Raw genomic sequence first — 121,896 nt, 5'->3', positions numbered from 1 at the left:
CTTCTAGGTCACCTTGGAGGGACTTGAGATGTTCCTGTGTATGATCAGGCCGTCAGCCGAAGATGAGGTCAGGAATCTCCTCCTCCCCCTGTTTTCCAACCTGGCGTGTGGCGCCGTGCATGACACGAAGGGAGAGCGGGAGTCATCTCCACCTGCTGGAGATGCAGGGTCTCCAAACGAGCAGGTGCCAACAAGCACAGCAATGCTGCTCCAAACAGCTGAGAAGCTGGTGCCTGAGTTGGTGACAGCTACTCTCAACTACCTCCTGGAGGACAGAGAAGAGCAGCTATGGGGATCACTGTTCAGCTCTGAGCAGCCAGGCCTCACCTCCATTGAGGGACGGTGGGCCAAGGCAGCCATTGTAGATGTCTTCAGACTTGTGGAGGATGCAGCCAGCTCTGTGCTCACTCCCCAGGATGTCTCAGCACTGGGTTCCATCACTCACAGAGTGGTGAACAACATGGTGGTTGCCATCTTCCAGAGGTTTGAGCATGCCTTAACATCCTTCCAGCTGATAGGACACGACAGCACAGAATTTGATGGTCTGGCTGTGACTCGTTCTGTGATCTCAGCCATCGTGGATGAAATGGAGGTATTGTAATTGTGTCTTGTTTTTAATATCACACAGTACATAAATGTAAACAGATCTCAAGATAAAGCCTTTCTGGCATTGGTATGTGTTCCATTTCGAGACAGCTACAGCAACATGTATATATAAATAATGCTCTTTTTGCTGAAGATGGGGGACTGGGTGCCTGAGGATTTCTCCAACCAGATGTGTGACATTGCCACCACAGCTGGTACCCCTGAAGTTTCCATGAAAGACCTTCTCCTGAAAGCAGCTAGAGCTCTGGGCCATAAGGTAAAGGCCGCAATTGCAAAATATAAACATCTCACTATTTCCTTGTGAATCCATTGACATGTATTGCCAGACACAGTGTATAATGTGTGCCAATAACATTGTAAACTTGAATACTCTGTTTACAGAACAACAACATCAGCGAAGGCTTAACAGTGGAAGACCACCTTCCTGAGGCTGGCCCCAAGATGTTGGCCATGACCTCTGCCCAGGCCAGAGGTCATGAGGCTGCCCCCAAGGTGTCTGCCCAGGCCAGAGGTCATGAGGCTGCCCGCAAAAGATCTGCCCAGGCCAGAGGTTATGAGGCTGCCCCAAGGAGATTTGCCCAGGCCAGAGGTCATGAGGCTGCCCCCAAAAGATTTGCCCAGGCCAGAGGTCGTGAGGCTGGCCCTAAAAGATCTGTCCAGGCCAGAGGTCGTGAGGCTGCCCCCAAAAGATCTGCCCAGGCCAGAGGTCATGAGGCTGCCCCCAAGGTGTCTGCCCAGGCCAGAGGTCATGAGGCTGCCCGCAAAAGATCTGCCCAGGCCAGAGGTTATGAGGCTGCCCCAAGGAGATTTGCCCAGGCCAGAGGTCATGAGGCTGCCCCCAAAAGATTTGCCCAGGCCAGAGGTCGTGAGGCTGGCCCTAAAAGATCTGTCCAGGCCAGAGGTCGTGAGGCTGCCCCCAAAAGATCTGCCCAGGCCAGAGGTCATGAGGCTGGCCACAAGATATCTGCCCAGGTCAAAGGTCATGAGGCTGGCGACAAGATATCTGCCAGAGGTCCTGCAGTTGCCATGGAGGACGTTCTCCAGGAACCAGTCAGTGATAAAGTGATGAAGGCAGTTATCACTGAGGTCACCTCAGACCAGGTGCAGCCTTCCCCGAGGTCTCCAAACACCACTGCTGCATCCAGATTGTCAGAAGAGACTTTGAGCATCCTGCTGGAGGTGGAAGCTCCCAAGGTGAAGCCTGAACTCTCAGGTGAGAAACCAAGCGTGGTCATCGACTGTGTCCCAGCAACCACTTCTGATCTCCAGCTCCAGCACCCCATGGTGAGACACAACAATCTATTGATGTTCAGAAAAATTCGTTGTAGGTTTTTAATTTTTTTAGGGGGGGTGGGGTATATCAACTTTGTATCATGATAAATGGCATTGCAAAGTATTGTTATTCATTCTGGATAATGTCTTTGGTTCCTACTGTAGGGTAGAAGTTGTTTCTGTTCTCTGACATGGTTCTGTGTCTGTAGACCATTCAGGTTCTGGGAGATGTGTGCAGAGACGTGCCAGAGGAGAACCGTGGTGAGTATAGGCCTTCTTGTTGACCTCGAGTTTCTTGTGAAGACGTATTTGTGTTCTCCTGTGGCATGCAAAGAGTATGAATAATAATCAAAGTGTTGTATTTTTCAGGTGTCACTCAGAACATTCTGATGAAGCGTAAGATAGGAGGCATCCGTGGATTCTTCAGGCGTGTTCGTAAACTGTTTTCCTGCTGCTGCTGCAGCCTCCCCACAGAGGAAGACTAGCACCCTCCCATGTGGACCATCTGAGTCATCACACCAGCTGACCAACACATTTACACAACAGTTTAAAATGCAGTTGTAAAGATGTGTCTTTTATTTGTATATTAAAGTATAATCATCCCCAAATACTTAGAGAAAGTGGATTTGTCCTCTCCTTTACTTTAGAGTGTCCCCATAGAATGTGTAAGCCTCTTGTTTATGGATGTATAGACCAGCTATCAAATCAGCCAAGCTGGGTAATGAATCTCAGTGAAGGAAGTCTCTTGTGGCAGCATTTTCAGATTTGGCCCAAGTTCAAACAACTGTAATTCAGTCGTATTTTGACATATCTAGGTAAACATTTGCACAGTACTTCAGAGTAATGTCATCTTGAAGCCTATTAGGAGGTTTGAAAAACCATCAGTCAAAGTGACATTAGATTATTGACACATGCTTGAGGAAATGTGTACATTTACATAAATACACCCATGAGGTCATGAGTTATTGGGTCAAATAGGTTACTAGAATAATAATGAAGAATACTAACAAATACAACAGTGTTCCTCCTAACGGAGGAATCTTAAATACAAAACAATAAAGATGGTGTTAACTCTTTGCAATAATGAGCTTTTTTCTTCAGCCCAAGGTGACTTTTTTAATATTCCCTTCTAATGAGTTTCTATTTGTGAGCATACACGTTATCATGGGTCTTTACAAGTGAGAAATATATTTATGGAATAGAAGTAAAACCATACACGTCTTCTCACATTTTAAATGATCCCTACTATCCGCCACATCCCCACAAAGCCACATACACAAGTTAGTTCCGAATTTGCACCTTATATCGCGAGAGTTCACTCCTCTGACGTCTAGGAAGTTTACATTCCGCATGGAAACGCGTGGATAGTTTTACTGTCAAACTGCACACTGCTTGCCATGTCGGCTATACTAATCGAGGCTGTTTTATCATGCTCCCCTAATCATGAAGCGTTGTTCAATGCGTTGTGTTGGCCCAGTGATGCCTGGCCGGAAAAAGAGAGAATAGAGGCACTTGCAGCTTTCATTGATGGAATCGATAAACAGTCCAACACGTCCACCGGAGGCAAAATTAGCAGGAGGCAGGACGTTCTCGTGAGGGTTGAATCCATCATCTGGAAACAATGTATGCCTCTACTCTATAAAATCTCTAGTGAGTGTATGGTATGTAACGGTGAGCAAGACTCGCGTAGTAAGGAAATGACAAGTGCCGTGTGCCGGTTACTTAGCATTTGCATCGCCCTATGTGATAGCGGAGTTACTGCACAGCTGACCCGCTCCGTTCTACCGACGTTGCGGCAGTCAAACGGAGACACCGACGACGAGTCGAATGGCGACGAACGGCTACACATTGACCTGGCCATCGAGGTCTTATCTGTCCTGCTCCCCGCTCTCTCAGCAGACGAACAGCTCTCTACAACAACTCTCACATGTGCATTGTCTTGCATCAGAGTCGCATCAGACGCCCTGGTCTCCAAAATCACGGTACGAATTCTGTTCACCCTCCTCACCTGTTACAGCGAAGAGAAGTTGGCAAAAACACTCCAGTTTGTTTTGGACGACCTGTGCCGCTGGCACGCCGGTGACAGTTCCCCTGTGGCGACAGAGCGCGCATTGCTGTGTTTGACAGCTCTCTCGGATTACCTGCTCGCTCCTGTCAAACCCACCAACACGCCTCAGAGTCCGGCCTCTGCGCGACCGGACCCCCGCCTGTCGCTGCAGTTTTGGAGGATCCTTCAAGACGGGCTAACGCATAGAGACACCGTGTCACGGAAGCGCGCGCTCTACCTGCTGAAGAGGTGCGTCGCGCTGTCAGAGGAGGAAGGACAGGAGTGTCCCAGAGGACCTGCGTCTGGAGAAGGTGAGAGACTTTTTGACTTCAAAGATACCTATATTGGGCAGTCAGAACTCAAATCAAATGTATTTGTATAGCCCTTTTTACACGCAAGCATGTCACATAGGGCTTCACATACGCCCATAGAACTGCCCCTCAACCAACCTAAACCCTCAAGGAAGACAAGGAAAAACTCCCAGAAAAACTCCTAACAGGAGAACAAATTTAAGAAACCTTGGAAGGAGCCATTCAGAGAGGGATCCCCCTCCAGAGGCGGTTGGCGAGAGAGAGGAGCAGAACACAAGCTAAACATAGTCATACAGTGTCAATGGGTTTTGAAACACCAAAATCCATGGTTCAACTTTATAGATGTAGGACAGGACCGGGAAACTCACTGTTGGCCGTCATGGAGACTGGTTTCCGATTGACAACCAGGTCCAGCGTTGGCAGACCGACGACCAGGCAGGTGCTAAAAGCTCAAACCCCCCACACCACAAGGGATGTGTGTGTGTGTGTGTGTGTGTGGAGGGGGGGGGGGGGCAGAGATGGGAGAGTAGGGATTAGAGAATGCCAGGAGCAGCTAACAGTTACAGTCGTAATAGAATGGGATCCCCACCGGTCAAGTGTGGACTAGTGCAACGATTTAACAGAGCAAAAAAAGTATTAGATGCAGCCCCACACACCAAGAGCCCCTCTCGGTTGGAACATGAAATCTGTTCCAGGGGAAAGAACTCTAAAATAAGTTATACGAATAAGGATGAGAAACAACCCGTCCCCTGTTGTCTCCAACTAGTAACAGAAACTATAACAGTAACAATATACAGCAACGGAAACTATAACAGTAACAACATACAGTAACAGGTTTACTTTATTTGTAACATCTAGATGTAACATCCAGATGGGACAGTATGAACATATAAGGTATAATTACAATTTAAAAGTTACATGTGATACACACATAGGCAAACACACCCCAGATTTACATAGAATGTAAATACTTACCTTTAACAATCGTAGAATTGACTAAACAAGAACATTTTTAACCTAATTTTAAATGTCGAAACAGGATCAGCCTCCTTAATTGAGAGAGGTAATTTGTTCCAGAGAAGAGGTGCTCTACCTCCAGCTGCTGTTTTTTTCTTAATTTTGGGAACCACCAGATAGCCGGCATCTTGAGATCTAAGTGTCCTTGCGGGGAAATAGGGTGCAAGGAGACCGGAGAGGTGTCAATCCATGCAGAGATTTGTAAGTTAGTAGTAATTAGAACTGCCAGTTTCACCACACCAGCCATTTTTTTTACTCATATTCAAACAAAAACCCATTCCACTTACAATATTACATTTCCAAATAAAACTAACAAACTAAGCAAAAACCTTCCTATTCACAACTTCAGCTCTAAACACCCCTCCATATCCACTGTGCACGAGGAACCCCTCACCCCCCCCCCACATCAACAAACTCACATCTTTCCCACCAGCTTACAAGAACTCAATACGCAACCTTGCCATGACCAGCCCCAGCAATACTGCCTTTGCATCGTGTGACCCTACTCCCAAACGCCTACTCTTTCTGGTCTTCCATATTGCAAGCTTGGCCTGCCCAAATAAGAATTTCACGAGGCATGCTCTCCTCTTCTCTGGAACTGTGCACCCGAGTCCCCCTAGAAACAACGGCACTGAACTCCCACAAAGCCTCCTACACCATTCCTGCAGCACCTGAAACAGGCTCTGTAACCTGGAACACTGGCTAAAAAGATGCCCAACATCCTCCTCCTGATCACACAAAAGACATTCCCTCCCCACTGTAGGATCCAGGTGTGCCACATGTCTGTTAGTAGCGATAACCCCGTGGAAAATCCTCCACTTCAGATCAGCTGTGCGTTTCTCTGTGGGAGGCTTATGCAGGGTGTGCCAGCATCCTATCAGGGGTGAGTCGGTTCCTGAAAATCCAGTCCACTTAGAGGGCCTAACCTCCAACAGTGTCCTCTGATGTCGCACCTTGACCGATATCAAGCAGAAGGCCTTCCTGTGCACTTGCTCCAGGGCCCCACACCCGGCCACCCCGAAAGACAGGATCGATTTTCCCGGCTCCTGCTCCTGCTGATTGTCCATTAGAGCCGTCGCAGTAATGGGCGGAATAAAACAATCATCCTCCAACTGTCCCTGATCCAGCTGTGCTGGGTATTGTAGCAAATGTATGTACGATCTGGGTAGGGCCCGCCAAACCCTCCAGAACGTTCTGTAACAGCCAGAGAGACCTGATACCTGTTGCTGTCGCTATATCCTCCACTGATCTCCACCCGACCACCGAGACAAGGTCACTAAGGTTCGTCATTTCCACAGTCACGCTGCCTGCCTGTAGACTCCTGGACTGAAACAGCCCTATCTTCGAGCGAGTTGTGAAACAGTGGCTCCTGCCACACCCACACCCCCAGTGAGGACAGGTCTCTGGTTATTGTCAGAGTCTTCTGCCATGCCAGCATCAGAGACCGGTAAAAAGGAGTTAGCTCCACCAAATCCACTTCTCCAGGGTGCGTGTGGAACAACTGTCTCTCATAGTTGAGCCCCCAGCCCTCCTTAAAAGGGCCCAATCAACACCCCTCCACCTCACATGTGGATGCGTCAGTCTGTGCAGCTTGGAACCGAAAGGCGTCGACTCTGCTTTTCAAATCCACCCAGCCCTGACCCCCCTCCCGCACTGGCAGGTACCAAGCCCTGACCTCCCTCCTGCACTGGCAGGTACCAAGACCTGACCCCCCTCCCGCACTGGCAGGTACCAAGCCCTGACCTCCCTCCTGCACTGGCAGGTACCAAGCCCTGACCCCCCTCCTGAACTGGCAGGTATCAAGCCCTGACCCCCCTCCTGCACTGTCAGGTACCAAGCCCTGACCCCCCTCATGCACTGGCAGGTACCAAGCCCTGACCCCCCTCCTGCTCTGGCAGGTACCAAGCCCTGACCCCCCTCCTGCACTGGCAGGTACCAAGCCCTGACCCCCCTCCTGCACTGGAAGGTACCAAGCCCTGACCTCCCTCCTGCACTGGAAGGTACCAAGCCCTGACCCCCCCCCTGCACTGGAAGGTACCAAGCCCTGACCCCCCTCCTGCACTGGAAGGTACCAAGCACTGACCCCCCTCCTGCACTGGCAGGTACCAAGCCCTGACCCCCCTCCTGCACTGGCAGGTACCAAGCCCTGACCCCCCTCCTGCACTGGCAGGTACCAAGCCCTGACCCCCTTCCTGCACTGGCAGGTACCAAGCCCTGACCCCCCTCCTGCACTGGCAGGTACCAAGCACTGACCCCCCTCATGCACTGGTAGGTACCAAGTACTGACCCCCCTCATGCACTGGCAGGTACCAAGCTCTGACCCCCCTCCTGCACTGGTAGGTATAGCACTGGGGCCCGGATCCAATGCTGACTTGACCCCCAAAAATCGACCAAGGTCTTCTGCAACTCCTGAAGCAAGCCGTCCGTGGGCTCCAGTGCACTCAAACGATGCCAGAGGGTGGAGGCGGCCAAATTATTCGCAACCAACACCCTCCCCCTGAAGGACATTAGTGGCAACAACCATCTCCAGCTAGAAAACTTGGCATTCACCTTGTCCACCACCCCTTCCCAGTTCAGCCCCTATTAGGCATCAGACCCCAAGCACACCCCTATAACCTTCAAGCCTGCTCTGCCCCACTGCACCCCCCCGGCAGCCTGGCCTTTCCTGATGCCCCCCCATCTCCCCATGCTCCCTCTCTTATACTGCTCTAACTCTTCTTCTACTACATCAGCATCCCCCTGGCTCCTAAGGAGCACACACACATCATCAGCATAGACAGTGCTATCACTCCCCCATTTCCTACCTTTTGGCAATCCACCCCCTGCAGTCTTTTCCTCAACCTGCATAGCAGTGGCTCTATGGCCAGAGCATACACCTGGCCTGACAGTGGACACCCCTGCCTAATCCCTCTCCTAACTGGGACTTGCCGGCTCACCCCCCCCCCCACCTTTACCATAACAGAGGCATCACAATACAACAATTTCCCCCCAGACATGAAAACATTTCCAAACCCAAATGAATCCATCACTTCAAATAAATGTACAAACAGTCAAATGTTTTTTTCTTGATCAGCTGACAGAATCCAGAATGATGTCTCCCAAGCTTTGCCCAATCAATGACATCCCGCATCAGAAAAATGTTATCCATTAGTGACCTCCCTGGAACACAGTAGGACTGGTCTCTGTGCACTATGCTGTCTAGCACCAACTTCAGCCTGTTGGCCAAACATGTTGATAAGATCTTGTAGTCCAAACATTGAGACACAGGTCGCCAGTTCTTGAGCAGCCCTAGATCACCCTTCTGGGGCAGCAGTGACAATACTGCCCCCCTACAGCTGCTTGGTAGCATGTGTTCCCCAAACGCCTCCTGGTAAACCTCCAGTAAGTCAGGCCCCAAAAAGCCCCAAAAGTCCCTGTAGAACTCAGCTGGTAGGCCATCCAGCCCTGGGGACTTCCCCACCGACGTCTGCTGGACTGCAGCAGGGAGTTCTTGGAGAGTGAGTTCCACCTCCAAGGCTTCCCTCTGGTCTGACCTGGGGCCAGTTGTTCAAAAAGTTTAATCTGGATCAGAATTATATGGATTTTGAAATCCCTTGTTTTGCTATTCAGGGATCAGGTAATCCATTTTACTTTTGTGCTGGTTTTTTTTTTTCAAAGCAACATTGAATTGGACAGTCAAACTGCACATTTTAGAGTGACCTTTTATTGTGGCCAACCTAAGGCACACCTGTGCAATAATTATGCTGTCTAATCAGCATCTTGATATGCCACACCTGTGAGGTGGATGGATCATCTCGTCAAAGGAGAAGTGCTCACTAGCACAGATTTATGCTGGGGACACACCACAGGATAATCGGGCCGATTTGGTCCCTTCCGACAATCCTAGGTAACATATGTCCCGATTATCTTGATGGTTCCGCAGATTTTATCAGATGTTCCCTTGGTGTGAGGTGTGTTAAGAGTGACCACACATTATAGGAGCAAAACGGATAAATCTAGGAGTTTTTGTCCTCATGTTTGTGGTCTCTCACAGTTTGAAAACTTTATAAGATTAAAACACTCGTATAGTGTGTCCCCAGAATTAGACAGATTTGTGAACACTATTTGAAAGAAATAAGCCTTTTAAGTATGTAGAAAAAAAAGTCTTATCTTTTGAGTTCAGCTCATGAAAAATGGGGGCAAAAACAAGTGTTGTGTTTATAATTTTGGTCAGTGTAGATGCATAGATAGATGGTGACAGAGAGAGACTGATGGATAGATGGATATTGAAAACAATAGAGATGGATGTTATGAGAGGGAGAGGATTGGGGAAGCCCACCCCTGTGAGTTGTCTGTGTGTGCTGAAACAAGCAGCCCCCGGTTGACTGTGCGGCGCTCCTGGCAGGTGAGGAGGTGGTGTTCAGGTGGGTTCCTGGGAGCAGCAAGCTGCTCAGGGCCTTCTGGGAGGACTACGCCCTGGTCATGGAAACTCTGGAGGAAAACCAGGTACAGCATTACTGTCTGTCTGTCTGTCTCTCTTGCTCGCTCGCTCTCTCGCTGGCTATCTCGCTCTCTTGCTCTCTCTCTTGCTATCTCTCCCTCATTCTGTCTCTCTTTCTCCATCTCTCGCTCGCTCTCCCTCCCTCCCTCCCACAAACTCACTCCGTTTCTCCCTCACTTATCCATACACACTGACGGACTGGCTGGACTGGCCGAGGATGGTGAATTTAAAACCAGCAGCCCCCACCTGTGTCAGGTCGCTGGCTCTGCGTGTTGCCATGGTTACTAGCGTGTTCTCCTAGATCCATGTGGTGCGGCCTGTCCTCTCCAGGGTGGACTCTCTCATCCAGACCACCGCCAGGGAAAGCCAAGGTAACACAGACTTCAGCCCTGAGGTGTGTGTGTGTGTGTGTGTGGAGTAATGGGTCAGCCCTATGCTGTCATCTCATCCCTTTTTCTTGTGTCTCTTCCTCTCTCCTCTCCTCCCCTCTGCCCATTCCTCTCCTCCCCTCCCTCTCTCCTCTGTCCTCCCACCTCTCCTCTCTCCCCCTCCTCCCCTCCCTCTGTCCTCCCACCTCTCCGCTCTCTCTCCTCTCTCCCCCTCCTCCCCTCCCTCCTCCCACCTCTCCTCTCTCCCCCTCCTCCCCTCCCTCTCTCCCCCTCCTCCCCTCCCTCTCTCCCCCTTCTCCCCTCCCTCTCTCCCCCTCCTCCCCTCCCTCTCTCCTCCTCTCCCTTTCCTCCTCCCACCTCTCCTCTCTCCCCCTCCTCCCTTCCCTCTGTCCTCCCACCTCTCCTCTCTCTCCTCCGTCCCTCGGCCCACAGCGTGCCTCCTGCCTGTGCTCCACCCCTCCTGGCTGCTGTGTGTGTACCAGCGCATGTTCCACAGTGAGAACAAGGCTGTGATGAGGGAGGGGCTGAGCCACCTGCTGGGCCTGCAGACCTCCACCCTGCCTGCCTTCACCCAGACCTTCTCTCAGGTGGGTGGGAGGAAGGGGGGGGGGTGAGGGGAAGGGGGGAGACGGGTGTTAAAGTGTGTGAGAGGGAGTGTGTTTGCTTTCGTTTCAATACAGACAGACATATTTCAGTGTTTATGCCCGAAAGTTTCTCTTAAAAGGCCATGTTACGTCTGTGTGCGACTGACCCGGTGAAGTCTCACCTGCTCTTGTTCTCCAGTTCATCGTGGGTCCCTTCATGGATGTGCTGTCTGAGAGCTCCCTCTTCCACAGGTGAGGAAACATCAGTAGACTGATAGGCAGAAAGACAATGTCTTTCATGTTATTTCCCTCTGACAGCTGTGTCTGTGTGTGTGTGTGTGTGTGTATCTGTGTGTGTGTGTGTGTATGTGTGTGTGTGTGTGTGTGTGTGTGTGTATCTGTGTGTGTGTGTATCTGTGTGTGTGTGTTCAGGAGCCAGGACCAGTGTGTCGGGGAGTGTCCAGAGCTGGGGCTCAAGCTGCAGAGCTTCCTGGTGTCGTTCTTCAGAAGCCTGCCAATGGAGAACAGAGGTACACACAAACATACACACACACACACACACACACAGACCGACAAGACCGACACTCACACTGTGTGAATGCTCTGTATTATTGTAATGAACCTCCCCTCTCCTCTCAGGGTCTGTTCTACAGCAGCTGGTCCAGAGACTGGCCTCCCAGCACTGGTGCTCTGTACCAGTCCTGTTCGTGTCCCAAGCCCTGTCCCTCCTGCCCCCCGGCCCCCTCCTGGGCCCCCAGACCCTGCAGGCCCTGAGGTACCCCCCTGCTGGCCCCCCTGCCTGCCCCCTCCAGCACAGAATCTGACTGAGACACCGAGCGTCGGAAGGTTCTAGACCAACTGACGTTTTTAGTTTAAAGTTTTCAATTTTTCCTGTCTGGTGCACAGATCACCACAAGGTCAGACTGGGCACTGAAATTATTGGGACAAGACAACACAAGCAACCTAGCATAACATAACATATAAGTATTAAGAACATGGATTATGTAGCCCACCTTATGAATTAGAGAAGGACCCTGAGTTCTTATTATTAACTTTACTAACTAAATATTATTTTGAATTCCTTTTAGTATATCTTGAATTTATCAACTATGAAATTAACTAGTGTACTTTATGGTCTTATAGTATATAATTATCCAACTATAATCATTTTCACCACTAATCTTTAAAGTCTTCGGTATTCACCTCTAAATACAATAATAAACCATAATGACTTTACATATACAATAACAATAACATTACACTCACAACTCGGGTACATTTAAACTCAAACCACATTTAGTATGATTCAACATTCAAATTACAAGTTCAATACTTTTGAATCGATGTACCGTTTAACAATCGGCTTCCAGTATATAACCATTCACACACATATGCCGGCTGGCCTAGTTGGAGCAAACAGCAAACCCCCCGTTGCAGGCCTGTGTCGATGTGTGTGGGTGAGACCCAAACTGACTGGTCACTTCACTCTTAGCAAAATAAAAGAAGGTACATTCAACTGTTGGTGATCTGTGTCTGTTATGCACTGGTTTCAGCAGAAGAAAAAGCAGGATAGAACAGAATGGCGTTGTCCACGTGTGTAGTCGATACTGCGTATCTAGGCTATTCCACCCAACGGAGTTGGCACGATGTCCGGGCAGCTCCGATCGTCTGGCGTCCGCTATATTAAACACTTCAATTTGTTGCGTCCACGTCGGCAAACAACTAACTTTGTAACCCTTATGTTAGCTTTGTTAGCAAAACAGTGGCTAAAGTCCAAGTTCCCAGTGTTAACTTTCCAGCTAAACACTAGCTAAAAGTCCATTGACTGTACTACAGTAATGAAAAGAATCACGGTTCGATCACTAAAGATCATACATACAAACGCTAAACTTTGAGTAGAAGATTTCTAGGCTGCTTGCCCATGCAACATAAATGTCTCTTCTTTGACTATCGCGTTGACAATCACGAAACTAAATGTTACACTTCTGTACAGTATTCACGAACTTGCTCCTACCGCTTTAAACCATGAGCGGGGTTCAACTATCTTCTTTCTTTTCTACATTTTTACGTCTACAATCTTCCTGTTTCTTACCTCAACCAATCATCAAAACAAACATTCAGATAAATCATTGTCCCTAGGTACTAACATTTAATTCTCACAATGAAATCTTTCTAAACAATTTGACCACAGCATATTTAACGTTATTAATTGTAAACATTAACTATATACAGTGCCCTCCAAAAGTATTGGAACAGTGAGGCGAATTCCTTTATTTTTGCTGTAGACTGAAAACATTTGGGCTTGACATCAAATAATGAACGTGAGACCAGAGATCAACGTTTCAGCTTTTATTTCCAGGTATTTACATCAGGATCTGATGCACAACTAAGAAAATATCACATTTTGTTTGAATCCACCCATTTGTCATGTGATCAAAAGTATTGGAACAGATATACTTAAAACATATTTAAGTGAATAAGACTTAATATTTAGTTGCAAATCCTTTGCTTTCAATAACTGCAGCAAGTCTGTGACCCATTGACGTCACCAAACTTTTGCATTCTTCCTTTTTGATGCTTTCCCAGGCTTTCACTGCAGCCTCTTTCAGTTGTTGTTTGTTTTGTGGGGTTCCTCCCTTCAGTCTCCTCTTAAGCAGGTAAAATGCATGCTCTATAGGGTTTAAGTCTGGAGATTGACTTGGCCAGTCTAATACCTTCCATTTCTTGCCCCTGATGAACTCCTTTGTTGTTTTGGCAGTGTGTTTTGGGTCGTTATCTTGCTGCATGATGAAGGCTCTGCCAATCAGTTTGGTTGCATCTTTCCTTAAATTGGCAGACAAAATGTTTCTGTAGACTTCCGAGTTCATTTTGCTGCTGCCATCATGTGTTACATCCTCAATGAAGATTAATGAGCCCGTCCCAGAAGAAGCCATGCAAGCCCAAGCCATGACATTACCTCCACCGTGTTTCACAGATGAGCTTGTGTGTTTGGGATCATGAGCAGTTCCTTTCTTTCTCCAAACTTTAACCTTTCCATCACTTTGGTAAAAGTTAATCTTTGTCTCATCAGTCCATAAAACTTTGTCCCAGAATTTTTGAGGTTCATCTCTGTACTTTTTGGCAAATTCCAGCCTGGCCTTCCTATTCTTCTTGCTAATGAGTGGTTTGCATCTTCTGGTGTAGCCCTTGTACTTTTGTTCATGAAGTCTTCTGCGAACAGTAGATAGTGATACCTTCACTCCTGCCATCTGGAGGTTGTTGCTGATCTCACTAACAGTTGTTTTAGGGTCTTTCTTTACAGCTCTCACAATGTTTCTGTCATCAACTGCTGATGTTTTCCTTGGTCTACCTGTTCGACGTCTGTTACTTAGTACACCAGTAGTTTTCTTCTTCTTCAGGACATTCCAAATGGTTGTACTGGCTATGGCCAATGTTTCTGCAATGGCTCTGATTGATTTTCCATCTTCTCTAAGACTCACAATTGCTTGTTTTTCACCCAAAGACAGCGCTCTGGTTTTCATGTTGTTTACACCTCTGAATACAGTCTGCATAGACAAAACCTATCTTACCCAATCTGAACCTGAGTGTAGACATTCAGTGGTATTTATTGATTGAATAATGTATGTAATAGGACACACCTGGGCAACAAAACACACCTGTCAGTCACATGTTCCAATACTTTTGCTCACGTGACAAATGGGTGGGTTCGAACAAAAAGGTGATATTTTCTAATTTGTGCATCAGATCCTGATGTAAATACCTGGAAATGAAAGCTGAAACGTTGATCTCTGGTTTCACATTCATCGTTTGATGTCAAGCCCAAATGTTTTCAGTCTACAGCAAAAATAAAGGAATTGGCCTCACTGTTCCAATACTTTTGGAGGGCACTGTATTTATAACCATTGAACTGTAACCCTTCTATTGAAAATAGGCCATCTTCTCAAGTGTATTTATTACTACAAGTATTTATATAACTATACTTTCCACTGGGTTACAATTACATCTATGATAAACTCAAATCAAATAGAATAAAACTAAAACAATAGTTATAAACATCCTAATTTACAAAAGATATTATGCAATATACATAATACACACTATACACTAATACACAGAGGCCTATACTAACCTCATAGACCTATACTAACCTAGACATATACTAGCCTAAGACAAGTGGGGTACAGTTAGTGCAATAGTGCAGATGATTGAGCTGATGTATTGAGCTGATGTATTGAGCTGAAAGTGACAGTGTGTAAAGTGACCCGTGAGAAATGTATCAACGTTTATTCAGAAGCCTGATGACCCCCTCAGCTATCTGGAGTTCCTGTGTGAGATGATGCTAACTTAGCACCTTGGTTTAGCGTGGTTCTTGTCGTTGCTATGGATACGAGTGTCCCCCCATGCTGTGTTGCAGGGAGGTGCTGCGCTGCACCATGGTAACGCACCAGGTCCTGCTCAGAGGGGCTGCCCAGTGCTTCCTGCTCAGCAGCGCCCTCTGCCTGACTGATGTGGTAAGACAAGGATGTGCAGCCACAGGGCTTCTATCCCTAACTCGATGTTCTATCCACAGCGACATAGAAATCATTAGAGTGGAAAGTAGAGCAGAAGATCTGCAATGGACTTTAGCTGAATAATATACATGTCGGAGAACAACCATGCCAGAACAACCTAGAGCTCAATGCTCTCAAGACAGTGGAGATGGTTGTGGACTTCAGGAAGAACACAGCCCCACTCACCCCCATCACCCTGTGTGACTCCCCAGTCAACACTGTGGAGTCCTTCCGCTTCCTGGGCACTATCCTCTCCCAGGACCTCAAGTAGGAACTGAACATTAGCTCCCTCACCAAGAAAGCACAACAGAGGATGTACTTTCTGCGGCAGCTGAAGAAATTCAACCTGCCAAAGACAATGATGGTGCACTTCTACACAGCCATCATTGAGTCCATCCTCACCTCCTCCATCATCACCTGGTACGCTGCTGCCACTGCCAAGGACAAGAGCAGGCTGCAGCGTATCATCCGCACTGCAGAGAAGGTGATTGGCTGCAATCTGCCTTCCCTCGAGGACCTGCACACCTCGAGGACCCTGAGACGGGCGAAGAAGATTGTGGCTGACTCCTCCCACCCTGGACATTCCCTGTTTCAGTCACTCCCCTCTGGCAGAAGGCTGCGGTCCATCAGGACCAAAACCTCACGCCATACAGTTTCTTCCCTTCCGCTGTTGGCCTCCTCAACAAGGCCAAAGCTCACACTGACTGAATGTCTTTAAAAACTTTTTACATTTTTCACTACACTCAATTCCTGTAATATTTGTATTTTATATTGTATTTTACATTGTAAATTGGCAACTTAAATTTTACTTATTGTATATTTTATTTTAATTGTATTCCACATAGTATTGCTAGTTTATGTATCCTTAGTATAGTTAGACCACATATTTAAATTTAAGATTCCTATATGTTTACTGTATGCACCTTCCTGCCAAAGCAAATTCCGTGTCTGTGCAAACTTTCATGGCAAATAAATCCCATTCTGATTCTGAGCTGTAGCATTGGGTAAAGATACGTTGAACATCTAGGTGTCAGTGCCTTTTAAAATTGTGAATCTTTTAAAAATGATCATTATTTATTACGGCTGTATTTAATGGTTTTGTGTTGTGATGCTCGTCTTGTTGTGAAAAACATACTACCAATTTTCCAAGTTACGAACAGCACTGGAACTCAGCAAAGTTTGACGCAAAGTGTTTATTAGAATTCAGAGTGACGGAGATTCCAAAAAACGTGAGCGTGATCCCGGGATCAGACTGAAGTTTTCTCCGGACATTTCACTTATACAGTTTTCTCCTTATTGTATGGTAATATGGTACAATACTTACATAGACATTATGCATTCTTACCCAGCGGGTCCCTTGTTTTATGGGATTCAAATTCCAGGTACTTTCCTTCATAGACAATTCTCCCAATTTAGGCCCTCTGTGACCTTGAACAGCCAGCTGCACTAGGCTCCTGGGCGTAAGGCCACAAATATGTCTCATAAGTTTTAGCTGGGCCTTCCTGGTTCTTATGGAAGCACACACACATTCTTCTCCAACACTTAATTTCTTCTACAATTTTTTAGGGGTAAAAATTATCAGTCAACAGCTTTGCATCTGGTTTCCAATAATATAGCTTATACTAATATGGTTTCCAGTAATATAACATATACTAATATGGTTTCCAGTAATATAACATATACTAAAACGTGATTACAAATTTAATTAAATCCATAAATATTACCCATCTTTATAATTACAACAGTGTGATGTTTTTTCCACAACAGTCTCAGCCAGGACACTCAAAATAGATTTCTCTCGATCTCAGTCTTTTTTTCGAGTTAAATAAAAGAATGAATGACAAAAAAAATCAAACTTAATGACATGGATGTTTAGGCCCGACCTTGACTGATGATGATGATGAACAACTGTGTGTTCCAGAGTTCAGTCACCCTGGATGATGTGTTCAGTTTGCTGGTGCACTTCCCTGCCAACGAGTCTCTATGCCGAGGTACCGGCCTGTGGAACCAGGTGGGTTGTGTGTGTGTGTGTGTGTGTGTAACATCTCGTGTGTGTGTCCTCCAGGTGTGTGTGTGTCAGTGTAACATCTTGTGTGTGTGTCCTCCAGGTGGGTGGGTGTCAGTGTAACATCTCGTGTGTGTTTTTCAGTGTAACAATATTGTGTGTGTCCTCCAGGTGTGTGTGTGTCAGTGTAACATCTCGTGTGTGTGTCCTCCAGGTGTGTGTGTGTGTCAGTGTAACATCTTGTGTGTGTGTGTGTCCTCCAGGTGGGTGGGTGTCAGTGTAACATCTCGTGTGTGTGTGTGTGTCCCAGGTGTGTGTGAGTCAGTGTAACATCTTGTGTGTGTGTGTGTCCCCTCCAGGTGTGTGTGTGGCTGGTAGACAGCGAGGGCAGCTTCCGAGCCTGTGGCTCCAGCTCCAGGGTGGAGGCAGGGGAAGGAGCTGGTCCTGCTGCCCCAGAGAGAGACTCCGTTCTAGGCTACGTCCAGAGGCATATGGAGGCCTATCTCCGGGTCCCAGCCTCCACAGGTCAGGTCAACAACTGAAATGTTTCCACCCGTCCAGAATGTGTTGAGGTCTGTCAGACACACAGTTCAGAATGTGTTGAGGTCTGTCAGACACACAGTTCAGAATGTGTTGAGGTCTGTCAGACAGACAGTTCAGAATGTGTTGAGTCGGGTGGCTGAGCGGTTAGGGAATCGGGCTAGTAATCTGAAGGTCGCCAGTTCGATTCCCACAAAATGGAAGAAACCTTGGGAGCAGCAGTCTAACAGCAGAGGATTTCAGATTTTTTGGTTGTTAGCTGGTAGTTCTTTCAGCTGTGGGTCGTACAGAAGTTCTCAGGTGGTGACTGCTGGGACAGCTTGGCCCCAGACATCACTGCTTTGGAGGTTTTCTACTGTGGACATGCAGGTGACTTTTCAGATGGCAATTTGTTTTACCTGTATAGTCACAGAGGTCACAGCTGTAGGGCTTCTCTCCAGTGTGGATCCTGCAGTGAACTGTTAAATTGCTAGCGTTGCTAAAGGTTTTACCACAGAGGTCACAGCTGTAGGGTTTCTCTCCAGTGTGGATCCTGCGGTGAACTGTCAAATGCACAGTCTGTCTAAAGGTTTTACCACAGAGGTCACAGCTGTAGGGCATCTCTCCAGTGTGGATCCTGCGGTGAACTGTTAATTCCCCACTTTGTTTAAAGGTTTTACCACAAAGGTCACAGCTGTAGGGCTTCTCTCCAGTGTGGATCCTGCAGTGAACTGTGAAATGGCTAGCAAAGGTAAAGGTTTTACCACAGAGGTCACAGCTGTAGGGTTTCTCTCCAGTGTGGATCCTGCTGTGAATGGTTAAATTTCCAACACTTCTAAAGGTTTTACCACAGAGGTCACAGCTCCAGGGCTTCTCTCCAGTGTGGATTCTGCGGTGAACTGTGAAATTGCTAACACTGTTAAAGGTTTTATCACAGAGGTCACAGCTGTAGGGCTTCTCTCCGGTGTGGATTCTGCTGTGAATTGTGAAATTGCTAACACTGGTAAAGGTTTTATCACAGAGGTCACAGCTGTAGGGCTTCTCTCCGGTGTGGATTTTGCGGTGAACTGTTAATTCCCCAGTTCGTTTAAAGGTTTTACCACACAGGTCACAGCTGTAGGGCTTCTCTCCAGTGTGGATCCTGCGGTGAACGGTGAAATTGCTAACACTGTTAAAGGTTTTATCACAGAGGTCACAGCTGTAGGGCTTCTCTCCGGTGTGGATTCTGCGGTGAACTGTTAATTCCCCAGTTCGTTTAAAGGTTTTACCACAGAGGTCACAGCTCCAGGGCTTCTCTCCAGTGTGGATTCTGCGGTGAACTGTTAAATTGCCAGTGTTGCTAAAGGTTTTATCACAGAGGTCACAGCTGTAGGGCTTCTCTCCGGTGTGGATCCTGCGGTGAACTGTTAAATTGCTAGCGTTGCTAAAGGTTTTCCCACAGAGGTCACAGCTGTAGGGCTTCTCTCCAGTGTGGATTCTGCGGTGAACTGTGAATTTGCTAGCGTTGGTAAAGGTTTTACCACAGAGGTCACAGCTGTAGGGCTTCTCTCCAGTGTGGATCCTGCTATGAACTGTGAAATATTTGGCCTTGCTAAAGGTTTTACCACAGAGGTCACAGCTGTAGGGCTTCTCTCCAGTGTGGATCCTCATGTGGTCCTTGAGGCCACTGGATGAGGAAGAGCTCTTCCCACATGTATCACAGTGATGTGTCTTCATAACTCAGCTCTCTCTTTGTTCTTTGTCTGGTCTCTCTGGATCCTGTATCAAGTCCCTTGAAGCTTTTTTCTCTCTGGTTGATCCTCTGTCTCGATTACTGCTGTTTCTGGTTGAGTCTCTCTCTTTAGTCTCTCTGGTTGAGTCTCTGTTGTCTCTCTGGAGCCTTAAGGTGTCTTCTCTGTCTAGTCTCCGCCCATGATCAAGTATGATTGGGCAGTAGGCGATCTGGAACAAACAGTTCCAAGTTATTGAGAACTGAGCTTTCACATATGAAGGAACTCTTATCTGTGATAATATCCACTTTGCATATGTGTGGTGGCCTGGAAAACTGCATTAAACACACATTTTGGCCTATACGGTCATATTAGACCAAAAGACTACCAATTGTACAAATTTACCTTAAGAATATAGCCCACTAAGCAGAGAGCAGCAAAGCCCTATTGCTGACACGGTCATGGAAGCAAAATGATCGTCTTCCCAAGTCACTACCAGAACATTACATTGATCATTTGGTGAGAAGGGTATGTTTCTCAGGTTTATTTTTACTGGAGAAACACAACATTGTGACAAAAACGTAATCTCTGGCATACAACTCCTCATAGTAATTTGGTTTTATTCAAAATAATAATAGCCTATATGATTAAAGGAAGGGTAGGAAAGTTTTGCGAAGCTAGTTATTTTTTGTTTCTGTTGGAGACGATTCAACCCAAAATATTCCACCTCCTCGCTTCAAAGCCACTCCCACACAACTATAGTAACGAGCATTGAGTGGAGGGGCAGAGTGAGCGCAGGTAGGGAGGTAGACAGACAGGTAGCCCGTCCAATCACTAGTCAGGGTACCCCTTGATGATTGGTCGTGTTTATTACAGTATTGTGACGCGCACAGATGTTGTAATGATTTCATATTAAGCTTTAGATATATGACACCAAGTGCTTCTCAACAACATGGCCTACCCTGCCTTTAATTCCTACACAATAAGCATTACATGTAAATTAACAATAAAAGGACTTTGGATTGAAATGGCAAAGTTTTGAATCCAATGATATGAATATACTCTATTGCATGTGTCTCATGTTCTATTTAAAAACGGACAGTTACAACATAGAAAAGAAATCACGGAATGTTTAAGAGCACTCAACTTATATTGGCTCCACTGCAGGAATACACAGCACACCGAGGTGAAGTTAGTTTCATATTCGACACTCGACATTCGTCTCACATTCGGAAGACGCTACTTTGCAGCGTCAAGTTAGGGACCGGGTGAAAATTACCCATACAATTTTGAAAAATGATGACTTTTATAATATTTTTATGACTATAAAACCTCAAATAAACAGCAGAGTATTCCAACAATGTCTGGTATAATTCCACAGCCTTTACCTTTTCAATAATGTTTTTAAAAGAATTATATAAAATCCCTTATCTCTGAAAATAGCATGAAATCCTTGCTTATCGCAATAACGTTTTCAAACCTGTTTTGAATGCAATTCCAAATAATCGCTAATCTCTGAAAATAGCATGAAATCCTTGCTAATATCAATAACCTTTCCAGATTTGTGTCAAAAAATCTCAAATACACACCAGATTATTCTAATAATGTCTGGCCTACTTCCACACCCTTTACTTTTTCAATAAAACCTTTGGAATTGTATTCAAACCTTCATTGAATAAGTAAAGGGGTGTGGAAGTAGGTCAGACATTATTAGAATAATCTGGTGTATATTTGAAATTTTCTGAAACAAGTTTGAAAAAGTTATTGAGATTAGCAAGGATTTCATGCTATTTTCAGAGATAAGCGATTTTCTATCAATCTTTTAAAAACATTATTGAAAAACTAAAGGCTGTAGAAGTATACCAGACATTGTTGGAATACTCTGCTGTTTGTTTGAGGTTTTATAGTCATAAAAATATTATAAAAGTCATAATATTTCAAAATTGTATGGATAATTTTCACCCGGTCCCTAACATGACGCTGCAAAGTAGCGTACTCCGAATGTGAGACGAATGTCGAATATGAAACTAACTTCACCTCGCTACACAGCACACTATCTTTATTTTTATGGTCAAAGTTCACAAAACTGGAGTAGCCTACGTACCTTGAGACTCAAAACACTCCATCTAAATAACGTAAAATTATATTACATACACGTCTCACAACGTACATATCCCCATTAATAAAGACAAACACTGAATCTCGCTAACAACACAATGGAAGTAAAGCTAGATAGAGAGCACCCAAATGAGTTTAAAACCAAGCTAAAAGTCGTAAGTCCTGGATACGTCAAAAGCACCGCATATAATGCTAGCACTTGTGGGTTGCCAACCGTCCCTTAAAATACGGAATCGTCCCGTATTTGTGAATTAAACAGCGCGTCCCGTTTTAAATCAATACGGGACGGGGTTTGTCCCATAGTTATCTTCAACAATGCACCCCATGCAAATCATCCCACCCGCATTCTGTGAAGATTCCTATTCCTATTCTACCCCTGATTGGGTAACAGTCGCTGCCATCGTTAGTTTAATCGGTTTGTTTCAGGTTCACGTCCAATCAGTCAGAGGAGGGTGGGTCGATTTGAAGATTTGAAAGAATGCTCCAGAGAATGCATGTAGTATGAAGTACACTTATAAAAGGAAGTAGCTTGACATGTTACAATGCTGCACACTACTACTTCTGGTCCACTGATGTTATCATGTTCATGGAAGATCCTTTGCAAGTCTCCTGCACTATATATATTGTTTCCAATATACCTTTTTGAGTATCAAAGCATTTGTTTAATTTAAAGTTAATACGTTTTTAACTTTTTCTTTGGCTCTCGACGAAGGCGGTCGCATTTTCTCCCTCCCCTGACCTTCCCTGCTTGGCTTCTATCGTATTGTCTAGTCCTGTGTCTTGTGTCTTATACTGAGAGACTCTCTCCACACCGCTCTCCGAACTAAAAATCATGGATTTGATCAGCTGGTCTCTTAATGCAATTGACACCATCTTGGGTTCGGGGGAACCTGACTGTCCTGACGGGAGGTTAGCAGCTGGCAACTCGATGGACGCGTTGGGTGTCCAGCGGCGCTTTCCGTGGAAGACATCTACCTATTTGGATCCACGATTACAGGCTTTTGCTGATTAGATTAGGCGCTGCCCTGGCATATCGAAAAATTAAGGAAATGGCTACAGCTGTAAAAAAGCCCCAAGGCTGGCCGACATGATTGGACCGACGGAGACCGGTGGAAAAAGGAGTAAACGTGCAAATTGGAATGCGGCTACTCGACCAAACAACCCCAATCTTATCTGCTTTCGGCACCCTAACCAGCACAGGCCTTGGCCAAGGCTGTTGTTGGAACAACAACTCCCCTGAAGAGCGCTGCAGCGAGACTTCTCTTGCATTCCCTACTCCCTTCCAACAGACACCTGAGGATTGTTGTCTCTGTCTGGGCCCTGATTAAGGCTGTCTCCATGGCAATACAATCTGCGAACTGAGAAGTGTCTAATTGTGGCCTAGGCGATGGTGACAACCCAGGCCTACTCATACACTAACTTTCACTTGTGGATTGCGTCTCTGTCTTGGGTTATGACCAAGGATATCTCCATGGTAATACTATCTGCGAACTGAGAATCTGACTGATTGTGGCCTAGGCAAAGGCGCCAACCCAGGCACACTCATACACACCCCTTCCCCCATCCAACGCCTTCGCCTGCTTGTTCCCCCGCTTGTTCCCCCGGTGTGGCTGGCGGGTCTGTGACCAGCGCCTAGTATGGCTGCAGGTCCAGATGCTGCTTGTCCATACCCCTCCCCCCCCCCTCCCCGTTGCAAGTCATGTGGTTCTGATATGTTGTACAATTGATGTGCTTAATGCTGAGGTGTTTTTTGCCTGTTCCCACACTGTACTCCTCTAGGAGAATAGTCTGGGGGTTGCCTTTTTTTCTCCTCTCTCTCCTCATGTTATGCTGAACATTTCTTCCTGTCCTGTCTACCCCCTTGTCATGTTTGTGTATTAGAAACTGCAAGTGGCAGCTCGGATCTAAGACGGATTCGAGAGACCGCAGATAGAGTGCGGCTAGTTAGATCAACACTTGTATTATTGTTTTTGTTGATTTTATGTAAAGCACTTTGAGCTGCAATTCTTGTATGAAAAGTGCTATATAAATAAAGTCTACTTACTTACTTACTAAGTTATGGATCTGTTAAGTTCATTATTGGAACAATTGAAGATGTAACACATTTATCATGTATAAGAATGATTCTGTGTTCATTATTCCTTGTGTGTAGGGAGAGGCCATAAAAAGATGTCTGGCCTTATCTGTGTTGGGTGAATCATGTGGTCAAGCTTATAGGTGTCAAAAGGCACACACACACACTCAAACACGCACGCACACACATTTAGCAGACGCTCTTATCCAGAGCGACTTACAGTAAGTACAGGATCATTCCCCCCGAGGCAAGTAGGGTGAAGTGCCTTGTCCAAGGACACAACGTCATATTGGCGGGCCAGGGAATCGATCCGGCAACCTTCTGATTACTAGCCCGACTCCCTCACCGCTCAGCCATCTGACTCCCTGACCAACGTGCAACAGGTCTACGCAAGGAGCCAATGAAGAAGAGCCATGGAACATTTGCATGCCTTTGTCTTAACCAATGACTGTAAAGAGTGGGGCTTCTTAAATAGCTAGCTATAAATAGCTACCTAGCCCCCCAGTGGTGGAATCAACTCCCCACCTCCATCAGAGACACAGCCTGTCTCTCCACCTTCAAGAGAAGGCTCAAGACGCACTTGTTCCGGGAGTACGGTACACGGTACTGTACACGGCACTTAGGAATGGTTTGTTAAACCCAATGCTAGTTCAAATTCAGTAGTCGGTGCCAATACCATTAAAATAACACGATTCTCGATGCCAATTTCGATACCATGGTAAAAAAAAGAGGATTGTCTAAGATTCCATGTAGGCTACTTGAACCATGAACTTCTTTAAAATATTTGAAAAATAGCAAAATGTCCTACAAAGACATACAAAACATGTGCAATAGAGCATAGCACCACATAATAAAGTGCAATTAAGCCATTCAGCTAACAAGATGAACATGACATGAGTTTACCTTCTAAGCTATGGGCTAACGTTAAAACTACAGCTAACCTAAACTATGTACATAAGCCATTGTAACACACGTGCCCACCATCTCAAACATCATGTAACGTGTATTTTAGTATGACAGATTAAACAAACAGAAAAAGAGCATTCTTTGGATGTATTCAGAATTTCGCCGCGACTTCAACGAACATTGATTTATTTTGTATGATGCCAGATGTTAGCATCGGTGCTGCGCCTCTTCTGGAACTAAATCAGAACTTGCATTGAATTCTTTAAACAAATCCAGATGACGATCTTTCAGGTGCTTAGCTAAATTGGAAGTATTCCCCCTTGGTCTGAAGACTGCGGTAGCATTTTTTGCATAATGGCTTCTGCGGATTAATTATAACGCCACGGTCATATGCCTCAAACGCAAACTACTTTTTTTGCCTTTCTTGTCAACAAGTCGAAGCGGGGCGATCGCTAAAGCAGCAGTTGTTATCTTGTTTTTCTTAATGTAAACGTCGACTGGAACACTCCTGAAGGCGCAGCACCGATGCTAACATCTGGCATCGGCGCTCACGATACTTACGGTGCTTCAAAAAAAAGGGCATCGTCGGTGTTTTGTTATTTTAGCATCGGAAGGTACCGTAAGTATCGGTTCTCGTGACATCCCTATCGCAGACAGGTATCGATGAATGACTGGATTTTGTTTGTCGTATTCACTGTAGTCCTCCATGTCTCAACTCCGTAGAGTAGGACTGACTTTACATTGCTGTTAAAGATCTTGATCTTTGTTGTGATACTTAGAGATTTATGTTGTTTAAATTGTAACTCGCTTAACTACATGCTCTTATGGTTCTTCCCTTTGGCACTTATTTTTTGGTTGTTCACAATGTGTGCTTCTTGTTTTGGCTACCCGCAATGCTTTGGGGCTATCTTGTTGTTATTATCAGTGACCTATGCACTTTGTAAAGCTCTCTCTTGGAAGTCGCTTTAGATAAAAGCGTCTGCTAAATGAATAAATGTAAATGTAGCACAACATGCTAGCAGACAAACTTTGTAGCACAATGGTGTGTGATGTTTTTGTCTCCTTGTGGGCCGGCCGCATGTAATAAAGCTTTCTTACACTTGTTCACCGACTGACTGTGCAATGCTTGATAGATTAATATATCTGACATTCATAAAAATATGTTTCACATCTCACAAGTTCCTCCAAAAGCCTTGTTTGTTATCGTCATAGCTGTGTATTCAGCTATGACGATAAGACCACTTGAGTTGTGATATAGAGAGAGACTGAGTGCATCTGTTCTCACTGATTTCAATGGAAGATATATTTTGAAAATGTCCATATATCAATCTTAATATTTTTATGAAAACATGTTTTAAGTTGTGATTTACCACCAAATCAAATATATTTGTATAGCCCTTTTAACACGCAAGCATGTCACAGAGGGCTTCACATACGCCCATAGAACTGCCCCTCAACCAACCTAAACCCTCAAGGAAGACAATAAAAAACTCCCCAAAAAACTCCCAACGGGAGAAAAAATGGAAGAAACCTTGGGAGGAGCAATTGAGAGAGGGATCCCCTCCTCCAGAGACGGTTGGTAGGAGAGAGGAGCAGAACACAAGCTGAACATAGTCACACAGTGTCAATGGGTTTTGAAACACCAAAATCCATTGTTCGCCTTTATAGACGTTGGATGGGACCGGGAAACTCGCTGTTGGCCGTCATGGAGACTGGATTCCGGTTGACGACCTGGTCCAGCGTTGGCAGACTGACGACCAGGCAGGTCCTGACTGCTCAAACCCCCCATACCGCAAGGGATGTGTGTGGGGGGGACACAGAGAAAGGAGAGCAGGGATTACAGAATGCCAGGAGCAGCTAACAGTTACAGTCCTAATAGAATGAGATCCTCACCGGTCAAGTGTGGACTAGTGCAGCAATTTAACAGAGCAAAAAGGGTATTTGATGCCCCACACAACCAGACAGCGACAGCCCCCCTCAGTTGGAACATGAAATCTGTTCCAGGGCCACCACTGCCACGTCATCGGGCTTGTGGTCATTGTGGCCCCGAGGGGTGTGGCCCCCGCTGCGCCAGGCGTCCCTTATTTTCTGTATTGAAGGTGGCAACCCTACAACTGCAACAGAGCTTTGATCTTAAATACATTAGATCTCGCAATAAATGTTAACACGTAGGGAAACTTCACCTTACGTATGACAAACTAAATTGATTTAGAGCTCACAACCGTGGATACAAACCAATGACTGTAAAAAGTCAAGGATACAAACGCTCATGCAGTTGCACATTTGAGACACCAGGTGGCACCAGCATGGTAAAAAGGCTACTATGAGCATGCATCATACTTTCATTAATTTTCGTATTACAGTTTGTTTCAAATGCTTACACACATTTTTTTAACTTAAGCTCTTCTTTTCGTAACTTAACACACAAATCCAACAACTGCACACACAAAATGCAGAATGCCTTGCTTCTCTTGCAAAATGAAGCACTGCAATAAAAATATCACAAACACGTCTCAAAAGCAAACTTTTGTCTCATGTTGCAAACACCTTTACCAGTATATTACATTTTTGGATATATCATATACACACAGTTATTCAAAACCTAAAGCTCTTCTTTCATGAGATTATTTTGTGTATTTCTGTACAAGATTGAAAGTAAATGGCAGAGATGCTGAAAAATTAAAAAAATTAAAAAACAAGATTGAAACCAAACAATTTTTTTTTACTGTAAGCATTTGTCGTTGTGAATACAGTATTACACAGTACGAAAAAAAGAGTTAAGTAGGACAGAAACCAAACCTAATTTTGAAGAAGGTGATTACGGAATGGTGTGTGTGTGTGTGTGCCATGAACTGTAGCATACAGTAATATATACTAGTTTCTACAATATTGTCAGAATGTTTTATTACAGTCACTTTGCTGTTGCACAGTATGATACAGCAATCCACCAGACTGTGACCAATCATGCAGTGCACTGCAGTCAATCAGAATCAGAAAGGATTTTATTCGCCATGAAAGTTTGCACAAACAAGGAATTTACTTTGGCAGGGTGGTGCATACAATAAACATATAGGAATATTGAAACTTACAGTTTTTCTCAATTGTTTACACACAAATACTGGTACTTGAGACTCAATGACCACAACATGTAACTCATGCACCAACCCCATGAACCAATTCTGCTAAACTACAAGCACAATTCCTGCTTTACACTCAAATTGCAGTTCTAAAACACACTTTTTTCAAAACACTACACACAATTCTCTGCATTTGGCACAATTTTCATGAAGAAAATCTTTTGTTTTCACAAGGAACACACTGCCATGCAAATACGCACACTGACTCATCGCATGGGCAAACACCTGTCACACAGTTTTACAATTAGCAATCAGAGCTTTAGCATAAAAGGGCAACAGGTGACCTCTTCTGTTTTTGAGCAATGGATGACAACATTGGAAATAGAGGCAGAGGCAGAGCCAGAGGAGTGAGAGTAAGAGGACGGGGAGGACGAGCATGAGGAAGGCCAAGGACCGTAATCTCTGATGAGATCCGAGCCACTTAGACCATGTGGTCAACCATGGTCTAACAATGAGGGAGGCTGGGCAAAGACTACAGCCAAATTTGAGCAGGTACACTGTAGCATCCATCATCCACACTTTCCAAAATGAGAATAGGTAAGAAAAATACTCTCACTACAAAATTGCAGTAGGCCTACTGCATATCAATACAGTACTCAATGTGTACAGTAGTACAGTATTGCCTGTGGACTGTTCTGTAGGACTGTAAAAATAAAGTATGTTTCAAGTATTTGGGAAATGTATTCCTACTTTGTATTCCTACACAGTATTTACAGTATATTACTATTTGTTTGGCAGAACTGAAAGATTACCCACACAAGGTGGTCAGGAACATCTTCTGTCTCCTGAACAGGAATCTGAAATCATGAACATGGTCCTAGAAAATAACGCCATAACATTACGGCAAATACAAAAAAAAAAAATAATAATGTAACTGTATGCACTATACAGTAAATTCCTCTGTTGTTTTGTATGTCGACCACTGTACGTGCAACTTTGTGTAGGTTGGGATGTATACTGTGTACATTGTTTTTCTGGGAAAAATACGTAAAATATATTTGTTACCGTGTATTTCTGTGTTCTGAGTATAAAAACAATATTCTCAAATATTTTACTACACACTTATGTATGTATTGTGTGTAGTAAGTGTAACACTGAACCAAAAAAACGCCTAACTCACTATGATGAATGAAGAAGTGTTTTCCATTCATCATAGTGTTTTACATTGAGCACATCAGTGTTCAAATGGTTCTTATAAATGTCTATTCATTTGATGGTTTGTGTTTGTCACTTGAAAACAAAATACCATTTTGAGATTGAATAACATTGTTTTGAATGTAAAGTTTAATTTTGCAGGAGAAGTGAGGGGTTTTGTCCATTGTGTGTGTGTGTGTGTTTTTGATTTGTGTGTAGAGTTCTGAGACTATGAGGTATGCATTCAGAAAATGTGTGTAACCAATCGGGAAAAAACTGTAAATATGTGGACTAACTATACAAAAGGAGCAAAGTCTAGCTAATACTAAGGGGGGGGTCTAGCTAATACTAAGGGGAATAAAATATAATATGCTAAAATACAGTGCCCTCCAAAAGTATTGGAACAGTGAGGCCAATTCCTTTATTTTTGCTGTAGACTGAAAACATTTGGGCTTGACATCAAACGATGAATGTGAAACCAGAGATCAACGTTTCAGCTTTTATTTCCAGGTATTTACATCAGGATCTGATGCACAAATTAGAAAATATCACCTTTTTGTTCGAACCCACCCATTTGTCACGTGAGCAAAAGTATTGGAACATGTGACTGACAGGTGTGTTTTGTTGCCCAGGTGTGTCCTATTACATACATTATTCAATCAATAAATACCACTGAATGTCTACACTCAGGTTCAGATTGGGTAAGATAGGTTTTGTCTATGCAGACTGTATTCAGAGGTGAAAACAACATGAAAACCAGAGCGCTGTCTTTGGGTGAAAAACAAGCAATTGTGAGTCTTAGAGAAGATGGAAAATCAATCAGAGCCATTGCAGAAACATTGGCCATAGCCAGTACAACCATTTGGAATGTCCTGAAGAAGAAGAAAACTACTGGTGTACTAAGTAACAGACGTCGAACAGGTAGACCAAGGAAAACATCAGCAGTTGATGACAGAAACATTGTGAGAGCTGTAAAGAAAGACCCTAAAACAACTGTTAGTGAGATCAGCAACAACCTCCAGATGGCAGGAGTGAAGGTATCACTATCTACTGTTCGCAGAAGACTTCATGAACAAAAGTACAAGGGCTACACCAGAAGATGCAAACCACTCATTAGCAAGAAGAATAGGAAGGCCAGGCTGGAATTTGCCAAAAAGTACAGAGATGAACCTCAAAAATTCTGGGACAAAGTTTTATGGACTGATGAGACAAAGATTAACTTTTACCAAAGTGATGGAAAGGCTAAAGTTTGGAGAAAGAAAGGAACTGCTCATGATCCCAAACACACAAGCTCATCTGTGAAACACGGTGGAGGTAATGTCATGGCTTGGGCTTGCATGGCTTCTTCTGGGACGGGCTCATTAATCTTCATTGAGGATGTAACACATGATGGCAGCAGCAAAATGAACTCGGAAGTCTACAGAAACATTTTGTCTGCCAATTTAAGGAAAGATGCAACCAAACTGATTGGCAGAGCCTTCATCATGCAGCAAGATAACGACCCAAAACACACTGCCAAAACAACAAAGGAGTTCATCAGGGGCAAGAAATGGAAGGTATTAGACTGGCCAAGTCAATCTCCAGACTTAAACCCTATAGAGCATGCATTTTACCTGCTTAAGAGGAGACTGAAGGGAGGAACCCCACAAAACAAACAACAACTGAAAGAGGCTGCAGTGAAAGCCTGGGAAAGCATCAAAAAGGAAGAATGCAAAAGTTTGGTGACGTCAATGGGTCACAGACTTGCTGCAGTTATTGAAAGCAAAGGATTTGCAACTAAATATTAAGTCTTATTCACTTAAATATGTTTTAAGTATATCTGTTCCAATACTTTTGCTCACATGACAAATGGGTGGATTCAAACAAAATGTGATATTTTCTTAGTTGTGCATCAGATCCTGATGTAAATACCTGGAAATAAAAGCTGAAACGTTGATCTCTGGTCTCACGTTCATTATTTGATGTCAAGCCCAAATGTTTTCAGTCTACAGCAAAAATAAAGGAATTCGCCTCACTGTTCCAATACTTTTGGAGGGCACTGTATATGTTTGTGTATAGTATACCGTGTGTTGTGCCGAAACAGCTATTATGTGTACATTAGAAAATGTGTAAATTACAGTATATTGTACATACCTGTTATCTTTTCTACAGTAGGGGTTCAAATTATACCCACCACTGTAAATCAACTCAAATTAGGCTATTTATAGGCCTTTTCAAAAGCCATGATTGGTTGGTGTTGAGTAAAGCAATGAGTGTTTGCACATGTGAAGAGTTAGTTTAAGGCACTGATGAAATAGTGTTTCATTTTGATTGGTTGTGTTTTAAAAAGGAATGCTTCCTTTCTTCAAGATGCTTCTTGTTAAAATGTTGTGTGTTACGTGGAGAATTGTGTGTTTTGTTTTGAAAAAAGCTTAATGAAATTGAAAACTGAGTCAAAGGCCAAAAATGTGCGTTTGGTTTTGCAAAATTGAGGTGTGGTTCTGGTTTTTGAGTGTCAGGTTTCAGAAATTGTGTGAAAAGTAAGAAATTTGTGTGTAAGCATTTGAAAAAAACTGTAAATCGTACACTTGAACTGTAATTCTATAAATATATGCGTGATTATTTAAGGAAAATCATCCTTCATCAAAAAAAATTAAAACAGCAATTTTTACAATAATCTCCGTCCGTAAAACTTCATCCAATGGTGATGTCTTCAAGACTGCAAGGGAAGGTTGGCTTCCCCTAAAACGTCAAAAAAAAAATGAATGGTCAAAATTACTATTGTGTTAAAATGTTAAATGGGTTGTAACAGGTTCATCTCGAAGATGAGTTTGTTCAGAATCAGCTACTTATTTTATTTTAAAAGGAAACCTAAAAACATATCTTTTTAAAAAGCTTTTCATTAAATGTGTTTTATAGGTTTTGCTTTTAATTATTTATTGACCATTGATCCTATTTGTATTTTATTTATTATTAAACTTTAAATATTTTTAATTGGTATTACTACAGTGCCCTCCAAAAGTATTGGAACAGTGAGGCCAATTCCTTTATTTTTGCTGTAGACTGAAAACATTTGGGCTTGACATCAAATAATGAACGTGAGACCAGAGATCAAGGTTTCAGCTTTTATTTCCAGGTATTTACATCAGGATCTGATGCACAACTAAGAAAATATCACATTTTGTTTGAATCCACCCATTTGTCATGTGATCAAAAGTATTGGAACAGATATACTTAAAACATATTTAAGTGAATAAGACTTAATATTTAGTTGCAAATCCTTTGCTTTCAATAACTGCAGCAAGTCTGTGACCCATTGACGTCACCAAACTTTTGCATTCTTCCTTTTTGATGCTTTCCCAGGCTTTCACTGCAGCCTCTTTCAGTTGTTGTTTGTTTTGTGGGGTTCCTCCCTTCAGTCTCCTCTTAAGCAGGTAAAATGCATGCTCTATAGGGTTTAAGTCTGGAGATTGACTTGGCCAGTCTAATACCTTCCATTTCTTGCCCCTGATGAACTCCTTTGTTGTTTTGGCAGTGTGTTTTGGGTCGTTATCTTGCTGCATGATGAAGGCTCTGCCAATCAGTTTGGTTGCATCTTTCCTTAAATTGGCAGACAAAATGTTTCTGTAGACTTCCGAGTTCATTTTGCTGCTGCCATCATGTGTTACATCCTCAATGAAGATTAATGAGCCCGTCCTAGAAGAAGCCATGCAAGCCCAAGCCATGACATTACCTCCACCGTGTTTCACAGATGAGCTTGTGTGTTTGGGATCATGAGCAGTTCCTTTCTTTCTCCAAACTTTAGCCTTTCCATCACTTTGGTAAAAGTTAATCTTTGTCTCATCAGTCCATAAAACTTTGTCCCAGAATTTTTGAGGTTCATCTCTGTACTTTTTGGCAAATTCCAGCCTGGCCTTCCTATTCTTCTTGCTAATGAGTGGTTTGCATCTTCTGGTGTAGCCCTTGTACTTTTGTTCATGAAGTCTTCTGCGAACAGTAGATAGTGATACCTTCACTCCTGCCATCTGGAGGTTGTTGCTGATCTCACTAACAGTTGTTTTAGGGTCTTTCTTTACAGCTCTCACAATGTTTCTGTCATCAACTGCTGATGTTTTCCTTGGTCTACCTGTTCGACGTCTGTTACTTAGTACACCAGTAGTTTTCTTCTTCTTCAGGACATTCCAAATGGTTGTACTGGCTATGGCCAATGTTTCTGCAATGGCTCTGATTGATTTTCCATCTTCTCTAAGACTCACAATTGCTTGTTTTTCACCCAAAGACAGCGCTCCGGTTTTCATGTTGTTTTCACCTCTGAATACAGTCTGCATAGACAAAACCTATCTTACCCAATCTGAACCTGAGTGTAGACATTCAGTGGTATTTATTGATTGAATAATGTATGTAATAGGACACACCTGGGCAACAAAACACACCTGTCAGTCATATGTTCCAATACTTTTGCTCACGTGACAAATGGGTGGGTTCGAACAAAAAGGTGATATTTTCTAATTTGTGCATCAGATCCTGATGTAAATACCTGGAAATAAAAGCTGAAACGTTGATCTCTGGTTTCACATTCATCGTTTGATGTCAAGCCCAAATGTTTTCAGTCTACAGCAAAAATAAAGGAATTGGCCTCACTGTTCCAATAGTTTTGGAGGGCACTGTATATGCTTTGTAGCACTCAGAGATTGCTTAAATATAGAGTGCAATATAAATATATTTTATTATTATTATTATTATTATAGCAGGTCGACTAACTTGATTTCATGGACTTCAATGGGGCTGCTTTGAACAGTTTTTTTTTTAGTGCTCCGAAACTATACGGTCATTGGGTAAATGCTGCGATTACGTCCCGCCTACGGACGCTCAGGGCCTCAGACACACAGTTCAGAATGTTTTGACGTCTGTCAGACTCAGAATGTGTTGAGGTCTGTCAGACACACAGTTCAGAATGTGTTGAGGTCTGTCACACACACAGTTCAGAATGTGTTGAGGTCTGTCAGACAGACAGTTCAGAATGCGTTGAGGTCTGTCATACTCACAGTTCAGAATGTGTTGAGGTCTGTCACACACAGTTCAGAATGTGTTGAGGTCTGTCAGACTCACAGTTCAGAATGTGTTGAGGTCTGTCACACACACAGTTCAGAATGTGTTGAGGTCTGTCAGACTCACAATTCAGAATGTGTTGAGGTCTGTCACACACACAGTTCAGAATGTGTTGAGGTCTGTCACACACACAGTTCAGAATGTGTTGATGTCTGTCAGACACACAGTTCAGAATGTGTTGAGGTCTGTCAGACACACAGTTCAGAATGCGTTGAGGTCTGTCACACACAGTTCAGAATGTGTTGAGGTCTGTCAGACACACAGTTCAGAATGTGTTGAGGTCTGTCACACACACAGTTCAGAATGTGTTGAGGTCTGTCAGACACACAGTTCAGAATGTGTTGAGGTCTGTCACACACAGTTCAGAATGTGTTGAGGTCTGTCAGACACACAGTTCAGAATGTGTTGACGTCTGTCAGACACACAGTTCAGATTATGTTGAGGTCTGTCACACACAGTTCAGAATGTGTTGAGGTCTGTCAGACACACAGTTCAGAATGTGTTGAGGTCTGTCACACACACAGTTCAGAATGTGTTGAGGTCTGTCAGACACACATTTCAGAATGTGTTGAGGTCTGTCAGACACACAGTTCAGAATGTGTTGAGGTCTGTCAGACACACAGTTCAGAATGTGTTGAGGTCTGTCACACACACAGTTCAGAATGTGTTGAGGTCTGTCAGACACACAGTTCAGAATGTGTTGAGGTCTGTCAGACACACAGTTCAGAATGTGTTGAGGTCTGTCAGACACACAGTTCAGAATGTGTTGAGGTCTGTCAGACACACAGTTCAGAATGTGTTGAGGTCTGTCACACACAGTTCAGAATGTGTTGAGGTCTGTCACACACAGTTCAGAATGTGTTGAGGTCTGTCAGACACACAGTTCAGAATGTGTTGAGGTTTGTCAGACACACAGGGGCGCCGTATAGGAGGGACAAGTTAGGACGATTCTAAGGGCCCCTGACTGACAGGGGTATAGGTGAAAACGAATATGAAATGATATTATACATTGTATAAACCATCATCATTGAGTATACATATATATATTTCAAATATAATAATACAAATATAGCTGCAAGCAGCAATGCGGGTTCATCCTCAAAATGGCAAAATATTATAAAAATGTACAGGGTAGAAGCAAAAGGACTTCATGTTTGGCCAACAACAATAGGCTGAATGGGGATTTGAACTCATGAGCATAAGTTTACAAGTTAGTCTCTCTATCCTCTCTGCTACACACCAACTGTTGAGATTTTATGAATAGAAAGGTGAGTGTTACCTTTGGTCAGCTTTGGGACAAAGGTTAAGAAACTGTCTACATTTCAATGTCAAATTGCATAAAATTGCACAAGGTACTACATAAGGTTTGAAAAACCATCAGTCAAATGATATTGTATTTATTGACACAAAGATATTGAGGCAATGAGGACATTTACATAAATACAACCCTTTCAGCCATTTTGTATTACATTTCTTATTCCATTTCACCCTGTACAAAAACACATCTGCCCACACACAACTTCCATCCATGCTGTTTCCCTCTCTCCCAGCACAGGTCATGCCAAGGCAGAAATGCTGCAGCAGTCGCATGAGGTTTAGGGGTAGTGCAAAAACATACCGCCCACAATTGACACATTTTTCCCAAGATAGCTGAAAATTGGCAGATATTATAACTCTTCTTGAGTTTATCTCTTTCCAGAATCTCAGTCAATGCACAATTAGCATTAGTCATTTGGGCAACCGGGCTACCGCAGAGCTCATGCTCAGCTCCTTGAGAGAATAATCTACAGCATTACAATAGTCGTCTCTCTGGTCCTATTAAAATACACGACATGCACAATCAGAGTGACCAACAAGATTATATTAACTGATAAACAATAATATTACAAACATCTCTAACTGAACAAACACAACAACTGAAATCCCTTGCACGGCTGTTGTAACCACACTATTTTCCACAAGTCTTTGCCTATTTGACATACCGCACTGCATGCTGGGTACCCAAGGGGCGCTGACGCTGATTATCTAACTGTGCTCCAACTGTGATTTGAGTATTAGCTTTGGTCAGCAGTGGGACAAAGGTTAAGAAACAGTTGACATTTCAAGGTGAAATTGAACATGGTATATCAGAATGATGTCATCCTGTTTAACTAAACAGATAATAAAAATGATGACTGGCCAAAAGACTGCAGCTGGATTTGAACCTGTGACCTTGCTCCTTGCAGTACACTGTCATAGCCTACTGAGCTATTCTCAGTGTTGAGAACCATTGTGGTCAGTTACTGTATAGAAAAGTAAGCTATTTGTTCTGTAGCAAGCTTAATAAGATTTGGCTGAAGTTTAAACAGCTGTAATTCTGTGATCTTCTGAGATATCAAGTCAGGGGCAGGCAGGCAGGGCAGGCCAGCTGGATGAAGCTGTCTTGGGGGCAGGGCTGAAGAGAAGCTGTCCAGGTAGAGAGGGGTAGTCCAGCAAGGGGTCTGTGTTGCCCTCAGCATTCTCTATTGCATCCTCTGTTACACTCAGCATCCTCTCTTGTTGCTCTCATTATGCTCTGTTGCACTCTGTTGAGCAGGCCTCTGCATGACCTGTAAAAGTGAAAAAAGGGTCCATGTCAGTGGTGAAAAATAAAGCTTTTCCCATCTACACTTGACACAGACTTCAGTTTTGACTGTGAAATGCAGTGGCAATACTTGAACTTGAATCCATATGTGTTGGAAACCCATGCAAAGTCACTCAAAACACAGGCTTGAGCAAGAGTATTTAGCTCTAAACTGGTCAATATATACACATCTGACCAAAGACCAGCTCGACCTTTGCCTGTAAACAGTGATTCTGACTGTCAGAGACCTTTAAAATAGGCTGACCGAGTGAAACTAGCCTGGCTAACATAGGTCGCTTTCTCAGGCAAATGACGAATGAAATAGGCTTGTTTTGAAAGATCCTATATACTGGCTATCTTCAGCAGGCTCTTGTCTACAAAAAGCAGCCCTTCCTGACGTTTCAGGAGTTGAACTGAGTGAAAGACAATATTGTTTACACACTGCCAGTGAGCGAGCCGAGTCTGTCTATGAGGCTAAGTCAAAACAATGTACCCCCAGGACGCAGTCTCACTCCACTTGCAAGTTTTCAATAAATCACAAAAATAATCAACATTTTTGGTGTCGAACGAACTGTGAAATATTTAACTTAAGAACATGACGCAACAAAAACATGGATGGATAAGCCTATGGGGTCTCCCTGGCGCATAGGCTTATTATTACAAAGACTTTCACGAGCCAAATCACAATTCTGAGCCGACAGGTCTGTGGGGAATCGCTTGTTCTCCTAAAAGCTGCCCTCCTCTACCTTTTTGATGAATTCGCCGAGATGCTACATGATTCAGTAATTACACAGAGGGAAAAAGCTACTTTTCGAGTTCGGTTTTCCGTCACTTGAAACTCCAGACTAAAGGTCTCAAAGTGCTCAACCCTTCACCATAATTCAAGAGTAGTTTACTTTCACAAACCCAACCATTGATTCTAGCTTAAAATGTGTAAAAATAGGACTTACCGAACTTGGCTGCCTCCAACACGGCTATCAGGCGATTCCAGTTGAAAACAACAATGGCCGCCGAAAAAGAATTTATATTCGTAACAGCGAGCTGCGATTGGAAGCGAAATGAGGGTGAGGGTGGGGCTTGGTCAGCACACCTTTTCCAGAAAGGATGTGTGTGCATCTCGCCAAGCTCGAGCATGTGTCAAGTAGGTTGACCACCTGTCCCTCTTTCTGCTGTATCGCACAACATATTCAATATGCGACGTGCGGGACCGTGCATCTGTGGGACGCCAGAAGGTGTCTGAAGTGAAAGAGAAAGTAGACCCAAGTGTACGCGAGAACAGAGGACAGCGCATAAGTACAGTGTTCTCACTATTAGATGGCACCAAATCCATTTTAATTTTTTACACCTGAGATGGTGCAAATGTAACCGGTGTGAACTGGTGAAACTCACTCCTCAGGTATGTAATGGGCCACCCGCGTCAAAGAATAGCTAGCTTTTCTTTGGCGTAGCTGGTAGTGGTTGCGCTTGGCATATTACAAAACAATGTACATCGTCTGTATACATATTAGAAAAAGGACCAGGTAGTATGTATAATCCACTGATATTCAAGTATTGTAGGATCAATACAATACAGGATATTTTGAGCTAGCTAGAGGCAAGAACTATGACATCCCTGAACATGAGTGTAGTAATGACATCATAATGCTGGTTGCCATAGTAATGCTTGATAATGAGAAGAACAACATTCGATCATTTACATCTGGCAAAGTGTGTTTTGCATTGCTAAGAGTCAATCCATTTATGATTTAACCAAAAGCAAACAAAAGACTGAAGTACGATTACGAATGAATTCCAGGTGAGGAACTTTTCTGTAAATCTTTTTGACAATTTCGGAAAAGGTATTTTCTTTTTTACTACAAAAGAAGTCTTTATAAATAAAATGTTTAGAGGCACTGTCTGTCCACTTGGCACTTCAGCCACAAAAGTGTCGTCAGGTTTTAAGGTTGCTGATGAATAGATAGAGCTTAGGTAGCAAAATTATATTTATAAGATAAATGGATCCTTTTTGCACCGCAAGAAGTATTTGAAAGTATTTGCAGTAGTAAAGTACCCAGGTCTGTGCAGAAATGAGATGGTGTAATCATGAAACCTTTAGCCTGGGGTCTTTGTGAGTAGGCCTACAACCTTTGACCTGCTTGCGAGGGGGATGCAGTGTCAGCCTGACCAGGGCCTCAGACCTTGTTGGTGAGGGTGGAAGCCTACATGAAGACATGGAGCATGGAACATGTTGTAGCCTAAAGGTTGACATTGTGTGTTTTTTTGTTTGCAGACTGGGTGTGTTGGTACATCTACAGTATGCCTCAACCCTTGTTGTACTGAAAAATGTGTAACATTTGGTTTATTTTGTATTTTATTTCTTTATATCCCCTGTAGTTCAGTTGCACTCTACGTCTTTGATCTTTGATATATCATTGAGTTTTTATCAGTTATACTTATTTATACTTTAGTGTTTTGTATACATTCATGGCTTGTGCATCATGTTCAGATGTAGCCTTTTGTTTTGTAAGAGTGCAAAAGAGACATTGTTGTCTGACTTGTTGTCTAAATTTGTTGAAGAGAGACACATTTTCTGTTAGTAAGTGGTAAAAATCTACCTTTTTGGTTGAACTAAGTGCAATCTCTTTTAAATTAATGATATGTTAGGCTAAATGTCTTAAACGTGTCTTAAACATATGCAGTGGCGGATCTAAGAGGTGGCAAGGGGTGGCAGCTGCCACCCCAATAAAAAAATACTGCCACCCCAATTTTTGTTTTGTTTTTATGCATGTAGCAGACGCTTTTGTCCAAAGCGACTTCCAAGAGAAAGCTTTACAAAAGAGCATAGGTCTCTGATCATAACAAAGAGATAGCCCCAAACATTGTGGGTAGCCAAAACATGAAGCATACATTGTGAAAAAACAGTCCCAAAAGGAAGAACCATAAGAGCATGTAGTGAAACAAGTTACAATCAAACAACATGAACCTCAATCTTCCCATAGAAAAAAATATATATATATTTGTACAATACAGAACATTTCAATAAATAATATTAATGTTACTGTCTAATTTAAACTACAATGTTCTAGCCTAATAATTTACCATAGGGAGTACTGTACCCCCCTACTCTGGGTTTGATTTGCCTCTAGGAGGCCACCCAACAACTTCCTTCTGCCACCCCATTGCCATCAAAATCTCTTGATCCGCCCCTGAACATATGTCATTCCTGCTATAACATTCTGAGAGTCCCAAATTTCAACAATGTAGAAGTTGGCAACTTTTAGGGACATACAAGAATGTTTGCTTGTTGTCATGGAGAAGAACACTGATGACATAGTTTCTCTGTGATGTCAGAATAAGGCCTAAGCAATGCTGGCTGTATCACTGTGGTTGAGTGGACACAACTATGTTTAGAGGCGATAGTTTGGCTGATATTGAGCTGTTTAATACACTGGATATGATGGTGATTGCCACAACAAAGGTGAGAGAGAGTAATCCAAATATAAATGTTGATACTTTTAAGAGATATTTGAGATATTTGAGAGATTGATAATAGAAAGTTTTTGACGGAGCAAAAGTGCTGTGTGTATGAGTATCATAGCTCAAGAATAGAAAGAGAAAATTGGGAGATTAAGGTATCAAAAAGCGTAACAGGAATGAGAGAATGAGTTACAAAGAAGGGAAAGAGAGTCAAACAAAATGTGACTTGTTTTTTGTTGCCTCCCACAACCTCTACCTTCTCTCCCATTCACTCCACAGTAAAGGAGAATGAGTGTCACAACTCAAATGGAGGCATGGAGGGAGTGCAATGATGATTGCCTTTGTGAGAAGGCCCTGGAGGACAGGAAATGGATGGCAAAAAAGATGTCCAGCTTGAAACATGACTTCTTGACCGAGCTGGAGAGCCAGATGACCGATCTCCAAACAGAGTGGAGGATGAACAACAAAGTTCTGAGAAACAAGGTCTTTACTTATGAACACTGGCTTTCCCCTTAAGACATTTCTTTTAATTTCACTTTCTTTTAAGTGTCTATTACAATTTTTACCAACTTATTGTTTATCTACTGTATTAAAGGTCGATGAGATGCTTCAAACGGACATTCCGGACAGAAAAGGGATCCTTGACACCCTGAGAGACTTGGACCGAATCTGGGATGAGAAGATCCTAAAAAGAAAAGGGACCACTGAAGGGATCGAGGCCTTGCAACAGAATGGCGACAGTAGAGATGAGAAATCCGAGAGAAGCGAAGAAGGCAGGAGAGTAGAAGGTGATGAGACGATGAAAGTGTCCCGTGGCTGCGGTCTTCAAGGCAATGGGGGTGGCAAGAAACTTAACAGATGCCAAAAGATAAGGATGGAGGAGGAGATGTTTTGGTGGAGGGCGGTGGAGCGGCAGAACATCCAAGCACAAGAGGAGAGACGCGAGAGAGTAAACCTTCAAAGACAACGGCAGAAGGACAAGAAAAGAGAAGAAGAAATGAAAAAGAGAGAGAGGGAACAGTTGGAGAACGAGCAAAGGCTGATGGAGAAAGAAAAAAGGATCACAGGAATGAGAGAGAAAGTGTTACAAGCCCAGGAGAGAGTGATAGACAACAAACAAGAAGAATTTGACCGCAAGATAAATAAGGTCAACAAAATAGTGATGGAGACAAGGGCACAGGTGGAGGATGCAAAAAAGAGAGAAAGGGATTTGCAAAGAAAGGCGAAAGAGATTGCTGACAAGCAAGAGGAATGTGACCGCACAGTGGATGAAGTCAATAGAAAAGTGTTGGAACTGAGAGCACAACCTGAGAGCAAAAAAGCAAAAAACTTTCCTGGAAGGACAAAGTGTAAAGATAATTGATAACATTACATTTTAGATTCTCTATATTTAATTGTTGAGTGCTGTTCGTACCCTGCTGCTGTGGCAAATTGCAATTTCCTCACTGCGCGAAAAATAAAGGATTATCTTATCTTACAACTAGTTCATGAGATAGTCTGTAATAGCATTCAGAAGGAGTGGTTTAACACAGCACATAGCCTTGTGCGGTATTTTATTTGAGGAATAGTATATTATATATAGTATATCATTTTTGTAATAGTATATTTGGAATAAGCCACTGAGCCTGATTTGTGTAGTTGTTTGGCTGTAACTCTCTGTTTCTCTCTAGACACAGAGAGCAGATGAGGGGAAAAACCAAAGTGTAGAAAACATGCATCCCCGGGAAGGAAGGAGGCAGAGAGAGGAGAGGGGAACAGAGAGGCTTGGAGAGACCAAATGGGTAGGAAGAAAAAGATGGAAGGACAGCAAGAGGAGGAGAAACAAGGAACCAGGGAGCTTTGGGGACGACGCGCCACAGAAAGAAAGAGAAGGGAAAGGAGAGGAAACCGATACGAAGACGACAAAAAGCAGGGAGGAGAATGCAGGTGAATCAAAGAATGAACCAAAGGGACTGAGGAGGCAGAGGGAAGAAGAGAGATCACGCAAAGAGTTGGAGTTCAAGAAGAGGCAGGAGGAAAAAGAGAGACTGCTGAAAGAATCAGAGGCCAAGAAGAGGGAGGAAGAGCAGCGACTGGTGAAGAGGCATGAAGAGGAGGAACAAAGGCTTAATGTGGAGGCCAAGAGAAAGATAGAAAGAAAAAATAAAGAAAGAGTTTGAAGCCAAACTGCAGAAGGCAAATGAGGAAGGGGAAAGGCTATTACAGCAATGGGAACAAGAAAAAACGGCTGGCTTTTAAGGAAGAAACTAGAGAGGGTACAATTTCTGGGGAAATTGTAGGGTGTGCTTGCTTCAGTTGCATGTGGGTCCGTTTTCCCTTCTAGTGATATTTTCAAGCATTTAGCCTACTCATATTGCATAATTCATTAAGAACACCCTTTGAAACAAGGAACCCCCTTTGAAACAAGCTAGCTACTGTAACAACGTTGTCACTGGCAGTATTTCAGATGGAATTGGGATTCAAATAGTACCGTCTGCTAACTGAAAAGCCCCCCCAAAACGTAAATAAGTTCGATAATAATTTAGGGGGACATGGCTAATTCAAAAGCAGTTTGCTAGAGGCAAGCTAGCTGCCATTGCTATCCACACTCCACTGATTGTTTGAAAGCGCAGGAAATTTGAATGTTTCTTTTGTAAGGGGATAATGTATAGTAGACCCGACAGGGCGAACAGCACCCCGACGCGAAGCAGAGGGGTTTTGTTTCGCCCTGAAGGGGCTTATTTCCCCGATAATGACCGGCGTTCTATACATTATCCCGCTTATTACACGGCTACTTGTCAACAATAATAACTTAACACAGTGTGTCTTTTTACAATGTATTTGTTACCATTCGTATTGTTGATCAGCAGAGAAATAGTTCGCCAAAGACGTTTCAAATCAGCTGACGTCGCTAAGCAACAGAGTACGCTGGGTTTGAAAAGTTACCGGACTACTTGCGGAGTGCTACGAAAGACGTGAATCCGAGGCAAAAAGGCCACTTCCCTTGACAACGGTCAAATATGAGAAAATTGTTCACCGCAGAACGTTGGGAAGCCCCATTCAAGTGAATGGAGCATTCTACAGCATTAAGAACATCCGTGTAATAAGACATAATAAAGTTTAGCCATAGTTGTGGCATTGAAGACAGTACTGTAGCCTACACACTGCCAGTGGGCGAGCCGAGTCTTTGACTTTGAGGCTAACGTCAAAACAAGACGCAGTCTCACTCAAATTCCAAGTTTTACACAAATAACTAAAATGTGCTGAACCGCTGGCTGTCTTCGCAATCGACCTTATCTTTAAAACACTGCTCTCCATTTGGATATAGAATTGACCCTGGTACAAATTAAGAAAATACTCACCAGACGCAGATCGACAACACTGTTGTCAACACACGGGGGGGTGGGGTTGTACGAGATGGTTGAGGGGGTCATCATGCGTGCGGATTGCGTCCGTCCCGGGGGGGGGGGGGGGGGGGGGGGGTCCCGGAAATTAGTCTCTGCAAGTTGGGATGTCTGCTCACGTAGCAAATAAATCAAAGTTTTTACAGCAACCTACATTTAAATCTCACCACCTGGCTGTTTTTATAATAGTTGTATCGTCATAACATTTCCCTCTTTCTGTTTTTTTGTGTAAAATTGAACTGTAAAATTAGCTAGGAAAATACTACTATTTCTAGCATGGCTGCCGCCTAAAAGACTAGGCGGTCTCACGGGTGACCCGCACTCGCTCAAATTTCAAAGACTTTCACGACCTAAATCAAAAATCTGAGATTGCAGTTCCACTCGAAATCGCTTTCTCAACAAAGTCCAATGGTTGGGAATTTTTGGGGGGGGAATTTTCATTCATAATCCAAGCTCCAACTTGCGTGCTAGAACGTCTCTATCACCTTGTATCCATGCGTCGTTGCTAACGTGTGCTGACGTAGAGACGTAGGTTAGTGAGTACCCTTCGTTGACAGAATGCACTTTTTTGCCACAAAAACTTTGTAACCTCCTAAACTGTGCAATGGTACGTAAATCCGAATAGAAGCAACGCAATCGTGACCAAGACGAACCTTTTGACATCGACGTTGTCTATGTAGTCCAAATATTGACTGAGCCTTAGGGGCGCGAAAATAAACAATAGTAATAAAAATATATGTGTGAGATAACAATGGTTTGTGCTCGCCGAAGGCAAGCACACCCCAATTAGGAAAATAAGACCGCAAGACTAAAGACTAAAGACTTGCAGACCAAAAAAGCAAGGAAGGGAGAGGAGAAGAAAAGGTCCGAATACCAACAGAAAGAAGACACGAGAAAGAAAGCTGATGAGGTGAGAAGGAAGAAGAAAGAGGAAGAAGACTTAAAGAAAACTTGTGAGGCTGAAAGACCGAGGGAGGAGGAGAGGAAACTGCCAGCACAGCAACAGAAACGGAAAGAGAATACAATGGATGCCCTCAGGAAGAAAACTAAGGAAGAGGAGGAGAAGACGGCGAACAGGGAAAGAAGAGAGGTAGAGGAAGCCCTAAAACATCCAAACAAGGCTCAGCTCCTACTGTTACTGAAAAGGGAGCGAGCGAAATTGGACCTCATGATTGAGAGGAGAGGGTTGGCGGGAGTACATCCCCCTCGATTTACAATTTTCGATAAAGATCCAGAGCTACTGCTGAGCTCTGAGGAGGAAACAGATGGTGAATGTGATAGAGAAGGGGAGGAAGAACAAAGCCAAATAGAGATGGGAGGGAAAAAGATGGAGGAAAAACACGAAAGTGAAGAGGACAGGCCGTTGCAAGAAGACATAGTACAGCAACAAAAGCCTAAAAAAAACAAATTCAAGACTTTTTTTCCAAAGTTCATACCTGGATTTTAGCCAAATGGAGTTCTTAAAGGGTATCTGTTGAACTGTCATGCCTTAACTTTTAAGAAAAAATAACTAACAAAGATGATAAGAAGAAAACACGAAAGTCAAGAGGACCAGGAGCTCTCTGTCCATCTCATAGTGATCTCCTCTGTTTCCTGCCACCATCTCCTCCACCTTGTCCAACAGCTCAGTGACCTGAGTTTCATCAGCCCTGTTCTTATTGTTGAGGACATGATATCTGTTCCCACATTTCTCAACAAGCCACTGGAGGGCCTTCCCTTCCATGTCAATGTGCTGCTCAATGGTCGTGTCTCCCAGACAGTCCCCACAAGTGAACAGCACTATAGTGTGACTCCAGACTCTCTCACTGAGAAGCTGCAGGTGTCCCTCTACTGATCTTCTGTGTTCCTCTCTGAATGATTCACTCAAGTTTATAACCAGGAGGATAGTGTGTGGTCCCAGAGGACACAGAGACACACTGTGTACTATCTCTTGTTTAACCAGCTCAGTAGTCCTCTCTACAGTAAGATCCCCCCCCCCATCCTGGAGTGTCGACCGCAGTGACCTGGCTCCCTGCTACTTCTCCCTGTCTCTTCACACACTGAGCAGTTGTCCTCAGCTCAAACTCCTCTCTGCCCAGGATGGTGTTTCCTGATGAACTCTTCCCTGCATCTTTCCCCCCAGCAGCACAATCCTCAGCTCTGAGAGATGGAGGGAGTCACCTGTCAGAGAGGGAGAGAGAAAGGGAGGGAGGAAACGATAGATAAATGAGAGATGAAGTGAGATAGAGAAACAGGAAGTTGAGGGCAAATTAGAGACTGCATTTTCTTTGTGAAGTTCACAGTGATCTGAGTTTAAAGTTTGTGTTAAGTGAAGCATCTATATGCTACTGTAATATTGTGAGTTGGAGAAATGTTCTCTATTCATAAATGTGCTTCAATCTGCAATTTACAAAGTATACATGCTGTATGCACATTATTATTCAACAATAAATAATCAGATGTTTTCTCATACTATCACCTGTCTCAAAATATCCAGCATACTGTATCACATAGCTCAACAACACCAGGACTCTGGGTGGACACTGATATAAACTCACCCATTAGTGATCTGACAGCTTCTCTCTGTTCCTGCACCTTCATCAGCCTCTGTCGTGCTCTCTCTTCCTCTGCCCTCCTCCTCTCCTCCATCTTCTCCAGGATCTTTCTGTCCATCTCATAGTGACCTTCTCTGTTTCCTGCCACCATCTCCTCCACCTTGTCCAACAGCTCAGTGACCTGAGTGTCATCAGCCCTGTTCTTATTGTTGAGGACATGATACCTGTTCCCACATTTCTCAACAAGCTACTGGAGGACCTTCAGGAAGGATAATTTATTTATCAAGTAATGCGTTGAGTCGTCAGATTCAAAGAAAGTACAATAGTTTAATGCTCTCCGGCAAGGAGACTAAACCTATTCGCAATACAAAGTTTGTCTGCTAGCATGTTGTGCTAGCTTATTTAAGCAACAACCACGCTAAACAGTCATTGGTTCATACATTTACATTTATGCATTTAGCAGACGCTTTTATCCAAAGCGCCTTCCAAGAGAGCTTTACAAAACAGCATAGGTCACTGATCATAACAACGAGGTAGTCCCAAACATTGCAAGCAGCCAAAATATGAAGCATACATTGTGAAAAACTAAACAAGTGCCAAAGGGAAGACCCATAAGAGCATGCAGTTATACAAGTTACAAATTAAAACATGAACCTCAAAAAGTGCAAGTCTGTACCTGTAGAAGAACAATCAACAGTAAAATATTTCACAGCGAGTACAAGAGTTAATACTAAGCTAATACTAGAGTTATAACTAACCTACAAGAGCAACACGTCTCTCAATAAGAGTCATTGTGATACTGGAGGAAACTAACATCAGGTCCAGCCAAGCATTTCCTAAGTGCCGTTGTACTCCCGGAACAAGTGCGTCTTGAGCTTTTTCTTGAAGGTGGGGAGACAGTATGTGTCTCTGATGGAGGTGGGGAGTTGATTCCACCACTGAGGGGCCAGGCAGGAGAAGAGATTGTGTTGGGACCGGGCGGCCTTGAGCGGTGGGACCACCAGGCGGTTGTCTGAAGAAGACCGTAGGTGGCGGGTGCTGGTGTAAGGCTGCAGGAGAGACTTGATGTAGTCGGGTGAAGTCCCATTCACTGCTCGGAAGGTCAGTACCAGGGTCTTGAATCTGATGTAACATGTATGTGGGAACAATGTATGCTAAATAGGATTGAAAGAATGTAGCCAGTGTTCTGAAGTGAAGAGAGGGGGAGGTAAAATCCACCAGTCCACGCCACCAGTTCTTCACAGAATGTTCCTGAAACACATTTTTTTATTTAGAGTTACTACTAGGGATGAATTTGGGAACTAATGTTCTTGAACCGATCTTCAATGTCCTGTCATAAATGATGTGTTTGTGCACTGTATTTAACTAATGTAATCACATTGCCAATAGGCCTTGGAATGAGTAGGCAGTCTCAATCACGTCAATGTAATAAAAATGAGCAGACCAAATACAATGTTGTGTGTGTTTAAAATGATTGCATTATGTAACTATGAAAATAGGATACATGTAAGACAAACAATTGTACATTTTGCCATGGGTATTACATGTTTTCTTTCTTGAATAAAGCTAATATGTGTACTGTCCAGCTGTCTTCAACCCTGTGTTTTCCTAACTTGTTTTATTGTAATGTTATTTTGCTCACATTGACCAGAGGCTCTGCCCTTACTATTTGTGCTTTTACACTGCCATCTAGTGGGCACTTTAGCAAACTGGGCAAAAACACTGTTACTGTAAAAGTACTATATTGTTTTGTATTATTACATTTACATTTATACTTTTTGGTTAAGGTACTATATTGTGTTGTATTATTACATTTACCTTTATTCATTTAGCAGACGCTTTCATCCAAAGCGACTTCCAAGAGAGAGCTTTACAAAGTGCATAGGTCACTGATAATAATAACAACAAGAGTCAACAACATTATTACTTAGTGATTTGCAAAAACACTGTGTGTAGTATTTCGCAAATAGTGTGAAGCTGAGAATGTTATGTTAATGTTGCTTATAGTCGTGAAGATCTGGTCTGCTGTTTTGTTCATTGAGTGTCTAAGTGTCATGTTGGGTGGAAGACAATGGGGCCCCTTACGCTAATCGTTACTATAAATAATTCACACATGGTAAAAACGATGGAATCTTAATGACGTATTGCACAAGGCGGAGCAAATTCCCCAAACCCTGTAACGTCCGTTTACTGTGCCGAGATTTGCTGGGCGGTGCACAACACCACACAACACACACACACCACAGTCATTCCCTCCACGGCAAACTACAACACACATACAGTAGCTAACAACACCACACCACTCACACACCACATACAGCCACCAGCACTACACAACTGGACCACTGCCACATGCATTCAAACACAATTTCACTACAGCCCAACACACACACCCCCCACTCAAACCCTACAGGATCATCTCAGCATACAGAACAAATAAAAGCCTTGAGGATACACACCAAATTTAGCACCATGCCCTCACCAATGGCCAAACCCCACACACTACACTACAAGAACAGATCATTCATCACAAACCCCCACGGTCACACATCAGCTCCGGTTCCTGACAATCTCACTTGACAAACCCTCCAATGGGGTTTACAGCACATGGTTTTTTCACCGCCACTCTGTTCTTCCTCATATATACATACATACTCTTTTCTGGTAGCCTGGTAAATGATCCATATACACTCACGCACACACATACATACAGACACATAGACCTACATAACAAAAAAACTAACTCAACAGCACCTACCTTGGTCAGCTCCATCCGCTCATCCATTGCCACACAGCACCTTTTAAGAATGTTGTGAAGTAATGTGTTTGTTCTTTTACAGATATGCATGTATACACACACACACACACACACACAATCGACTAAACCTGTTATTAGGATGACATTTTGTAAGGCATATGGTCTCTTGCAGTAATAATGCCCTGTTGCAAATGAAGCCTTTTAGTGCAGCAATCATGCACATCATCATGTCATAGATCATGAATGCATTCCCATTCATATTTTCAGGATATCTCAAAAGGTGACAACAATTACAAGGGGTCCTGGTTCTTTTTAAATGCACTTTATTAAAACGTACTACAGAACTGAAAGCGATCATTTAGGTGGGGCGAGGGAGGGTTGGGGAGGGTTTCTTGCACTGGTGTGACCAACTGATACCATCTGGCACTTTGGTTTGAACTCACACTGGAGCCCCTGGAGCCCCGTTGTAATGTTTCTAATATATATATTGAAGAAACTTGCGTTCATCAAAAATGTATTAACTAAGTAGCAACTAACAAACTCGCAAAATTACATTGTGCAAGCAAACATACCCTTTATTTTCCACGTAATACCTAGTCATTAAGGGACTGTAAAAAGAAGGGTTACCCTCCTCCTCTCCACCCTCCTCTTTTCCTCTTTAGCGACAGCCACACTTCTTGGCCACCATGTCGTCCTTTATGCTGATGGTGGCTCCGTTGTCGTCCAGCTCAACCACTGTCAGGGGGCCGTACTCCAGGGGCACACAGCAGGGGCTTCGTCCCAGCTCCCGCCCTCCCTGCACCTGCACACAAACAGGCTGGTCAGAGCTGCACTTCCACCTTGTTCCTGCGCTGAGTAGGGTGGAGGGGAAGGTATAATGAACATGGTGTAAGTGTAGTGTACAATATGCAGGGTGTGCGGGGTTGTAGGTGTGCAGGATACCTGGCTGTTGAGCAGCATGACATGGTCGTTGCCGTCGACGCCCTGCAGGATGGGAAAGTGGCAGCTGCCCTCACAGTTTTTGATGTCGGCGTGCAGCGGGTCCTTGAAGGAGCTTTCTAGGGATACGGTCAGGCTCTGCAGCTGGCAGACGGAGCTCTGCTCAGGGGATGCCCGCGCCACACGCAGGCCCCGCTTCACCTCCCACTGCCCCTGAACCATGTGCAGGGCCTTGAGCAGGAGCAGGGCCCGGTACTGCCTCTCTCTGGAGCCACCCCCACCTGGGGGTGGGGACACCCCCCGTTACTGACACACACACTCACCAAAGACAGGCCATATAGATCTTTATGAGCATCTTAATCAAGAATGTGGACCTTTATGCAGTTCCTCTCCTGGCCTGGGGAGGGCGCTGAGCTCCTGCAGCCTCAACAGCCTGTCCATGCCGCTGAATCCCAGCTCCTCCCACCCCAGCCGGCCCACGGCCTCCGCCAGCCGCAGCCTCAGGGTCTCCAGCAAGCCGGGGGTCAGGGAAAGCTCCCCCCCCTGCCCCCCCAGCACTGGCCTCCTCTGGGGGAAGGAGAACAGCATGGGGCCAGAGGAGTTGATGAGGCCGAGGAGGAATGCCTCACTGGAGGAGGGGCCCAGGAGGAGGGGGGGCAGGGAATTCAGGGAGGCCAGGGGGAAGGGGGCGGAGTTCTGGAGGGGCACCTGTGGGAGCACCTCAGACAGGAAGCTCTGGAGCTCACACAGGAAGCCGCATGGCTCCGGTGGCTCTCTGCGGAACATAAATGAACAACTCTGAACTCAGGAAGAATCATCAAGTCATGGTTTGGCAATTCTGCAATTCTGTGACATAATACAATTTGGATGCTATTTGGATACTTTGGACAAAATAATCTGCTACCTGAATAAAATATAAAAATGTAAATTTAATGATGAGCTGGCTTGGAAAGTGATTTCATTGTAAAACAATGAAACCTCACCTCTTTCCTGTCGCTCTATCCAATGATAACAGTAGCAGAGGGGTCATAATGATTTCACTTGATGTTTCTCCACCAATCAGAATACTTTGTAGCTCAGACAACTTTTTCCCTGCAGAGAGAGAAGGGGTTAGAGAGGTTTAACTAGCCAAAGAAGTGGATCTGAACATTGGTCCATGCCTGATTCTGTTTCCGGTGTCATCAATGTGACAGAAACTCTCCATTTGTGGCCCCCTGAGGGCTGTCCAGTCAGAACCAGGTACTGGGTCTTCGATGACAGACACAGCGTCTGGGAGGCACAGAAACATTTAAAGTCAAGACCACAACATCCCTGGCCTGGGGGCGGGGCCTAGGAGATGGGCGGAGCCTCACTTGTGTAGGAGGTTGGAGGGCAGGGCTGGTGAAGGAGACCTCCATGTCTGAGGTTGTCATGGGAACACTGGAAGCCAGGGCGAGGACAGGATGCAGCTTCAGGAGCGGAGAAAGGGGGAGGTGAAAGGTCAACACCAGCCGTCCTCCCCCTCCTCCTCCCTTCTCCTCCACCAGCTCTGTGTGAATGAACACAATTAAAACATTGTTGTTAAGATGCATGATGTGCTGAATATGAACCGAGTGAGGCCGGGTGTGTCTCCGTGGTGACCTGTTTCAGGGTGCATGACACGCAGTCTGTCCCCAGCACCAACCAGCCGTGCCAGGGCAGCGACAGGGCTCCCCTCCGACCCCGGGCACACTCCAAACCGGACCAGAGCCTCCTGCCCCCCCTGCCCCCCTCGGGGGGGCCAGCCCTCCCTTAAGGCTGAGAGCATGTGTTCCAGGGGGCCTCGTCTGGGGGTTCCAGGGTGGAGTGAGGAGGGGGCTTTATGATGGTCTGAACCTTCAACTGCAGGGGATGTGCTGACCAGAACCAGCTGCAGGGCCAGAACTAGGCAGCGGTTCAGGGTCAGCCCCCTCCAGGGACTGGCAACCTCACTCAGACTCTGGAGAGACAGGAGACGCTCGTACGACACTGGGGGAGAGAGGAGAGGGGGGAGGATGGAGAGAAAGAGAGGAATCTCACTGGACTGATATTCCACTGTATGGCTGTGAAATGCAGGAGAGTGTTGTACAAGTGTTTTACTTTTGTTTCCTTGCCGGCTCCAAGTGTGGGCTGGGTCGTGTCCTGCAAGATAACACAGAAAGAGTCTAATTTAAGGTCTCAGAATCAGTAGCTCTTCCTGCCAATGCTGCAACACGCGAGCCGTCTGTGTACATTAATGAACATTAACATGTAAATGCACCCAATTATAGCCAAAAAGCTAGTTTCCGTTTGCAGCCCCCCTGCCAGAATACACAAACCCCATTTGGTCCATGGGTAGACAGGAAAGAACAATGGATACAAACAATTGATGAATACAATTCTACTGTTAAAAAATAATTCTTTAAAATTATTAAGGTTAAACCAGATTTTGAACATTAAATTTAACTTAATATCCTCTCAGAAAAGACAGAAAGTAAAACAACCTATATTAACCCTCCTGTTATCCTCCAAATTTACTAACATCTTTCGTCCTTGGGGTCAATTTGACCGCAGCTACTTTAACGCCCAGAATCAGATTTGTACACCAGGTTTTTTGTGTCAGATACCTTTGTTTGTTTGTTCACACACCTAAATAGCCCTTTAAATAAAAAATAATCCACACCCACCCCCCTTTAAACATCAAAACAACCTTTTGCCTGACTATGGAAAATATGCAAACCCACTTTGATGACATTAGGAGCACTAAGTCTACCCTATCATTCAAGTGGGGAGGGGAACCATAATATCTTTACATTTTTGGAAGGTATTTAGTAAATGCTGGTGGTTGAGCTATAACAGGACGGTTGATTCTCACAATACTATAGAGTACTATAGTGTTAGTTTAGGACCCTAAAGCAGAGGGACACGTTGTAAACATTATAACATGTATTGTTATTGTGACCCCTATAACATTCAAAACAAATGTATGTACATTGAGATATTTCTTGTATGTTTCATACAGCTAGAACAGCCTGGGGTGAAAATGATCCCAAAGAACATCAATGTTACAAAATGGGTAGAAGACACTTAAAAACATATAATCATGTTAAGTTTGTTTTTACCTTGTTGTCCACTTTAAATTAGGAAAAGTCATTAAATAAGAAGCAACAGTAATTATGTTAAACATGGAGGAGGGTTAACTACCTTTCTGAATCTTGCCTTCTCTTTGACTGCACTTGGTTGTCACTGCACCATGTAACATGTATGTGAAAACAATGTAGGCTTTAATAGGATTGAAAGAATGTAGCCAGTGTTCTGAAGTGAAGAGAGGGGGAGGTAAAATCCACCAGTCCACGCCACCAGTTTTTCACAAAATGTTCCTGAAACACATTTTTTTATTTAGAGTTACTACTAGGGATGTATTTGGGAACTAATGTTCTCGAACCGATCCTCAATGTCCTATCATAAATGATGTGTTTGTGCACTGTATTTAACTATTGTAATCACATTGTCAATAGGTCTTGGAATGAGTAGGCAGTCTCAATCACGTCAATGTTGATCACGTCAATAAAAATGAGCAGACCAAATACAATGTTGTGTGTGTTTAAAATGATTGCATTATGTAACTATGAAAATAGGATACATGTAAGACAAACACTTGTACATTTTGCTAATGGTATTACATGTTTTATTTCTTGAATAAAGCTAATATGTGTACTGTCCAGCTGTCTTCAACCCTGTGTATTCCTAACTTGTTTTATTGTAATGTTATTTTGCTCATACCCATCACATTGACCAGAGGCTCTGCCCTTACTATTTGTGATCTTACACTGCCATCTAGTGGGCACTTTAGCGAACTGGGCAATCCTTTGTACATGAGGCCCCAGGACTCTGGGTGGACACTGAAATAAACTCATCCAGTAGTGACCTGAGTCTGTCTTTGTTCCTGCACCTTCATCAGCCTCTGTCATGCTCTCTCTTCCTCTGCCCTCCTCCTCTCCTCCATCTTCTCCAGGATCTTTCTGTCCATCTCATAGTGACCTCCTCTGTTCCCTGCCACCATCTCCTCCACCTTGTCCAACAGCTCAGTGACCTGAGTGTCATCAGCCCTGTTCTTATTATTGAAGACATGATACCTGTTCCCACATTTCTCAACAAGCCACTGGAGGACCTTCAAATCAAATCAAATCAAATCAAATTTATTTGTATAGCCCTTTTTACACGCAAGCATGTCACAGAGGGCTTCACATGCGCCCATAGAACTGCCCCTCAACCAACCTAAACCCTCAAGGAAGACAAGGAAAAACTCCCAGAAAAACTCCCACCGGGAGAAAAAATGGAAGAAACCTTGGGAGGAGCAATTCAGAGAGGGATCCCCTCCTCCAGAGACGGTTGGTAAGAGAGAGGAGCAGAACACAAGCTAAACATAGTCATACAGTGTCAATGGGTTTTGAAACACCAAAATCCATTGTTCGGCTTTATAGACGTTGGATGGGACCGGGAAACTCGCTGTTGGCCGTCATGGAGACTGGATTCCGGGTGACGACCTGGTTCAGCGTTGGCAGACCGACGACCAAGCAGGTCCTGACAGCTCAAACCCCCCACACCACAGGGAATGTGTGGGGGGGGGACAGAGAGGAGAGCAGGGATTAGAGAATGCCAGGAGCAGCTAACAGTTACAGTCAAAATAGAATGAGATCCCCACCGGTCAAGTGTGGACTAGTGCAGCAATTTAACAGAGCAAAAAGGGTATTTGATGCAGCCCCACACACCAAAACAACGACAGCCCCCCTCAGTTGGAACATGAAATCTGTTCCAGGGGAAAGAACTCTAAAGTAGGTTATACTTATACGAATAAGGATGAAAACAGCCAGTCCCCCGTTGTCTCCAACTAGTAATAAAAACTATAACAGTAACAATATACAGCAACGGAACTATAATAATAATAATACTAACAATATACAGTAACAGGTTTACTTTATTTGTAACATCTAGCTGGGCAATGTGAACATAAGCTATAATTAAAATTTAAAAGTTACATGTGATACACACATAGGCAAGCACACATCCCAGGTTTACATAGAAAGTACACACATACTTCCCTTTAACAATCATAGAATTGACTAAACAAGAACGTTTTTAATCTAGTTTTAAATGTCGAGACAGTATCAGCTTCCTTAATTGAGATGGGTAATTTGTTCCAAAGAAGAGGTGCTCTATATGAGAACGCCCTACCTCCAGCAGTTTTTTTCTTAACTTTGGGTATTACCAGATAGCCGGCATTTTGAGATCTTAGAGACCTTGCGGGGCAATAGGGTGCAAGGAGACCGGAGAGGTACAGTGGTGCCAATCCATGCAGAGATTTGTAAGTTAGTAGTAGAACTTTGAAATCAGCTCTGGCTTGGATAGGGAGCCAGTGTAAAGAGATAAGAGTCGATGTTATATGATCAAACTTTCTAGTTTTAGTCAATAGTCTAGCAGCAGCATTTTGCACCCGCTGTAAGTTTTTTAGGTAGGTAATTGGGAGGCCAGAGAACAACACATTGCAGTAGTCCAATCGGGACGTAACAAAAGCATGTATTAGTTTTTCAGCATCATCCTTTGAGAGGAATTTTCGTATTTTGGCAATATTACGTAGATGGAAAAATGCTGTTCTGGTGATTTGCTTAATATGGTACTCAAATGAAAGGTCTGGGTCCATTGTGACTCCCAGATTTTTTACCAGCTGGCTTTGAGATACTTTGACGCCGTCTAAGTCTAAGGTTAGATGGGATAAATTATTTCGGTGTTTTTTCGGACCAAAAATTTGAACCTCGGTTTTATCCGAATTAAGAAGAAGGAAATTTGCAGTCATCCAAGTTTTCAACCCGGAAACACAGGTTTCCATAGCATGTGGAAATTCTCCCGGCTTTATAGACATGTATAGCTGAGTATCATCTGCATAGCAGTGAAAATCTACCCCAAAACTTCTAATTATGTTTCCTAAAGGCAACATATAGAGTGAAAATAACAGAGGGCCTAAAACTGAACCCTGTGGTACTCCGTATTTTACAATGGAGCTCCTGGATGAGCAACCATCATAGTGGACATATTGTGATCTATCAGATAGATACGATCTGAACCACTGAAGTGAAGTACCAGAAATCCCAACATAGTTCTCCATACGTTCCAGGAGAATCTCATGATCTACAGTGTCAAAAGCTGCACTTAGGTCTAGAAGAACAAGGACAGAGCTAAAGCCCGCGTCAGAGGCTAATAATAGATCATTGACTACCTTGGCTAATGCAGTTTCAGTGCTGTGGTGAAGACGAAATCCAGACTGGAGAGGTTCATAGAGCTGATTTGAGGAGAGGTGCTCAGTGAGCTGTTTTGCCACAGCTTTTTCCAAAATTTTGGAGAGAGATGGCAAATTTGAAATGGGCCTGTAATTGCTAAGACAACCTGGATCCAGGTTTGGTTTTTTAAGAAGGGGCTTGATAATAGCTTGTTTGAAATCGTCAGGGACTTGTCCAGTTACAAGAGATTCATTAATAATACTAAGCATGGGCGGTCCAATAATATGGAGAAGTTCCCTACAAAGTTTGGCAGGGAGGGGATCGAGAAGGCAGCTAGTGGGTTTCGAGGAATCTATCAGCTTGATGAATGCTTCCATAGAAATAGGGTTAAAGTGAGTGAGAGTCTCAACATGCAGAATGCTGGGTACAGAGGGAAAATCAGTGTTGATGGCCACTCCTCCAGGACTAGTCTGTAGTTTGTCCCTTATTGCATAGATTTTTTGGTCAAAGAAATCTAAGAAATCATTGGGAGAGAGATCTGAACTAACACAGAGTGTACTTTTCTTAGTGAGTTTTGCAACAGTATCAAATAGGAACTTAGTGTTGTGTTTGTTCTTACTAATCAACTTAGAGAAATATTCTGATCTGGACCTGATGAGGACTTGCTTGTACTCTATTTGGCTGTCCTTCCAGGCCAGGCGGAAAACCTCCAATTTAGTGGTACGCCACTTACGCTCTAATTTTCTAGTGGACCTCTTGAGAGTGCGGGTTTCCTCTGAATACCATGGAGCCAGTTTCTTGTCTATTCTTTTCCTTGGTTTGAGTGGAGCAACAGAATCTAGGGATTGCTGAAGAACCAAATTCAGATCCCTTGTTTTAGCATTTAATGATTTATTCGGGACATCAAGTGCTTCTAGTGCAGCGGGTAGAATACTAGCCAGTTCCAGAGCTGTATTTGGGGTTAAGCAGCGGCTAATAGAAATATTCTGGGTGCCTCCAAGGCTCTGGCAGAGATCCATTTTAAAGGTTACCAGGCAGTGGTCTGATAATATAGGATTGTGGGTATGAACAATGACATCACTAATCTTGATTCCCCGCGTGAGAACTAAATCCAATGTATGCGAGTGAAGATGGGTAGGTTTAGAAACCACCTGAGTGAGACCTGTGGAATCCATAAGAGCAGTAAAGGCCTTACTTAGAGGATCTTTTGGGTCATCGACATGAATGTTAAAATCACCCATAATTAAGATATTGTCAGTGTATGTCACAAGATCAGCACTAAAATCAGCAAATTCCTCAAGGAAGAGGGAGTATGGGCCAGGGGGCCGGTATAGAGTAACTATACAAAACGAAGGAGGGGGGGCAACAGTAGTAGAATTAGTCCTTTTTAAAGTAGTTGGTGGTTTCATACAAATTATCTCAAATGATTTAAAGGTATTGACAGATTTTAGGCTGAGGTTGAAGCTAGCTTTATATAACATAGCAACACCACCACCTTTCTTTGAAACACGAGGGATGTGTGAATACGCAAAATCAGGAGGCGAAGCTTCATTCAGGGGGAAATATTCATCAGGTTTTAGCCAGGTTTCGGTGAAACCAATCAGGTCCAGGCTGCAGTCAGACATCAGATCATTAATCAAAACGGCCTTTGTGGATAGAGATCTGATGTTTAGGAGCCCAACATTCCAGTATGGGTTTTTGGCAGCTTTAGACGTAGATAATACTTCTGAAAAGGTGGCACTGTTATCAGGAAACTGAGTTGGAAGAGCAACGGGTGAGCAAGGCTGAATATATATTAAATTGGTATAATTCCTAATAATTGAGGGCCGGAATTTGGAAAAAGGGCGGGGGGCCGACACCGTCTCAATGGGAAAAACAACATCAGCAACCACCCTGGCTACACTACAAGCTGAGCTATCGGGGCCCCAACAGCTCACAGCATGCCTATCAACATACCTATCAGACTCTCTAAGAGACTGTAGCCCGGCTTGTTCTAGTGAGTGTCAGGTCTGCTTTAGAATAGCTTCAATATTCCTAGACAAAAGAAAAGCACCTCTCCAGCTAGGATGGAGCCCGTCACTTTTCAACAAGCCAGGTTTGGCCCAGAAACGAGACCAATTGTCTACAAATCCTAAACCCTGTTCTGAGCAAAAGCGAGCCAACCAGCGGTTGAGAGAGACAAGCCTGCTGTAGATCTCGTCAGTCCCCCTAGCAGGTAGTGGGCCAGAGACTATTACTCGATGCCGACTCATCTTTTGAGCAAGGTCACATGCCCGAGCAATATTAACCTTCGTGACCTCTGACTGCCTCAGCCTAACATCATTGGTGCCGACATGAATGACAATATTCTCATACCTATCATCAGTGCGTGCGCCATGTGCCTTAGCTTGGGCATTTGCCTTAGCCCTAGTGCTAGCCAGCACCCTAAGATTAGCTTCTATGTCGGTAGCTCTGGCCCCAGGTACACAGTAAACTGTCGCTGGTCCCTCCAATCTAATGTTACGAGTGATGGAGTCACCGATCACTAACGTCTGCGGAGTCCCACTCCCACCATGCTGCAAAGGTGAAACCGGTGGGGCTAAACTTGAGTCCTCACTCACGCTAGGACTCACTGTCTGTGATGTTGCGCCAGTCGCATCTAAAGTTACTAGCATACGTTCTTCCTCAAGCGACTGAACGCGACTCTCTAATAGAGTCAACTTTTCGAACAAAATGACACATGTAGGACAATGTGAGTGGGTGTGAGACATTATAATTAACTTACGTTAATAGTTTATGCCAGCCAAGATAATTCGTCAGAACGTTGAATTGGCTAGTTCAACAGGAACAGTAGCGTCGAGCTCCAAGGAAAAAAGCCGTGCCGAGTAAACCTATAATTGAGACAGTAGATGTATAGATTACATCGGTAACGACACAATAAATGAATAAATGAAGTAATATATAAAATATAGCAATAAACAAGACAAAAAAGTTTGGGAAAAGTTTGGAGCAGCTCAGGTCAGGACCTTCCCTTCTGTCTCAATGGCTGTGTCTCCCAGACAATCCCCATTGGTGAACAGCACTATAGTGTGACTCCAGACTCTCTCACTGAGAAGCTGCAGGCGTCCCTCCACTGATCTTCTCTTTTCCTCTCTGAATGAGTCACTCATGAATGAGTCACTCATTCAGAGAATCTCACTCTCTACAGTGAGATTCCCTCGCCATCCTGGAGTGTCGACCACAGTGACCTGCCTCCCTGCTACTTCTCCCTGTCTCTTCACACACTGAGCAACTGTCGTCATGTCAAACTCCTCTCTGCCCAGGATGGTGTTTCCTGATGAACTCTTCCATGCATTTATCCCCCCCATCAGCAGAATCCTCAGCTCAGAGAGATGAAGGGAGTCACCTGACAGAGAGAGGGGTGGGCTGTTAGGATAATTTATTTAGTTTATTATATTAGTTTAATGCTTGCCGGCAAGGAGACTAAACCTGATCGCAATACACAGTTTGTCTGCTAGCATGTTGTGCTAGCTTATTTAAGCGACAACCACGCTAAACAGTCATTGGTTCATACATTTACATTTATGCATTTAGCAGACACTTTTATCCAAAGCGACTTCCAAGAGAGCTTTACAAAAGAGCATAGGTCACTGATCATAACAACGAGGTAGTCCCAAACATTGCAAGCAGCCAAAACATAAGGCATACATTGTGAAAAAACTAAACAAGTGCCAAAAGGGAAGACCCACAAGAGCATGCAGTTATACAAGTTACAAATTAAAACAACATGAACCACAAAAAGTGCAGGACTGTACCTGTGGAAGAACAATCAACAGTAAAATAGTTCACAGCGAGTACAAGACTTAACTTCATTATAACTAACCTACAAGAGCAACAAGTCACTCAATAAGAGTCATTGTGATCCTGGAGGAAACTGACAACAGGTCCAGCCAAGCATTCCTAAGTGCCGTTGTACTCCCGGAACAAGTGTGTCTTGAGCCTTTTATTGAAGGTGGGGAGACAGTCAGTGTCCCTGATGGAGGTGGGGAGCTGGTTCCACCATTGGGGGGCCAGGCAGGAGAAGAGCTTGTGTTGGGACCTGGCAGTCTTGAGCGGTGGGACCACCAGGCGGTTGTCTGAGGAAGACCGTAGGTGACGGGTGGGGGTGTAAGGCTGTAGGAGAGACTTGATGTAGTCGGGTGCAGTCAGGTTCACTGCTCGGAAGGTCAGTACCAGGGTGTTGAATCTGATACGGGCGTTGATGGGTAGCCAGTGGAGAGAGATGAGGAGCGGGGTAACATGGGAGCGTCTGGGTAGATTGTAGACCAGGCGGGCCGCTGCGTTCTGAATCCTCTGAAGAGGGCGGGTTGCACATGCTGGGAGACCAGCGAGCAGCGAGTTGCAGTAGTCCAACTTGGAGAGGACCATTGCTTGGACTAGCAGCTGGGTGGAGTGCTCAGACAGGTATCTCCTGATCTTCCGGATGTTGTAGAGGGTGAATCTACAAGACCGGGGGACTGCGGCAATGTGGGCCGTTAGGGAGAGCTCGTCATCCATGGTAACCCCAAGGTTCCTGGCAGAGGATGAAGGGGTCACCGTCGCAGATCCCAGGGTGATTGACAGATCGTGGGAGATGGAGGGTTTAGCCGGGATGATGAGAAGTTCTGTTTTGGCGAGGTTCAGCTGGAGGTGGTGCTCGGTCATACTTGAATAATAATGAAGAACACTAATACAATAGGGCTCTCCCTACCGGAAGAATCCTAAATACGAAACAATAGAGATGTTGTTAACACTTTGCACTAATGAGCTTTTTTCTTCAAACCAAAGTGAACTTTTTAATATTCCCTCCTAATGTGTTTCTATTTGTGAGCATACACGTTATCATGGGTCAGTACAAGTGAGAAATACATTAATGGAATAGAAGTTAAACCCAGAGAATCCTCTGAGGTCACTGTGAACCCCAAATAAATCACATGAGATGAATTGATATCTTTTATTCAGTCTAGGTACTTGGAATCCTAACCCACCATCCCCCTTCCTGGAATGCTAAATACGCTTTGTAATACACTGTGGTACTGAACATGATATCGATTTTGAAAAAATTATTTCAACCAGTATTTCATGGGCCACCAAATTGAACGTATGCTATGCCAACGCTTATCAATTAACACAGAGGAATCCGTATATTGCATGCCTTTCCCCCAAGGCCGTAGCCATTGAGTCAACATTGGGGGGGACGAATGTATTTTTTAATGATCATTTCGGGCAGCGTGGGTTGCCTGTCGTAGCGTAGCAAATTTATATTTTTATATCAATATATTGGGGGGGACATTTTGACCAGATGTGAATATTGGCGGGGGATGTGTCCCCCCCAAAATGTATTATGATTAAGGCCTTGCGTTTCCCCCTTTGATATAATATTTGTATGACATTAAAACGGACATTATGCACAATGTCGACATTATCGTCACATCAGGCCACGGATGATAATAAAAGTGTCACAATGTTACTCAACATTCCAAAAAGTGCATCTAGAACAGGGGTGTCAAACATACGGCCCGCGGGCCGGAACCGGCCCCCAAGGAGGTTCGATCAGGCCCGCAGGATAATTTGAAAGTGGAAAAAATGCATAAAAGACATGGAATTAATATTTTTAATTCACTCTTGCAGTATACCGCCATTCGAATACTTGGGGGCGCACTCTTTCCATCAGAGTAGAAGACAAGCCGCATCACTGAGACAGACTGAAAACAGCAGACGGTATCAATTAATACCTTGGTCTCTACTAGGGATGGGCGAACGATGCCTTGTGAAGCTTTGATGGTTTCTTCCGGATTGTGCCGGCCCAAAGAGCCGAACTATCGGCGCTTTGAAAATGAACAGCGTCATCTAGCAGCCGTTTAAACTGGCTGAATGAGGCGTAGTGGTTGTCTCCGACGGTAGACTACCCTACGTTATTCAATATTTAATTAAGGCTACATGTGTTCATTTTGATCTGATATTAGTGCTCACACATTAAAATGTTGTGATACATCCGTAGGCCTTTAGAATTATGTCATTTTCTCACAGTAAAAGTTAAAGAATATCGTACGAGATTCACTGGACTGGGGCGCGAACTTGGGATCCCAGATTCGCATTAACAATATGTAATCGTACAACGCTTTAACCAACTACACCACCGAAGAGATCATTACTTGTTAAAGCGGTTGGACGGACTTTATACGATATGGTCTTTGTATCAATTAAACTAGATAACACAGAAGAAAGACATGATATTTTGGTTATTTATAGCAGAGTATGGTATAATTTTAATGGTCCGGCCCACTTGACATCTCCCTAGGCCGTATGTGGCCCACGATGCGAAATGAGTTTGACACCCCTGATCTAGAACTTTGATACTTTGATAAAGTATAATCATTCACTGGCGAATCAACAACGTTAAACGACCTATTTAGTGCGCTTAACTTAATCGAAAAGTTTTCAAAAGTTATCCCAATCAACGGTTCATTTTTTGCTTCTTAGTGTGAGGTAAGTACTCTCATTAGTCACATCATGTAAAACTGAATTATATGTTATGTCGCGCGCTTTCATTTGTCAAAGGACAATTAAAAACAGAGAATTATGGCTGCCTAACACAACAAAATGTCTCACCCGTCGCGACTGTTGGATGTTAGCACTGGCTTCACACACATTTACTTAAGATTTGACTTTAAAATATAAGTATTTTTTTAAGTGGCTTCGTATTATTTTAGGCTCGCCTAGCACGCAGGATGATCTCTCAGGCAGGCCAACCTTTCTCTGTCACGCTAACACTTGGTCGAAGCCTACGTCGGATTTCCGCAATATTACTGATTGTTTTCAAATCGTCAAAATGTTTACTTGTTGGCCTACAACCGATCTAATAATGTTGAACGTTTGTGTAACAAATGTTGATTCAAAACTTTATTGTTATGTATTTTTTCCAGGGCAGTCGTAGTCATCTGCTTGATGATGAATCCTATGATGGATTTGTATACTGGACAGGTAATATTGTACTTTTTGACTGGCAGCATGAGTATCACTACAACCATCCCCATACACCAGTAAATTCAGTATGTATCTTGCAGAAAACTATCATGCGACAGTTCTTGATCCTCAAGAAACTGGGAGATGTTCCTGACCAGGTCAACTTGGAGCATATTAAAGATTTGCTGTTGAGAGAGGCAGGATTCGGACCAGCGTAAGCAAGCTTTACGCTTCAAACTTTTTACAATTCTAAAATGTTCACTGAAAATGTATGTCCAGTCATACATGTCCACTTCTGTAGACCTCAACATGTCCTCCGTCGTCCTGTGCTGGAGGGGATTGAGAAAAAGGTCTTTACGGAACTGGATAAGGAGCGACGTCTCTCTAAGCAGTTTGGGAGGAAGGTAGGCTATGAGACAACATCGGGAAGTTTGCTCATGAGACACCCGGGAAAATCCTGGTTGAGTGACTTCTCACCAACCGTCTAATTATCGTTTTTTTTTATCTTTCTCTCTTTTTTTCATCTCTCTCTCTCTATATTTCCCGTTCTTCTAGGTCACCTTGGAGGGACTTGAGATGTTCCTGTGTATGATCAGGCCGTCAGCCGAAGATGAGGTCAGGAATCTCCTCCTCCCCCTGTTTTCCAACCTGGCGTGTGGCGCCGTGCATGACACGAAGGGAGAGCGGGAGTCATCTCCACCTGCTGGGGATGCAGGGTCTCCAAACGAGCAGGTGCCAACAAGTACATCAATGCTGCTCCAAACAGCTGAGAAGCTGGTGCCTGAGTTGGTGACAGCTACTCTCAACTACCTCCTGGAGGACAGAGAAGATCAGCTATGGGGATCACTGTTCAGCTCTGAGCAGCCAGGCCTCACCTCCATTGAGGGACGGTGGGCCAAGGCAGCCATTGTAGATGTCTTCAGACTTGTGGAGGATGCAGCCAGCTCTGTGCTCACTCCCCAGGATGTCTCAGCACTGGGTTCCATCACTCACAGAGTGGTGAAGAACATGGTGGTTGCCATCTTCCAGAGGTTTGAGCATGCCTTAACATCCTTCCAGCTGATAGGACACGACAGCACAGAATTTGATGGTCTGGCTGTGACTCGTTCTGTGATCTCAGCCATCGTGGATGAAATGGAGGTATTGTGATTGTGTCTTGTTTTTAATATCACACAGTACATAAATGTAAACAGATCTCAAGATAAAGCCTTTCTGGCATTGGTATGTGTTCAATTTCGAGACACCTACAGCAACATGTATATATAAATAATGCTCTTTTTGCTGAAGATGGGGGACGGGGTGCCTGAGGATTTCTCCAACCAGATGTGTGACATTGCCACCACAGCTGGTACCCCTGAAGTTTCCATGAAAGACCTTCTCCTGAAAGCAGCTAGAGCTCTGGGCCATAAGGTAAAGGCCGCAATTGCAAAATATAAACATCTCACTATTTCCTTGTGAATCCATTGACATGTATTGCCAGACACAGTGTATAATGTGTGCCAATCAAATTGTAAACTTGAATACTCTGTTTACAGAACAACAACATCAGCGAAGGCTTAACAGTGGAAGACAACCTTCCTGAGGCTGGCCCCAAGGTGTCTGCCCAGGCCAGAGGTCGTGAGGCTGCCCCCAAGGTGTCTGCCCAGGCCAGAGGTCATGAGGCTGCCCCAAAGAGATTTGCCCAGGCCAGAGGTCATGAGGCTGCCCCAAAGAGATTTGCCCAGGCCAGAGGTCATGAGGCTGCCCCCAAAAGATCTGCCCAGGCCAGAGGTCGTGAGGCTGCCCCCAGAAGAACTGCCAAGGCCAGAGGTTGTGAGGCTGCCCCCAAAAGATCTGCCCAGGCCAGAGGTCATGAGGCTGGCTACAAGATATCTGCCCAGGTCAAAGGTCATGAGGCTGGCGACAAGATATCTGCCAGAGGTCCTGCAGTTGCCATGGAGGACGTTCTCCAGGAACCAGTCAGTGATAAAGTGATGAAGGCAGTTATCACTGAGGTCACCTCAGACCAGGTGCAGCCTTCCCCGAGGTCTCCAAACACCACTGCTGCATCCAGATTCTCAGAAGAGACTCTGAGCATCCTGCTGGAGGTGGAAGCTCCCAAGGTGAAGTCTGAACTCTCAGGTGAGAAACCAAGCGTGGTCATCGACTGTGTCCCAGCAACCACTTCTGATCTCCAGCTCCAGCACCCCATGGTGAGACACAACAATCTATTGATGTTCGGAAAAATTTGTTGTAGGTTTTTTATTTTTTTAGGGGGGGTAGGGTATATCAACTTTGTATCATGATAAATGGCATTGCAAAGTATTGTTATTCATTCTGGATAATGTCTTTGGTTCCTACTGTAGGGTAGAAGTTGTTTCTGTTCTCTGACATGGTTCTGTGTCTGTAGACCATTCAGGTTCTGGGAGATGTGTGCAGAGACGTGCCAGAGGAGAACCGTGGTGAGTATAGGCCTTCTCGTCGACCTCGAGTTTCTTGTGAAGACGTATTTGTGTTTCCCTTTGGCATGCAAAGAGTATGAATAATAATCAAAGTGTTGTCTTTTACAGGTGTCAGTCAGAACCTTCTGATGAAGCGTAAGATAGGAGGCATCCGTGGATTCTTCAGGCGTGTTCGTAAACTGTTTTCCTGCTGCTGCTGCAGCCTCCCCACAGAGGAAGACTAGCACCCTCCCATGTGGACCATCTGAGTCATCACACCAGCTGACCAACACATTTACACAACAGTTTAAAATGCAGTTGTAAAGATGTGTCTTTTATTTGTATATTAAAGTATAATCATCCCCAAATACTTAGAGAAAGTGGATTTGTCCTCTCCTTTACTTTAGAGTGTCCCCATAGAATGCGTAAGCCTCTCACATTTACATAAATACACCCCTTTCAGCCATTTTGTATTGTATTCATTGTTCATGAAATAAATGGAAAATTGAAAGACATCCATTCTACACATCTGTACAAACTTTCAAGTAAATTGGTTCAAAAGAAGAAGAATTGTGATCTTTCCTGAGGATTCTGCTTTTGAGGGCAAACAAAGACAATGACAGCGTCCTGACTGAAGCCATAGCCCCCAACCATAATGCAATGGAGGGAGAGGGTAAAGATTGTATTTGTAATGGAAAAAATCTCTGCTAAACTACAATTCAAAACTGAGAATATGCAAGAAAATGGTCACCAATACTACATGGCGTCAACTATAAGAACCCTTTTATTATTTTTTTGCGCTTTTTTTCCGTTTCTCTTATTACCTGTGTAATATGTTTATCGTAATGAATGAATATACAAATATATGAGACTACATAAATAGGTAAAAAATTATATTTAGCCTGTAAATTAATATAATGTACTGACAACTGTAATTACATAAGCATCTCAACTCGTGTGTTCTTTGTACTATGTGTGTTAAATAAAAACTGAGTAAAAAAAACAAAACAAAAGAGAAGAATCATTTTGGAGGTTTTCCAAAATTGTCAGTCTAGGCTACAGTAAAATCCATCATGGCGGTTTTATGGTTCATTGAGGCTTATTTGTTTGGCTTTGGGATGGAAATGCCATCACTTTGAAATGATGACTGGGCGTGGCCTGTGGCGCCCCCTATGGTCAAATGTGGGCCCTTCTTGGTGTGGGGATTAGTCATGGCATGGTGTATCATTGTGCAAAATGTTTACCAATGAGATCATGAGTTATTGAGTCAAATAGGTTACTTACATTTACATTTTTATTTACATTTATGCATTTAGCAGACGCTTTTATCCAAAGCGACTTTCAAGAGAGAGCTTTACAAAAGAGCATAGGTCACTGATCATAACAACGAGGTAGTCCCAAACATTGCAAGCAGCCAAAACATGAAGCATACATTGTGAAAAAACTAAACAAGTGCCAAAAGGGGAAGACCCATAAGAGCATGCAGTTATACAAGTTACAAATTAAAACAACATGAACCACAAAAAAAGTGCAGGACTGTACCTGTAAAAGAACAATCAATAGTAAAATAGTTCACAGCGAGTACAAGACTTAACTTCATTATAACTAACCTACAAGAGCAACAAGTCACTCAATAAGAGTCATTGTGATCCTGGAGGAAACTAACAACAGGTCCAGCCAAGCATTCCTAAGTGCCGTTGTACTCCCGGAACAAGTGCGTCTTGAGCCTTTTATTGAAGGTGGGGAGACAGTCAGTGTCCCTGATGGAGGTGGGGAGCTGGTTCCACCATTGGGGGGCCAGGCAGGAGAAGAGCTTGTGTTGGGACCTGGCAGTCTTGAGCGGTGGGACCACCAGGCGGTTGTCTGAGGAAGACCGTAGGTGACGGGTGGGGGTGTAAGGCTGTAGGAGAGACTTGATGTAGTCGGGTGCAGTCAGGTTCACTGCTCGGAAGGTCAGTACCAGGGTGTTGAATCTGATACGGGCGTTGATGGGTAGCCAGTGGAGAGAGATGAGGAGCGGGGTAACATGGGAGCGTCTGGGTAGATTGTAGACCAGGCGGGCCGCTGCGTTCTGAATCCTCTGAAGAGGGCGGGTTGCACATGCTGGGAGACCAGCGAGCAGCGAGTTGCAGTAGTCCAACTTGGAAAGGACCATTGCTTGGACTAGCAGCTGGGTGGAGTGCTCAGACAGGTATCTCCTGATCTTCCGGATGTTGTAGAGGGTGAATCTACAAGACCGGGGGACTGCGGCAATGTGGGCCGTTAGGGAGAGCTCGTCATCCATGGTAACCCCAAGGTTCCTGGCAGAGGATGAAGGGGTCACCGTCGCAGATCCCAGGGTGATTGACAGATCATGGGAGATGGAGGGTTTAGCCGGGATGATGAGAAGTTCTGTTTTGGCGAGGTTCAGCTGGAGGTGGTGCTCGGTCATACTTGAATAATAATGAAGAACACTAATACAATAGGGCTCTCCCTACCGGAAGAATCCTAAATACGAAACAATAAAGATGTTGTTAACACTGTGCACTAAAGAGCTTTTTTCTTCAAACCAAAGTGAACTTTTTAATATTCCCTCCTAATGTGTTTCTATTTGTGAGCATACACGTTATCATGGGTCAGTACAAGTGAGAAATACATTAATGGAATAGAAGTTAAACCCAGACAATCCTCTGAGGTCACTGTGAACCCCAAATAAATCACATGAGATGAATTGATATCTTTTATTCAGTCTAGGTACTTGGAATCCTATCCCACTATCCCGCTTCATGGAATGCTAAATACGCTTTGTAATACACTGTGGTACTGAACATGATATCGATTTTGAAAAAATTATTTCAACCAGTATTTCTTGGGCCACCAAATTGAACGTATGCTACGCCAACGCTTATCAATTAACACAGAGGAATCCGTATATTGCATGCCTTTCCCCCAAGGCCGTAGCCATTGAGTCAACATTGGGGGGGACGAATGTATTTTTTAATGATCATTTCGGGCAGCGTGGGTTGCCTGTCGTAGCGTAGCAAATTTATATTTTTATATCAATATATTGGGGGGGACATTTTGACCAGATGTGAATATTGGCGGGGGATGTGTCCCCCCCAAAATGTATTATGATTAAGGCCTTGCGTTTCCCCCTTTGATATAATATTTGTATGACATTAAAACGGACATTATGCACAATGTCGACATTATCGTCACATCAGGCCACGGATGATAATAAAAGTGTCACAATGTTACTCAACATTCCAAAAAGTGCATCTAGAACTTTGATACTTTGATAAAGTATAATCATTCACTGGCGAATCAACAACGTTAAACGACCTATTTAGTGCGCTTAACTTAATCGAAAAGTTTTCAAAAGTTATCCCAATCAACGGTTCATTTTTTGCTTCTTAGTGTGAGGTAAGTACTCTCATTAGTCACATCATGTAAAACGGAATTATATGTTATGTCGCGCGGTTTCATTTGTCCAAGGACAATTAAAAACAGAGAATTATGGCTGCCTAACACAACAAAATGTCTCACCCGTCGCGACTATTGGATGTTAGCACTGGCTTCACACACATTTACTAAAGATTTGACTTTAAAATGTAAGTATTTCAAGTCGCTTCGTATTATTTTAGGCTCGCCTAGCACGCAGGATGATCTCTCAGGCAGGCCAACCTTTCTCTGTCACGCTAACACTTGGTCGAAGCCTACGTCGGATTTCCGCAATATTACTGATTGTTTTCAAATCGTCAAAATGTTTACTTGTTGGCCTACAACCGATCTAATAATGTTGAACGTTTGTGTAACAAATGTTGATTCAAAACTTTATTGTTATGTATTTTTTCCAGGGCAGTCGTAGTCATCTGCTTGATGATGAATCCTATGATGGATTTGTATACTGGACAGGTAATATTGTACTTTTTGACTGGCAGCATGAGTATCACTACAACCATCCCCATACACCAGTAAATTCAGTATGTATCTTGCAGAAAACTATCATGCGACAGTTCTTGATCCTCAAGAAACTGGGAGATGTTCCTGACCAGGTCGACTTGGAGCATATTAAAGATTTGCTGTTGAGAGAGGCAGGATTCGGACCAGCGTAAGCAAGCTTTACGCTTCAAACTTTTTACAATTCTAAAACGTTCACTGAAAATGTATGTCCAGTCATACATGTCCACTTCTGTAGACCTCAACATGTCCTCCGTCGTCCTGTGCTGGAGGGGATTGAGAAAAAGGTCTTTACGGAACTGGATAAGGAGCGACGTCTCTCTAAGCAGTTTGGGAGGAAGGTAGGCTATGAGACAACATCGGGAAGTTTGCTCATGAGACACCCGGGAAAATCCTGGTTGAGTGACTTCTCACCAACCGTCTAATTATCGTTTTTTTTTATCTTTCTCTCTTTTTTTCATCTCTCTCTCTATATATTTCCCGTTCTTCTAGGTCACCTTGGAGGGACTTGAGATGTTCCTGTGTATGATCAGGCCGTCAGCCGAAGATGAGGTCAGGAATCTCCTCCTCCCCCTGTTTTCCAACCTGGCGTGTGGCGCCGTGCATGACACGAAGGGAGAGCGGGAGTCATCTCCACCTGCTGGGGATGCAGGGTCTCCAAACGAGCAGGTGCCAACAAGTACATCAATGCTGCTCCAAACAGCTGAGAAGCTGGTGCCTGAGTTGGTGACAGCTACTCTCAACTACCTCCTGGAGGACAGAGAAGATCAGCTATGGGGATCACTGTTCAGCTCTGAGCAGCCAGGCCTCACCTCCATTGAGGGACGGTGGGCCAAGGCAGCCATTGTAGATGTCTTCAGACTTGTGGAGGATGCAGCCAGCTCTGTGCTCACTCCCCAGGATGTCTCAGCACTGGGTTCCATCACTCACAGAGTGGTGAAGAACATGGTGGTTGCCATCTTCCAGAGGTTTGAGCATGCCTTAACATCCTTCCAGCTGATAGGACACGACAGCACAGAATTTGATGGTCTGGCTGTGACTCGTTCTGTGATCTCAGCCATCGTGGATGAAATGGAGGTATTGTGATTGTGTCTTGTTTTTAATATCACACAGTACATAAATGTAAACAGATCTCAAGATAAAGCCTTTCTGGCATTGGTATGTGTTCAATTTCGAGACACCTACAGCAACATGTATATATAAATAATGCTCTTTTTGCTGAAGATGGGGGACGGGGTGCCTGAGGATTTCTCCAACCAGATGTGTGACATTGCCACCACAGCTGGTACCCCTGAAGTTTCCATGAAAGACCTTCTCCTGAAAGCAGCTAGAGCTCTGGGCCATAAGGTAAAGGCCGCAATTGCAAAATATAAACATCTCACTATTTCCTTGTGAATCCATTGACATGTATTGCCAGACACAGTGTATAATGTGTGCCAATCAAATTGTAAACTTGAATACTCTGTTTACAGAACAACAACATCAGCGAAGGCTTAACAGTGGAAGACAACCTTCCTGAGGCTGGCCCCAAGGTGTCTGCCCAGGCCAGAGGTCGTGAGGCTGCCCCCAAGGTGTCTGCCCAGGCCAGAGGTCATGAGGCTGCCCCAAAGAGATTTGCCCAGGCCAGAGGTCATGAGGCTGCCCCAAAGAGATTTGCCCAGGCCAGAGGTCATGAGGCTGCCCCCAAAAGATCTGCCCAGGCCAGAGGTCGTGAGGCTGCCCCCAGAAGAACTGCCAAGGCCAGAGGTCGTGAGGCTGCCCCCAAAAGATCTGCCCAGGCCAGAGGTCATGAGGCTGGCTACAAGATATCTGCCCAGGTCAAAGGTCATGAGGCTGGCGACAAGATATCTGCCAGAGGTCCTGCAGTTGCCATGGAGGACGTTCTCCAGGAACCAGTCAGTGATAAAGTGATAAAGCCAGTTATCACTGAGGTCACCTCAGACCAGGTGCAGCCTTCCCCGAGGTCTCCAAACACCACTGCTGCATCCAGATTCTCAGAAGAGACTTTGAGCATCCTGCTGGAGGTGGAAGCTCCCAAGGTGAAGCCTGAACTCTCAGGTGAGAAACCCAGCGTGGTCATCGACTGTGTCCCAGCAACCACTTCTGATCTCCAGCTCCAGCACCCCATGGTGAGACACAACAATCTATTGATGTTCGGAAAAATGTGTTGTAGGATTTCTATTTTTTTAGGGGGATGGGGTATATCAACTTTGTATCATGATAAATGGCATTGCAAAGTATTGTTATTCATTCTGGATAATGTATTTGGTTCCTACTGTAGGGTAGAAGTTGTTTCTGTTCTCTGACATGGTTCTGTGTCTCTAGACCATTCAGGTTCTGGGAGATGTGTGCAGAGACGTGCCAGAGGAGAACCGTGGTGAGTATAGGCCTTCTTGTTGACCTCGAGTTTCTTGTGAAGACGTATTTGTGTTCTCCTGTGGCATGCAAAGAGTATGAATAATAATCAAAGTGTTGTCTTTTTCAGGTGTCACTCAGAACATTCTGATGAAGCGTAAGATAGGAGGCATCCGTGGATTCTTCAGGCGTGTTCGTAAACTGTTTTCCTGCTGCTGCTGCAGCCTCCCCACAGAGGAAGACTAGCACCCTCCCATGTGGACCATCTGAGTCATCACACTAGCTGACCAACACATTTACACAACAGTTTAAAATGCAGTTGTAAAGATGTGTCTTTTATTTGTATATTAAAGTATAATCATCCCCAAATACTTAGAGAAAGTGGATTTGTCCTCTCCTTTACTTTAGAGTGTCCCTATAGAATGTGTAAGCCTCTTGTTTATGGATGTATAGACCAGCTATCAAATCAGCCAAGCTGGGTAATGAATCTCAGTGAAGGAAGTCTCTTGTGGCAGCATTTTCAGATTTGGCCCAAGTTCAAACAACTGTAATTCAGTCGTATTTTGACATATCTAGGTAAACATTTGCACAGTACTTCAGAGTAATGTCATCTTGAAGCCTATTAGGAGGTTTGAAAAACCATCAGTCAAAGTGACATTAGATTATTGACACATGCTTGAGGAAATGTGTACATTTACATAAATACACCCATGAGGTCATGAGTTATTGGGTCAAATAGGTTACTAGAATAATAATGAAGAATACTAACAAATACAACAGTGTTCCTCCTAACGGAGGAATCTTAAATACAAAACAATAAAGATGGTGTTAACTCTTTGCAATAATGAGCTTTTTTCTTCAGCCCAAGGTGACTTTTTTAATATTCCCTTCTAATGAGTTTCTATTTGTGAGCATACACGTTATCATGGGTCTTTACAAGTGAGAAATATATTTATGGAATAGAAGTAAAACCATACACGTCTTCTCACATTTTAAATGATCCCTACTATCCGCCACATCCCCACAAAGCCACATACACAAGTTAGTTCCGAATTTGCACCTTATATCGCGAGAGTTCACTCCTCTGACGTCTAAGGAAGTTTACATTCCGCATGGAAACGCGTGGATAGTTTTACTGTCAAACTGCACACTGCTTGCCATGTCGGCTATACTAATCGAGGCTGTTTTATCATGCTCCCCTAATCATGAAGCGTTGTTCAATGCGTTGTGTTGGCCCAGTGATGCCTGGCCGGAAAAAGAGAGAATAGAGGCACTTGCAGCTTTCATTGATGGAATCGATAAACAGTCCGACACGTCCACCGGAGGCAAAATTAGCAGGAGGCAGGACGTTCTCGTGAGGGTTGAATCCATCATCTGGAAACAATGTATGCCTCTACTCTATAAAATCTCTAGTGAGTGTAAGGTATGTAACGGTGAGCAAGACTCGCGTAGTAAGGAAATGACAAGTGCCGTGTGCCGGTTACTTAGCATTTGCATCGCCCTATGTGATAGCGGAGTTACTGCACAGCTGACCCGCTCCGTTCTACCGACGTTGCGGCAGTCAAACGGAGACACCGACGACGAGTCGAATGGCGACGAACGGCTACATATTGACCTGGCCATCGAGGTCTTATCTGTCCTGCTCCCCGCTCTCTCAGCAGACGAACAGCTCTCTACAACAACTCTCACATGTGCATTGTCTTGCATCAGAGTCGCATCAGACGCCCTGGTCTCCAAAATCACGGTACGAATTCTGTTCACCCTCCTCACCTGTTACAGCGAAGAGAAGTTGGCAAAAACACTCCAGTTTGTTTTGGACGACCTGTGCCGCTGGCACGCCGGTGACAGTTCCCCTGTGGCGACAGAGCGCGCATTGCTGTGTTTGACAGCTCTCTCGGATTACCTGCTCGCTCCTGTCAAACCCACCAACACGCCTCAGAGTCCGGCCTCTGCGCGACCGGACCCCCGCCTGTCGCTGCAGTTTTGGAGGATCCTTCAAGACGGGCTAACGCATAGAGACACCGTGTCACGGAAGCGCGCGCTCTACCTGCTGAAGAGGTGCGTCGCGCTGTCAGAGGAGGAAGGACAGGAGTGTCCCAGAGGACCTGCGTCTGGAGAAGGTGAGAGAGAGACTTTTTGACTTCAAATATACCTATATTGGGCAGTCAGAACTCAAATCAAATGTATTTGTATAGCCCTTTTTACACGCAAGCATGTCACATAGGGCTTCACATACGCCCATAGAACTGCCCCTCAACCAACCTAAACCCTCAAGGAAGACAAGGAAAAACTCCCAGAAAAACTCCTAACAGGAGAACAAATTTAAGAAACCTTGGAAGGAGCCATTCAGAGAGGGATCCCCCTCCAGAGGCGGTTGGCGAGAGAGAGGAGCAGAACACAAGCTAAACATAGTCTTACAGTGTCAATGGGTTTTGAAACACCAAAATCGATGGTTCAACTTTATAGATGTAGGACAGGACCGGGAAACTCGCTGTTGGCCGTCATGGAGACTGGTTTCCGATTGACAACCAGGTCCAGCGTTGGTAGACCGACGACCAGGCAGGTGCTAAAAGCTCAAACCCCCCACACCACAAGGGATGTGTGTGTGTGTGTGTGTGTGTGGAGGGGGGGGGGGGGGGCAGAGATGGGAGAGTAGGGATTAGAGAATGCCAGGAGCAGCTAACAGTTACAGTCGTAATAGAATGGGATCCCCACCGGTCAAGTGTGGACTAGTGCAACGATTTAACAGAGCAAAAAAAGTATTAGATGCAGCCCCACACACCAAGAGCCCCTCTCGGTTGGAACATGAAATCTGTTCCAGGGGAAAGAACTCTAAAATAAGTTATACGAATAAGGATGAGAAACAACCCGTCCCCTGTTGTCTCCAACTAGTAACAGAGACTATAACAGTAACAATATACAGCAACGGAAACTATAACAGTAACAACATACAGTAACAGGTTTACTTTATTTGTAACATCTAGATGTAACATCCAGATGGGACAGTATGAACATAAAAGGTATAATTACAATTTAAAAGTTACATGTGATACACACATAGGCAAACACACCCCAGATTTACATAGAATGTAAATACTTACCTTTAACAATCGTAGAATTGACTAAACAAGAACATTTTTAACCTAATTTTAAATGTCCAAACAGGATCAGCCTCCTTAATTGAGAGAGGTAATTTGTTCCAGAGAAGAGGTGCTCTACCTCCAGCTGCTGTTTTTTTCTTAATTTTGGGAACCACCAGATAGCCAACATCTTGAGATCTAAGTGTCCTTGCGGGGAAATAGGGTGCAAGGAGACCGGAGAGGTGTCAATCCATGCAGAGATTTGTAAGTTAGTAGTAATTAGAACTGCCCGTTTCACCACACCAGCCATTTGTTTTACTCATATTCAAACAAAAACCCATTCCACTTACAATATTACATTTCCAAATAAAACTAACAAACTAAGCAAAAACCTTCCTATTCACAACTTCAGCTCTAAACACCCCTCCATATCCACTGTGCACGAGGAACCCCTCACCCCCCCCCACATCAACAAACTCACATCTTTCCCACCAGCTTACAAGAACTCAATACGCAACCTTGCCATGACCAGCCCCAGCAATACTGCCTTTGCATCGTGTGACCCTACTCCCAAACGCCTACTCTTTCTGGTCTTCCATATTGCAAGCTTGGCCTGCCCAAATAAGAAGTTCACGAGGCATGCTCTCCTCTTCTCTGGAACTGTGCACCCGAGTCCCCCTAGAAACAACGGCACTGAACTCCCACAAAGCCTCCTACACAATTCCTGCAGCACCTGAAACAGGCTCTGTAACCTGGAACACTGGCTAAAAAGATGCCCAACATCCTCCTCCTGATCACACAAAAGACATTCCCTCCCCACTGTAGGATCCAGGTGTGCCACGTGTCTGTTAGTAGCGATAACCCCGTGGAAAATCCTCCACTTCAGATCAGCTGTGCGTTTCTCTGTGGGAGGCTTATGCAGGGTGTGCCAGCATCCTATCAGGGGTGAGTCGGTTCCTGAAAATCCAGTCCACTTAGAGGGCCTAACCTCCAACAGTGTCCTCTGATGTCGCACCTTGACCGATATCAAGCAGAAGGCCTTCCTGTGCACTTGCTCCAGGGCCCCACACCCGGCCACCCCGAAAGACAGGATCGATTTTCCCGGCTCCTGCTCCTGCTGATTGTCCATTAGAGCCGCCGCAGTAACGGGCGGAATAAAACCATCATCCTCCAACCGTCCCTGATCCAGCTGTGCTGGGTATTGTAGCAAATGTATGTACGATCTGGGTAGGGCCCGCCAAACTCTCCAGAACGTTCTGTAACAGCCAGAGAGACCTGATACCTGTTGCTGTCGCTATATCCTCCACTGATCTCCACCCGACCACCGAGACAAGGTCACTAAGGTTCGTCATTTCCACAGTCACGCTGCCTGCCTGTAGACTCCTGGACTGAAACAGCCCTATCCTCGAGCGAGTTGTGAAACAGTGGCTCCTGCCACACCCACACCCCCAGTGAGGACAGGTCTCTGGTTATTGTCAGAGTCTTCTGCCATGCCAGCATCAGAGACCGGTAAAAAGGAGTTAGCTCCACCAAATCCACTTCTCCAGGGTGCGTGTGGAACAACTGTCTCTCATAGTTGAGCCCCCCAGCCCTCCTTAAAAGGGCCCAATCAACACCCCTCCACCTCACATGTGGATGCGTCAGTCTGTGCAGCTTGGAACCGAAAGGCGTCGACTCTGCTTTTCAAATCCACCCAGCCCTGACCCCCCTCCCGCACTGGCAGGTACCAAGCCCTGACCCCCCTCCTGCACTGGAAGGTACCAAGCACTGACCCCCCTCCTGCACTGGCAGGTACCAAGCCCTGACCCCCCTCCTGCACTGGCAGGTACCAAGCCCTGACCCCCCTCCTGCACTGGCAGGTACCAAGCCCTGACCCCCCTCCTGCACTGGCAGGTACCAAGCCCTGACCCCCCTCCTGCTCTGGAAGGTACCAAGCACTGACCCCCCTCCTGCACTGGCAGGTACCAAGCCCTGACCCCCCTCCTGCACTGTCAGGTACCAAGCCCTGACCCCCCTCCTGCACTGGCAGGTACCAAGCCCTGACCCCCCTCCTGCACTGGCAGGTACCAAGCCCTGACCCCCCTCCTGCTCTGGCAGGTACCAAGCCCTGACCCCCCTCCTGCACTGGCAGGTACCAAGCCCTGACCCCCCTCCTGCACTGGCAGGTACTAGCACCAACTTCAGCCTGTTGGCCAAACATGTTGATAAGATCTTGTAGTCCAAACATTGAGACACAGGTCGCCAGTTCTTGAGCAGCCCTAGATCACCCGTCTGGGGCAGCAGTGACAATACTGCCCCCCTACAGCGGCTTGGTAGCATGTGTTCCCCAAACGCCTCCTGGTAAACCTCCAGTAAGTCAGGCCCCAAAAAGCCCCAAAAGTCCCTGTAGAACTCAGCTGGCAGGCCATCCAGCCCTGGGGACTTCCCCACCGACAGCTGCTGGACTGCAGCAGGGAGTTCTTGGAGAGTGAGTTCCACCTCCAAGGCTTCCCTCTGGTCTGACCTGGGGCCAGTTGTTCAAAAAGTTTAATCTGGATCAGAATTATATGGATTTTGAAATCCCTTGTTTTGCTATTCAGGGATCAGGTAATCCATTTTACTTTTGTGCTGGTTTTCTTTTTTCAAAGCAACATTGAATTGGACAGTCAAACTGCACATTTTAGAGTGACCTTTTATTGTGGCCAACCTAAGGCACACCTGTGCAATAATTATGCTGTCTAATCAGCATCTTGATATGCCACACCTGTGAGGTGGATGGATCATCTCGTCAAAGGAGAAGTGCTCACTAGCACAGATTTATGCTGGGGACACACCACAGGATAATCGGGCCGATTTGGTCCCTTCCGACAATCCTAGGTAACATATGTCCCGATTATCTTGATGGTTCCGCAGATTTTATCAGATGTTCCCTTGGTGTGAGGTGTGTTAAGAGTGACCACACACTATAGGAGCAAAACGGCTAAATCTAGGAGTTTCGTTTGTGGTATCTCACAGTTTGAAAACTTTATAAGATTAAAACACTCGTATAGTGTGTCCCTAGCATTAGACAGATTTGTGAACAATATTTGAAAGAAATAAGCCTTTTAGGTATGTAGAAAAAAAAGTCTTATCTTTTGAGTTCAGCTCATGAAAAATGGGGGCAAAAACAAGTGTTGTGTTTATAATTTTGGTCAGTGTAGATGCATAGATAGACGGTGACAGAGAGACTGATGGATAGATGGATATTGAAAACAATAGAGAGATGGATGTTATGAGAGGAAGAGGATTGGGGAAGCCCACCCCTGTGAGTTGTCTGTGTGTGCTGAAACAAGCAGCCCCCGGTTGACTGTGCGGTGCTCCTGGCAGGTGAGGAGGTGGTGTTCAGGTGGGTTCCTGGGAGCAGCAAGCTGCTCAGGGCCTTCTGGGAGGACTACGCCCTGGTCATGGAAACTGTGGAGGAAAACCAGGTACAGCATTACTGTCTGTCTGTCTGTCTCTCTCGCTCGCTATCTCGCTCTCTTGCTCTCTCTCTTGCTATCTCTCCCTCATTCTGTCTCTCTTTCTCCATCTCTCGCTCGCTCTCCACCTGTGTCAGGTCGCTGGCTCTGCGTGTTGCCATGGTTACTAGCGTGTTCTCCTCCTAGATCCATGTGGTGCGGCCTGTCCTCTCCAGGGTGGACTCTCTCATCCAGACCACCGCCAGGGAAAGCCAAGGTAACACAGACTTCAGCCCTGAGAGGTGTGTGTGTGTGTGTGTGTGGAGTAATGGGTCAGCCCTATGCTGTCATCTCAGCCCTTTTTCTTGTGTCTCTTCCTCTCTCCTCTCCTCCCCTCTTCCCATTCCTCTCTCCTCCCCTCCCTCTCTCCTCTGTCCTCCCACCTCTCTCCCCCTCCTCCCCTCCCTCTCTCCCCCTCCTCCCCTCCCTCTGTCCTCCCACCTCTCCTCTCTCCTCTCCCCCCCTCCTCCCCTCCCTTTCCTCCTCCCCTCCCTTTCCTCCTCCCACCTCTCCTCTCTCCCCCTCCTCCCCTCCCTCTCTCCCCCTTCTCCCCTCCCTCTCTCCCCCTCCTCCCCTCCCTCTCTCCTCCCCTCCCTTTCCTCCTCCCACCTCTCCTCTCTCCCCCTCCTCCCTTCCCTCTGTCCTCCCACCTCTCCTCTCTCTCCTCCGTCCCTCGGCCCACAGCGTGCCTCCTGCCTGTGCTCCACCCCTCCTGGCTGCTGTGTGTGTACCAGCGTATGTTCCACAGTGAGAACAAGGCTGTGATGAGGGAGGGGGTGAGCCACCTGCTGGGCCTGCAGACCTCCACCCTGCCTGCCTTCTCCCAGACCTTCTCTCAGGTGGGTGGGAGGAAGGGGGGGGGGTGAGGGGAAGGGGGGAGACGGGTGTTAAAGTGTGTGAGAGGGAGTGTGTTTGCTTTCGTTTCAATACAGACAGACATATTTCAGTGTTTATGCCCGAAGGTTTCTCTTAAAAGGCCATGTTACGTCTGTGTGCGACTGACTCGGTGAAGTCTCACCTGCTCTTGTTCTCCAGTTCATCGTGGGTCCCTTCATGGATGTGCTGTCTGAGAGCTCCCTCTTCCACAGGTGAGGAAACATCAGTAGACTGATAGGCAGAAAGACAATGTCTTTCATGTTATTTCCCTCTGACAGCTGTGTCTGTGTGTGTGTGTGTATCTGTGTGTCTGTGTGTATCTGTGTGTATCTGTGTGTGTGTGTGTGTGTGTATCTGTGTGTGTGTGTGTGTGTGTGTGTGTGTGTGTGTATCTGTGTGTGTGTATCTGTGTGTGTGTGTATCTGTGTGTGTGTGTTCAGGAGCCAGGACCAGTGTGTTGGGGAGTGTCCAGAGCTGGGGCTCAAGCTCCAGAGCTTCCTGGTGTCGTTCTTCAGAAGCCTGCCAATGGAGAACAGAGGTACACACAAACACACACACACACACACACACACACACACACACACACACACACACACACAGACCGACACTCACACTGTGTGAATGCTCTGTATTATTGTAATGAACCTCCCCTCCCCTCTCAGGGTCTGTTCTACAGCAGCTGGTCCAGAGACTGGCCTCCCAGCACTGGTGCTCTGTACCAGTCCTGTTTGTGTCCCAAGCCCTGTCCCTCCTGCCCCCCGGCCCCCTCCTGGGCCCCCAGACCCTGCAGGCCCTGAGGTACCCCCCTGCTGGCCCCCCTGCCTGCCCCCTCCAGCACAGAATCTGACTGAGACTCCGAGCGTCGGAAGGTTCTAGACCAACTGACGTTTTTAGTTTAAAGTTTTCAATTTTTCCTGTCAGGTGCACAGATCAACACAAGGTCAGACTGGGCACTGAAATTATTGGGACAAGACAACACAAGCAACCTAGCATAACATAACATATAAGTATTAAGAACATGGATAATGTAACCCTAGAGAAGGGCCCTGAGTTCTTATTATTAACTTTACTAACTAAATATCATTTTGAATTCCTTTTAGTATATCTTGAATTTATCAACTATGAAATTAACTAGTGTACTTTATGGTCTTATAGTATATAATTATCCAACTATAATCATTTTCACCACTAATCTTTAAAGTCTTAGGTATTCACCTCTAAATACAATAATAAACCATAATGACTTTACATATACAATAACATTACACTCACAACTCGGGTACATTTAAACACAAACCACATTTAGTATGATTCAACATTCAAATGACAAGTTCAATACTTTTGAATCAATGTACCGTTTAACAATCGGCTTCCAGTATATAACCATTCACACACATGCCGGCTGGCCTAGTTAGAGCAAACAGCAAACCCCCCGTTGCAGGCCTGTGTCGATGCTCGGGTGGGGTGAGACCCAAACTGACTGGTCACTTCACTCTGTTAGCAAAATAAAAGAAGGTACATTAAACTGTTGGTGATCTGTGTCTGTTATGCACTGGTTTCAGCAGAAGAAAAGCAGGATAGAACAGAATGGCGTTGTCCACGTGTGTAGTCGATACTGCGTAGCTAGGCTATTCCACCCAACGGAGTTGGCACGATGTCCGGGCAGCTCCGATCGTCTGGCGTCCGCTATATTAAACACTTCAATTTGTTGCGTCCACGTCGGCAAACAACTAACTTTGTAACCCTTATGTTAGCAAAACAGTGTTCAAAGTCCAAGTTCCAGGGTTAACTTTCCAGCTAAACACTAGCTAAAAGTCCATTGACTATACTACAGTAATGAAAAGAATCACGGTTCGATCACAAACGATCATACATACAAACGCTAAACTTTGAGTAGAAGATTTCTAGGCTGCTTGCCCATGCAACATAAATGTCTCTTATACCATGGTCTGGGTGAATACTCGATTCTGATTGGCTGCAGGGGTGTACATTATAGGGTGATAACGGACACCTACTCTCTGCGTCATTGCTGAAAAACTGTCTTTTCACCGTTCTAAATTATTCCGCTGGCTACACAGGAGCCTGTACAAAATATCTTAAATAAGTAACCATAACAACAGTGACGTAGTCAAAGCCTCCATTTACAATTGTGAAAGACTTTAACAAGCTAACTTGTATTTACAACAATGAGTGACTTCAATATTTATTTTAACCTATCTGAAAAATGTTTCTTTTCTGAATGTAGTGTGTCAGTGTCACGTAACCGCTCATCTCACATCCCATTCGCTATTCACCTTGCTAATCTATCTACTTCAGACAGTCTGCGGGCAACACGGCAGTAGCAGCAACTCTACACATGGCCGATTATTTTCTTCTTAAAAATCTTGATTTTATTTGGGGACAATGACATGGCTCGATAGCTGGCTAGTCTTCTTGTTAAACATACTGTCAAATTATAATCACAGTTTGGAGAAATTGTCCATTTTGATGCGATCATCTCACATCCATTTGCTATTCAACTCGCTCCACAGGCTGCGGCGATACTGTAGCCTAGTACAGTATATAGCCGATATTGTTCGTGAAAATCTTGATATTGATTTTGGGACAGTGACATGGCTGGTTAGCTAGCAAATGTTATTGTCAAACATACAGTAAAATTATATTTACTGTTTGTCAACCGTACACAATGTTATTGCCTTTGAATCCTGCTAGCATAACGTTAGCTTTTGGGCTAATAGCTCAGCCAAAGTAAAGCCGGTGTTGGTTCTATGAGCTGAGCGGACTATAAATATCAGAGTTGGCCAACGTTGAAAAACGTTAGATTTCTATTGGAAAACGCCTTAAAACATTAATTAATGTTTGTAAAAAAAATCTTTGGCAAGTGACCATGGTATAAGCAGGAAAATGCCCTTCGAGGTGTCCAATATCACCTGAAAATGGACTCCGCGGAAGCAACCCGCTCCGCTGCGCGTCGGACGGTACACGCCTCCACATCGTCCATTATCAGGTGATATTAGACACTCGTCGGGCATTATCCCTTACTTCTTTGACTATCGCGTTGACAATCACGAAACTGAATGTTACACTTCTGTACAGTATTCACGAACTTGCTCCTACCGCTTTCAACCATGAGCGGGGTTCAACTATCTTCTTTCTTTTCTACATTTTTAGTCTACAATCTTCCTGTTTCTTACCTCAACCAATCAAAACAAACATTCAGATAGCCTAAATCATTGTCCCTAGGTACTAACATTTAATTCTCACAAAGAAATCTTTCTAAACAATTTGACCAAAGCAAATTTAACATTATTAATTGTAAAGATTAAATATATATTTATAACCATTGAACTGTAACCCTTTTATTTAAAACAGGCCATCTTCTCAAATGTATTTATTACAACCAAGTATTTGTATAACTATACTTTCCACTGGGTTACAATTACATCTATGATAAACTCAAATAAAATAGAATCAAACTAGAGGGGGTACAATTTCTGGGGAAATTGTAGGGTGTGCTTGCTTATTTGCAGGGGTCCGTATTTAAATTACATTTTACAACTGATATTTCTGTATATTTTATATTAAAATGCATAGCCTTCTTATTATTTATTAAGATTACAAAGATTTAAAAGCATATTTTTTTCTGCTCATGTACAACTCAAAATACTAAGAGTGAATAGTAGAATGAAATAGTCTTGTCATTTCCCCTGCAAGAGGGAATGGTGATCAGCAACCTCATAGTTGAATCAAAACGAATATATTTGGCAGACCAGTGTAAAAATGGACCTAATCTCTATGATTTAAACGTCATTGTAAGTTTTTCCCTTCTCGTGATATTTTCAGGCATTTAGCCTACTCATATTGCATTCATTCATTAATAAAGAACCCCCTTTGAAATTTATTTTAACAACAACGTTGCCAGCAGTAGGTATCTCAGATGGAATCGCGATTCAAATAGTATCATCTGCTAACTGAAAATATGCCCCCAAAACGTAAATAAGCTTGACATTTACTTGGGGGAAAATCACTAATTCATAAAAATGTCAGTGGTAGCGATCATCGTCAGTAACAAGGCAAAATGCGATATAGCCCTGCTGTGTGGAGAAGCTGCCCCGGTAAATTGTAGGCTTCAACTACTACTAGACTGTCTCGGTAGCGATTGCGTTGGTTGAATTCGATTTAACGTTACTTCCGTTGTACGGTCTAGGCTGAAATGAATTATTTTCATGAACAGATTGAAGTTTAGGCTGTGGCAATGAAGTTCAGGTTAGTAGTCACTAGTCAGATAGTTTCACCTATTGAAAGACTTTTGATTTAAGTAAGGGTAGTGCCCAACATCATTGACTTCCTACGTAGGCTACTGTAAACAGCTGTGGAGATGCTTTTTTTAGCTACTAACAGTACAGCGTTGCAGTGAGCTACACTGGTTTGAAACCACAGGTAATGATAATTCCACCAACAAATCGTTTACTTGTAATCTAATGTCATAATAAATCCTACAACGAAAATGTAATTGTGAGGAATGTTTATTTTAACGATTGAAAACAGATGCATCATAGACCGCTGTAGTATGTGTTGCCCGGACAACAGAGGCTAATGTCATGATGCTAATGCTTCAGTGAAATAGTAGACTAATGTTTTCGAAAGTAGATGTAACTACTTCCTTATATCAGCTTATATTGTTTTTCATATCACAAAGTAAAATCAGTAAATAGTTATCACCCTGGCCTATTTGCTTGTGGCGTTTCTGCAGCTCCCTTGCAGTAAAGCAGTTAGCCTAGCTATCTCCCAGAAGTTAACGAGCTGCTAAACTAATGTTCTGCTAGAGGTAGTCACGCGATATTTCGTGACGTTAGTGACGTCAGTGACTGTGGCTAGCAAGTTAGCCACCGTTAGCTTCACTTTTGCCACAAAAACTTAATTAAAACCTAAACCGTGCAACGGAACATAAATCCCAATAGAACCAACGCAATCGCGACCAAAACGAACCTTTTGACATCGACGTTCTCTATGTAGTCCAAATATTGACTGAGCCTTAGGGGCGCGAAAACAAACAATAATAAATATATATGTGAGATAACAATGGTTTGTGCTCGCCGAAAGGCGAGCACACCCCAACTAAAATAATAGTTATAAATATCCCAATTTAATTTACAAAAAGTATGCAATATACATAATATACACTATACACTAATACACAGAGGCCTATACTAACCTCATAGACCTAAACTAACCTAGACCTATCCTAGCCTAAGACAAGACCTATATTAACCTAAGACAAGTGGGGTACAGTTAGTGCAATAGTGCAGATGATTGAGCTGATGTATTGAGCTGAAAGTGACAGTGTTTAAATTGATCTGTGAGAAATGTATCAATGTCCATATCAATCCATTCAGAAGCCTGATGACCCCCTTAGCTATCTGGAGTTCCTGTGTGAGATGATGCCAACTTAGCACCTTGGTTTAGCGTGGTTCTTGTTGTTGCTATGGATACGAGTGTCCCCCCATGCTGTGTTGCAGGGAGGTGCTGCGCTGCACCATGGTAACGCACCAGGTCCTGCTCAGAGGGGCTGCCCAGTGCTTCCTGCTCAGCAGCGCCCTCTGCCTGACTGATGTGGTAAGACAAGGATGTGCAGCCACAGGGCTTCTATCCCTAACTCTATGTTCTATCCACAGCGACATAGAAATCATTAGAGTGGAAAGTAGAGCAGAAGATCTGCAATGGACTTTAGCTGAATAATATACATGTCGGAGAACAACCATGCCAGAACAACCTAGAGCTCAATGCTCTCAAGACAGTGGAGATGGTTGTGGACTTCAGGAAGAACACAGCCCCACTCACCCCCATCACCCTGTGTGACTCCCCAGTCAACACTGTGGAGTCCTTCCGCTTCCTGGGCACTATCCTCTCCCAGGACCTCAAGTAGGAACTGAACATTAGCTCCCTCACCAAGAAAGCACAACAGAGGATGTACTTTCTGCGGCAGCTGAAGAAATTCAACCTGCCAAAGACAATGATGGTGCACTTCTACACAGCCATCATTGAGTCCATCCTCACCTCCTCCATCACCACCTGGTACGCTGCTGCCACTGCCAAGGACAAGAGCAGGCTGCAGCGTATCATCCGCACTGCAGAGAAGGTGATTGGCTGCAATCTGCCTTCCCTCGAGGACCTGCACACCTCGAGGACCCTGAGACGGGCGAAGAAGATTGTGGCTGACTCCTCCCACCCTGGACATTCCCTGTTTCAGTCACTCCCCTCTGGCAGAAGGCTGCGGTCCATCAGGACCAAAACCTCACGCCATACAAACAGTTTCTTCCCTTCCGCTGTTGGCCTCCTCAACAAGGCCAAAGCTCACACTGACTGAATGTCTTTAAAAACTTTTTACATTTTTCACTACACTCAATTCCTGTAATATTTGTATTTTATATTGTATTTTATATTGTAAATTGGCAACTTAAATTTTACTTATTGTATATTTTATTTTAATTGTATTCCACATAGTATTGCTAGTTTATGTATCCTTAGTATAGTTAGACCACATATTTAAATTTAAGATTCCTATATGTTTACTGTATGCACCTTCCTGCCAAAGCAAATTCCGTGTCTGTGCAAACTTTCATGGCAAATAAATCCCATTCTGATTCTGAGCTGTAGCATTGGGTAAAGATACGTTGAACATCTAGGTGTCAGTGCCTTTTAAAATTGCGAATCTTTTAAAAATGATCATTATTTATTACGGCTGTATTTAATGGTTTTGTGTTGTGATGCTCGTCTTGTTGTGAAAAACATACTACCAATTTTCCAAGTTACGAACAGCACTGGAACTCAGCAAAGTTTGACGCAAAGTGTTTATTAGATTTCAGAGTGACAGAGATTCCAAAAAACGTGAGCGTGATCCCGGGATCAGACTGAAGTTTTCTCCGGACATTTCACTTATACAGTTTTCTCCTTATTGTATGGTAATATGGTACAATACTTACACAGACATTGTGCATTCTTACCCAGCGGGTCCCTTGTTTTAGGGGATTCAAATTCCAGGTACTTTCCTTCATAGACAATTCTCCCAATGTAGGCCCTCTGTGACCTTGAACAGCCAGCTAGACTTGGCTCCTGGGGCAAGGCCACAAATATGTCTCATAAGTTATAGCTGGGCCTTCCTGGTTCTTATGGAAGCACACACACATTCTTCTCCAACACTTAATTTCTTCTACAATTTTTTAGGGGTAAAAATTATTAGTCAACAGCTTTGCATCTGGTTTCCAATAATATAGCTTATACTAATATGGTTTCCAGTAATATAACATATACTAATATGGTTTCCAGTAATATAACATATACTAAAACGTGATTACAAATTTAATTAAATCCATAAATATTACCCATCTTTATAATTACAACAGTGTGATGTTTTTTCCACAACAGTCTCAGCCAGGACACTCAAAATAGATTTCTCTCGATCTCAGTCTTTTTTTCGAGTTAAATAAAAGAATGAATGACAAAAAAAATCAAACTTAATGACATGGATGTTTAGGCCCGACCTTGACTGATGATGATGATGAACAACTGTGTGTTCCAGAGTTCAGTCACCCTGGATGATGTGTTCAGTTTGCTGGTGCACTTCCCTGCCAACGAGTCTCTATGCCGAGGTACCGGCCTGTGGAACCAGGTGGGTTGTGTGTGTGTGTGTGTGTGTAACATCTCGTGTGTGTGTCCTCCAGGTGTGTGTGTGTCAGTGTAACATCTTGTGTGTGTGTCCTCCAGGTGGGTGGGTGTCAGTGTAACATCTCGTGTGTGTCCCCCCTCCAGGTGTGTGTGTGTCAGTGTAACATCTCGTTTGTGTGTGTGTCCCAGGTGTGTGTCAGTGTAACATCTCCTGTGTGTGTCCTCCAGGTGTGTGTGTGTCAGTGTAACATCTTGTGTGTGTCCTCCAGGTGTGTGTGGGTGTAACATCTCGTGTGTGTGTCCTCCAGGTGTGTGTGTGTCAGTGTAACATCTCGTGTGTGTGTCCCCTCCAGGTGTGTGTGTGTCAGTGTAACATCTTGTGTGTGTGTGTGTCCCAGGTGTGTGTGTGTCAGTGTAACATCTCGTGTGTGTGTCCTCCAGGTGTGTGTGTGTCAGTGTAACATCTTGTGTGTGTGTGTGTGTGAGTCAGTGTAACATCTTGTGTGTGTGTGTGTCCCCTCCAGGTGTGTGTGTGGCTGGTAGACAGCGAGGGCAGCTTCCGAGCCTGTGGCTCCAGCTCCAGGGTGGAGGCAGGGGAAGGAGCTGGTCCTGCTGCCCCAGAGAGAGACTCCGTTCTGGGCTACGTCCAGAGGCAGATGGAGGCCTATCTCCGGGTCCCAGCCTCCACAGGTCAGGTCAACTGAAACGTTTCCATCTGTCCAGAATGTGTTGAGGTCAGTTAGACACACAGTTCAGAATGTGTTGAGGTCTGTCAGACAGCCAGTTCAGAATGTGTTGAGGTCTGTCAGACACACAGTTCAGAATGTGTTGAGGTCTGTCAGACAGCCAGTTCAGAATGTGTTGAGGTCTGTCAGACACACAGTTCAGAATGTGTTGAGGTCTGTCAGACAGCCAGTTCAGAATGTGTTGAGGTCTGTCAGACACACAGTTCAGTATGTGTTGAGGTCTGTCAGACAGCCAGTTCAGAATGTGTTGAGGTCTGTCAGACACACAGTTCAGAATGTGTTGAGGTCTGTCAGACATACAGTTCAGAATGTGTTGAGGTCTGTCAGACACACAGTTCAGAATGTGTTGAGGTCTGTCAGACACACAGTTCAGAATGTGTTGAGGTCTGTCAGACACACAGTTCAGAATGTGTTGAGGTCTGTCAGACATACAGTTCCAAGACTGATGGAAAAAACACCACAGTTTTTTATTGCTGTAAATCTGGCGCAACAATAACATCTCAACTACAATGTTACATAGTATAGGAAAAAACACAGTTGATCTTCAGTTCAACATCAAACCTTTTGCCAGCACCTGTCTGTGTCAACACCTGTCTGTGTCAGCACCTGTCTGTGTCAGCACCTGTCTGTGTCAGCACCTGTCTGTGTCAGCACCTGTCTGTGTCAGCACCTGTCTGTGTCAGCACCTGTCTGTGTGATCACCTGTCTGTGTCAGCACCTCTCTGTGTCATCACCTGTCTGTGTCATCACCTGTCTGTGTCAGCACCTGTCTGTGTCAGCACCTGTCTGTGTCAGCACCTGTCTTTGTCAGCACCTGTCTGTGGTGTGTTTGTCCTGCAGACCAGACTGACTGCCTGCCAGACCCAGGGGAGGCAAACATGCTGGCCACGGCCATCCTGCTGTGGGCCGACATGGAGGACAGGAGGGAGGGAGGAAGGACTGGAGAGAGGCTCCCAGCTCTCCTGCTCCCCCTGGTGGCCACGCTGGGGAGACTCAGCACCAACGTTTACCTGCCTCTCAGAAAGACAGACAAGAGCCTGCAGCTGCTGCTCCGCCTCCTCCAGCTCAGACACGCCCCCTGTCGCCCAGCAACAGAGGAGAGGCAGGGTAGGTGTTTCTATGGCAATGGCCAGGTGTTCTCTACTCTTCTTTCTATATGTGGGGCGTTACAACGTGCTTCTTTCTGTATGTGGGGCGTTACAACGTGCCTCTTTCTGTATGTGGGGCGTTACAACGTGCCTCTTTCTGTATGTGGGGCGTTACAACGTGCCTCTTTCTGTATGTGGGGCGTTACAACGTTCATGTTGCCGCGTGTTCTTCAGCGGACCACGTGGCCGTCGCCATGGATGCGCTGCTCGCGGGCGTGGTGGAGTCCATCCAGGAGTTTATCCTCCGGAGACTAAGTGGAGAGCTGCAGGAGGTACCTTCACACACACACACACACACACACCATACTTTCATACACACACACACTACACACATACACACCAACGTGTAACCCAGTAGAGGTGTGTGTTGTCCTGCAGCTGTGTGACATGCAGAGAGCAGAGCTGTACCTGGTGCTGCTGAGGGAGCTGCTGTTGGCCTCCACGCTCTCCAGCCTGGCCTCCGCCTGCCTCCCCCGTCTGGCCTCCGCCTGCCTCCCCAGCCTGCTCTGCCCTGCCTCGCACGTAGGGCCCGCTCTCACACACACTGGGTCGTTAACACGCTCGGAAAACACTTCTCATAGAGATCATGTTCGGTTTACATTCCCTTGGGGTATGTGATGTGGAAATAACACCATACTGTTGTCATTATGAAGATGGGTAATGATTATGGATTTACTGTAATCTCTTTTTAGTGTATGCTATTCTATTGGAAACTAGATGCAAAGCTGTTGACTGATTTATTGTTATCCCTAGACAATGGTAGAAGAAATAAAGGCCAAAATAGGAAGATCTGGATAATCGGGGCTGAGTGGGGGAGAAGAATATATGTGTGCTTCCATAAAGAACCAGGAAGGCCCAGCCATAACTTATGAGACATACTTGTGGCCTTACGCCCAGGAGCCAAGTCTAGCTGGCTGTTCAAGGTCACAGAGGGCCTAAATTGGGAGAATTGTCTATGAAGGAAAGTACCTGTAATTTGAATCCCCTAGGGCAAGGGACCCGCTGGGTAAGAAAGCCTAATGTATATGTAACCAACAAGTATTGTACCATATTACCATACAATGGGGAGAAGACTATAAAAGTGAAATGTCCAGAGAGAATTTCAGTCTGATCCTGGGATCACGCTCACGTTCTATTGGGTATCTTTGTTGCCTGAGGACCAATAACACACTTTGCATCAACCCTGCTGAGTTCCAGTGCTGTTTTTAAACGTTGAGAATTGATTGAAGACGTACAGAACATTTGTTACATCAAATGGTACTTATTTCGTTATTTTCTCTCTTTCTCTCTCTTTGTGTGTGTGTGTGTGAATGTGTGTCTAGATCCCAACTGTAGCCAGCCAGGTGACCAAAGCCGTTGCCATGGCATCGCTGGCCATGCTTTGTGACCTTGCCAACCAGGATGTCATCAACAGCCAATCAGAGACCGTGTCTGTACTGTTGTCACTCAAGGGCTTCTTCCACCCCCCTGCCTCCCCCTCGTCCCCCTCTGTCCCCCTCGGCCTCTTCAACCAGACCCTGCTGAAGCCCCCCGCGGCAGGCTCCTCTGCCCGGTCAGTATGCTGCCTGGACCAGGGGCCAGCCTAGGACACATGGAGGCGTGGCTGGAGGAGTGGATGTGTTGGGTGAAGATGGGGGGAGGGGGGGTGGGGGAGATTGGCGGGAAAGGGAGAGAGTGCATAGGAGGGGAAAAAAAGAGGAGAGATAAGCTAGCTGATGTGCTCTGTCTGTTAGTCTGAGTCTCCACTCTCCCTCTCCCCCTAGCTCTCCAGGGCCGGGTGTCTCCCTGCAGGATTGGGGCCGCATGGCGGCTCGCTTTACCCGGGACCAGTGGGTCTGCCTGGGCTTCCTGAGGAGGGCGGGCCCCCCACTGGCCCCCCCTGGAGCCCCCGGGGCCCTGCAGGCAGCTGTGGAGGCGCTGGCCCTGCTGCCCAGCCACCTGGTGCTGCCCGTACTGGCCTTCATGGAGGCAGAGCTGCCCCAGGTCAGCGCCCAGCGTGGTGGTGGTGGTGGTGGTGGTGGTGGTGGTGGTGGTGGTGGTGGTGGCTATAGCCGTTGTGATATTAAAGTGTGTTACAGAAAGTTAGTAAAGGAAAGAGTGTTTGCTCTGTACCTATCTCAGGTCTCGTATAGCACACACACTAACAGGATGAAGGGATATAGATGGTGGGTAACCACGGGCTAACTCAGCTGTGCCCAGCCACTGGCCAACTAATGTCACTGTTAATGCGACGCACTCACTGCTCAGCTTGTGGCTCCGTAGAGCAGGTGCAGCAGGGTCGCTGAGCTAGTCGTCCCTCCGTCCAGCAGGTGGCGCTGTGTGGGGAGGAGGTGTGTGCCGAGGCGGTGCGGCGGTCCTGGGCGCTGGTCCAGGCCCTGAGCAGCAACCCCCAGGACTTCTGGCCCACCCTCCGGGCCTTCACCCGCATGGCCTACAGCCCCCCGCTGCTGGGCCTCTCACACACACAGGCCCCGCTGCTCACACACACACTCAGAGAGGTGAGAACACACACACACACATCCTGTTAGGACTAGATGAGAGAAGTGCTTTTCACTGACTGACTAGGGGTTTCTATCTTTGTGTGTATGTATGTATGTGTGTGTGTGTGTGTGTGATCGCCATGTAGATCTCTGCTGAGCTCATAGAGCTGTCTCAGATCAAGACGGGGGTGTTCAATGTTCTGATCCAGCACTGCTGCGACACCTGGACCACCTCTGACACAGGAAGTACCTCCCAGCCCAGCCCGGACACAGGAAGTTCCCTGCTGCAGTTGGACATCCTGACAGAGGCTTGTGTCTACGGGCCGGTCTTCAGGAGAGACCAGAGGTGCTTCTAGCCTGCTCCTCTCACTGTGGCCGCCAGAGGGCGATAGAGGACAGGTTGTTCCTGTGTTCATGCATTTTATTCTCCAAAGAATTTACCTCAAAACTCAAGAGACCTTTTGTGCGCGTGTGTGTGCGGGTGTGTGTGTGTGTGTGTGTGTGTGTGTGGGTGTGTGTGTGCGCAGGTTGATCCAGGAGGTTCAGAGCTATGTGGAGAAGCTGGGAGAGCAGTGCTCAGCCAACACTGTGGTCCCCAGGTCTGCTACACACACATATTTTTTTTATTTTTTTAAGTTTGACAAGTCGTTAAATAACAGTTTACAGTTTACAGTTTAGTCATTTAGCAGACGCTTTTATCCAGAGCGACTTACAGTAAGTACAGGGACAAACCCCCGAGGCAAGTAGGGTGAAGTGCCTTGCCCAAGGACACAACGTCATTTTGGCTTGGCAGGGAATCGATCCGGCAACCTTCTGATTACCAGCCCAACTCCCTCACCGCTCAGCCATCTGACTCCCGCTAAAATAAGTTTGTCAAGTCGTTAAATAAGTTTGTCAACGAATACTTGTGACAAAATGAACACTAAATCCTTTATCCTATATATCATATTTCTTATAATCTGGTCTGGAACACATTCCATTCATATTCTGACTACAATCCAGATACAAGGGATGGTCCGCTAACATAGAGTTCTCCCTGGTCTCTCTCTCTCCCTGGTCTCTCTCTCTCCCTGGTGTCTCTCTCTCCCTGGTCTCTCTCTCCCTGGTCTCTCTCTCTCCCTGGTCTCTCTCTCTCCCTGGTGTCTCTCTCCCTGGTGTCTCTCTCCCTGGTCTCTCTCTCCCTGGTGTCTTTCTCCCTGGTCTCTCTCTCTCCCTGGTGTCTCTCTCCCTGGTCTCTCTCTCCCTGGTGTCTCTCTCCCTGGTCTCTCTCTCTCCCTGGTCTCTCTCTCTCCCTGGTGTCTCTCTCCCTGGTGTCTCTCTCTCCCTGGTGTCTCTCTCTCCCTGGTCTCTCTCTCTCCCTGGTGTCTCTCTCTCCCTGGTGTCTCTCTCTCCCTGGTGTCTCTCTCTCCCTGGTGTCTCTCTCTCCCTGGTCTCTCTCTCCCTGGTGTCTCTCTCCCTGGTGTCTCTCTCTCCCTGGTCTCTCTCTCCCTGGTGTCTCTCTCTCCCTGGTCTCTCTCTCTCCCTGGTGTCTCTCTCTCCCTGGTGTCTCTCTCTCCCTGGTGTCTCTCTCCCTGGTGTCTCTCTCTCCCTGGTGTCTCTCTCCCTGGTGTCTCTCTCTCCCTGGTCTCTCTCTCCCTGGTGTCTCTCTCCCTGGTGTCTCTCTCCCTGGTCTCTCTCTCTCCCGGGTGTCTCTCTCTCCCTGGTGTCTCTCTCTCCCTGGTCTCTCTCTCTCCCTGGTCTCTCTCTCTCCCTGGTGTCTCTCTCTCCCTGGTCTCTCTCTCCCTGGTGTCTCTCTCTCCCTGGTGTCTCTCTCTCCCTGGTGTCTCTCTCTCCCTGGTCTCTCTCTCTCCCTGGTCTCTCTCTCTCCTTTGTGTCTCTCTCCCTGGTGTCTTTCTCTCCCTGGTGTCTCTCTCTCCCTGGTCTCTCTCTCTCCCTGGTGTCTCTCTCTCCCTGGTGTCTCTCTCCCTGGTGTCTCTCTCCCTGGTCTCTCTCTCTCCCTGGTGTCTCTCTCCCTGGTGTCTCTCTCTCCCTGGTCTCTCTCTCCCTGGTGTCTCTCTCCCTGGTGTCTCTCTCCCTGGTGTCTCTCTCTCCCTGGTCTCTCTCTCCCTGGTGTCTCTCCCTGGTCTCTCTCTCTCCCTGGTCTCCCTCTCTCCCTGGTGTCTCTCTCCCTGGTGTCTCTCTCCCTGGTGTCTCTCTCTCCCTGGTCTCTCTCTCCCTGGTGTCTCTCTCCCTGGTGTCTCTCTCTCCCTGGTCTCTCTCTCCCTGGTGTCTCTCTCCCTGGTCTCTCTCTCCCTGGTCTCTCTCTCCCTGGTGTCTCTCTCCCTGGTGTCTCTCTCTCCCTGGTCTCTCTCTCTCCCTGGTCTCTCTCTCTCCCTGGTGTCTCTCTTTCCCTGGTCTCTCTCTCCCTGGTGTCTCTCTCCCTGGTCTCTCTCTCTCCCTGGTGTCTCTCTCTCCCTGGTGTCTCTCTCTCCCTGGTCTCTCTCTCTCCCTGGTGTCTCTCTCTCCCTGGTGTCTCTCTCTCCCTGGTCTCTCTCTCTCCCTGGTGTCTCTCTCTCCCTGGTGTCTCTCTCCCTGGTGTCTCTCTCCCTGGTGTCTCTCTCTCCCTGGTCTCTCTCTCCCTGGTGTCTCTCTCTCCCTGGTCTCTCTCTCTGCCTGGTCTCTCTCTCCCTGGTGTCTCTCTCTCCCTGGTCTCTCTCCCTGGTGTCTCTCTCTCCCTGGTCTCTCTCTCTCCCTGGTCTCTCTCTCTCCCTGGTCTCTCTCTCTCCCTGGTGTCTCTCCCTGGTGTCTCTCTCTCCCTGGTGTCTCTCTCCCTGGTGTCTCTCTCTCCCTGGTCTCTCTCTCCCTGGTGTCTCTCTCCCTGGTGTCTCTCTCTCCCTGGTGTCTCTCTCTCCCTGGTGTCTCTCTCCCTGGTGTCTCTCTCTCCCTGGTCTCTCTCTCTCCCTGGTGTCTCTCTCTCCCTGGTGTCTCTCTCCCTGGTCTCTCTCTGGTCTCTCTCTGGTCTCTCTCTCTCTGGTCTCTCTCTCTCTGGTCTCTCTCTCTCTGGTCTCTCTCCCTGGTCTCCCTCCCTGGTCTCCTACCCTGGTCTCTCTCTGGTCTCTCTCTCCCTGGTCTCTCTCTCTCTGGTCTCTCTCTCTGGTCTCTCTCTGGTCTCTCTCTCTCTGGTCTCTTTCTCTCTGGTCTCTCTCTCTCTCTGGTCTCTCTCTCTCTGGTCTCTTTCTGGTCTGTGTCTCTCTGGTCTCTCTCTGGTCTCTTTATGGTCTCTCTCTGGTCTCTCTCTCTCTGGTCTCTCTCCCTGGTCTCCTACCCTGGTCTCCTACCCTGGTTTCTCTCTGGTCTGTGTTACTCTGGTCTCTCTTTGGTCTCTCTCTGGTCTCTCCCTGGTCTCTCTCCCTGGTCTCCTACCCTGGTCTCCTACCCTGGTTTCTCTCTGGTTTCTCTCTCTGGTCTCTCTCTGGTCTCTCTCTGATCTCTCTCCCTGGTCTCCGACCCCGGTCTCTCTCTGGTCTCTCTCTGGTCTCTCTCTGGTCTCACTCTCTGGTCTCCTACCCTGGTCTCTCTCTGGTCTCTCTCTCTCTGGTCTCTCTGGTCTCTCTCCCTGGTATCTCTGGTTTCTCTCTCTGGTCTCTCTCTCTGGTCTCTGGTCTCTCTCTCTGGTCTCTCTGTCCTGTGTGTCAGTGATGACAGGGATGAGCAGGCTCCTCGTGTGTTTGTGCTGGGGTTCCTCAGCGGTCTGGAGCCCTCCAGCCAGCAGCACCAGACCCTGATGGAGGAGCTGGTGCTACGTCTGCTGAGGAAGGTACAGAGCACACACACTTTCTCTCTCTCTCTCGCTCTCGCTCTCTCTGCAGTGTTTCCCACAGATTAGAAATCTAGTTGTGGCGGGGAGGGGGTGGGTGGGGTTGTCCGACCGGGGGGGGGGGGGGGGGGGGGGGGGGGGGTCGTAATAATTCCTTCGTTAATAATTCGTTACACAGTTAATTTGTTAATCATTTGTTACATTAAACATTAATCCAAAATGATTCACACCTTCACAAAATTAACAACAACTAACATATCATTTCTGCATTATGCATGTAGCAACGCTAGTGCTAAACAGCTATTTAACTGGTCGGCTCCATGACGCCGGGTAAGTAGCTAGCTCCTGAGACTTCTCACCAAAAGAACGAAGGGGAACCTTCGAGTAAGGTACCTAGCGAAAAGTAACCTCAACTTTCCTCGACTTTTAGCTACGGCACTAATGCTGAAGGCTCGCTGATATAGCTGTCGGTCTTACTAGAACGGCGTATGTATGCATTGTTGCTAACGTGTGCTGACGTTGTGACTGTGTGCATATGTGAGAAAGACGCATGAGTGACAGAGAGACGGAGGGAGAGCAGGGGAAAGGAAATGCAGCTGAACGAATACGCTGGGTGTTTTAACCTAAATAACCATACATTTTTTTTTACGAAAACGCAATATGTGGCGGCCGGTGTTGATTCTGTTGCGCACCGCCACAAATTAGTCTATGTGTGGGAAACACTGTCTCTGTCTCTCTATCTCTCTCTCTCTCTGTCTCATACACTCACACACACACACACAGTTTACCGCAGATACACACAGTCTACTGGACAGCAACACACACACAACGTGCTCTTCTTCTCTCTCTCTTGTTTTTAGGATGAGGAGATATCCAAGTCCAAAACTCGTTACTATAGCAACTCCCTTCAACACCGTGTGAAGAACCGAGTGTGGCAGACGCTCTTGCTGCTGCTACCTAAACTGAGAGAGGTACACACCCACACACACACACACACACACACCTTGCTGCTGCTGCTGCCTAAACTGAGAGAGGTACACACCCACACACACACACACACCTTGCTGCTGCTGCTACCTAAACTGAGAGAGGTACACACACACACACACACACACACCTTGCTGCTGCTGCCTAAACTGAGAGAGGTACACACACACACACACACCTTGCTGCTGCTGCTGCCTAAACTGAGAGAGGTACACACACACACCACACACACCTTGCTGCTGCTGCCCAAACTAAGAGAGGTACATACACCTACACCACACACACACACACCACACACACACCTACCCTGAGTGTGTGTGAGTGTGTGCTTATCTGGTTATCGACGTGTGTGCAGGAGTTTGTGAACACCATTGCAAGGCGGATCTTCGAGGCTGGATTCTGCAGCAACCAGGCGTCTGTCAAGTACCTGATGGAGTGGATGATGGTTCTGCTTCTGGTCCGCTTCCCAGCACACATAGACAAGCTCTGGTCTTGCTTTACTCTGGTGAGGCCCTGTACTGAGACACACACACACACACACACACACACTGAGAAACACACACACACATACTCTGACATACACACACTGACATACATTGAAACACACACAATACGACACCCACACTTCTCCAGTACTGCTAGTGGAGAGCACAGGACAGCAGAGATGTTCAGGCCCAGGAGAGATGAAGGTCTGTCATCTGGGTTCACGGCTGGATGTGTCTCCTGCAGGACCAAGAGAAGACCAAGACCAGCATCTGTACTTACCTGTCAGTCCTGGTCCATCTCAACATCATCATGCCCACGCTACCCGACAAGGTAGACCAGAACCTCACTATTCCTCCTCTTCCCCTCTCTCTATCTCTCTGTCTGTATCTCTCTCCCTGTTTCTCTCTCTCTATCTCTCTTTCACACACATTCTCTCTCTCATTAAAGTTATCTATTTCGTACATCCTCTCCCTCTCACCCACTCTCTCCCCTCTCCTTCCCTCCCCTCTTCTCCCCTCTCCCGTCCCCTCCTCCTCTCCTCCTCTTCACCCTCCTCCCCTCTCCTCAGTCTGTTCAGTGGCGCAGGGCTCTAGATGTTATTCTCCAGTGGTGCTTCAGCCACAACTTCAGCGTGCGTCTGTACGCCCTGCTGGCTCTGAAGAGGGTGTGGGGGCTGGAGGGGGCCCGGGGGGAGGCTGAGGCTGGGGCTGGGGGGATGGACGGCCTGGGCGGGCTGGCCACCCTGGTCCAGTCTTGTCTAAACCAGGCAGAGGCCATGCAGAGCACTGGGTAAGTCACAGAGGGAGTATGTCTTATTGTGGCTGTGCTAAATTCTATCCCCGTATGTGTTGACTAGAGCCACTTCCTGTCCCTACAGGATATAACTGTGACACTACCTGTTTCTACAGGAATGCTAATAAGAACTGGAGCAGGATCCAGGAGCACTTCTTCTTTGGTGCCTTCCATCCTATCAGAGATCACAGTGTTGAGGTGAGACCAGTACCTTCCATCCTATCAGAGATCACAGTGTTGAGGTGAGACTAGTCCCTTCCATCCTATCAGAGATCACAGTGTTGAGGTGAGACTAGTCCCTTTCATCCGATCAGAGATCACAGTGTTGAGGTGAGACCAGTACCTTCCATCCTATCAGAGATCAGTGTTGAGGTGAGACCAGTACCTTCCGTCCTATCAGAGATCACAGTGTTGAGGTGAGACTAGTCCCTTCCATCCCATCAGAGATCAGTGTTGAGGTGAGACCAGTACCTTTCATCCTATCAGAGATCAGTGTTGAGGTGAGACCAGTACCTTCCATCCTATCAGAGATCAGTGTTGAGGTGAGACCAGTACCTTCCATCCTATCAGAGATCAGTGTTGAGGTGAGACCAGTACCGTCCATCCTATCAGAGATCAGTGTTGAGGTGAGACCAGTACCTTCCATCCTATCAGAGATCAGTGTTGAGGTGAGACCAGTACCTTCCATCCTATCAGAGATCACAGTGTTGAGGTGAGACTAGTCCCTTCCATCCTATCAGAGATCACAGTGTTGAGGTGAGACCAGTACCTTCCATCCTATCAGAGATCAGTGTTGAGGTGAGACCAGTGCCTTCCATCCTATCAGAGATCACAGTGTTGAGGTGAGACTAGTCCCTTCCATCCTATCAGAGATCAGTGTTGAGGTGAGACCAGTACCTTCCATCCTATCAGAGATCAGTGTTGAGGTGAGACCAGTACCTTCCATCCTATCAGAGATCAGTGTTGAGGTGAGACCAGTACCTTCCATCCTATCAGAGATCAGTGTTGAGGTGAGACCAGTACCATCCATCCTATCAGAGATCAGTGTTGAGGTGAGACCAGTACCTTCCATCCTATCAGAGATCAGTGTTGAGGTGAGACCAGTACCTTCCATCCTATCAGAGATCAGTGTTGAGGTGAGACCAGTACCATCCATCCTATCAGAGATCAGTGTTGAGGTGAGACCAGTACCTTCCATCCTATCAGAGATCAGTGTTGAGGTGAGACCAGTACCGTCCATCCTATCAGAGATCAGTGTTGAGGTGAGACCAGTACCTTCCATCCTATCAGAGATCAGTGTCGAGGTGAGACCAGTACCTGCAACATGGTCATGAGGATGTGCAGTGTGTTTAAAAATGCTCCTTCTGTGGCTGTCTAATTCCCTCTTCCTTTTCTCCCCTCCCTCTCTATCCTCCCTCCCTCTCTATCCTCCCTCCCTCTCTATCCTCCCTCCCTCTCCCCCTCTATCCCTCCCCTCCCTCCCTCCCCCTCTCCCTCCCTCCTTTCCTTTGTCTCTCTCTCATCCTCTCCCCTCCCTGTCTCTCCCTCCCTCCTCCTCTTCCCATCTTCCCCTCTCTCTCTCTCCCCCTCCCTCCTCCTCTCCCCCCCCTGTCTCTCCCTCCCCATCCCTCCCTCCCTCCTCCTCTCCTCCTCTAGTCCATCTTCTACCTCTTCCCCCGTCTCTCTGAGCTGGCTGATGATGAGTGGCTTCCTGTGTGGAAGTTTGAGAAGCTGGTGGCGTTCTCCCGAGGCCCCTACACTCTGCCCCTGAGGAACCCCAGTCCAGAGCTGGGGCTGGTGCCGCCAGGAGACTGGGTCCAGCAGGATAAAGGTACCACCACCAGGGGGCAGCACAGCACCAGAGCACACGGGAAGCTGCTGGGGAAGCAGGAACCAGAGTTTCACAAGCACAGGCAGTTAATAGTTTGCAACTGAGAGGTCACAAGGATCAAACAGATCCAGGATGGAAGATATTTACATGAAGAATGAAAGGAAATGTATCTTTGTTAATGTGCTAAAAGGTGTTTAAGAAGTGTATATACTCACTTTTGGCTTTATCAGTCCTCTTCAACTAAGAAGAGGTTTCTGGTGAAAGGTTGTGGGTGGCAAAAGAGAGCCTCCTCAGGAAGTCCATATGTGAATGCAGTGAGGTCATAATAGTGTTCATCCTTCACCACTATGAGGTCATAATGGTGGTCATCACTCACCACTGTGAGGTCATAATGGTGTTCATCCTTCACCTCTATGAGGTCATAATGGTGTTCATCACTCACCACTATGTGGTCATAATGTTGTTCATCACTCACCAATGTGAGGTCATAATGGTGTTCATCCTTCACCTCTATGAGGTCATAATGGTGTTCATCACTCACCACTATGTGGTCATAATGGTGTTCATCCTTCACCGCTATGAGGTCATAATGGTGTTCATCCTTCACCCCTATGAGATCATAATGCTATTCATCCTTCACCACTGAGGTCATAATGGTGTTCATCCTTCACCACTATAAGGTAATAATGGTGTTCATCACTCACCATTGTGAGGTCAAAATGGTGTTCATTGCCCAGAACTGTGAGGTCATAATGGTGTTCACCACTCAGCACTGTGAGGTCATAATGGTGTTCACCCCTCAGCACTGTGAGGTCATAATGGTGTTCACCCCTCAGCACTGAGAGGTCATAATGGCGTTCACCACTGTGAGGTCATAATGGTGTTTCTCCCCCAGGTGAGCAGGAGAGGGAGGAGTGCTGGACGGAGGTGCAGAAGAAGATGACCCCCTGGAGGCTGGGGATGGTGGAGCAGGGCCCAGAGCTGCAGCTGGCCCCCCAGCAGAGGGCTGCCCGTCTGGGGAAGCTCCACAGCGCCCTCCTGGTGGTGGCCTCGCTCATAGACAAGCCCACCAACCTGGGAGGTGAGGGGGGCACAGCTGCCAGTTCCAGCTGGGACTCATACTGACACAGGGCTGGGTTTGATGTTCTGTGCTTCTGCAACTCCTTCCTTAGGATCCAACTTTCTGTGTTACATCTCTAGTGTAGACTAACACCGTAATTCAACATCCTGTGACATCTATAGTGCAGACGAACAACATAATTAAACTTCCTGTTACATCTCTACACCGTAATTCAACTTACACCTCTGGTGCAGACTAACCCTATGAATTAACTTCCTGTCTTACACCTCTAGTGCAGACTAACCCTATGATTTAACTTCCTGTTACACCTCTAGTGCAGACTAACCCTATGATTTAACTTCCTGTTACACCGCAAGTGCAGACTAACCTAATGATTTAACTTTGTGTACGTGTAGCAGGAGTGTTTGTGCGTGCAGGTGTGTGTATGCGGGCCTCTGGTCGTGAGGCAGGTGTGTTGGGCTGGTGTTGCTAGGCTCTGACTTTCTCTGCACACCTGTTCACAGTTACAGTACCTAATCTCAGCGCTCCTAATCTCTGATTGGATAAGTATTGGCTGAATTCATCATAAAGGGACTGGTTCGGGATCTGCACTGCTGTGTTGGTGTTAACGCAGGAGACACCAGGCTGTCATTGTCATTGAAATAAATGAGTTTATTCAGGGCAGTAGGGCCCATTTAACAAACCAATATTGACATGGCGCGATATAGAACATGAGATCAGCTGTAAATATGTATTATTAATGAATCTCTTATGTATCCAAGACAACAAGGGTAATGTTAGGATACAAGGAAGGGTTTGCTTGTATTTTTGGTCCAGTCTCTTTGTCTGATTGGTCTGTCCAGTCCTGTCCCTCTGTCTGATTGGTCTGTCCAGTCCTGTCCCTCTGTCTGATTGGTCTGTCCAGTCCTGTCCCTCTGTCTGATTGGTCTATCCAGTCCTGTCCCTCGGTTGCCTCTGTTGCCTCTGTTAAACCAGACCCCATTGTGACGTGCTCTACATTTACATTTACATTTATGCATTCAGCAGACGCTTTTATCCAAAGCGACTTCCAAGAGAGAGCTTTACAAAAGAGCATAGGTCACTGATCATAAAAACGAGGTAGTCCCAAACATTGCAAGCAGCCAAAACATGAAGCATACATTGTGGAAAACTAAACAAGTGCCAAAAGGGAAGACCCATAAGAGCATGCAGTTATACAAGTTTACAAATTAAACAACATGAACCACAAAAAGTGCAGGACTGTACCTGTGGAAGAACAATCAATAGTAAAATATTTCACAGTGAGTACAAGACTTAACTTCGTTATAACTAACCTACAAGAGCAACAAGTCACTCAATAAGAGTCATTGTGATCCTGGAGGAAACTAGCAACAGGTCCAGCCAAGCATTACTAAGTGCCATTGTACCCCGGACCAAGTGTGTCTTGAGCCTTTTCTTGAAGGTGGGGAGAAAGTCGGTGTCCCTGATGGAGGTGGGGAGCTGGTTCCACCATTGGGTGGCCAGGCAGGAGAAGAGCTTGTGTTGGGACCGTCCAGTCTTGAGCGGTGGGACCACCAGGCTCTAAAGAGACTGGCTTGTTCATTTTGTGTGTGTGTAATAGGATTGTGTCGGACTTGTGAGATCTTCGGAGCCAGTGGACTGGTTCTGGACAGCCTTCGCCACGTCAGCGACAAACAATTCCTATCCCTGAGCGTCTCAGCGGAACTCTGGCTCCCCCTGCTGGAGGTAGGAGAAACTGCAGCACATCCCTCCATCGCACTGCTAGGTCAAATGTCTGCTTTCTGCACATGCTAACCCTTAGATGGCTTTGAGCTAACTCAGAGCTAATCAAGGGCCACGGTTATCTCTGGGTTAGTTGTGTTACCTCTTCGCTAGCTCTAGTTTAGCTCTTGGCTATCTCTATAATAGCTAGTGGCTAGCTGTAGATTAACTCTGTGTTAGTTTTGTGTTAGCGCTTGGCTAGCTCCAGGGAAGCTCTGTGTTAGCGCTTGGCTAGCTCCAGGGGAGCTCTGTGTTAGCCCTTGGCTAGCTCCAGGGAAGCTGTGTGTTAGCGCTTGGCTAGCTCCAGGGGACCTTTGTGTTAGCGCTTGGCTAGCTCCAGGGGACCTTTGTGTTAGCGCTTGGCTAGCTCCAGGGGAGCTCTGTGTTAGCGCTTTGTGAGTTGAGGCTGCTGTTCTGCCAGGTGAAGCCTGCAGAGCTGTCCCGGTTCCTGCTGCAGCAGAAGGAGAGGGGCTACTGCATCGTGGGGGTGGAGCAGACCGCCAACAGCCACAGTCTGCAGGACTACCGCTTCCCTGAGAGGACCCTGCTGCTGCTGGGGTAGGAGCACACACACACACACACAGATACACACACACAGATACACACACACAGGTACACACACAAGTACACACACGCACATGCACACACACACAGGTACACAAACACATAAGCCACTTTTCCTCCGCAGGAACCTTCCCGTGGAACAGGGTTTTTGGAGGCACTTGGTGTTTCCACCACAGGAACCAGTAACTAAAGTTCTGAGTAAAATATTTAGCCCTTGCAAAGTCCCTATTCGGGAAGTGGTACTTTTTCAAAAGCCAGGAACTTTAGGGGGTGGGACTTGGGCACTGAACATGCTGATTGGTTGAAGGCATGTAGCATTTTCATTGGTTGACTGTACGCAGCATTTGATTTCAAACACAATTTTTAAAAGTCTGTTATGGAGCATACAGATTTGCGTCAGAGGTACAGTACAAAAACATCTACATGTTCTTGTACATACACACACCCACACACACACACATGTAAATGTACACATGCTTGCTAACCCAGCTGTACACACACAGGTGCAGTAATGCAGTCTCTTGAGGGTGACAGAGAGCTGACACCGCTCTTTACTGGAAACCTGCTAATTGACTAACTGTTCCTCTGGGCCAGGATACACTATCTCTCCTCCTCTCTTCTACTCTCCTGTCCTCTCCCCTGATGGGCTCTGCTCTATACTCCTCTCCTCCTCTCTTACTCCTCTCTTCTCCTCCTCTCATCTCCTCCTCTCATGTCTCCTCGTCCTTTCTCTCTCCTCTGATCTCCCACTTTTCTGCCTTCTCTTCCCCATCGTTCTGTCCCTGAGAAGGCTTGTCCAGGCATGCTGTGCTCTAATTGGTTCACCCTTGGGGAGGGCCAGGAAATCAACCACAGCATTACTCCCCCTCCCCAGAGAGGGAGCAGAGTGTAACAACCTCCAGGCTCTGGGGGGTCTCTGTCCTCTGCTCCAGGCTGGACCAGGAACACTTCCTGAGGGGAGAGTCAGTCCACGATCTCCCCGCCAGGCTACACAGTCAATACAGCCCTTCCTCTGACGCTCGCACACCAGCACAGGGCTCATAGATTGTATTGTGTGTGTGTGTGTGTGTGTGTGTGAGGCAGATCAGTCCTTTGTATGATGCAGCTAGATTAAGCAAATATTAGCATGTGTTTTGGGGTTGGTGCTTTGGTGATGTGTTTATGAACACAAACGTGTGGGTGGGTGTGTCAGTCATTCAGTGAAAGTACCTGTGCTTTACTCTTTCACTGCAACACCCCTGATCTGTAACCATGAGATCAGGATGATCTCACTTCTCCCCTCCTTCATGTCCTCTGCCACAGAGCTGTACTCACCCCTGCTTATCTACTCCCCCTCCTCCCCCTCCCCCTCCCCAGAGTTGACTGCGGTGACTGGATGCATGTTTGTGTACAGATGATGTGTCCAACACAGTGAAGTGTCTCCTCCTCTCCCCAAGGAACGAGCGGGAGGGCATCCCTGCGCCCCTGCTGCAGCTGCTGGACGTGTGCGTGGAGATCCCTCAGCAGGGCGTGGTGCGCTCCCTCAACGTGCACGTCAGCGCCGCCCTGCTGGTGTGGGAGTACACCCGCCAGCACCGGGCCCCCCCGCCGGGGGCCCCTCCCCCGGGGGCAGGGCCAGGGGGCTGCCACCCCAGCAAGGCTCTGTGAGGATGGGGGGCGTGGTCGTGTCAGATGACTGACCTTGGTGATCAGAGGGCTGTTCCTGTGGTTGGTGTGAGTGTGGTGGTGTGTGTGTGTGTGTGTGTGTGGTACTGGACCTGTAGGGTCCCTGCCACCTGCAGCCTGGTCAGACACACAACCTCCAGGCTAATGTTTTAGTGCTATTTGACCCGAGTTGCCAAAAGACAGACCCTACCAAATTTACAGCAGCATATTTCTATGTGTTTTAAGGTCTGTGTGTGTGTGTGCGCGCATGTGTTTCTTGTCCACAATGTGTGGTCTTGAGGATGTAACAGTGTTTCGATAGCCCACTTCCTGTTCCATCTTTGAACAGAGGGTACTTTAAGGCCAGCTGTCAACTCATCATGCTGTCAAATTATCTGAATAGTCCTTTTGACCCTATTCTCCTGTGACAGATGCAGCATATTCAGTTCTTCTTCAAAGATTAGTCTGACGGGAGTATTGCGTCTGAATATAATTATTTGTACTCCGCCAGACCCGCTGCTCCATATTCGTGTCTAGATACAGAAACGTGACAGGATTTCACTGCGTCCTAGTTTCCCAGAGTGATGGAAGACAAGTGCCTGTCTCTGCTCAACACACACACAATGTTTGTTTAACTTGTGTTAGCCGCTTGGACTTCTTGCTGGTTATATTGAGTGATCAATTGTTTTCTTTTCTTTTTAATAAAACTTTTGGAAAGACCTGAGTTGTTGTCTTTACATGTCAAGTTTACTGAATAAATACACAGTCATTGTGAGAGTTATTATCCGGATATGCTGCAAGTGCTTGGAATGCCACGCCCAGCCCTCACTCAGAGGAACGGAGGCAGGTGCACTGAGTTGTCTAGGAGACGATGAGCGGCCGGGACCGGACAGTTAGCGGAGCAGTGTATGGTAAATCGAGGTCAGCCTTAAAATCACATCGGAAGAATTAACCTGCTGCCTGCAAATAAGCATTTACTGCAAATTCTTCTGTCTGCGTTTCGCACTTTTTGGATTATGGGAAAGAAAGTTAGAGACTGAGATCTTTCTTGATTGTTTAGAAAGTAGTTTTTATTTTTATATAAGATGTAGATTAATCGATTGTGTTAGTTCGCACAGTCTATCTGGGAACAACTTAGAAAGTGTATCTAGGTAACCTCAGCGCGCAGGTTTCCAGAGCATGACGCACTACTACCAGGATGGTGCATGGTCCAATTCCGACGACCCTCTCCCGGTAAATTTACGAGTGTCGGTGTGGAATGCCACCGTAACTGCGGAGCCGGCGACAGGGCAGGTGAACTTGCCCCCCCGAGTCAAGCTGTTCCTGGAGGTCCTGATGGTTGTCATGTGTCTGGGTGCGGTGGCAGGTCAGTACCACACGCGCTGACGGTATACCTCTATCGAAAACCACCTTTCTTCAATTATTTGGTTTTAGAAAGTAATTGACAACAATATTACTCTAGTCTAAATGTAGCTGACAAGCATTTGAGCAGATTTATAGATTTTCTTTTCGACGTGCTGCGTGTTTAGAAGCTCTACTATTCATTCAGGTAGGGAGCGGGGGGGTGTGGAGGTGGTCTAGCTGTCCACCTCCCCGTGTGTGAGTGCGCTCCTGCCACCTGCCTGTGTGTGTGTGTGTGCGTGCGTGCGTGCGTAGGTAATATTCTGGTCATCGGGATTGTGGCAGCCACCAAGAACTTCCACTCCGTGACGTCCGTGCTCATCACTAACCTCGCCATCAGCGACCTGCTCGTGGGTGTCGGTGTAATGCCGTTCGTAGCTGTCTCCATCATGAATAACGGCTGGGTGGACGTTACAGTGAGTCCGTTTAGCCGTCGGCATGCATCTTTTGGATTCGTTGGTCCGTTTTAACAACAATATTTGACTGAAAGATATGTAAAATATGCGAAAATAATAACATATGTACTCATATTTGTGTGAAATATGTTGTGGGGGAAATAAGTCATTATTGTGCTATTGGGCCCTCTAGTAGTCATTCTAGACTTTTCATCGTAAACTTAACATCCTCACTGTGGCTTTTCTGCAACCTTTCATCATCTGTGTGTAAGGTATCGTGTACTAAGTCCTCCTCCCTCCGTCCTGCCCCCTGTGCTCTGCGCCAGACACTGTGCCTGTACGTGGGCTACACAGCCTCTGTGTACTGCACGGCCTCCGTGCTGACGCTGGCGGCCATCGCCCTGGACCGCTATTGCTCCATCGTGGACTGCCTGCGCTACGGCGCGCGCTGCACGCTGTGGAGGAGCTGCAGCGTGGTGCTGTGGATCTGGCTGCAGGCGCTGCTCACCAGCCTGCCCCCCCTGCTGGGCTGGAGCTCCGTGGAGTACGTGGCGCCCATGTACAGGTACAGCTTAGTGGTTAGAGCCGGGGGCATCGAAGGTGGGGAAATGTGGCAGTGTCTACCCAGGGCCCCAATGCGGGGGAGGACCCCTCAAAAGGCTTGGATAAAAAATTAGTTGAGTGAGAAAGACAACCAAAATAGGGGAGGGGGGGGTATTTATTTTAGCGGCGCCCCTGGTTAGACCCTTTGCCTAAAGATCAAGAGGCCGCAGGTTCGATTCCCCCTGTGTGTTGTGCTGAGGGCGTTGTCGTCGTTGTGCTTCCAGCTGTGCGGTGAACTGGGCCAACAGCCCCAGCTACACGGCCTTCGTGGCGTTCCTCTCCTTCCTGCTGCCCGCCGCCGTCATCCTCTTCTGCTACGTCCACATCGTGAGGGTGGCCCGGGGCCACGCCCGCCGGATCCACACCCTGGAGGAGCAGCTGCAGCGCAGCCGTGGCGACCCCTCCTCCCCCTTCTCTTCCTCCTCCTCCTCCTCCTCCCCCGCTACGCTGGTGTACCACCTGTCTGGGCGCTTTGTGTCAGAGATCCATGGAGGCGGGGCTGCCTCAGACTCCAAGCTGGCCGGCCAGGCTGCCTCCGATGCTGCCTCCACTAGTCCCGCTAACCCCCAGGCGCCCCCGGCCTCGTCCAGCACGACGCCCCCTAGTCGGCTGCTGTCCTTCCTGGCCCAGAGCGTCCCCCAGCCCCTCCAGAACCAGCACCATCACGGGGTGCTGCGCCTCTTCCTGGTCATCTCCGCCTTCTTCCTGTGCTGGACCCCTTACATGGGCGTGGCTCTGGTGCAGGCCACGGAGACCGCCCTATCGTGTAAGTCCAGCCTGGTCCCGCCCTCGGCGGTCACCTTCTCCTATTGGCTGGTGCTGCTGAACTCGGACATCAATCCCCTGCTGTACGCGCTGCTCAGCAAGCGCTTCCAGGGGGCGCTGTGGTGCCTGAGGCAGAAGATAGGGGCTCGGCTGGGGTGGGGGGCCGGGAGGGGGGGAGGAGGAGTAGGGGGAGGACAGGGGGGAGACAGGGGCAAGGGAAGGGGGCAGAGGAGCACCGTGACACACACCCTCCCCCCTGACCCCGCCTCCTCTGGGGAGCCGCCCCCCTTCTGCTCCCACTCCGTCTTCACCCTCAACTCCAGCTTCCCCGAGGGCTCTCTGTGTCGCCACTTCCTCCCTGCCAGCTCCCCTCCCTCCTCCTCCGCCCCCTCCTCCTCCCGTTGGTCGGGGGGCCTGGAGGTCCCCTCCAGGACACCAGAGGGCAGCCGGCTGCCCTTCTCGGCTGCCACGAGCGAGAGGCAGGCCACCTTCTTCTACGGACAGATCACCGTGAGGGTGGAGCACGACGTTGGCTAGCGCTCCGGCCTGCTAGCCTTGACTGATACTGTATGCTGACATCAGTAGGTTCTCGAAGGAAGGAAGCAAGCAAGGAAGGAAGGAAGGAAGGAAGGAAGGAAGCAAGGAAGGAAGGAAGGAAGGAAGGAAGGAAGGAAGGAAGGGAAAGACAGAAAGACAGACAGGCCAGTAGGAGGAGCCTGTCAGGAGGGTTGAAGCAGGGCTATTCTCATGGCTATTCTCGTACAGGCGTTTCATATCTGTCAGTCTCCCGGGTAGCTGGTCTCCAGATGAGCTGCTCTGGAAACGATGATGGTTTCAGCGATTTGAACGTGGGGACAAAAAGTCTCTCTTCTGAAATTCCTCAGTGCTTGACTGTATGTTGGGAGGCTTTTGAATACTGTCGAATGGAGTGAAACGGTGAGGTACTTAGATTATTTAAACTGTAACATGCTTTATAGTGAATATGAACAATAATTGAGACAGAGTCCACTCTGAGGTATATTCAAAAGGAGTTTTTTATAGAGTACATGTGATTACACCTGAAGACAACGACTACAGCTCCAATAAACCATCCCAACATTTACCTACACACCAATGTAGTTTCTCTCCCCAAATGTGATCATCATATGTTGCATTTAAGAGTAAAAATCATCATCATTCCTTACAAAGGTTTACGTTTATGTCTAGCGATAATCCCAGAGGAATACAATATTATTATTTATTGTCATTATAAAGAATGACAATAGGAAACAGTGCTCATGTATTGTTCCTATTGCAAACCAAAGACAAGGCAGTGAGGTGGACTGACTGACTGGCTGACTAGCTTACTTATGGACAACTGACTGACTGACTGACTGACCTTACTTTCGGATAGCTGACTGACTGACTGGTTGGCTGACTGACTGGTTGACTAATTCTCTGGTTGACTGACTAGTTGACTGATAAACTGACTCCTCCCTACTGTCATTCTGTACGTAGATCTCTAGACGTCCACAGATGCAAAGATATCAAAATGTCTGGTAATAAGATGAACCACGAGTTCCGAGGACAGCAGGTTGGTTTGCTGAGTGCCTGCGGCCGCGTCCAGCCTGCTCCTGTAGAGTCTGAGCGTAGCCTCCGTCGTACAGGAAGCCAGGAGCGGGCATGGTGGAGCTATGGTCATACATTCACCACAAGGCAGAGGTTCTGTCTCCACCCCCCGTCCCCCTCCCCTTCCTCAGGGCACTGTGTCGGTCGTGAGCCCCTTGGCCTCCTCCTGCTCGTTAACTTGCCTCAGAAATGTGATTAATGGAAACATAACGATGATGATGACTGACTACGGCACGGCTCAGCCAATCACCGCTCAGCTGTCAACTCAAACCAGGTCCTTAGTAACAGCCTGGAGACCTATTTCCTGTATTCACTTAATGTCACTTTGTTCACTCTATAATTCCAAATGTCAAGAAAATAATACATCTGTCCACCATTTAAAGGAAGGGTTGCCAGGTTAGCCCATAACCCTCAATGTATGTACCCACCACCATTGTCTTACAGACAGTACACAACAGACTATCATGTTTATCTGTAAAACTGTAATGCTGCATCTAGCTGCTTCTTCAGTGACCTTGGGAATGGCAATCAAAAGGATCGTTGTTGCCGTTTCTATTACGGTAGTTGAAAAGTGATGTGAGGACTGGTTGTGTTTCATCTGACAGATGACTGGCCAGAGGTACAATCGGGTGGTGTGTGTCCTAAGAACAGGCTGGTGGGTAGCTAGGTAGAGTTATTTTGGGAAGGGGGAAGAAGTGATTAAAGGTTCAGGGGGCCTATTTAAAAAATCTCTGAGAAAAATCCTTCCTTCCTCCCATGAAGAAGTCTCTAACCTAACATAGCTGCTTACGGTCAAAGTGTAGTTCTATTCAGTTGTAGGAAATCCCTTCATGTCAGACCCAGGATGCTTCCAGGGCAGACCAGAAGAGGATATCGATCGGAGAGGCTGCGTGACTAGGTCATGTGACTGAGCCGCGGGCATTGTCATTGGCCCAGCAGGACACCAATCAGCCTGGTCCTAGACATCCTGGCTTTCTTCTTCCTAGCCAATGAGAGTTCAGATTGATCCTCAGATGTACAGACAGCTCCTTTCACACCTTCCTCTCCTTTCTCATCTTCTCTCTTCTCTCCTCCTCTCTTCCCTTCTCTCTCCTCCTATCTTCTACTCTCCTCTCTTTTCTTCTTTCCTCCTATATTCATTTCTCTCCTCTTTTCCTCTTCTTTTCTTTCTTCTACTCTCTTCCCCTCTTTTCTCCTCTCTTCTCTCTTCTACCCTCCTCCTGCTTGACCATACCTGTCCATACCTGACCCTACTTACCTTTACCTAACCCTACTTGACCTCAACTATTTTAGCCCATATAAATCTCTGATAAACCAAAACTGACACTGCTGTCAATCAACAGCCTTGGGTGGATAAATGAATATGATTGGTCCAAAAAAAGGAAGCGAGTGAACAGGGGCGGGGCTCCAGGCAGAGGATGACCATGCAGGTCATGGCAATCAAGTGTCCAGACAACTAACGTACTGTCTGTATCTGCTGTGTGTTGGTGTGTGTACTGTCTGTATCTGCTGTGTGTTGGTGTGTGTACTGTCTGTTTCTGCTGTGTGTACTGTCTGTTTCTGCTGTGTGTTGGTGTGTGTACTGTCTGTTTCTGCTGTGTGTTGGTGTGTGTACTGTCTGTTTCTGCTGTGTGTCTTTGTCTGTCACGTTTGAGAGTGCGTGCATGTGTGTGTATCAGTCGTGTGTATGTGTTTGTGTCAAGAATGTGTGTGCGTGCATTAGTAATGTCTGTAAGTGTTTGTCTCAGTCACATGTGTGTCAGTGAGTGTTTGTCAGTGTGTGTGTGTCAATGTGTGCGTGTGAGTGTGTGTGTCAAGAATGTGTGCGTGTGTCAGTAATGTCTGTGAGTGTTTGTCTCAGTCACATGTGTATGTCAGTGTGTGTGTGTCAGTGTGTGTGTGTCAGTGTGTGTGTGTCAGTATGTGTGTGTCAGTATGTGTGTGCGTTTGTGTCAGTGTGTGTGTGCGTGTGTGTGTCAGTGTGTGTGTGTGTCAGTGTGTCAGTGTGTGTGTCAGTGTGTGCGTCAGTGTGTCAGTGTGTGTGTCAGTGTGTGTGTGTCAGTGTGTGTGTCAGTGTGTGTTTGTCAGTGTGTCAGTGTGTGTGTCAGTGTGTAAACGTGGACATGGAGGTTCGAGCCCTCCGGCTCCAGGTCAGCCCTGTCCCGGTCCCGGTCTCTCCTGCGCCCTCTGCTGGCTCATCACGCCGGCGCAGGCGTGTGTGCAGCTGGATGAAGCAGTGGTCCCAGTCCTCAGGGAGCAGCAGCATCAGGAAACCCAGGCAGATGATGAACACCGCGATCAGCCGCACTGTGTTGAAGTTGATCTCACAGGTGTAGAGGTCCACCACTGAAACACACAACACCCCCCGCTGAAACACACACCATGCTGAAACACACACTATACTGAAACACACACCATAGTAAAACACACACACTATACTGAAACACACACCATACTGAAACACACACCATAGTAAAACACACACACTATACTGAAACACACACCATACTGAAACACACACCATAGTGAAACACACACCATACTGAAACACACTTTAAAACACACACTATACTGAAACACACACCTTACTAAAACACACACACTATACTGAAACACACACTATACTGAAACACACACACACTATATTGAAACACACACCATACTGAAACACACTATACTGAAACACACACTATACTGAAACACACACTATGCTGAAACACACACCATACTGAAACACACACTATACTGAAACACCCACTTTACTGACACACACACACACACTATTGAAACACACACCATACTGAAACACACTATACTGAAACACACACTATATTGACACACACACACTATATTGAAACACACACCATACTGAAACACACTATACTGAAACACACACTATACTGAAACACACACCATACTGAAACACACACTATACTGACACACACACACACTATATTGAAACACACACCATATTGAAACACACACCATATTGAAACACACATTATACTGAAACACACACTATACTGACACACACACTCACCCCCCCCCACCATCCACCCCCCCAGAAACTTACTGGCGTTGACAGGCACGCTGAGCACGATGCCTAGAGAGATAAGTGTGGGGGACGTCACAGCAATGCCAAAGTTCACCAGGAGGTTGAACGCTGGGGGAAAAAAGAGCCAAACTCTAAACACCATCGCCTTCATCATTATCCGACATCATCCTCACCATCATCTTTACCATAACTATCATCATCATCATTACTATCTTCATCACAATCACCATCATCATCCTTATCATCATCACCACCCCTACCACCCTCACCACCCCCACCACCCCTACCACCCTCACCACCCCCACCACCCCCACCACCCTCACCACCCCCACCACCCCCACCACCCCTACCACCCTCACCACCCCCACCACCCCTACCACCCTCACCACCCCCACCACCCCCACCACCCCCACCACCCTCACCACCCCCACCACCCCCACCACCCTCACCACCCTCACCACCCCCACCACCCTCACCACCCCCACCACCCCTACCACCCTCACCACCCCCACCACCCTCACCACCCCCACCACCCCCACCACCCCTACCACCCTCACCACCCCCACCACCCCCACCACCCCCACCACCCTCACCACCCCCACCACCCCCACCACCCTCACCACCCCCACCACCCTCACCACCCTCACCACCCTCACCACCCCCACCACCCCCACCACCCCCACCACCCCCACCACCCTCACCACCCCCACCACCCCCACCACCCCCACCACCCTCACCACCCCCACCACCCCTACCACCCTCACCACCCCCACCACCCCTACCACCCTCACCACCCCCACAACCCCCACCACCACCCCCCCACCCCCACCACCCCCACCACCCTCACCACCCCCACCACCCCCACCACCCTCACCACCCCCACCACCCCCACCACCCCTACCACCCTCACCACCCCCACCACCCCCACCACCCCCACCACCCCTACCACCCTCACCACCCCCACCACCCCCACAACCCCCACCACCACCCCCACCACCCCTACCACCCCCACCACCCTCACCACCCCCACCACCCCCACCACCCTCACCACCCCCACCACCCCTACCACCCTCACCACCCCCACCACCCCCACCACCCCCACCACCCCTACCACCCTCACCACCCCTACCACCCCCACCACCCTCACCACCCCCACCACCCCTACCACCCTCACCACCCCTACCACCCTCACCACCCCCACCACCCTCACCACCCCCACCACCCCCACCACCCTCACCACCCCCACCACCCTCACCACCCCCACCACCCCCACCCCCACCCCCCCACCACCCCTACCACCCCCACCACCCCCACCACCCTCACCACCCCCACCACCCCTACCACCCTCACCACCCCCACCACCCCCACCACCCCCACCACCCCTACCACCCTCACCACCCCTACCACCCTCACCACCCCCACCACCCCCACCACCCTCACCACCCCCACCACCCCTACCACCCCCACCACCCCCACCACCCCTACCACCCTCACCACCCCTACCACCCTCACCACCCCCACAACCCCCACCACCACCCCCCCACCCCACCACCCCCACCACCCCCACCACCCCCACCACCCTCACCACCCCCACCACCCCCACCACCCCCACCACCCCCACCACCCCTACCACCCTCACCACCCTCACCACCCCCACCACCCCTACCACCACCACCACCCCCACCACCCCTACCACCCTCACCACCCCCACCACCCCTACCACCCTCACCACCCCCACCACCCCCACCACCCCCACCACCCCTACCACCCTCACCACCCTCACCACCCCCACCACCCCTACCACCCCCACCACCCCCACCACCACCCCCACCCCCCCACCCTCCTCCTCACCAAGCAGCAGGCCGGCCACTCCACACAGGTGAGCCCAGGGGATGTGGTCCGGGGAGCCAAAGTTCTCCATCTGGCTAAAGTACAGGATGACAGGGATGAAGCTGAGAAGGAGGAAGTTAGCCCCGCCCACGATGGACAGGAAGAGAGCCGCCTCCCCGAACTTAGCGCTGCCCAGCACTAGCTTGAAGAGCACCTGGAGGGAGGGAGGGGAGGGAGGCGGGTAGAGAGAGATAGAGGGAGGGAGGGATCGATGAGTCATAATCCTCAAAGTTCGAAGGTGTATGCCAAAGAGCTGTGGAGAGGATGCTAGCTCTACTCATGCTAGCTCTGCCTCTCATGCTGCTGTAAGAGCATGCTACTCATGCTAGCTCTGCCTCTCATGCTGCTGTAAGAGCATGCTACTTATGCTAGCTCTGCCTCTCATGCTGCTGTAAAAGCATGCTACTCATGCTAGCTCTGCCTCTGCTGCTGTAAAAGCATGCTACTCATGCTAGCTCTGCCTCTGCTGTTGTAAAAGCATGCTTCTCATGCTAGCTCTGCCTCTCATGCTGCTGTAAGAGCATGCTACTCATGCTAGCTCTGCCTCTCATGCTGCTGTAAAAGCATGCTACTCATGCTAGCTCTGCTCTGCTGCTGTAAAAGCATGCTACTCATGCTAGTTCTGCCTCTGCTGTTGCAAAAGCATGCTACTCATGCTAGCTCTGCCTTTCATGCTGCTGTAAGAGCATTCTACTCATGCTAGTTCTGCCTCTGCTGTTGTAAAAGCATTTTACTCATGCTAGGTCTGCCTCTGCTGTTGTAAAAGCATTTTACTCATGCTAGGTCTGCCTCTGCTGTTGTTAAAGCAATGCTACTCATGCTAGCTCTGCCTTTGCTGCTGTAACTCATGCTGCATGTACAGGCCCTGACAGAGGACAGCTGATCCTCTCTGCACACTGAGCTGCTTCTAGGGGCCAACTTTAAAGAAATCTAGAGTAGAGGCTGCTGTGCCTTGTAGAGATCTGGTATTGAGCCGTGTGTGTGCTGTGTTTTGTAGAGATCTGGTATTTAGCCATGTGTGTGCTGTACCTTGAAGAGATCTAGTATTGAGCCATGTGTGTTCTGTGTTTTGTAGATATCTGGTATTGAGCCGTGTGTGTGCTGTACCTTGAAGAGATCTGGTATTGAGCCATGTGTTTACTGTGCCTTGTACAGATTTGGTTTTGAGCCGTGTATGTGCTGTACCTTGTAGAGGGCTGACATTGAGGCTGAGGCCACCACCAGAGTGATCCCGATGACAGAGTGACTGTGGAAGCCGTCTGCGTACGTCATCATCACAATGCCAGCGATTGCCAAGATGGCCGCCACAATCTGTACAGGGGGAGGATGGGATATTAAACACAGAAGGAGGCTCACGTCCAGATACTAGACTGCTCTGTTATCACAGAGCCCGACTGATGGCCGAAAGCTAGAAAAGCGTTGATTGTCTTTAGATTCCAACACACAAACACACACTTCCCACAGGAGGCCTTTTTGTGAGACATTGTATTTACTCCTGTTCATTGAACAACCTTTGTTTAGTACAACATGATATTCCCAGACCGTCTGTTAAACAGAACCTACCAGCCGTGTGTAAGTGTCCGTGTTTAAGTGTGTAAATGTATATCTGTGTGTGTGTGTATCTGTGTGTGTGTCTCTGTGTGTGTCTGTGTGTGTGTTTGTGTCTCTGTGTGTGTGTGTGTCTCTGTGTTTGTGTGTGTGTCTCTGTGTGTGTGTGTCTCTGTGTGTGTGTGTGTGTGTCTCTCTGTGTGTGTGTGTCTCTGTGTGTGTGTGTGTGTGTGTCTCTGTGTGTGTGTGTGTCTCTGTGTGTGTGTGTCTCTGTGTGTGTGTGTGTCTCTGTGTGTGTGCCCCAGCGTGTGTAGCAGAGTGGATTAGCTGCATTAGGGGGTGTCAGGAAGATGAACAACCTCAGTGTTTTCACGCCTGAACAGAGCCCAGGGAGCCCAGGGAAAAAGGTCTTCTTGTGTGTGTGTGTTTGTGTGTGTGTCTGTGTGTGTCTATATCTATGTGTGTGTGTGTGTGTGTGTGTGTGTGTGTGTGTATGTGTGTGTCTATATCTATGTGTGTGTGTGTTTGTGTATGTGTGTGTGTGTGTCTGTGTGTGTCTATATCTATTTGTGGGTGTGTATCTGTGTATGTGTGTCTATATCTATGTGTGTGTGTGTGTATGTGTGTGTGTGTCGGTAGCTATATCAATGTCTGTGTGTATTTGTATTTATGTCTGTAAGTCTGTGTGTATCTGAGAGTGAGTATGTACAAGTTAGTACAATCTATGTGTGTGTGTGTGTGTGTGTGTGCAGTGCCAATAGCAGGCTGTCATTCAGGCTGGTAGTGCTGTCTCTTTGGGACTCTGAGTCACAGACCTCCATTTAGCTCTGCTACTCTGGGTGCCCCATCAGCACCCAAAGTAGCAGACGTGGGTAGGGAACCAGGAACAGGAGCAGAGCTAGGGATAGGGCCAGATAATACAACTAGAACCAAGGTTAGGACCAGGACTTGGACCAAGGACCAGAAGCAGGGCTAGTGCTAAGACTAGGAGCAGGACAATGATCAGGCTAGGACCAGTACCAGGACTAAGACCAGTGCTAGGGCCAGAACCTGGGCCAGGAACCAGGACTAGGTCCAGGACCAGTGCTTGGACCAGGACTAGATTAAGGAACAAGACTAGGACCAGGGCTAGAATCAGATTTGGGACCAGGGCTAGGATCAACATTAGGCCCAGGACCTTTTCACAGGCACACTTTTACACCCACTCTCCCCTCTGCTCTCTTAATCTCTCTGCTCTATTCTCCTTCCCCCTTCTCTTCCCTCTCTTCATCTTCACATGATAGGAAGACACCCTAGACCCCAGCATGGCTGCTGCAGACTCCTAAACACTGCAATCCCATCACCAGAGGAGAGAGGTAGAGGGGATTGCTGAGTAGGGCAGGATAAGAGAGAAAGAAAGAGAGGGAAAGAGGGAGGGAGGAAGGGAGAGAGGATGGGAGAGACAGAGTGAAGGTGGGAGAGGGAAAGAGAGCGAGGGGTAGAGAGGGAGGGGGGGATTGAGAGAGGCAGGGGTAGAGAGGGAGGGGGGTATTGAGAGAGAGGCAGGGGTAGAGAGGGAGGGGGGGATTGAGAGAGAGGCAGGGGTAGAGAGGGAGGGGGGGATTGAGAGAGAGGCAGGGGTAGAGAGGGAAGGGGGGATTGAGAGAGAGGCAGGGGTAGAGAGAGAGGGAGGTAAGACAGTAATACAGTTGAGAGTAGCTACAGATCAGAAAGCAACACTGCAGAGATGAGGTTCTCCAGGTAAACCAGAACTACACACACAGACACACACATACACACACACACACACACACACACACACACAAACCCATGCACAGTTGGGCTCTACATCAATAGGCCCGTCTCCTGGGACTGAGGTACAAAGGCACTCTATTTAACCAGCGATGGCTCTAGATGTTATCTCTTTCTTCTTATTTAACCATGTTAGACACACACACACACACATACACACACACACACACACAAACACACATACACACACACACACAAACACACGTACACACATACACACGTACACACATACACACATACTAGCCTGTACAAAACTACTGCTCCATCTTTATATCTTTCTACATCTGTCCTTTTCTGTCTGCACACACACACATGCACACGCACACATGCACACGCACACACATGCACACTGGCAGCGAGACTCACCCTCACCCCCATGAAGCGGTCTCGCAGCACGATCCAGGACAGCAGGAACACGAAGGCCTTGTTGCAGCAGAACAGAGCCGACACGTCTGTGGTGTTGATCTTCCTCAGGGCCTGCAGGCACACACACACTGTTACACACACTGTTACACACACTTACACACACACTGTTACACACTCACACACACACACTCACACAGACATGGTTACACACACATTGTTACACACTGTTACACACACTGTTACACACACTGTTACACACGCATTGTTACACACACATGCACTGTTACACATATGCACACTGTTGCACACACACTCAATGTTACACACACTATGTTACACCCACACACACACATACTGTTCCACATATACGATCAAACACACAGAGAAGCACACCTGCAGGTACAGGTAGTTGGTGAGGATCCACAGCAGGCCGAATGGAGCCACCTTGGTGAAGAACACCTTCGCTGTTAGACCTTCATCACTGAAGAAACGACAACACTCCCTGCAGACACACACACACGCACAAGCATGTACACACACGCATACACACACACTCATACACACACATACACCCACATACATACACACACACACAGAACAAGGTTTTTATAACAACATCCTGTCATCTCACAAGCATGTTACAGTTTCCAGACCGTGTGTGTGCAGGTGAGGAGGAGGGCATCGGGACCCAGCAGCAGAGGACAGCTCCAGCACTCCACAAGCACGAGACCCCGCCCACACAGCACCGACAGCAGCAGTCACCTTGGAAACACACGCACCAGCTGTCATGGAAACCGGGGGCAGCATGAGGTCAAGTTTCCAGTTTGATCTACGTTGGTCAGGTAATGTTATGTTAGTTATCTGTTGATCTCACTGCTAAAGCATGTGTCCAGCCTGTACCTGAGCTGTGCTTCCCTCCACCCTCTCCAGCCTGTACCTGAGCTGTGCTTCCCTCCACCCTCTCCAGCCTGTACCTGAGCTGTGCTTCCCTCCACCCTCTCCAGCCTGTACCTGAGCTGTGCTTCCCTCCACCCTCTCCAGCCTGTACCTGAGCTGTGCTTCCCTCCACCCTCTCCAGCCTGTACCTGAGCTGTGCTTCCCTCCACCCTCTCTAGCCTGTACCTGAGCTGTGCTTCCCTCCACCCTCTCCAGCCTGTACCTGAGCTGTGCTTCCCTCCACCCTCTCCAGCTTGTACCTGAGCTGTGCTTCCCTCCACCCTCTCCAGCTTGTACCTGAGCTGTGCTTCCCTCCACCCTCTCTAGCCTGTACCTGAGCTGTGCTTCCCTCCACCCTCTCTAGCCTGTACCTGAGCTGTGCTTCCCTCCACCCTCTCCAGCCTGTACCTGAGCTGTGCTTCCCTCCACCCTCTCCAGCTTGTACCTGAGCTGTGCTTCCCTCCACCCTCTCCAGCCTGTACCTGAGCTGTGCTTCCCTCCACCCTCTCCAGCCTGTACCTGAGCTGTGCTTCCCTCCACCCTCTCCAGCCTGTACCTGAGCTGTGCTTCCCTCCACCCTCTCCAGCCTGTACCTGAGCTGTGCTTCCCTCCACCCTCTCCAGCTTGTACCTGAGCTGTGCTTCCCTCCACCCTCTCCAGCCTGTACCTGAGCTGTGCTTCCCTCCACCCTCTCCAGCCTGTACCTGAGCTGTGCTTCCCTCCACCCTCTCCAGCCTGTACCTGAGCTGTGCTTCCCTCCACCCTCTCTAGCCTGTACCTGAGCTGTGCTTCCCTCCACCCTCTCTAGCCTGTACCTGAGCTGTGCTTCCCTCCACCCTCTCTAGCCTGTACCTGAGCTGTGCTGACTGATCAGAAGCAGGAGCTGAAGCTAGAGGACGATTCAGCAGAGTGGTTGGACCTGGGACCAACCCACTGTGTGTGTATGTGGGAGGGGACTGTGTGTGTGTGTGTGTGTGTGTGTGTGAGGGGCTTGTTTTGTTTAGCTCCAGAGTGCTGAGTAAGCTTTCAACCTGCCAGGATGGTGAGCTGTTCATACAGGCCAGCCAGGAAGCAGAGACGGGGTCACATCCTGCCTCGCTTCATCATCGAACCTGGCTCCCACTCCATAACGGCACAACAAGACCGGAGAGTGTGTTAGCTTCGGGAGAGAGGTGTGTGTGTGGATGGAGTCTGGATGAGGTGTGTGTGTGAGGGGAGGAAGTATGTATTTAATCAAACGTACACTGTAGTCTGGACTAGTGCCATGAGCGTTATTCTCCCCTGGCCTGTTTTGTTTGTTGGGACTGAATGGTATGTGGGGTGGATATACACCACAGAGTCAGCTGCTTACACACAGAACTGCAGCAAGGAGAGGAGAGGAGAGAGGGGAGGGGAGAGGAGAGGAGAGGAGGGGAGGGGAGGGGAGGGGGGGAAGGGGCAGGGGGAGGGGAGAGAGAGGAGAGGAGAGGAGAGGAGAGGAGAGGAGAGGAGAGGAGAGGAGAGGAGAGGAGAGGAGAGGAGAGGAGAGGAGAGGAGAGGAGAGGAGAGGAGGAGAGGAGAGGAGAGGAGAGGAGAGGAGAGGAGAGGAGAGGAAGGAGAGAGAGGAGAGGAGAGGAGAGGAGGGGCAATTTGTCAAGTTGTTTTTTCGTCTGCCTCTTATGTCCTCAGGACGGCCACAGTGGATCCATAGACTGAGTACAAAGGGAGATTTGAGTGTTTAGTATGCAGGACGCACAACGAGAGAGAGAGGGAAAGAGAGAGAGATAGAGAAAGAGGGATCAGAGAGGAGAAGAAGAGAGGGAGCGCGGGAAAAGAAGAGCAGGAGAGAGGAGAAAGAAAAGAGAGAGGGGGAAAGAAGAGAAAGAGGAGGGGGGGGAGGGTGGGGGAGAGGGGTGGGAGAGAGGGTGGGGGAGAGGGGTGGGGAAGGGGGTCGGGGGAGAGGGTGGGGAGAGAAGGGGGGGAGAGGGTGGGGGAGGGGGGTGGGGGAAAGGGTGGAGGAGAGGGTGGGGGAGAGGGTGGGGGAGAGGGGTGGATTTCTCCTGCTGCTGCATGTACGGCTTTGGTGGGTTTGACGCCTGTGTGTGTGTGTGTGAGTGCTCCCTTTGGAGGAGACCAGTGCCCGCTCCACTGAGCTGCCTTTTAAACAGGAAGCTCTCTGCTGACTGACCCTCCGCTGAACACCCCTACCTGGACAGGCAAGGCCAACGGATTGTATGTGCTGTGAATTGAGAGAGAGAGAGAGAGACAGAGACAGAGAGAGACAGAGAGAGACAGAGAGAGACAGAGAGAGACAGAGAGATGCAAGCCTAAATGAATCCCACCCGGCTGTTGCAGCGGGGCAGGTGTGACGTCTTACAGCACCACTGAAAGCCTGCACAAGTACAACATGCCTAATGCATCTCCCATCCAGACTGAAACATGTCCACAGTTCTTGTAGACCCAAGCATTTGGACATTTCAACTGTGATTCCTCAGCCCTTTGCAACATATGGCAAGAATGCAACCAAAGGAGACAACGTGTTAGTTATTAAAGTAGTTCAATTCTCCTTTTATTTTTGCGGTCAGCTTTGGGAAGACGCCATGTTGGACAGTAGTGTGTGTGTGTGTACAGTTGTTGTGGTTGCAGGGCTTAGCGCTGGGCTGTTGTCTCCCTGGGCGTGTTGGCTACTAGGAGGAAAATGACTCCAGTACTTAAACAACTGTGTGTAAAACATCCGATGAGCTGGTGGCTAGTGGAACGGAGGGAGGGAGGCAGGGGAAAGAGAGGAGTCCATCAGCCACAGGGCTTTCAAACTCACTCACCTATTTGGGAAAACATGAGCTGTTGAGACTGCAGACTTGACAAGTTAATCAAGGGGAGTGCAGAGGAGAGAGAGAGAAAGTGGGGTGCAGTAGAGAGAGAGAAGAGAGAGAGGGGAGTGCAGGGGAGAGAGAGAGGGGTGCAGTAGAGAGAGAGAGGGGTGCAGTAGAGAGAGAGAGGGGAGTGCAGGGGAGAGAGGGAGGGGAGTGCAGGGGAGAGAGGGAGGGGAGTGCAGGGCAGAGAGGGAGTCCCATATCCCAGCAGTCTTCAGAGCAGATCAGTACAGTGAGGAGCGTGAGGAGCATCTTAACTAGAGGCAATCCCCTCTTCACAACATCCTCCCTCCCTCCTTCCCCTCTTCACAACATCCTCCCTCCTTCCCCTCTTCACAACATCCTCCCTCCCCCCCTCCTTCCCCTCTTCACAACATCCTCCCTCCCCCCCTCCTTCCCCTCTTCACAGCATCCTCCCTCCCTCCTTTCCTCCTTTCTTCCCTCCTTTCCTCCCTCCCTCCCTCCCCTCATCCTCACTCTATGCCTCTGTCATCCTCCCTCATCCTTTGACTATTCTCTTCTCTCTTCCTCCCTCCCTCCTTCCTTCCCCTCTTTTCACAGCTTCCTCCCTCCCTCCTTTCCTCCCTCATTTCCTCCCTCCCTTCCTCCCTCCCTCCCTCCCCTCATCCTCACTCTATGCCTCTGTCATCCTCCCTCATCCTTTGACTATTCTCTTCTCTCTTCCCCCCTCCCTCCTTCCTTCCCC

General features: G+C 46.7%; 5 protein-coding genes and 1 pseudogene across 7 annotated transcripts in view; 3 read left to right on the top strand and 3 right to left on the bottom strand.

Annotated features, from left to right (window-relative positions):
• Window positions 1–3,169: 3,169 nt before the first annotated feature.
• LOC124473417 (probable methyltransferase TARBP1) lies at window positions 3,170–42,305 on the top strand. 2 transcript variants are annotated; one of them, XM_047028797.1, is made up of 12 exons: window positions 3,170–4,236; window positions 9,638–9,738; window positions 10,035–10,104; window positions 10,555–10,709; window positions 10,906–10,958; window positions 11,139–11,236; window positions 11,346–11,481; window positions 15,121–15,217; window positions 17,178–17,267; window positions 17,621–17,786; window positions 40,284–40,487; window positions 40,600–42,305. In XM_047028797.1, exons 1-11 carry the CDS (start codon window positions 3,276–3,278, stop codon window positions 40,334–40,336), a joined length of 1,980 nt encoding a protein of 659 aa, XP_046884753.1. In that variant the 5' UTR covers window positions 3,170–3,275; the 3' UTR covers window positions 40,337–40,487; window positions 40,600–42,305. The 2 variants fall into 2 exon arrangements, with proteins under 2 accessions (XP_046884753.1, XP_046884754.1); XM_047028798.1 differs by lacking the exons at window positions 40,284–40,487; window positions 40,600–42,305 and having other exon boundaries at window positions 17,621–17,893.
• A 1,799-nt stretch (window positions 42,306–44,104) lies between these two features.
• On the bottom strand, window positions 44,105–61,529 carry LOC124473679 (annotated as a pseudogene).
• On the bottom strand, window positions 49,004–52,871 carry LOC124473418 (muellerian-inhibiting factor-like). The gene is made up of 9 exons (XM_047028799.1): window positions 52,799–52,871; window positions 51,716–51,757; window positions 51,239–51,604; window positions 50,971–51,146; window positions 50,779–50,887; window positions 50,602–50,710; window positions 49,993–50,393; window positions 49,622–49,899; window positions 49,004–49,481 (listed from the first exon to the last, which is right to left on the bottom strand). Exons 1-9 carry the CDS (start codon window positions 52,854–52,856, stop codon window positions 49,338–49,340), a joined length of 1,683 nt encoding a protein of 560 aa, XP_046884755.1. The 5' UTR covers window positions 52,857–52,871; the 3' UTR covers window positions 49,004–49,337.
• An 11,138-nt stretch (window positions 61,530–72,667) lies between the features above and the next one.
• On the top strand, window positions 72,668–104,704 carry tarbp1 (TAR (HIV-1) RNA binding protein 1). Of its 2 annotated transcripts, none has more exons than XM_047028796.1 (29): window positions 72,668–73,687; window positions 77,993–78,093; window positions 78,271–78,340; window positions 78,808–78,962; window positions 79,159–79,211; window positions 79,440–79,537; window positions 79,662–79,797; window positions 84,519–84,615; window positions 86,579–86,668; window positions 87,189–87,354; window positions 88,251–88,517; window positions 88,733–88,830; window positions 88,937–89,080; window positions 89,881–90,110; window positions 90,322–90,541; window positions 90,868–91,056; window positions 91,185–91,384; window positions 91,566–91,637; window positions 94,714–94,834; window positions 95,695–95,805; window positions 96,177–96,326; window positions 96,551–96,637; window positions 96,876–97,096; window positions 97,216–97,297; window positions 98,756–98,930; window positions 99,826–100,011; window positions 101,612–101,736; window positions 102,194–102,330; window positions 103,773–104,704. In XM_047028796.1, exons 1-29 carry the CDS (start codon window positions 72,727–72,729, stop codon window positions 103,981–103,983), a joined length of 4,953 nt encoding a protein of 1,650 aa, XP_046884752.1. In that variant the 5' UTR covers window positions 72,668–72,726; the 3' UTR covers window positions 103,984–104,704. The 2 variants fall into 2 exon arrangements, with proteins under 2 accessions (XP_046884752.1, XP_046884751.1); XM_047028795.1 differs by having other exon boundaries at window positions 90,865–91,056.
• Window positions 104,705–105,159: 455 nt separating this feature from the next.
• LOC124473678 (beta-3 adrenergic receptor) lies at window positions 105,160–107,681 on the top strand. Its single transcript, XM_047029310.1, has 7 exons — window positions 105,160–105,346; window positions 105,637–105,797; window positions 106,103–106,341; window positions 106,604–106,773; window positions 106,861–107,012; window positions 107,124–107,299; window positions 107,468–107,681. Exons 1-7 carry the CDS (start codon window positions 105,160–105,162, stop codon window positions 107,679–107,681), a joined length of 1,299 nt encoding a protein of 432 aa, XP_046885266.1.
• A 3,132-nt stretch (window positions 107,682–110,813) lies between these two features.
• slc35f3b (solute carrier family 35 member F3b) overlaps window positions 110,814–121,896 on the bottom strand; it is a 30,320-nt gene continuing 19,237 nt past the window's right edge. The window contains exons 3-8 of the mRNA XM_047029598.1: window positions 117,796–117,904; window positions 117,403–117,513; window positions 114,883–115,008; window positions 113,659–113,851; window positions 111,826–111,915; window positions 110,814–111,098 (exon numbers count right to left, since the gene is read on the bottom strand). Coding sequence (XP_046885554.1) covers window positions 110,857–111,098; window positions 111,826–111,915; window positions 113,659–113,851; window positions 114,883–115,008; window positions 117,403–117,513; window positions 117,796–117,904 — 871 coding nt within the window. The 3' untranslated portion in view covers window positions 110,814–110,856. The remainder of the gene's footprint in view (window positions 111,099–111,825; window positions 111,916–113,658; window positions 113,852–114,882; window positions 115,009–117,402; window positions 117,514–117,795; window positions 117,905–121,896) is intronic.

The sequence above is a fragment of the Hypomesus transpacificus genome, chromosome 11, assembly GCF_021917145.1.
Source record: "Hypomesus transpacificus isolate Combined female chromosome 11, fHypTra1, whole genome shotgun sequence".
Taxonomy (NCBI): Eukaryota; Metazoa; Chordata; class Actinopteri; order Osmeriformes; family Osmeridae; genus Hypomesus; species Hypomesus transpacificus.
This window is presented reverse-complemented; position numbering and strand designations above follow the sequence as displayed.

Coding starts and splice junctions, on each gene's coding strand:
- tarbp1 (XM_047028795.1), top strand. CDS start 72,727: ATGTCGGCTATACTAATCGAGGCTGTTTTATCATGCTCCCCTAATCAT. Junction 86,669..87,188: donor GTACCGGCCTGTGGAACCAG/GTGGGTTGTGTG, acceptor TGTCCCCTCCAG/GTGTGTGTGTGGCTGGTAGA. Junction 96,638..96,875: donor TGCCCACGCTACCCGACAAG/GTAGACCAGAAC, acceptor CCCTCTCCTCAG/TCTGTTCAGTGGCGCAGGGC.
- LOC124473418 (XM_047028799.1), bottom strand. CDS start 52,856: ATGTTACATGGTGCAGTGACAACCAAGTGCAGTCAAAGAGAAGGCAAG. Junction 51,605..51,715: donor GAGCCGGCAAGGAAACAAAA/GTAAAACACTTG, acceptor TCTCTCCCCCAG/TGTCGTACGAGCGTCTCCTG. Junction 50,711..50,778: donor GACACCGGAAACAGAATCAG/GCATGGACCAAT, acceptor CTCTCTCTGCAG/GGAAAAAGTTGTCTGAGCTA.
- LOC124473417 (XM_047028797.1), top strand. CDS start 3,276: ATGTCGGCTATACTAATCGAGGCTGTTTTATCATGCTCCCCTAATCAT. Junction 4,237..9,637: donor AGGACCTGCGTCTGGAGAAG/GTGAGAGACTTT, acceptor CGCTCCTGGCAG/GTGAGGAGGTGGTGTTCAGG. Junction 10,710..10,905: donor TCACCCAGACCTTCTCTCAG/GTGGGTGGGAGG, acceptor CTTGTTCTCCAG/TTCATCGTGGGTCCCTTCAT.
- LOC124473678 (XM_047029310.1), top strand. CDS start 105,160: ATGACGCACTACTACCAGGATGGTGCATGGTCCAATTCCGACGACCCT. Junction 105,798..106,102: donor ACGGCTGGGTGGACGTTACA/GTGAGTCCGTTT, acceptor GCTCTGCGCCAG/ACACTGTGCCTGTACGTGGG. Junction 106,774..106,860: donor GCAGCTGCAGCGCAGCCGTG/GCGACCCCTCCT, acceptor GCTTTGTGTCAG/AGATCCATGGAGGCGGGGCT.